Source organism: Pinus tabuliformis, chromosome 4_1 (genome assembly GCF_031772625.1).
Source record: "Pinus tabuliformis cultivar Carrire ecotype Pingquan chromosome 4_1, CPIR1, whole genome shotgun sequence".
NCBI classification, from domain to species: Eukaryota; Viridiplantae; Streptophyta; class Pinopsida; order Pinales; family Pinaceae; genus Pinus; species Pinus tabuliformis.
Window position 1 is genome coordinate 242,207,207 of NC_142303.1, and position 144,179 is coordinate 242,351,385.

Sequence of the window (144,179 nt, forward strand, 5' to 3'; positions counted from 1 at the left end):
CAGCACCATACAATTTGACTTTTCTAGATGCAATTTATATTTAATTGATACAGCCGTGTATCACAAATTGTCATCCATATATTGTTAGCATCGACATACTCTTCGAATTCCTGAAACAGAAATGTTGTCCGTTTAGCACATGATTTATTGAATATATTATTAGACACCCAGTTGCTTTAATTGGCAGGATTGCCAAATTTCAAGGTTCAGTTGGGTAGATTTCTTATGGCAAGACATGCCAATGCCGATGGAACGCGTGCCTTCACAAGATCTGAGATTCCAAATTTATTCACAATGTGTCTTCGTGTCTAAATTTGCAGGTTTCCTTTCATAGCACATCAGCGCAATCAATTCAATTAAATTCCATCTTGGAGTGAATCTGCCTTGCTCCTCCCTTGTCCTTGTGCAGGCGCAGGGGCTGCACTGACGCGTGGGTTTGGCTTCTTGAATGATTCTCATTCATTTCATTCTGCACGCCATAAATAAGAAGCAGCCACAAGCGCCCACTTGGGTTCACTCTTCTTTGCCATGATAGCCTGCCACAAATATATCACCATGCCTTGTTGTTGCAGGTCCTCTTGCACCTGCATGCTATTCAGATCGTTTTGGATTTTCATTTATACTCAGAATGGTGCTCTCCAATTTTTCATTTTGCTAAGGTGGTCTATCTAGAATCTTGTCTTGTATCCAAGAATCTAGAATTTATTGCCACAGCTTTGATCTAGGTTGCTTATTTTTCAAATTCGACTAAGGTAATAGAGGGTGGCAGTACATTATGGACCACTCATGACCCCAAGCACTAATTATATCAGATTTTGGGTAAATGTGTGCACTTGGGTTTTGATAACAGAAGAACAATTTATTAATACTTAAACGAGGTCTGAAGTTAATTTAATTATGTAGATGTTTTAACGTGGTTGTTGTTGGTTAAATTCTGAAATAAGATTACATCTTCTATACATTAAATCATCCCAAAATTAACTTTAATTTAATTTTTTTGCTTAATGTTGCAACTTCTCAAGTGGTACAGGTGATGATTCATGCTTTGAAGGATGCTTTTAAGAATTCATATTAGTCTACTACATCAATATTTCAAGGCAAGATAGTTTTCATATTAAAATGAGTTAAAAGATCTATTAAAAATATTCATAGTTGAGGGTATAAAATTGGAAATATCATGCTTAAGCCAGACTTCATTACATCTAAAATCAAATCAAGTCTTAGAATATTTGGGCATTTGCTATGAATTATTCATGATGGCGAAAGTTTACTGTATAAAGGCTTGAGTGCTTGCATAATATTCTTTGAATGCCTCTTGCATCCACTAAAACGGATTTGAAGATTTGCTCTAATTCCTAGTCATATTTCTTGCTTGAGTAATTAAGGTTAAACTGGTAACATACCTCTTATTTAGGTTTTATGGTTGAAGGTTTTAGCAGCTCTAATAGTTATCAGGATTTGATAAATTTAAAATTTATAGGATTTTATAAGTTCCACATTTACAAATTTGTAATCACATTGCACTAACTTTGTGGTTAAATATACTCACAATCCGTAATATAATAATTTGTACATTCTGTATAGACTTGATGAAATAACACTTCAAGTAATGACACAGCAGTATAATTTGTTCCACAAAATCCACAGAAGTCTTTGTTTACATGACATCTGAACTATTTTGTGTCATTTGTAATTTCATAATTCAAATTCAAAATTATTTTGGTACTTGTAAAACATATAAGAAAGATTCATCATCAATATTTGTCTCTCGTATGTATGTTTTAATTGATCCACAAAACCATTTTCAACATATTTTGGTTTACTGGATTAATTGAGTTGATTCACGCCATCATTTCTCTTGATTATAGAGATTCTACTTGTCTTGATTATAGAGATTCTACTTGGTTACTAAGTGACCTTTTGTCCTGGTTAGCTTTATTTTGTTACTACATCCATAATTGCTTTGAACTATGATGCTATGATGCATTTGATATTAGGTAAATCAATTTTTAAATCAATTTTCATAACAATTTACATGAACAATGAATAACTATAAAGTTTGACTCCGTTTACTTTCAAATTGTCTTATATTTTTATATAACACCTATAATTGTAATTTGTAACTACAATTTAGTTTCTTAATAATAACTGCTAAAAAATTATTGTCAAACTTAAACCTATCGCTAATTAAAGTTATATAGTTTCATTACAGTTTCACCTTTCAATAATCCAAACTCCAATTTCCCTCACCTATAATTGTAATTTGTAATACAATTTAGTTTCTTAATAATAACTGCTAAAAAATTATTCTCAAACTTAAACCTATGGCTAATTAAAGTTATATAGTTTCATTACAGTTTCACCTTTCAATAATCCAAACTCCAATTTCCCTATATTTAAACTAAACGGCCTATCAATAATTAAAATTATATAGTTTCATTACAGTTTCACCTTTCACCTTTCAGTAAACCAAACTCCAATTTCTCTATATTTAAGCCAAGACTCAAATACTAGCTACTACACCGCACTTGTTTATTTTTCTATTGTTATCATAATTTTAAATAAATTCTTAAAAATATAAATTTATTTAAATTATTCATTATATATTAATATTTTAAATATATTTTTTAATTAAACTTTTAATTTATTTAATTAAAAACTACTAAAACCTATACATTTAATTTATTTAAGTAAAAACTCCTGATAAAATCAAATTCAACATTTTTAAAATTAATATAAACCTTAAACCTTATCCAATTAATCAAAAATTTTATTATTATTATTATTATAATAAACCTTATCCAATTAATAATTATAATTATAATTATAATTATTATTATTATTAATTTCACTGAAATAAACTTTGTTTCTCCACAAGTAAACACATTATTAGTTTTATATAGGAAAAACACTCGAGAATAAGGTAGCATATACTAATATTTTACACATGAATAATATATTACCCCAATAGAGGATAAGATACCACGATGCTAGCATTCACACATGGATAAGGACCACTATCTTTTGTTTTGCCATCATTATGCTTTCTCTGAAAAGATTTATGCTTATCACAATGATCCTTCATGTAACCAAATTTTTGAACATAATTCGGAAATCTCATTGACTCGTGAATATAAATTCCATTGTTTAAAGAGTTCTTTTTCAAAGTACGGCCCCATGCTAAATGTTTTTTAATTTTTTAAAGCATATTTTATACCCTGTGCCTAGATGATTATTTTTTTTGTAATTTTTTAAAGCATATTTTATACCCTGTGCCTAAATGAGAAGCGAGGTTTAAAATGAGAAGTGTGGTTTAAAAGTGGATTTAAGAGAAACATAATCTAAAAATATTTATAATTTAGTTAAGAAAATAATAGAAATTTTAGTAAAATTATGATAAAATTTAACCATGTATTTTTAAAATCTAAATTATAATTGTTTTTTTTTTTTTTTTTCTCTCACCTAGGTGGAAAAACCTATCAACTCAGGTGTCAAAACCAACAGTGAGGACAGCCATCTCTGGCTGCTATCCGCGAATGTCGGTTTGACTCATCACAGTTAGATAGGAAAACCACTCCACCTGAAATAACCCGCTGGTGGTCCATAAGGGAGCAGGCTCATCACTCCTGCCAGATGCCTCTGGGTCTTGGGCCGTTAACCTGTTTTCTTACGTCCGAGGAAGACGAGCTCTTAGCCAAGCAGAAGCAGTTTTATATTTTTTAATAATATTAATATTAAATTTATTTTTATCATAAAAAACTATTTTTCCATCATAAAAAACTATTTAAATAATTTAACATTATAATATTTTATTTTTTTTACCAAATCCGAATTAAAAAAACCAAACACATTTGTAACATTTAAAGAACACCTTAAATAATGCCACATGCATAACAATTTCTTTCAAGGAATGATATTTGTAAAATGGCTTCTTAGCGATGTGACATTCGCCGTAGCATCTTCTAGGGTTAGTGGTGCACATCATCTCTCCCTAGATTCTATACTAGTGTCGAGATTTTTGGTCAAGGATCACATGTTTCTCTCTTTCGTAGTGGGTGAGGATAAAAAAGAAAAATTAAAAATATATTTTCCTTGTTCAAATCTATTTGAAAATTTTATGCCGAAAGCAAAAACAAGTTGAAGTAATTTGTTTAGTATAAGATATTTTTATCAATATCCATAATATTATTTGAAAATTTTATGCCGAAAGCGAAGACGAGTTGAAGTAAAGTAATTTGTTTAGTATAACATATTTTTATCAATATCCATAATATTCATTATGGAAAGATTTGGTTGTTAACTTCATAGTTACCTTTGGTACTTTGTGGTGATAGAAAAAAGTGAAAGCAAATAGGAAAAGCATTGGGAAAAGGTATTCACTTGCTATTAGATAATTTGTTTGTTATTTATGTTGCAAAATATGAACGTGGTAAGTATGAAAACATATTTTTGGCTTTTTTATTTTTTTATAAGTAAAAGTGAAAATAAGAAATATAATAATAATAATATATATATATATATATATATATATATATATATATATTATATTAAAAATATATTTTATAAATAATAATTGCTTTCATGTTATATAAAAAAGTAAAATTTAATTATATATATTTTAATATTTATAATATTTATTATTTTTTTTTGTCAGGGTAGGCAGTAATTCCACAAAGAAAAAATTGATTCGTGTATTTTATTCCATCAAGTAGGTCTATTATATACATGAGGGAGAGATTGTTCAGTGCATCTCCCGATGATTGTTCATATTTGTCATTTATTTATTTACATATATTTAGTCAATCACAAGGATTAGGTGTCAACATTCCCCCCAATCTGAAGGGATGTTGGTGAGTCCAAGCATCATTCTGAATCGTTCAAGCTTTTCTCTTCTAAGTGCTTTGGTAAAGATGTCTGCAATTTGCTCATTTGTGGAACAATGACGGAGATGGATTGTTTTGGCCTCAACATGATGTCGAACCAGATGATATTCAGTATTGATGTGCTTCGTTCGATCATGGAACTTTGGGTTCTTGGCCAACTTTATTGCAGAGGTATTGTCAATCATGAGTGGAGTTGATTGTACTTGTTTTACCTGCAAATATTCAAGAATTTCCCTGAGCCACACAATTTCTTTTGTTGCTTTAGCTGCTGCCACGTATTCTGCTTCTGTTGTGTAATCTGCTGGAACTGATTGTTTGTGTGATCTCCAAGAGACAGCTCTTGATCCAAGAATCATAGCATATCCTGAAGTAGATACCCTAGTTTCTTAGTCTCCATCAATGTTTGAATCAGAGTATCCAATCAAGCTAAAGTCGTCCACCTGTGTGTACTTGATTCCAAAGTCTTGAGTTCCCTTCAAGTTCCTTAGAACTTTTTTTGGAGTAGACCAATGTCCCTCACAAGGCTTTTGCATAAACCTGGAGAGGATTCCAACAACAAACGAAATGTCTGGTCTGGTAGTAGTTAGGTAGTTGAGACTTCCTACAAACTGCCTATACTTTGTTGCATCCTCAAATTCTTTTCCTTCAATAGATGTGAGCTTTAAGTTTTGTTCCATTGGAGTAGTAAGAGGATTGCACTCTGTCATGCCAAACCTGTTCAACAGATCTCCAATGTATTTCTTTTGAGAAAGAAATATGGACTTTGGATGTTGGGTTACTTCAATGCCAAGATAGTAATGAACATAGCCCAAATTAGTCATTTCAAAACTTTTCCCCAATTCCTTCTTTATGGATGCAATGTAGCTTTCATTGTTCCCTGTCATTAAAAGATCATCTACATGTACCACAAGATATACAATTGTTTTGCCAACTTTCTTGACAAATAAAGTTCCATCATCAAGATTAAAATGTTTGAAATTGAGTTTTAGAAGATGCTCAGTTAGTTTTTCATACCAAGCTCGCAGTGCTTGTTTGAGGCCATACAAGGACTTCACAAGTTTGCATACTTTATGTTCATGTCCTTTCACAGCAAATCCTTCAGGCTGGGACATAAAAACATTCTCTTTTAGATCTCCATTCAAGAAAGCAGTTTTTACATCCATTTAATGGACTTTCCAACCGTTCTGAGCTGCTAGTGCAAAGAGTGTCCGGGTGGTAGCCCATTTTTCTGTGGGGCAAAAGTCTCCTCATAATCGACCCCTTCCTTCTGTGCAAAACCTTTTGCCACAAGCCTAGCTTTGTGCTTGTCAAGTGAGCCATCAGCTTTATACTTGTTCTTGTATACCCACTTGCAGCCAATTGCTTTGGTTCCTAATGGAGGATCAACCAGCTTCCAAGTGTCGTTATTTATGAGGGCATCATACTCCTTTTGCATCGCTTCTTTCCATTCATCATGAGAAGCAACTTCTTTGAAGGAAGTTGGTTCAAAATTTGTAGACAATTTCAATTCATAATCATAAGAAACATCCATATCAACAGGTGAATTAGAGTCATCTACACCACCTCCATTTTGCCGGTTTGAATGTTTGGTTCCTGTCTTTCTGATGCGGGAGCATCCAGCCCAAAAAGGAAATTATTGTAAATAATAGACATAGGGGTCATGCATTAGTTTCCTAAATCCCAAGTTAATTAGATATTCTCAAAATAAATAAAACTAGGAGAGCTTTTAGGCATAAAGGAGTGGATGTGGACCTTTAAGTGATAAGGAAAGCTTTTCTATTCTAGAACAAGGGAAAAAGACAGAATAAAGTTGAAGGGATGCTTTTGCCATATGTATGCATTGCATGAGCTTTAGTTGAGTGACTTTTAGGATTTTTAGAGCATGCTAAGTTTAATAAATTAGGAAGCCTCAAAGGCATTAGGTAAGAGTGAGTGTGAGGAGTGAGTGTGTGAGAAGTGAGGAAGGTTTCTCCTTGGGAGCCTTCGGGCAGTTTGTAAAAGGGCCATCGATTGCCTATCTGGCCATGAATAGAACTTTTGTGAATGCTTGTTTTATGTATACATGAGTATGTTGAATTCAGTTCTGTATGAGCATATTGGCGTTTAATCAATTTTGAGATATGGTTCTGCATATGGTTGCAGAAACCGATGTCATATGACATTGAATTTGCATGAAATGATAATGGTTCTTATTTTTCCTATGCGCAATTGTGTGTGTGCTAGTCATTGAAGGCACCTTTCCTTTAATTCACGTGTTGATTGCTTTGACTCATTCTACAGTGGCGCACATATATGCTGGTTATAACAAGGATGTTTGCGATTTCGTTAAGTAACTGTAGTCTATTTGGGGATTGTATAAAATTGTGCATGTTATGGAGCTTCCAGTAGCTGCAACGACTTTGGCGCATCCAAAAGAGTTGACTGGATAAGTCGACCACCTCTTAATTCTTGATTCTCACTCCACCATGGAGCACATACCACAGAAGAACTGAAGGGGCAAACGCTGGCGCATTCAAAAGATTCTTGAAAATCTTGTGAATCGGGCAATTCTTGATTCTGACTCTTGTAAAAATCTGATGGGACTCTTCTCTTGTCTCTTGTGTCGAGGGGGCGGACACAACAACCAAGGAAATCTGGCCTATGTTCAACACTGGAAAATAATGCCGAGCTTATGTTGATTGCAGGAACGCCCGTTGTGTGCTCAAGCCGGCGGTTAGAAGGGAGCTATATTAAACAGAGCGAGTACCAGTTCTGGAGGAGCGTAAGATCATCACCGGAGTGATTGCAACCAACGGATCTGGCGTAAGTTTAAACGTTGAGTATAGGAGGATCGGGTCCAGCATAGAAGCTATTGTTGGTCGATCGTGAAACTCAAGTTGGGGTCCGATATATATATAAAACGTTGTATGTTTGTATACTGATTGAGAGTAATAAAAAGAACAGCAATATAGATATATATATGTGAGCCTTGTTGGTGGTAAGGCTGGTGTGGGATATAACCAAGCCTTCATTCGAATTGAACGAACCGTGCATATATAAATTGGTTCAAGTGAGCGTGCATGGATGTCTATATCTACAATGGATACATATAGGTTGTGGGCTTAAGAATTCCCTCAAGAGGCACGGTTTGACGGAATACTCATAATAAGGTATACTCATGGTGTTGCGTAGGTCTATCCATTGAATAATTCTTTTAAGAATTTCTTGAAGAGCACGGGTATCTTATTCCAATTGAAAAGCTTTGTTGCCTTGGAATTGGGCTGAATAACCATAATTTGAATTGTGAATCGGATTTAATAAGCTTTTATATGCATGGTGTAAGAAGGATCCTGGTAGAAGTGGCCTGGGAGTGGCCTGGGCTGCATCAGGTGGTATCAGAGCGGGAATACTTTGTTGAAGATTGTTTGTTTTTTTGAATGAGTATAGTCGAAAACTAAAGTGTGTTTCTTTGAATGTGTGATGAAGAATTTTTAAATTTGATATGCAAACTACACGGGTTAACAGGATTGCAGAAACAAAGGGAGGACGAGATCACGCAAGATCTTAAAGGTAAGATGATTTCCTGATTTGAAATTTGTGAATTGAAGTTTATGGTTGCAGAGAAGTGGCAGTGAACCTGAAGAATCCAATAAGGAATTGGATAAAGAAGACAACTGAAGTGTTCTCAGGAGAGAGAAGGAGATTGCAAAAGCCTAGAGGGAGCAAAGGTGTTGCTCAGGAGAAGGTTCCAGACAAAGGACCGTGCTTACCAAAAGACTAAGTAAGGAGAGCTTAGTGAGGTAAGATTGCAGCCAAGAGGACTAGCTGTTGCAGAGGCTTGTTGCAAAGGAGAATCAACAGAGGTTGAGTAAAGTTGCAGATAAGAGAAGCCTACAGGAGCAATAGAGGATGCTCGAAAGGTTCCAGCAGAGGACTAATGATTACCAAAAGACCAGATCCGGAGGGAAGGATTGGTGAGGTAAGTGGCAGCAAGAGAGGTTGCTGTGGTAGAGGCTTCATGCAACTCATAGGTGAGGAACTCATGGCGAAGGAGAAGATGACTACTGATAGTCATAGCAGGGGTTCAGGAAAAAGCCACGGTAGAGGAAATAAGAAAGAGGATGCCAAGGTAAATGGCAAGAAGATGAGTCGAGAGGAAGTGGAAATGGAAGAATACATTTGTGAACCAGAACAAGGAGAATTTCTGGGAGATAGTGAAGATGAAGGCTTGAAGACTGAAACTTCAAGTAAGACCAAAGGGTCATATATTTTTAAATCTGACAATTTGTGGATGTTTGCAGGTGAAAGACAATTGGCTGATACTGTCATGAAGAAGGAAAAAGACCAGCAGAATCAAAATTCTGTTCTGGAAAAGCAGAAGGTAGATGGGCCTTATATACAGCTGGAGAAGGTGATCATGGAGAATCAGAGAAGAAGTCTAGAGAAATGGCACAGAAATGAGATGACTGCAGGAGTTCGAGAAAGAGAGATTGCAGTAATGAAGGTACAATTGCAGGTACTGGAAGAATGGCTACAAGAGCAGAAAAATCAAAATGGAAAATGGATCTTTCCACTGAAGGGAAAGAGAGTGATTTGGCAACAATTGCAGAGGAGGTTGAAGCAAATTGTGATTACCTTATTGAAAAATGGACTCAGAGTTCTTGCGCCAGAGTTGGAGTTTGAAATTCCCACATGCAGATATATTAAAAGAAAAATGTTGAAGGAAGCAGTCAAGATTGAAAAGTCTCATGGTTTTAAAACTAATGAGTTGCGCATGTTTGCAGGTACAGAACAGGAAGATAAACAAGCTTTAGAGTTTGTGCAAGAAGAGTTGAACCTGAAGGCTGTTCAGATCGATAATGAGTTAGCAAGATCTCAGAAGCAGATGGAGAAGGACGAGTCTAATCAGGATGTTGATGCAGAAGAAGTGGATCAGTCTGTAGCACGGATAAGTGAAGCAACAGTTGAGTCTATTAAAACTAGAAGTTTATGTATGAATGCAGGTGATGATGATATGCTTCAGCAATGCTATAGAGAAATTGCATTGTTGGAATATTGGTTGGAGAATCCAAAGTATGACAAGGAGATTGCAGCAGATGAAAGAGTTTAGTACAGTGAACGAGAGCAGAAAGACATACTGGAGATAGATGGTAAGAAGGCGAGACTAGCTGACAGTCTCATGGTGAATGCGAATCAGCATACTGATGTGCTGACAGAGAAGCTGGGAAGAAACTCAGAGCAACATATTGAAGTGTTGCCAGCGAAAGCTAAGGAAAAAGTTGCAGATGAAATTGCAGGTGACAAGCAAATGAATGTTGCAGAGGGACAGGAAGTTTGGGAGGCAGCAACATTTATAGTGACAGCTAGAGCAACATGTGGGGCGACATTCATAGTGACAGCTGAGACAACACTGGCAGCAAAAGAGGCACTGATGCCTTATATTTTTTATTCTAACAATTGTTTTGTGAGTACAGGTCTTACTGAAGAAACTGGAGAAAATCTGCTAGACAAAGAAATTGAAATGATGAGGCAGATGATGATGAAGGAATTCCGGAAGAGACCAGCAACAGTGAAACAAAAGAGAAGCAGCAAGAGGAAGACAGCAGAAGATTGCAAGAGTACAGCTAGTGGAGCAAAGCAGCATAAAGTGTGGAGACCTGGAGAAGAACAACAGACAGAAGCAGCGGCAAATGGAAAGTTACAGTACAAGATATGGGATCCAGGCAAACATAGAGCTAAACACATGATCAGGAGATCATGAAAATTTTCTACCTTGGGAGTATGATGCGGGAGCATCCAGCCCAAAAAGGAAATTATTGTAAATAATAGACATAGGGGTCATGCATTAGTTTCCTAAATTCCAAGTTAATTAGATATTCTCAAAATAAATAAAACTAGGAGAGCTTTTAGGCATAAAGGAGTGGATGTGGACCTTTAGGTGATAAGGAAAGCTTTTCTATTCTAGAACAAGGGAAAAAGACAGAATAAAGCTGAAGGGATGCTTTTGCCATATGTATGCATTGCATGAGCTTTAGTTGAGTGATTTTTAGGATTTTTAGAGCATGCTAAGTTTAATATATTAGGAAGCCTCAAAGGCATTGGGTAAGAGTGAGTGTGTGAGAAGTGAGGAAGGTTTCTCCTTCGGAGCCTTTGGGCAGTTTGTAAAAGGGCCATCGATTACCTATCTGGCCATGAATAGAACTTTTGTGAATGCTTGTTTTATGTATACATGAGTATGTTGAATTCAGTTCTGTATAAGCATATTGGCGTTTAATCAATTTTGAGATATGGTTCTGCATATGGTTGCAGAAACCGATGTCATGTGACATTGAATTTGCATGAAATGATAATGGTTCTTATTTTTCCTATGCGCAATTATGTGTGCGCTAGTCATTGAAGGCACCTTTCCTTTAATTCACGTGTTGATTGCTTTGACTCATTCTACAGGGCGCACATATATGCTGGTTATAACAAGGATGTTTTCGATTTCGTTAAGTAACTGTAGTCTATTTGGGGATTGTATAAACTTGTGCGTGTTATGGGGCTTCCAGGAACTGCAACGACTTTGGCGAATCCAAAAGAGTTGACTAGATAAGTCGTCCACCTCTTAATTCTTGATTCTCACTACGCCATGGAGCACATACCACAGAAGAACTGAAGGGGCAAACGCTAGTGCATTCAAAAGATTCTTGAAAATCTTGTGAATCGGGCAATTCTTGATTCTGACTCTTGTAAAAATCTAATGGGACTCTTCTCTTGTCTCTTGTGTCGAGGGGGCGGACACAGCAACCAAGGAAATCTGGCCTATGTTCAACGCTGGAAAATAATGCTGAGCTTATGTTGATTGCAGGAACGCCCGTTGTGTGCTCAAGTCGGCGGTTAGAAGGGAGCTATAGTAAACAGAGCGAGTACCAGTTCTGGAGGAGTGTACGATCATCACCGGAGTGATTGCAACCAACGGATCTGGCGTAAGTTTAAATGTTGAGTACAGGAGGATCGGGTGCAGCATAGAAGCTATTGTTGGTCGATCGCGAAACTCAAGTTGGGGTCCGATATATATATAAAACGCTGTATGTTTGTATACTGACCGAGAGTAATAAAAAGAACAGCAATATAGATATATATATGTGAGCCTTGTTGGTGGTAAGGCCGGTGTGGGATATAACCAAGCCTTCATTCGAATTGAACGAACCGTGCATATATAAATTGGTTCAAGTGAGCGTGCGTGGATGTCTATATCTACAATGGATACATATAGGTTGTGGGCTTAAGAATTCCCTCAAGAGCCACGGTTTGACGGAATACTCATAATAAGGTATACTCATGGTGTTGCGTAGGTCTATCCATTGAATAATTCTTTTAAGAATTTCTTGAAGAGCACGGGTATCTTATTCCAATTGAAAAGCTTTGTTGCCTTGGAATTGGGCTGAATAACCAGAATTTGAATTGTGAATCGGATTTAATAAGCTTTTATATGCATGGTGTAAGAAGGATCCTGGTAGAAGTGGCCTGGGAGTGGCCTGGGCTGCATCACTTTCCAATTTCATCAGGATGAACACTTTCAAGTGTCTTTGTCACCCACTTTGGGGGACCTTTCTGAGATGGTCGAGGCTGTTCCGTTAATTGAGTTGGGACTGAATCAAGATTGAGACTCCCAATTCTATCAATCACATCACTTAAAGCATCATTCGTTGTTGGAGTTTCATGCGGGGGAGAGTGTTCTTCAGAAGAAGATTCCACATGTTGATCTAGTATAGGAATCCCCCCTTCAAGATGTGGAATCTGATTATCAAATTCTTGAAATGATTTGCTTTTGTGAATTTATCCAAGCGATCAAGTTGCCGCTCAACAACATTGTCAGTTTTGGATGATTCAAGAAAAATTACATCTCTAGATACAACAAACTTCTTATTTACTTCATCATAGAGGCAGTATGCTTTGGAGGTGTTTGAATACTCCAGGAAGATACACTTACGACTTCTAGCACCAAGTTTGTTTCTATGTACCTTTGGTATCAAGGCATAGCAGGTGGAACCAAAAACCCTAAGATGCTTTATCGAAAGAACATGTCCATACCACATTTCATAAGGAGTCTTGTTTCTTATAGCATTAGATGGACATCTATTCTTTATATATGCATCACATAGAACAGCATCAGCCCAAAACATTATCTTTACATTTTTGAAGAGAAGGATGGATCGTACCATATTTAAGATTGTCCTATTCATTCTTTTAGCTACACCATTCTGTTTGGGATTATAAGGCACAGTTGTTTGATGTTTGATCCCATGTTGGCGAAGATAGTTTTCAAATTCATTTGATGTGTATTATTTTCTATTATCAGTTCGAATAGACCCAATATGAGATTGTGAATCATTTTCAATCGATTGATGAAAATTCTTGAATGTTTGAAAAGCATCAGATTTGTTCTTCAATAAATAAACCCAACAGATTTTGGTGTAGTCATCAATAAATGTCATGATATATTTATTTCCATTTGTAGAAGGAACATGCATTGGACCACATAAATCTGAATGAATGAGTTCAAGCTTCCTATGTGCTCTTGAATGTGAATCATGAAAAGACTGTTTTCTATGCTTTCCTAGAATGCAAGCATCACATTGCTTAAGTTTCCTAGGAATTGTAGGCAAACCAGCAACACCATTTTTCTTCGATAAGCGGAGACTGTCATAGATCAAATGTCCAAATCTAGCATGCCATAATAAACTTGATGGAAGTGTACCTTCTTCATGATGACAATTGTATGAGAAATGTTGTGCATGAGCAGAGGTTCCTTGTAGCTTGAGAAGCCTTTCTTCTTCTATTCCCCTCATGACAAGTGAGTGGTCAGATGCTTTTCTTACCTCAAGCTTGCCATCAAACATATGAATGGAGTGACCTTGCTGGTGGGTGTGGACCAAGGACAGCAAGTTTCTTTTGAGCTGTGGGAGATATAGAACATGATCCAGAAGAAAGTCTGGAAGACCAGGCAGTTTAAGCCTGATTTTTCCAAGCCCGGATGGTTTGATTTTTGATTGATCTACGAAGTATACTGCTCCATCAACATTGTCAGTGAAATCTTCAAAAAAATCTTTTCTATGAGTCATGTGGTAGGTTGCTCCTGAATCAAGCAACCAATCATTTTTCCAAGAAGAAAGTGAAGCATTAAATAAATCTTCATTTACTCCAATGTTACATTGTGCCACAACATAGTGAGCGATTCAGGTGCTTTACCTTTGTCTATATCATCAGTGTTACCTTTTTGTTGGTTTCTTTTCTGCTCAATTTTATCCCATGGCAACTTGCATGTAGAGGCATCATGTGATCCATTTATTTTGTAGCGAATATAGTGTAGATCTGCCTTTTCTCCTTGAGAATGTCTGCCCCCCCTGACTCTGAAATATCTTCCTCTTCCTCTTCGTCCACCTCTTCCTCTTATGGAATCTTGAGCAGGATGCTTTTCTTTATGAGCAAGACAGACAGTCTCTTCAGAAAATTCAGGGGTTCTCTTCTTTCCAAAAGCTTTCTCTCTTTCAACAAACTTTTTCACAAGAGAGTCAAAGCTTATATCTTTGAGATTTCCATTTGCTTGTAATGACTCAAGATAATTGGAGTAAGTAGGAAAAAGTGCCTTGAGAAAAGCGATAAGAGGAATATCCAATTCAACCTTAGTAGATTTGATATCATGCATTATAGACTTTAATTCAGATGCAAGAGCAAGAGGATCATTATTTTGCATTTCAAGAATGAAGAGTTTAATCATGAGTTGAACAACTTCAAGTGCAGAATGTGAGTCATAGAGTTCTTTCAGCTTTTGTAAGGCATCACAATTTGGGAATCATTCCACGATCTCGATACCCTTTCAATTTCTTCAAAACTCAATTAACATATCAGCGCCATTCTGTTAAGACTTCTGGTATCGTTGCAGAGAAAGAGAAATCGAGCCGATCTTTAGATTCAAACAAGTGAAGAGACAAAACGCTTGCATTCCTTCGTAGGAGATGAAATTCGTTGTGACAACCTCTTATATATATATATATATATAGATATATATATATATAGATAGATAGATAGATAGATAGATATATATATATGTATATATATATATATATGTATATATATATCTATATATATATATATATATATATATATATATATATATATATATATATATATATATATATATATATATATACCATGTCAGCGTTCAAAACTCAATTATAACATATTATATGTGATCCAAGCAACTATTACAAAGCGTCGAACCAAGTCTAAGTCGACCGAGCCACGAGTTACAAATCAGGTCGGCTACGCCCGCGCAGGTTCGAACCCTGCTGTCGACGCAAATGAGGATCTAATGCCTAGAAATGAGACGCAAAAAACTGGGAATGAAAGGCAAAGAAAAACAGAATGCAAATGTGTGTATACTCCACGCCAACACTAGAGAGCAGCGCATTCAATACAGGGTTACCATCTTGACTCCGATAGACAGCAGAGCACTCAGTGATTCAGGACGTGCTCGCAGAGATGTTTAACATTATGTGATAAAATGTTGACATTCCAGATGGAATATGGTAGAAGCAGCAGCGTTTATGGACAGTCACCTTCTGGCAGACAGAGAGCACCTTTTTTTTTCATTTTCGTTGTGCTGTCTGATAGGGTTTGTTTAGGAGAATGGCAGCAGCATTCAAGGTGAGCAGCGTAACAGTAGCAGGCTTGACAGATGGTGTAGGTAGGCTTGACAAAAAAGGTCAGACAACTGACACCAACAATTATATGGGTAGCGAATTTATGAAACGTTTATGGACAGAGAGCGCAGGTATGGCAGACAGAACGCAGGCAGTGTCAGACAGGCATTCAGGCACTCAGTCACTAAATTATATGGAGAGCAGAGAAGCAGATAAGGGAGTTACAAGGCACAAGAGCTAGAAAAGGAGCTGGCTCTGATACCATGTCAGGCCAAGCAGTAACTCCACAAAGAAAAAATTGATTCGTGTATTTTATTCCATCAGGTAGGTCTATTATATACATGAGGGAGAGACTGTTCAGTTCATCTCCCGATGACTGTTCATATTTCTCATTTATTTATTTACATATATTTACCCAATCACAAGGATTAGGTGTCAACATTTTTAAAGTATATAATATTTAAAATATTAACATAGTAGTTTCAAATATAAATTATAAGATTATCTAAAATTTGTTTGGCAATGTTTAATGTTTATTATTAAATAAATATGGTTAATGATTAAGAAAAAATATTGTTAACAATATTCATTATAAAAGGCTTACATATTCTAATCTTTGTGATTGAGTCTCTTTCAAGGTGAACAATATAGAATAAAAAAAAATTATTGCACTTCAACTATTTCGTTCTTATTGTGGTAAACACAATATGTAATAGTCTATGGAAAGATATTGCACTTCAGAGAATTTCCTTCTTATTCGTGGTAAACACAATTTGTAATAGTCTACGGATTTCTTTGATTAATGTTAAATATATATCTTTTATTGAATTTGAAGACTTGGTAGGGAGCATTAAAATTATGTAATTTAAAACTTTTTTTTAAAGTGTTTGAATTTTTGTTTATATTGATTTAGCATTTTTTTTTTGTAATCTACGGTAGTACCTTTCATTTTCTATTCACATAAAACCATGTTACACCATATGCATCGTTTTGGTTGCCTCAACTCGCCCAGATGGGAAACCGAGTATGTTGGCCACCTCAAATTATTATAAGCCATCTAGTAGCAAAAATGAATAAGTCTATCAATCCACGCTAAATAAGCTTTGTAACAAAAAATGCTAAGCGTATGTCTGACAGTCATGAAAGCTAACAAGAAAATGAGATACTATCCTTAGAAAACAAACATGATAAACAGCTGCAAGAACTAAATTTTCAATCTTCTACAATCCCAGGTGTTGCTACCGCTTCCCTTTTTGTTGGAGTAGGTTGCTTTAGTTGTTGCTGGATTTCGTCCAGCTTACTATCCTGCATAATCATTTTGATTTGCAGGTTCTTCATTTCCTTCTTCATATTAGGCATACCCTGGGCCAGCTCTGTCATTTCTCCTGCTACTTGCTCCAGCACCTTGGCGAGTAAGAACTTCAGCACCCAGTAAACATGCAAGGCCTATTTGTATAACGTCATTTGTCCCTTGGTGTTTCCTGGGTCTGGAATGAGGTCCCCCCATTCTTCCATTTCTGGCTTCGAATCTTCTTCCATTACATTCTCTTCCAGTTCCTAAATGAGCTTTTGAATATCCTCATCAGTGCCTTCTCTGTACGCCCTTTCAGCCTCTTGAACAATTTTCCTCATAGTTTTCCGACTGTGTCTCTGAGGAGCAAATGTTGAGGTCGCTAGGTGATTACGACTGGGCTGGTTAGGCCAGCCTCTTCCACCATGCCCTCTTCCTCATCCAGGGAGCGCCATTTTTCTCCTTACAACTGCCTCTTTGTCATGGCCAACATCAAAGTTTAGATTCTCTGCAATTGCTTTTTTCCCTTCTACTACGTTCCCTTCTCCCAAGTTTTGTCCTCCCCGCTCCAACTTCTCCCGATGGTCTGGCTACTCTCTATGCTCTTCTCTATCTCCTAGATTTCTTGTTTATCCTCTTCAGGCTGCCCTTGAGCACAACACTTGCAGAGTCCCAGCAGGTCTTTACCCTGGTCTTCACAGTTCCTTCCCATGCTGGACCCTTCCTCTGAATTTTTCATCTTTCCACCCTCCGCCTCCTTACTGTGAGCTACAAGGGATATTTCCAACTCTTGCATACTTCTCCCTCTCTCTGCTACTCCTAGCTCGCCCCCCTCTTCCATCATACTGCCTAAGATTAAAAAAATACAAGGTTTGGCATTGCGAAAATATGCCCGAACCTTTGCTCTGTCTCAGAAGAAATCAGTTCATGCTGCGCTCCTACCTTCTCCTTCCTTCGCTTCATAATGCTCTCACTTACTCCCTTTGCCACCCTTATTAGCCACCTCCCACCTGTCCAGCATCCCATCATTCTTTCGTTGTCGATTCCTGCTATCTCTTCCCCCACTCCCCTGTCACCTCTATTCCTCGGGATTCTATCCTGCCTGCATGCTGCCCCTGCATCCTGTTGTATTATGGGAATGTTTGGTGGCCGGCCTTGCCAACCTTTCCCCTTCATGATCCTTTCCCACGTCTTTTCCCAGTCTCTCACCCCGATCAGGGGTTGATTTAGCATTCTTTTATTTAAGTAAATTACGTTAAATATAAAAACTTAAAGACCGAATAATTTGTTTTCGATTGTGAATACGTTATTTTTTAATAGGAATTTATTCTGAAAATGTAATCTTTAAATCTTTATATAATGTTAATTTTATACAAATTTTATATATATATATATATATATATATATATATATATATATATATATATATATATATATATATATATATATATATATATATATATATATATATATATATATATGTATGTATGTATATATATGTATATATATATAATAGAAATAAATAATAATACCAACTATATTAATATTAATAATCATAATAACAATGATCATAAACAAATAAGTAAAATTGTTTTTGTTTGGGTAAGTATTTGTCTTCTTTTGACATAAAGAAACAAGTTAATGGCCCAAGACCCATAAGTATTTGGCCAAACTGAAATCCTACCCCCTGAAGAACCACTAGCAAGTAATGACTTTCATTGAATAACAATGGTAAGTCAGGTTACATTCTCTGTTAAGCCTTATAACTTTCCCCTTTGCCACTATAACAACTGAGTTATGATAAGTTTTCCTACAGTAAAAAAAAAAATATTAGCCAAAACCAAATTTAAAATGAACTCAAATACACTAAAAATATCTTCTCACGCTAAAATTGTCGTGCTTTGTTACTCCCATATCAATATATAGTCCATAAAACCAATTATACACTTTAATTGTAAAAATAATATAAAACATAAAATTTAAAATTTATATAAAATTTTTAATTTAAATATAAACGATGATTACATTTACATAAATAAAATAATAAAAAAATTACATCTAAAATAGAGAAAATGTTTCTTTTTAAGTTGGTGAAACTAGGCATTGTCTACTTTTTTTTATTTCTTTTTGACATCTGTCGACATGCTATTTTGCCCTCAAATAACAACTAATCATAGATGGATAATTTGTTATTACTATAAATGAGGTTGCAAAAACAACGTACCACCACCCTTAGAAACCCCTCAAAGACTTCTGAACACTCCAGACTCACTATCCATGTGAATGTGGAGCGCAGTACGCCCCGATGGCCTCGTTGAGACACTTAACAGAACTCTTCACATAAATACAAGGAGGAACAATGGCAACGACACCTTTAGCTGCCACTGCATTTAGCAGGAACAAGACTGCCAACAGCCACAAAACTGTGAGCAACCTGCCCATCTTGACAAGTCTTCCGGCCATTTTCAACGCCAAGATTAAAAAACATTTATCTCAACTACTTTAGCAAGTATTTATGGTGTGAGGAGACTGTTTATTTACAAGAGAGTTTGGAGATTCATGCAAATGGCAATATTGCTTTAATATCCCTGCCAAGTTTTGGATATTACATTGACTATGCATTAGTTCCTTAGTTGACAAAAAAATTAAAGTTTTATTTTTGATGGAAACATTAGGCAAACAATTAAACTTATTTTTTTAAAATATTTTGTTTTATTTATCTGGGATTTCGTTGGCTTTGTGTTATTTTCTCCTATTGTGTAAACATAGTGGTGTACCTTTAGTCATCAGTTGGCTTGTGAGCTAGAGAAATAGTGTCCACATTTCTCAGCAGTCCTTCTAATAGATTTGAGATTTGTGCTCAGGTGCAGTTATTCATCTTCCATCCAGACACTAAACTAGCCTCCATGTCGATGCAATCGTAATTAATATTTTATTATGCCTTATTCCAAATTTTCAATGTGTTGTACGCTATATTGAAGTTGCATGTCAAACTTCTCATCACGACCTAAACCAATAATGAGAATTCGATCCATGTTATATCTATGGAATGGATAAAAATTCAAGCACACATATACAAGCAACCTGTGTATGGGGAGGGTTAGGAAAATGGACTCTTGTGAAGAATTCCTTTTTGGTTTCTGGTCTCTTCATTTTTTGGAATAAATGCTTTCACGAAATGGCCTCTAAATAGCGACGAGAACTATACTAATCAGAGGGCACTGGGCACAGTGGGCAGGCCCTGTTGAAGGAAAAGTCCAGCAATATTGATATAAGGTCATAATTCGACTAATAACTTATTAAATGGCTGAGAGAAATTTTAGGCAAGCCTGGCTCTATGGGTACGGACTTACTATCTCGGAGAATATGGTGTGACCTGGCCCTTAAGGTGATTGACTTAGCACCCCTGAACTACGCGGTTGCTTGAAATTTGTGTTCTACAACCCATTTCTCAATGGCTACAAAGTAGGAAGCCCACGCATTTACAATGAAACTTACATGGAGATCAGGCCTTCAGCGACTTTGTGTACCTTGAAAATGTTGGAAAAACACTTATCTGCATTCGTGTCATTGGTATTTCAAATTAAAATGAATAAGAGTGTTAGTGATACAGATTCAAATATGGCACATATCATCCCCTGGCGCCATGTGCTAGACATATCCATCTATAGCCATGGAGAACAAGTATCCCCACGGACTATGATTTCCTGTCTTATTCTGAATTTTCACGTATAGATAATACTTCATGAGAAAGAGCACTGTAAGACTAAGTGCTCAGATAGTTTGCTGAGGTATCCCGGTAGACTTCGACTCCATGTCTTATTTTGAATCTTCATGTATAAATAAAAATCGATTAGAAGATCAGGCACTGTAAGATTGTGAGTGCTCAGTTTGTTTGCCAATATCCAAACTTTCTAGCTTGTAAATGTGTTAGAAAACCTTCGTAGATGAATCTAGCTAGTAAAGGTTGAACACACAGCTTTCAAGAGCAAAAACACTTAAAAGAAAATCGAAAGAACAAAAGAATGATTCATTAGAAAATAGGTTACAATGCTCATGATATAGCATTATTGGGTGAAGATCCCAAGGTAATGCACCATAGTGGTGATCAATGAGAAGACTCAACACCTACAACAAGTTCCAAAGAGAACTAGCCAGTTGTGGAGTGAAAGAAGGAGAAAATCAGGGAGTAAATCATGCAGAAGAACTAACCAGTTGTAGAGTTAAAGAAAGAGCAAATCAAGGAGTAAATCATGCAGAATGAATCTTGCATGTAGTCTGATGCTCCAACTAAGAGTCTGCATGTAGGTGTGTAGTAGTTCCAACACCCTCCCTGAACACCACTATGGAGAAAAATAGAAAATGGGCCTTGGCAACTAAGGCCAAAGGTCACCCAAAATACAGTGCAACTTGTACTAAAATTGAGGAAAGAGGGAAAACCTTGTAGGAAAACCCCCCCCCCCTCAAAATACAATGTAATCAAAAGAAAAGAGGAAGAAAAGACAGTTGCTAAGCAACTGTGTCCTTCACTCCAATACGATTGCGCAGAGAGCGAAACTTCTGCTCAGTGAATGTCTTGGTGAAGATGTCTACAGTCTGTTCTGCTGAAGGACAGAACAACAAATAAATGACCCGATCATGTACTAAGTCTCTGTTGTAGTGCATATGGATCTCTATGTGCTTCATCCTGTGCCGCTGTACTGGATCCCTGCAAAATTTGAATGCTCTGGTTGTCACACCAGATGACAATGGGCTGGTGGAACTAGATGCCCAACTCAGTGAGGAAGTGATATATCCATAGAGCCTGAATGGTGATGTTGACTACTCCTCTGTACTCGGCCTCAGTTGAAGAGAGAGCAATAGCAGCCTCCTTCTTGCTTGACCAATAGATAGGGCCAGATCCTAAACTAAGTGAATATCCAGAGGTGGACTTGCGATCAATGTTGTTTCCCGCCCAATCAGAATTTTTGAAGCCAAGGAGATTCAATGCAGTGCCTGTTGCATAGTGAATCCCAAAGGTGATGGTGCCCTACACATATCAGAGGATGCGCTTGGCAGCATTCTAGTGTAGCTCATGAGGCTTTTGCATGTATCTGGAAACTTCCCCTACTGCATATGAGAGATCAGGTCTAGAGTGGGTGAGGTACAATAAGCTCCCCACTAGCTGTCGGTAGAGAGTGCTATCAACTGATGGAGTCGGTGCTGGCTTGCAGTCAGTCATGCGAAATCTCTCGAGGAGATTCCATGCATACTTAGCCTGAGAGAGTTTGATTCCTATGGCACCCTGGCTGATCTCAAGACCAAGAAAGAAGTGTAATGGACCCATGTCCGTCATCAAGAACCTATCATGCAAGGTCCTCTTGACTGTAGCAATCGCTGAAGCCGAGCTGCCGGCGATTAGGAGATCGTCCACATACAAAACTAAGATAAGAAGAGAATCATGTGTCCTGAGCATGTAAACATTCAGATCAGACTTACATCTTTCAAAGTTTTGTGATAAGAGAAAAGAATCCATCTTCGCATACCAAGCTCTCAGGGCCTACTTAAGGCGGTAGAGAGATTTCTTCAGTCTGCAGACCAGAGATGAACCCTGAATGAAACCATGTGGCTGCTCCATGTAGGTCTCCTCAGATAGGTCTCCATGAAGAAAGGCATTCTTCATATCCATCTAATGTACTTCCCACCCCAGGGCAGCCGTAATGGCAAGTGTAAGGCGTATGGAATCCATCTTTGCTAGTAGAGCAAAGGACTCATCATAATCAATGCCATGCACTTGTTGGAAGCCTTTGGCTACTAGCCTTGCTTTCCATTTGGTGATTTGCCCATCTGCAACACTCTTGGTCCTGTAGACCCATTTGCATTGGACAAGTTTCCTTCCCGAAGGAAGGGGGACCAGATCCTAGGTCTGGTTCTCGAGGAGGGAGTTATACTCCTCCTCCATGGCAGACTCCCAAGATGGAAGCCCAACAGCCTCAGCATAAGACTGTGGATTAGAAGACTGAACCAAATGACAATGCCAGGATGGCGATGGTTCAATGGCAGTGAGGACAAGAGGAGGCTTAATAAACTCTAAGCTAGTCCTCTGCAGATTAGAATTATCTCCCACAAGACCATTTCTAGCAGCTAGGTGGTCTTGTGCATATATCTCACATAAGCTCCTTGTTCTCTGATTTATGACAGGGGAATTTTATTCGCTACTAGAAGCCTGATCTGGGCTTGGATGTGGATAATCATATGCATGCACTGGATTTGTATTTGAAGACTCTGTCTCTACATCTGCATGCTCTACCATGGCATCTGCATGCTCTGTATCTGTATCTGAGTGCACTGATTCATCATCTCGGACATGAGGTAGATAAAAGGTGTCTGCATGCGGCAATTGAGGTGCATGTGAGAGACTTTCCTCAAATTTGACACTTCGCTCAATGATGAGCTTGTCCGTAGAGGAAATCAGGAGTCAATATCCCTTCACACCATTAAGGTATCTAACAAAGATGTACTCAATGCTCTGTGGATCAAGAGCTTTCCTCTTTTCAAAGGGGATCCTGGCCCATGCTTAAGAGCCGAAAACATGGAAGTGGGTGACCTCTAGTTTAGTTATGCTCCAAGCCTCAATGGGGGTCTGATCCTTGACAGACCTATGAGGAGATCTGTTCTCGATGTAGTTAGCACAATTAAGTGCTTCAGCCCATAGCTTATAAGGTAGTGACTTAGCATGCAACATGCAGGAAGCCATCTCTTTGAGAGATCGGTTCTTTCTCTCAGCAATTCCATTCTGTTGTGGAGTGTATGGAATTGTGTACTATAACTGTATGCCGGACTCAAGGCAAAGGTTCTGAAGTGTTGTGTTAACATATCCCCCCCATTGTCTGTACGGAGGGCTTTGATCTTTCTCTCTGACTGTGTCTCAACTAATGCTTTGAATCTTAAAAGTGCGCAAAAACTTCAGATTTGTTCCTGAGAAGATACACCCAAGTATACTATGAGAAATCATCAATAAATATAAGCACATACCTTGCTTTTTTGAGGGAAGGATGAGGAAAAGGCCCCGTGAGATCACTATGGATTAGATCTAGAGGAGAGGATGCTCTGTGAGTCTTGCCAATGTCAAACTTTTCTCTAGGATGTTTGCCAAGGACACACTCTTCACAAACTCCATTGGAGAAACTGATATTTGGCAAGCCTTCCACCATCTCATGCTTGCTTAGCTGCTGCATATACCTGTAATTTAAGTGACCAAAACTCTGATGCCAAAGCCTACTAATATCATCAGCATGTGTAAGCAATAAGTAGGATTTAGATTCAATAAATTCAGAAAATGTATATAGTCTGGCTCCATTTTTTACCTCACCGGTTGCAATTTTGGAGCTGCTATGTAGGTCATATATGTTCACTGCATCTAGAGTGAATTCCACTCTCTTTCCGGTGCCGGAATGAGTGATCTGATAAACTGAAAGCAGGTTTACCAAAAGTTTTGGAAAAGACCAAGACATGGGAGATCCAAGTCTTCAACATTAGCTGAGCATGTGGAAAAGACCAAGCATCAGGTGTGCATTGAGGAGGCCAAGGTTGTTGCCAAAGTTGCTCAGTTCCACCATCGTAAATTGAGGGAAGCTATTGAGATTGAGAAGAGGCCGAGCAATCTCAATAGAGATGATGGTTGGAAAATCAGTAGGTGCTGGATTCCAGCACTCTCTTCTTAGTCGGTTTTTCTGCCCCCTCCTTGTTTTTTGTGCTCTTTTTATATATATAGAATTATTATTATTATTATTATTATTATTATTATTATTATTATTATTATTTAATTTTTTTTTTAACATCCTAATATTATAATATATATAATATTAACAATATTTAATAAATAATTTAATTAAATAAATAAATTACCTTTTTAAACTAACCATAGATTAATTTATTTATTTTATCCTAACCTTAATATATATATATATATATATATAATTATTAATAAATAAATTATGAAATTACTTTTTTAAAACTAACCATTAACGATTATTATTCTCAACCTAATATTAGGATTAATTTATATATATATATATATATATATATATATATATATATATATATATATAAAATAATTATTAAATAATTTAAATAAATTATCTTTTTAATCTAACCAGTAAAATTATTTTACTTATTAATCCTAACTTTTATCTTAATAACCTAATATTATAACTTTAATTAATATATATCTATATATCTATATATAGATATATAGATATATAATTTAAATAAATAAATAAATTACTTCTTTAACCTACCTTTACAATTATTTTAATTTTTCCATAAATAATAATAATAAAAATAAACTAACCATTAAATTATTATTGAATAAAATACTCGTCACTTAACAACCTAATATTATGATTTTAATTAAAATATATCTATATATATATATATATATATATATATATATATATATATATATATATATATATATATATATATAATATCAATAATAATTATTAAATAATTTGAATAAATAAATAGATTACCTTTCAAACTAACCATTGAAATTATTAATCCTAACTTTTATCTTAATAACCTAATATTATATCTATATATATATATATATATATATATATATATATATTTAAATAAATAAATAAATTCCTTTTTAAAAACCAACCATTTTTACCTAATTTAACTTATTTCTATAAAAAAATAATAATAAAATTAATAATAATAGTAAATTAATAAATAATAAGTTGACCTGGGTCCTAAGGTCAAAACGAGCCGTTAGTCAATTTAACCCTTGGAGACTATGCTCAAACTATTTATCATGCTAACCTGGATTTGTTTCTTCAACTTGTCCTGACGATGAACCACACTAGTTGGATCGAAACGCGTCGACAAATGTCTATCTACATGTGATTTTCGCCGAAGTTATTCTTTCAAATATTATGGATCACAGAAGCCTCAATTCAACATGAAGCACATCTTCAAAGCTTTCGTGTAAAAGTTTCACTCTACCTTTTCTGGTGACCTCAATAGGTGAATCATCTCCCATGAGGATGGGAGGTCCTTTGCATGCATCCAAAGAGGAATAGACTTCCTTTGCAGCAGCCATATGATGTGATCCACCAGAATCTATAATTAATGCATTAGGGGAAGAATTAATTGCAACTAAAGCATGAAAATTGTTACCTATCCCGTGTGGCGGATCCTCAATTTTCTTCTTGGCGCTTTAAGGGATGTGGTCCCCAAGGTTGTGCTTCTGAAGGATTTCTGCCATTTGGTCAATTTGTTTCTTCATGCAAGAGGATTCTAGATGGAATCCTCTTTGATAACAGGTGCATCTATTTCCTTTCTTCCCTTTCTCATTTCTCAAGCCGGAGGAGTCATTGAAGGGCTTGGTGTACCCTTCCTTATTTGGATGGGAATGCACTTTTCCCTTGTCTTTTTGCTGCTGATTTTTATTATTTGAATAAGATCTGCGATTTTTATTGTGGCTGCCATCATGCATAGCGAGTGCATGTGTTTTTGGAGGTTTTATTTTCCCCATTCCAATGAGTTTATCTTGCTCAAAAGTAAGGGACTCCATGAACTCTTTGAGAGAAGGCATAGTGTAGGATTTACCTGTTGCGAGCCTTACTGAATGAAATGTAGACACAAAGACGGAGTATTTCGGTCTGAGCTTTGACATAATAGAGAGAACTTGGTGACTCTCCTCCTTGGATTTGTCAATTCCACAACCCTTGAGTTGCAGCAATAGATCATTATATTCGGTGAAGAAGTCTTTAATTCTGTTATAGTTCCATGGATCCAATGACAGTAGCTCCACTTCGAGAAGATGTCATTTCAACTCATCCTGTTTCTCGTAGAGTTCTTCAACCTTTTTCCAAATCTCATTGGGAGTATTACAGGCAGATAGATGAAACTGCAGTTTCGGAGAGATGCACATGCATATGGATCTGTGGGTCTCATCCATACAATTGAGGTACTTGGATTTCTCTATGGCTGAAGTGGGTTCCACTTATGCAGCCATGGTAATCCTGTACAACCCTTTTTGGTGAAGGTATCGAGCCATTTGGTCCTTCTATTCGTGATAGTTGTACGGTGTTAGGATTGATGCTTTGGGAAACTCCATTTTTCTGTCGATCTTCAATCTCCAAGCTATAATACCTGCGAAATAAAGCACTGGTGCACCTTTTAACTGGCCACCTATGGGCTCTGATACCATGTAAATGTGTTAGAAAACCTACATAGATGAATCTAGCTAGTAAAGGTTGAACACACAGCTTTGCAGAGCAAAAACACTAAAAGAAAATCGAAAGAACAAAAGAATGATTGATTAGAAAATAGGTTACAATGCTCATGATATAGCATTAGTGGGTGAAGATCCCAAGGTAATGCACCATAGTGGTGATCAATGAGAAGACTCAACACCTAGAACAAGTTTCGGAGAAAACTGGCCAGTTGCGGAGTGAAAGAAGGAGCAAATCAGGGAGTAAATCATGCAGAAGAACTAACGAGTTGCAGAGTTAAAGAAGGAGCAAATCAAGGAGTAAATCATATAGAAGGAATCTTGCATGTAGTCCCATGCTCTAACTAAGAGTCCACATGTAGGTCTGTAGTAGTTCCAACATAGCTAGACTTGAAAATGTTGAACTTAGGGGTTTCAATTTGCCACTTTTATGTCTGTTGCAGTTTCTTTTTCAACTATGAGACTTTGTTAAGTTCTTTCCATAAATTTGATTAGCTTTGTAAAGCTCTATACGTGTCCATTTCATCCATGGTGGAAGCCTGACATTTCTTTGTTTTTGTTTTCTTGCAGCTCCGCTTCCAAATGGAAAATTTGAGTTGGCTCTTAAGCCCAAGGACCTCAAAGGCACGGTCCTTGTAGAACAAAACTCCTTACTGAACTGGCGAACTAGAGGTTTTGTGGAGTACATAAAATCTGGACATCGTCGACGTGATATGTTTAGCCCAAGGACCTCAAAGGCACGGTCCTTGTAGAATGAAACTCCTTACCAGACTAGCGAACCAGAGGTTTTGTGGAGTACATAAAATCTGGAAATCGTCAACATGATATGTTACATCCAAGGACCTCAAAGGCACGGTCCTTATAGAGCGAAACTCCTTACCGAACTGGCGAACCAGAGGTTTGTGGAGTACATAAAATCAGGACATCATCGGCATGATAATATGTTACTTGCAGGGCCCATGCTGTGAAAATGGGAAACGACGCGTCCATCAAGGAGTACCAAGGTCACAACCCTTAACACATACAATATTCATTGAACATATAAAAAGTTTCGACATTAAAATAGTGGAACTAATCTTGAATCGGTGCTACAACATATTTACTAATATGCATTGTCTTATGGAGTAGTGTAGGAATGAATGAATGAGGTAAATGATAAAGTTGTTAAATATGCCATAGCAAATCTATTAATAAGCATAGGCTTACGAAACACTTAATGAATAAATGAGAAATAATGAAGTTGTTAAATATGCTAATGTTTTGAGGCCAGGAGTTAGACAATAGACAGTGACGTTTCCATCTGAGTAATAACCTTCCAAAATTTAGACTATAGACAATAATGTTTCATTGTTAGTAATAAGATTCCAAAATTTAGACAATAGACAATAATGTTTCAGTTTTGATAATAACCTTCAGGGATTTACGCCTTATTTACTCTAGCATTTTCCCTTGCATTTTCTCGGGTCTAATCCAATTGTTTTTAAAGATTCAATAAATATACTATTCCTTCAATGTCGAATCTTAAGTAAAGGGTGTTTGAACTTATAGATTTCCATTGCATTGAATTTATGCTAAGATATAATATCTGAAGCACAATTGAATAACTGCATGGGCATAGTTTTGTTCTCATGAATTAGCTTTCTCCTTCATCGATGCCCACTTCCATCACCTGGGTCCTTGTAGCACTTATTGAATAAAGTCACAATCTACAAGGACTTCTGTAAAATTAGTGAGGCAAAAGTAAAGTAATCTCATTGTAATTTATGAGTAAGATTGCATATGGAGATAATTTGTATATAAAAGTTGAAAATTTCATAGAATTCCTAAATGCCATTAGCATAAAAACCATTTTTTTCGTGCCAAAGATGCACTTAAATACACCAGGGATTTCCACTTTGTTTCCTTGTAAGGTGACAATGAAAACATCAACCATATCTAATGATAAATATGATATGTTAAATTTTTTAATATAATTGTGTTATTGGAAATTATATTTTAATCAAATTTTATTAGTGAAGAGTTGATTTATTATCTTTTTTTTTGTGTAAGTCAGCATTTGATATTAACAAAAGAAAATATAGTACAAAACCTCTGCAACTGCAGATTACGGGCCGCTTAACAGCAGGCCTATCTTCAGGAGACTAAAATGAGTAGGCAGAGAAACTGAAAACTAAGATCAGCACACCGCGCAGAGCAGCAGATAACCAGAACTATCAGAAGGACATAATCATCAAAGTACTTGACAGAGAAGACACTAGACACCAAAGGAAACATCTTCAGAATCCCGAAGAGACTAGGCAGCCGGAAAGGATAGACTATCCACCTCGGCCCTGAAGAGAAGTTAAGAAGAGAGCAGTGCTAGGCAAGAAGAAACCAGAAGAACAGAGAAACAAGAGCAGCACCACAGATTCTACTCAATGTGGGTAGAATCAAATGTTCGGCCTTTTTTTCCTTTCTTTTTACCAACCTTGACCCAACCAAGATTACCCTGCTGGGCTGGCATGATTTCTAAACTGAGCTGGGCTGAAGGAGAGATCTCCTTATCTGAATCCAAAGGAGATGATTCATGAGTTCTTTTCTAAGAATTAGGAGGGACAGTGGATTCCTCGGGACCAAACGAGGGCGCATCCTGTGCCAGTGTTGCGTCCATATCTTCCTCAACTTCCTCATCCTCATCCTCTTCATCTGAGCTGGACTCAAAAACATCCAATGGGGGAGGATCATGAGGTTTCCAGCTTTTGGATTTTGGCTTAGAATTGGCTTTGTTTTTTTGGGTAGGCATCGAAGGACACGAGCTCTGAAGGTGCCCTATGAGACGGCAAATTCGGCAGCGAAAGGTTGTGTTCTCGAAATCCAGGGTCTGAGTCCAGTGGAAGTCTCCAATTTTGAGAATAATCTGATCAGGTAGACCTTTGCTTATATCTATTTCTGCACAGATTCTGGCGTAGGTGTATATGCCCTTTTCCCCTCTAGAGGTATCTGTATCAAGAAAACATCCTAGAGAATTGCCTATTCCTAGAAACACAGCAAAGTGCCATAAATGTGCCGGAAGGTTAGGAAGTCTGACCCAGATGGGGAGTTTGGTCATAATTGCTGTGGAAGGATCGAAATCTGGGAACCAAGGGGTTAGGAATAAACCCGCTGAGTCCCAAAACCATGGGCCTTCAGTTAATGCTTTTTGGTAGTCCTTACTGCAAGCAAACACTACAATGAAGAAACCTTTTGAGCAGAGAAGAACCCTGCAATTTTTGGTCCAGTTAGAGTGAATCCATTGGTAAAGATCTGCTATGCGTGGCCATAGCCCATTGAACCTGCAAATAATGCCAAGTTCTTCAAACAGTTGGTATTGCCTGTCCATCGTAGGATGCATTATTTCAATGGAGGGGGTTTCCTCCAGTTTGTCCACCAAAAAAGGTTTTGGAGCCTGAGCTGGTGGAGCTGTTTTCTTGGGCATCTGAGCATGGACAACATCTTTGTAAGAAGAAGCTGCAGCTGAAGATGACTGTCCTACAGCTCCCCCTCTCAAACGAAGGGAAAGAATAATGGATGCATTTCTTTGAATGTTGTAAAAAGAAATGGGATAGAGATCCTCGAGTTGTTTACCTTCGTAGAGGAGTCGTTGAGATGCCGAGGGAATCCCCATCTTAAGTTCCAGGATCTGCTTGAGGTCCTGCACAAGATCTAAAGAGCTCACCCACTATAGCAGATTTTTGCCAGAGAGGAGCACAATCAAGATCTGGAAAGATGTAGAGAAATCTACTTTCTGCTTTCCTCTGTAAATCTGAGACGAGAGGACGCTGGTACATGAACAGCTTGCTGAGGACCCTGACTGTGCCTGTTTTTTATTTTCCTTCATCGGGTAGCAAGCAATTTTAATCGCTAAGTTAGGCTTGCCTGGAGTCATGGCTCCACTGAAACCCACGGCTCCATTTTCTGCAAGGTCGAGCAGAGGCCATACGACAGTGGAACACTGCATCTCACTCAGGTTTCTCAAGACCTCCTCCGAAAAACCATTCTCTGCAAAGAATGAGATCAGGACCCTCCCTGAGACCAAATCTCGGTAAGGCATTTCTTCAAACACTTGCCTCGCATCCTCTTTGGATTTGATATATGAAGACATCCGTTGCTGGTCCAGGAAATCCATGAACTGATTCTCCAGAACCTTTAAGTTCAGTTCCTCTGCTTCATCATGGATTTGCAACAACTTAATGACCCTCATCAGAAGCCGCTGCTGCACTAAATTCAACGTTCTGTCGTCGAAAATACTCGAATGAGAATCCAGCATCGACATTAACCCTTGGCAGAGCGACGAGTATCTTATCGATATTAATTTCTGGGTTTGGCCTACAACGCGGACAGAGGGCTTGCTATCTTACACAGCCGCAGAAAGCTTGGCTTCGAGGTGCAGTGCCAAGTCTTCAAGGCTTGCAGACCGAGTTGAACTTCGAGGCTTAGGACGAGCCTTGTTTGCCAACCACTCATGAAATTGCAGGCGCCTGAGGTCAGCTTCATTGAGCTTAGCTTCAATTTCTTCAAGACTGGATGGCGTCCTCGGCTTGTTTTCAGGCTCCTCCAAAAGGTGGCGTCTGACCCTCTTTGGCCAACTTTGAGGCGTCCCATAAGATTCCGTCACGTCTACTTCACAGGCCATCCCGGCAGCAGGGCTTTCGCCGCCAATACCCACAATATCCAGGCTTGAAGAACCGGCCATTTTTTTTTTCCTCTCTCGGCTCTCGCTCTCCCTTCACTCTGAAGAGTTGATTTATTATCATTACATTACTCTTGAAAAATAAAATTTTAAACATAACTTTCCTTGACACGAACATAAAAACTCATAATAAAAAAAATAGTTTAGCAAATAAAAAAGAATACAAATTCCAACCTCGGCTGAATGGAATAGCCCAGTATTCAATGGATCCAATATTGTATTTCACGTGTACATATTTGGCAAGAGCTAACGGGCATACCATTAGGCATTAAATGCCCGGCTACATGTGCCCCCGATAGTTGTTTAACACACGCGCGTGGTGATAGATAAATAAAAGATAAGCGCGTGTGTGTTAAACAACTATCGGGGGCGCATGTAGCTGGGCATTTAATGCCCAATGGTATGCCCGTTATCTCTTGCCTACATATTTTGTCTAGAAAAACACGCTTATCATAGGGATAATAGTTGCATAGGAAAAACTTCGTGCTTATCATAGGGATAATGGTTGCATAGGCAAAACAAAAATATGTACAATTTCTAGTTAGATGAGAAAAGTAGGTACAATTTCTAATTATATGAGATTAAAGATGTCGTTTAATCTGCTTTTGGTGGTCTCCATCTAATATAACTTAAAACTATTAGTTTAAAAAAATATAAATATAGATGTAGATGTCAGGAGCCCGATGCATTTATGGTCCATGCTTTATTAGGTTCAATGACATCCTTAAAATAAACATTAAATTGCTTACGTAAACGATATATTTTAAAATAATAAAAATAAAAATATTGTAAAATAATAATAAAATTGTTCTATTTTTTTTTTAATTTATTATTTTCATAATTACATTAATTTTAATTAACAAATCAGTTTTTTAATTATGTAATTAAATTATTAGATAAAACTTTATTGATTCACGATCTTTATATGTAGTGAAATGTTTTGAAGTAGACATAAAAGAAAGGGTTCTATAGGAATGGATTTTCCACTCTCACAATGCAGAGTTATAAATAACAAAATACCTCAAATTTCATAGAATCTACAATATATATTTAATTAGTTAATATAACTAGCTAGTTAATAAACATATTTAATTAACTAACTATATGAGAAGGCTAGTGCCAATTATTTCCATGAACTTATTTCTAATTTTAATAAAAAATATATCTAATAATTAAACTAAGCTGCATGAAACACTAACTATGTGATGTTGTTTTTACTAACTGGTTGATTCATCTCCAACCAATCAAAAAACTTTATACTATTTTTTTAAACCATTTTCGAAAAGAAAGGCAACGCAAAGATCCTTGAAGTTATGATTATGAATATTTTAAGATTGGTTTATTAGCACGTAAACTTATTGATTTGTTTTGGACCATTTTTGTTCAGTTTAAATTTACTCAAATAACATGCGGCAATCCTTTACCCAATGGGCAAGTTGTAAAATGCACCTAAATTGTTCAATTTAAGTTTACTCAAATACCATGCGGCAATCCTTTACCCAAAGCCCAAGTTGTAAACTGCACCTAATTGGATATTGTGGTATCAATGGAAAATGCTAAAACAGATATTAGGTATAGAGGGTCGGTATTAGTGTTCAAAATTGAACACGGATTTTTACACGTCAGAAAAACATTAAGTAATATTTTAAAATGCTTAGACATTTCTAAAAATTTAAATTAGAAAATGGCGCCAGAGAGTAGTAGGGGTCTGCCTTGTTCTCTGACAACCTCACAACCTGACTCGGATGCTAAAGTATAGAGTATGCTACTAAGAAGGTGGCATGAGGTTGTTGAAGGAATAAATAAAATGTAATGGTGTTCATCAGTCATAATGGAAAGCCATGACATTGATATTTTTTTCCTACCGAGAAGGTCTTGAGATCCTCTTTCCTTTGCTTGCCTTGAGTGATCACGATCTTGGTGATTAATCTAAGTGAGGTTGGTCTGTGTATCCAAGGTAGTAAGCATGGGTAGGAAGGAAGTTCCATGGTATTAGATTGAGTTTAATTCTTTGCCATAAGTCCATTTGATAGAGGGATCATAGATAGAGGGACCATAACATAGCTCGGAGATGATGTCTTTATCAAATTTGAGGATGAGTGAAAGAAGGCAGGTCTAGTAGGCGTACCAGTTTTTTCATCCCATTTAACTAGAGAGCTGCAAAAGAGAGTCGAAGAACTACAAAAGAGCCATTTTTTCATTTAGGACTTGGTATTCTTATGTAGCTCGAACTTGATCAGCATTCAGAATTGCAAATTCCAATGATCACAGATTCACAGGTATTTCTCTACATTGGACATCCTTTTTAATTTCTATTTTGTTTATTTGATTTAAAACCAGAAACACTGAAAGATAGTCTCTTTTACCATTACTTTTTGCTCTGGACAAAAATAAATCCATACTAAAATTCAATTATTTGCACGGGCATTGGTAGCTATTGGAAAATAGATTTACAATAAAGAACAAAATTACAAAACAAATTAAATAAAGATAGGCAAAATTTTAATGAGTAAGTACTTAGAGTTCAACATCATAAATAAACATTTCAAAATACAAAAGAGCATTAATTTTGAACTTATTATTTTATGTATTACCTAGAGGGACAACATTATACCATTTTCTCCATCTTTATGATCATCTCACGCTCTTCAATATGTTTTTAGCTCTAGGAAAAGTGTCACACAAAGCACTGGATTTTCTATTTATGGAGTTTTGGGGTTGGAACTTGGTACAACTACTTTTAAGTTAGACAATGATTTTTGCTATTTTTTTTTTTAATATTTAAATGGGTTTAACTAAATTGGCAGAAAAGTGTTGGCATTATGACACAGACTTGGCACTATGGCACAGGTATTGTCCTTGATGGCAACTCACTCGGCAAATCACTCATATGACAGTTCAGGATCATAGGTTCTCAAAATAAAGGAAAAGGAGGTATACACAGGTTCCCGTTGATCAAGCCGCGTATACACGCAGATTAACAGACCAAAAGATGCATATGCATATACACGTACTTTCATGCACAGAAAAGCACGTACAGTTTGGAAAACTTGGTTTTTGGTCCTTGGTATTCGGACCTATGGTTTTGGACCATGGTATCTTGTCCAAAGTGTTGAACCCAGGCATTTGGACCCAGCTATTAGTTATAAGTGGTTTTGGACCATGGTATTGAGTAAGGCCAAAGACTATAAAAGGGGAATGAGATCATTAGGCAAAGGAACTCAAAGATTGAATATCTTATGAAGAACAAGATCTAGAATACTAGTCATTGGGTTATGGTGCATAGCTGGATCTAAATCAAGGAGGAACCTAAGTGCAAGTAGAAGGATAAGCTCTATTGATGTGTCAAGATCTTAAGGCTTGAAGAGAAGTATCTTTGTGTAATTTTGATCTGTTATATTTGGCACATGACTTGATCTAAAATCTGATGATTTGGGTATAACTGATGTCTGAATAAATGAAATAGATAAAGTATATTTTATAGATCTGTACGGAGGTTCATCATATCAAAGGCGCATATACACGCTGGTTCGGTAATTGAAAATCACGTATATGCAGGTTTTCCATAATATACCTGCGTATGCACGCAGGTTTTCCATAATATACCTGCGTATGCACGCAGGTTCTACATATTGAAGTAGCATACGTCTCATAAAATATGTTTTAGCTACTTCTGTTTATTGCTGCAGTGTTCTGCGTTCAAGATTGGTTTCTAGTTACTGTTACTGTATTATGGTTACATCATTCAGAGAAGTGATTGTTTGATTTAGTTTTGGTTAGTGCAAGGGAGATTGATTGATGCAGATATATTTTGATGTTTGATTGATGCTATTGATGGATCCAGTCTGAAAATTTATGAAATTTGGTCCTTGGAACCCTTTGTAGCCCAGCACCTATGTATTAGTACATCAGCTAGTACAAGAGCTAAGGGGGTTGTAGCTCCCTTCCAGGAGAATCTGGAGAAAGAGAGAAGGTTGTAGCCTCGTGCAGGTAGAATCCTACGTACTGGTATAAGACTGCACCAGTACAAAAACATTATAAAAAGAAGTTTCTTATTAAAAGAAGATAGAGACGAATTGCAGCAAGTGGTTTTCACCCACATTGGGTTTCCACCTTATATCTTGTGTTCTTGTGTGTGACTGTCTGCTCTATTTTATTGTACCTGGTTATTGTTTATATGGTTCTGATGCACATATTAATGATCAACATCTGAAGAATAAATTAAATTATAAGTCTGCAAGTTATACGCTAGTTTCCTTAACTACAGTTGCGTATATACGCAGTTTTCACTAACTGAAGTAGCGTATACAAATCTGATTGTGAAATGAAAAATAATTGACTTGCTAATACTAATTCACCCCACCTCTCAGTATTATTTCCAACAATTGGTATCGGAGCAGGTCCTTCCAAAGAAGCTTGATCACTTGAAGGAAGATCTATCATCATGAGAAACTACAGAAAAGAGGCATCCATCTGGCCACCAATTTTTTATGGGAGCAATTTCGTCTATTGGAAGGTAAGAATCACAGCCTATCTTCAATCTCTTGGAATATAAGTTTTGGATATCGTGGGAGGATACACATTTCTAGCAGCAACCCCTACAGATATGGCAGGTAAAAAGTAGTATGAAACAAATGCAAAGGTTGTCAATACTCTATTGGGGAGTCTATCACAATCAGAATTCATCAAGGTTATGTAGCTCAAAACTGCCAAAGAAATATGGGACAAGATCGTTCTAAGCTATGAAGGAGATGATCAGGTAAAACGTGCAAAACTACAATCTCTCATAATTCAATATGAAACTCTCAAAATGCACAATGATGAAAGTGTAGCTAATTATTTCCTACATATAGATGAGATTGTTAATCGCATGAAAAATCTGGGTGAAGAGATAAAAGAAGTCACTTTAGTTGAAAAGGTTCTAAGATCCTTGTCTTCTAAGTTTGAATCAAAAGTTTCTGCCATAGAAGAAAAGCAGAATCCTTAAAGTATTACTATGTCACAGCTGCACGAAATCCTAACTGCTTTTGAAATGAGAAAAGGGGGTCCATCAGACATGAGAGAAGCCACATTCAAAGCTTCAGGAAAAGAAGAATACAATGAGTTAGAATATACGTCAGAAGGAGAGGAAGAATCAAGTTTTGTGAGGAACCTTCAACGGGGCTTTGGAAGATTCAAAGGTAAGTTATCTTTCAAATGCTTTGCTTGTGGAAGAGTTGGTCACTATGCAGCCAAATGTCCTCATAAAGATAAGCTTGATAAAGGTAAGGAACCGGTTAAATGGAATAGAAAATAGAGCATAAGTAAGAAGAGCTATTATACACATGAAGACAACGATGGACTTTCAAATAGTGATGAAGATGAACATGGTAATGATTATAGACTTTTGATGGCTTTTGAAGATGATGATTTCTTGGATGCTATAGATGAAGATGATCTCTATGAAGAAATTTCTAAACTTAAAATTTGTTTAGAAGAAAAGAGTATGATTATAGATACTCTGACATTCCAACTTGCTGAAAGGGAAAAACACAATGAAAAGTTAGAATGTGAAATTGTAGGACTTAGAAAAGACATTGAGAAAACAAAAGCTCTTAATGTTAGATTTGCTAAAGGATCTTAAACTTTAGATGAGATTATCAAAGTGCAATGTTCTCCTCTAATAAAAACAAGTATGAAATATACTGAAGAAGCATCTCAAGCACATAATCCATCCACCTCCAAAAGTTATCTTGATGCAGCAAGGAGAAGTGAATAGGTTGACAATCGTCAACAAAGGCATAAAGCATATCACTAGGTAAATCGGGTTCTATCTACTTCAAGGATAAACAGAAGCTATAACCAACCATAGGTAAATCATTCTCAATTTGCTTCAAGAATGAATGTCAATGGAAACTATAATCATCAGGTCAGTAGATTCAATAATCACAAGAATTTCTTTAATGGCCAATGTTTTTCATGTCATAGCTTTGGACAAAAAGCTGCTCAATGTGTTGCTTACAAGACCATCATGACTAGGGAAGCACGAAATCAAGGGAATGTGACTGGAAACATGAAAATAACCTACAATAACTTTTATGCTCTTGAAAATGAAATATAATTCTCTATTTGTAACAACATCGGTCATGAAGATTCTGAATGCAAGAGTAAGTTTCGGCAACCATCTCAGAAGGAGCAAGCTTCATTGGTCCCAAAACATGGAGAAAGAAAGAACTGCAAACAGAAAGATGTGGTATAGCCTTATATGTGGAAAGACAGGAAAATCAGTGGTACATGGATAGTGGATGCTCGAAACATATGACAGGTGATAAAGAGAAACTTCAGTCATATAGTGCCTAAGAAAAGGAAAGGAAGGTCTCATTTGGAAATGACACCCCTACAGCCATAAAAGGTAAAGGGTTTGTTCTCTTAAAAGAAAAGGTAAAAGCTAGGAATGTTATGTATGTTGATGGCTTAAGGCATAATTCATTGAGTGTTAGTGAAATGTGTGATCAAGGAAATGAGGTAGTATTTCGATCAAATGGATGTATTGTTCGCGATCTTGATATAGGAGAAGCAGTGATCAAAGGCGTAAGAACTCCAAATAATTTATACATAGTCAAGGGAGGACAACAACAATGTTATCTAAGAAAAAATGATGAACACTGGCTATGGCACAGAAGATTGGGGCATCTAAGCTTCCCTTAGATAAGGAAAGCATGCAAATATTAGGTTGTTCGCGATCTTCCTGACATTAGAATTCTAGACAATACAATATGCAAATCATGTCAATTTGGTAACCAAACCAGAACACATTTCCCTGAGAAGGAAGGATCAGCTAGTAAGCCACTTGAACTTGTCCATACTTATTTATGTGGTCCATCAAGGAAAAAGTCACCTGAAGGAGAAGAATACTTTATATTGTTCATTGACGACTTTTCCAGGATGTGTTGGATAGGACTTCTGAAGCATAAAGACAAAGCTTTCAAAAAGCTCAAAGCTTTCAAAGCCTTGGTTGAAAATGAATCAGATAGCAAAATCAAATGTCTCAAGTCTGATTGAGGAGGGGAATTTACCTCAGATGAATTTTTCGACTTTTGTGAAGAACATGAAATAAGAAGGGAATTCTCTACTGCAAGGACTCCTGAGCAAAATGGAGTGGTAGAAAGAATGAACAAAATAGTTCAACAAATGGCTCGTGTTATGCTTGATCAGTTTGGAACTCCTGCAACCTTCTGGGGTCAAGCTGCATTTGTTGTTGTTACTATTCTCAACAAAACAAACGTCCAGGTAAACAACACACAAACTCCTCATGAAATTTGGTATGGTAAGACCCCTACTGTAAAATACTTCAAATTTTTTGGAAGCAAATGTTACATCAAAAGGACTGATGAAAAGCTTGGCAAGTTTGAACCTAGAGCAGATGAAGGCATTCTCCTTGGTTACTCTTCCCGAAGTAAAGGATATAAGTGTTACAATAAAAGATTTGGTAAAATTGTTGAAAATTTTGATGTGGTGATTGATGAAGCAGAAAATAATCCAAAACAGATAAAACTAAAGACTTTGAAGATGATGAGGACTATCCTTCAACATCAAATTAGACTAATGTTGAAGAAGAAACTTATGAGGCACTAGAAGAACAGATAAGGGTAGAAGAAAAGACTCCATTCAGGTACGTCCAGAAGAATCATCCAAAGACCCAAATTTTGGGACAGAAATAGGCAGGTGTACAAACAAGAAGAACTATTACAAAAGCTTCAAGCTATCTAACATTGCTCTCCTCCGTCGAACCACGAAATGTAAGTGAAGCATGCAAAGATGAATGCTAGGTCAAGGCCATGTATGAAGAAATTGAGCAGATTGAAAAGAATAACGCTTGGGAATTGGTTCCTAGACCTAATGATAATAATGTTCATTGGGACCAAATGGATATTCAAAAACAAGCTGAATGAAAATGGAGATGTTACTAGAAACAAGGCCAGACTTGTTTGTAAAGGGTATGCTCAACAAGAAGGTATAGACTTTGAAGAAACTTTTGTAACGGTTGCCTGACTTGAAGCCATAAGAATTTTCCTTGCTCTTTCTAGCTTTAAGAAGTTCAAAGTATATCAAATGGATGTGAAATATGCTTTTCTAAATGGAGACTTAGAAGAAGAAGTGTATATTGAGCAACCAGATGGATTTATCCTTGGAAATGATCCAAAACTTGTATGCAGACTCAAAAAGGCTCTCCATGGTATAGCAATCTATATATAAAAATGGACAATGATAAATTACTAATACTTGTTGTGTATGTTGTTGATATCATCCTTGGCAGCAATGAAGAAGCCATGAGTCAAAAATTTTCTTTGGTGATGCATAACGAATTTGAAATGTCCTTGCTTGGTGAGCTCACATACTTTCTTGGTTTACAAGTCCAAAAAAACAAAGACGGTATCTTTCTATCACAAACCAAGTACCTCAAGCAGATCTTGAAGAAATATGGCATGGAAGAGTCGAAACCAGTATGTACTCCTATGGTAACAGGATGCAGCCTCAACGCAAATGATGAATCAACAACAATACATCAACTAACCTATAGATCCATGATTGCTAGTCTGCTCTATCTAACAAGTACCCGACCAGACATCATGCATGTAGTGAGAATAGTTGGAAGATTTAAGGCAAATCCAAAGGAATCTCATCTTCAGGCAGTTAAAATAATTTTCAAATATCTTCAAGGAACTCAAAACTATGGCTTATGGTATCCTAGAGATACAGATCTCACACTTCATGCATATATAGATGCAGATTGTGCAGGAAGTGTGGATGACAGAAAAAGCACTAGTGATGGTTCATTCTTTATGGGATCCAGATTAGTGTCTTGGTTCAGCAAGAAACAAAGTTCAATTGCTTTATCTACAGCTGAAGCAGAATATGTGGCTACTAGATCTTGCTGCACACAACTCCTTTGGATGATGCAAACATTGCAAGACATTTAAATCACTTGTACTCTACCCATCTCCATTCTATGTGATAATACAAGTACAATCATCATTTCAAAGAATCCTGTCATGCATTCCAATACCAAGCACATACCTATCAAATATCAATTTTCTTCGCGAACAAGTGCTTGAACAAAAAGTCAAATTGAAGTATGTTCCCTCCAAGGAATAGGTTGCTGATATATTCACCAAACCACTGCCCAGGGAGACATTTGAATACCTTAGACAGAAGCTGGGAGTAATTGATGCATCATCTTGCTGTTGACACTTATCTGTTTCAGAGAAAAGTGGCTGTACGTGAGTTTAATAAATCATATCTGCGTACATACACCGGTTTCTATAGATACAGTCGCATATATGTTGGTTTGAAGAATATCAGTGGGACAGACTCAGGATGAAAAGAGTCTGATATGGGTCTGATCACCTACCACAGGATCAGGGGGAGCATATACTTCTAATAGTGCATTGTTGGCATTACCTTAGAAGATCTTGGTACAATTTCACAGTTGTTTTTGATTCAGGTGGAACAGGTGCAGAGGGAGATCATGGTTGCTGGTTTGGAAGGTGATTGACAGATGCTGGTTGCTGATGACTATCATAGTCTTGTCTTAGATTTTTGGTCTCTATGTCATGTATTTCTTTTAGTATCAAGGTCATGTAACGACCTACTTTGTTTCCCCACTATGCCTGGGATGGATGATGTAATGTTCTTGTTTTATCATGTATAAACTTTTGGTATATCCCCACTTGGTTGGGAGATGGATGTATGTATGAGTCTTTGGTGATAGGAAGGTCATCTATGATGTATAGAGTCATTTTCTTTCTTGTAGAACATCTTTTTGCAGACCTTGCCTACAGTCAGGGGGAGCATGGACAGCACAACAGAGAAGAGATTTCAGCATGAACTCAGGGGGAGCATAACCCTTTGCCCTTGATGACAAAGGGGGAGAGTGACTTGGGGTTGCCATCAAGTCCAAAGGGGGAGATTGTTGGCATTATGACAAAGGCTTGGCACTATGGCACAGTATTGTCCATGATGGCAACTTACTCGGCAAATCACTCAGATGACAGTTTAGGATCACAAGCTCTCAGAATAAAGGAAAAGGAGGTATGTGCAGGTTCCCATTGATCAAGCCTCATATACACGCGGATTAACAGACCAAAAGACGTGTATTCATATACACACACTTTCATGCACAGAAAAGCGCGTACAGTTTGGAAAACTTGGTTTTTGGTCCTTGGTATTCAGACCTATGGTTTTGGACCATGGTATCTCATCCGAAGTGTTGAACCTAGGTATTTGGACCCAGGTACTGGTTCTAAGTGGTTTTGGACCATGGTATTGAGTAAGGCCTAAGACTATAAAAGGGGAAGGAGATCATTAGGCAAAGACACTCAAGGATTGAATATCTTATGAAGAACAAGATCTAGAATACTGGTCATTGGGTTATGGTGCATAGATGGATCTGAATCAAGGAGGAACCTGACCGTAAAGAGAAGAATAAGTTCTATTGATGTGTCAAGATCTTAAGGCTTGAAGAGAAGTATATTTGTGTGATTTTTATCTGTTATATTTGGTGCATGACTTGATCTATAAATCTGATGATCTAGGTATAACTGATGTCTGAATAGTTGAAAAGGATAAATTATCTTTTATAGATTTGTACGCAGGTTCATCATATCAAAGGCACATATACACGCTGGTTCAGTAATTGAAAATCGCGTATACGCAAGTTTGCCATAATATACTAGCATGTGCATGCAAGTTCTACATATTGAAGTAGCATACATCTCATAAAATATGTTTTAGCTACTTTTGTTTATTGCTGCAGTGTTTTGGGTTCAGGATTGGTTTCTGGTCACTGTGACTGTATTCTGGTTACAACATTCAGAGAAGTGATTGTTTGATTCGGTTTTGGTTAGTGCAAGGGAGATTGACTGATGCAGATATATTTTGATATTTGATTGATGCTATTGATGGATCCAGTCTGAAAATTTATGAAACATGGTCCCTGGAAGAAAAGAGAAGGTTGTAACCTTCTGTAGGCCAGCACCTACATACCAGTAGATCAGCTAGTACAAGAGCTAAGGGGGTTGTAGCTGCCTTCTAGGAGAATCTGGAGAACGAGGGAAGGTTTTAGCCTTCTGGAGGTAGAAGCATGCGTACTGGTATAAGACTGCACCAGTACAAAAACATTGTAAAAAGAAGTTTCTTATTAAAAGAAAATAGAGACGAATTGTAGCAGGTGGTTTTCACCCACATTGGGTTTCCACCTTATATCTTGTGTTCTTGTGTGTGACTGTCTACTCTGTTTTATTGTACCTAGTTACTGTTTATATGGTTCTGATGCATAGATTAATGATCACCATCTGAAGAATAAATTAAATTATAAGTCTGCAGGCTATAAGCTAGTTTCCTTAACTATAGTTGCGTATATACACAATTTTCTCTAACTGAAGTAGCGTATACAAATCTAATTGTGAAATAAAAAATAATTGACTTGCTAATACTGATTAACATTCCCCCCCCCCCCCCCCCCCCCTCCCTCCCCTCAATATTATTTCCAACAAAATGTTTTATACATTAAGATTGTGGGGGAGTTGATCAATCAAGTTTAAAATTCTAACAAAATTCTCCTCAATTTTGTAACAAAGCCCTCTTAAATTTTGTACAAATTTAATTAAAAAATAAACTAAAAGACTTTTAACACACATAACTATTAATCATTAAAATAAGTCATACATTGTTAAAATAAGGCATACATATATTCACCTTACCTGAGATCCTCAGTTGAGAAGGGATTTTTCCATAAATAGGGTGGTTGTTGCACAGAGGATGACTAGAAAGATATTTTAAAGAGTTAGCCTTTGGGAATGCAGTAATTTTGTGAGCTATAGTTAACCTAAATCCAGAGTTTGACTAGAATATTGAAACAAATATGAAGTTGTAATTTATTTAATTTATTTATAACCTACAATTGTAAAGGTTCACAAAATTTTAAATTGACTTGAATCTATGAAATACAATTCAAATAACAAAACCCTCTAAAATTGCATATCTCAAACCAATTAGTTAACATTCAAAATTCGCATAAACCTTTGGCTAAATTCTAACAAAGTCGCATTTCACTTTTTTTAATAATTTTTAAGCGGATTTTCTTATCTTATCTATGGTGGAATCCTTGATCCTTCTGTTCCATTCTCGGTCCAGCGAGAGTCAAGTTCATTAAATTACATTGTGCAATGGTATGTGTTTGCTTTTGGTTGAGGAACCTAAAAGAAAATTTTGTAGGAAAGTTGGTCGTATGTGTGTGTTTTTAATGTTAGTGACGTTTAGAACACAAACAAATATGCTAATATTGAGGACCTATAAAAGGATTTGATGAAAAGTTATACCTTTTTTTATGGTAGAGAAATTTCCTTAATTTCAATGCCGTAGGAAGAAACTTTGATGTAGAAATTCAAAATAAATTGCCTTGCTGACTTTTAATTACCCATTTATCAAATCCCAAATTATGCCTTGCATTTGACCAGATTTTAATCATACTGAAGATGAGCTAGTGCACATTAAAAGAGGGTCAAAATAGAAGAATTAAAAAAAGAATTTGTTTGATGTAAATTTCAATAATAGGTATACCAAATACTTTAATTTCAAAGACTCAAGACGGAGCATGATATCAAAAATTCATATGAACTTTGCAATAAAGTTAACCTAATTTAAATGTTCAAATTATTGTTCTTCAGGATTCTGAGTTTACCTATTGCTTTTCTATGTTTTCATAATTAATTTTCTTCTTTGTATGCCAGTGCACAATCTTTTGGATAGAGAAGGAATATGATAGTGAAAAGTTGCATGAAATAGGAAAAATGTTGAAAATGATTCTCCTCTAAGAAAGATTTCGTACATTTCATCCACTTAACTCACCATATCGTGTTGATCAAGCCATGGAATTGTTAAAATAAAAGAAATAGCTTGTAATATATTTCAAAGGTAAAGTTTTTATTAGAATCCTTAAAATAAAAGGAATATTTGGTAATATATTCCTTATTCCCTTTCATGCATTTCCGTAAGGTAATAAAATTTATGGAGCTAGATGTTTATTTATTTATTTTTCAAACACTATAGTTTACAACAATTTCAATTTCACATAAGAAATTTTCTGTTGGAACACAAGAAGGAACAAGATTTGAACAAGATTTATTCACTTAAGAGTGATTGAAGCGCAATGGTTACAAAGTATAGCCCTTCTTGTAGTGCGCTGCATTAGTAGCAAGAATTATTCTCTGCTAATTATCTCTAGTTCTTTAAAAGGTAATGGAGTAAGGTTAAAGAGATATGGTGCACGCACAGATTTATTGGATACCATAAGTTGGGTATGCTCAATACAAGTTATAAAAGATGAATGATAGGTGAATAAATGGTGGTAATTTAAAATTTTGAATATTTATAATGACATTTTTATTTTTATAAAAGGTTCATTTAATATACACTTGTCACTAGAAGTGCATTTTTTTTATAACATTTTATCTCTGAAGAGTTACATCAATATATGACCTTTCAAATTAAATTAAGACTAGTCCTTCAAATTTGATCGCTGGTCAATATGGATGATGTCAATGTGATACAAAGTCATTATGGATGATGTCAATGTGATATTATCACATTAGTTTTTAATAAAAAATAAAGAAGCTTACAGATATTTATTTAGTTGGTTTACATTGGAAAGGGGGTCTATTATTATTATTCAATAAAAAGAATATTTAGTTTTTAATTGTGTAATTAAATTTATTAATTTATTTATTTTATAAATAAAAATTTGTAATTTTTCAAGATGATATTTGTAAATATTTTATTCTTCAAGTACACTTTTACATTTTTATGGGTAATTACTAGTAAATACAATTTAAGTGGATCTAATCATTAAGAGCATGTGTTTTCTCCTAAGAGGTCATAGATTCAAAACCAAAGGGGTAGAGTATGTATCTCTTGCTAGACTTGTCTCATACACCAATTTGGTGTATGTCTTGGCCTTCACCAGTGGAGAGGAAAGTCATATCGTGATTCATCTTCAAAATGTATGGCCTAAAGGAGTCTCAAAAGTCATAAAGTCATATCGTGATTCATCTTCAAAATGTATGCCCTTATGCCCTAAAGGAGGAAAGTCATATCATGATTCATCTTCAAAATGTATGCCCTAAAGGAGTCTCGTATAGTGATTCATCTTCAAAATGTATGCCCTAAAGGAGTCTCGAAAGTCATAAAGTCATATCATGAATCATCTTCAAAATGTATGCCCTAAAGGAGTCCCTTATGGTGATTCGTCTTCAAAATGTATGCCCTAAAGGAGTTTCATATCGTGATTCATCTTCAAAATGTATGCCCTAAAGGAGACTTGAAATTCATATCATGGTTCATCTTCAAAATGGATGCCCTAAAAGAGTCTCAAGATAAAGTGATCCAAAGGTAGATTCAAATGGCAATCTCATGGGAAGTAAGAATGACAACCTTCACCAAGTAAGAAAGACAACCTTCAACAAGAAAAGAAATATAATGATTTAGGAAAGTAAGAAAGACAACCTTCAACAGGAAAAGACATGTATTGATTCGAGAAAGTAAGAAAGACAACCTTCAGGGGGAAAAGAAATATCCTGATTCATCCTAATTAAAGTAAGACAGAAAACATATATTGATTTAGGAAAGTAAGAAAGACAATCTTTAGCAGGAAAAGACGACATATATTGATTCAGGAAAGTAAGAAAGACAATGTTCAGTGGGAAAAGACATATCCTGATTCATCCTAATTAAATTAAGAAAGAAAACCTTCACCAGGAAAAGACATATCCTAATTCAGGAAAGTAAGAAAGACAACCTTTAGCAGGAAAAGACATATCCTGATTCATCCTGAAACTTGAGCCTCCAAAGATCTTGTGCAACCCACAATTGACACACCTTTGGCTTCAATGGAGAAACAACCTCAAGACTCTGATCCTTCACATAGTGAATGTCTCGTACTCGAAATACCTTTGGCTTCAATGGAAAAAAAGACATATCCTGATTCAAGAAAGTAAGAAAGACAACCTTTAGCAGGAAAAGACATATCCTAATTCATCCCGATACTTGAGCCTCCAAAGATCTTGTGCAACCCACAGTTGACACACCTTTGGCTTCAATGGAGAAATAACCTCAGGACTCTGATCCTTCAGATAGTGAATGTCTTGTACTCGAAATACCTTTGGCTTCAATGGAAAAACAACCTTAGGACTCTGATAGTTCAGATAATGAATGTCCTGTACCCTGAGGAGGCATCATTCAGATAGTGAATGTCATGTACTCTGAGGAGGCAGGAGCGATAGAGCGATGGAACTTCCTTCGAAAGATGAAAATATGACATGTTCCTCAAATGTAACTGATAAATCCGTAGAATGAATAGATGTCTATAAAAGAAAAGGAAATCAAGAAAAACCTTTAAACACTTATAGTGTTTGATATCTTAATATGTCACACGTGATACTACAAAATAATTCCAATATAACTTTTCTTCTTTAAATATTAATAAAAATCAATAATAAAATATTGCCCCACAAAAATAATCAATAACAATAAATGTAAATACAACTTAAAAAAAAAAATATATATATATATATATATAAAATAAAAATACAATAATTGCAAACAAAAAAAATTGATACATATGATCAATGCACCCTTATTTGACTATGCATTCTCCATAGCTTTTCGAATATACACTCGTCGCGCATAAAGAAAACTGCCACCAGTAACGAACGGAAGAAAAGTGCGACACCCATTATTATTATTATTAGCATTGGGTAAGAAAGTTGCCAGCTCATACAAACGAAAGTTGTGAGGATAATAATAATAAAAAAAGGAATCCTTATTGGATAGTCTTTCATATGACCAATGAAAAAACCATTCAGAATGATAGCTTAAACATACTTAAGATACCACTATCACTGCATTTCCATTATTAGATTACTCGGAAAAGTGGCTGCTTATGATTGCAAAAATGGAAAATTTTATCCACCCTATTCTAACGTAAAGCTTGTGTGCGTGGAGGTAATGGAATTTGACGTCAGTGATGTGGATACCCCATTGCATGATGGATATCCTAAAAAAAATATTAAAAAATTAAAATATGCACCTACCCCTCAAGTGACCCATACAACTTACAGTGGCCCTTAGACGATTCATTGAAATCCTGCACATAAACTACCCTAAAATCCTGGCCCTTAGCCATTTCAGCGAACTTCCTGTGGGTAACCCACCCTCAAATTCTGCCGACACCACCACTGAAATGATGACGAAAGCAATAGAGAACCATGTGACTGAAATTCCAAGTCTTGATGTGACCTTAGGCCAATCCACTTCGAATTTGAGGATAAGATTTACCATGTGGTGGAAAATATTCACCTAAAATTGTCGCTCAATATCGTTAAAAGGAATCAGCTCGGAAAACTCATTATAAAAGGCCAACACATGGAGTGGAGATAACAGCAAGATTACCATCCCTAATCTCTGCATTTTAGTCCTTTTCAAAGTGATGGAAGGAAAGATGGAGTGTAGGAAAAGGGCCATCACATTCCATGGGGCTTCCCTAGTGGTCGTGGTGATCACAATCTGTGGAGCCCTGTGGCTTCCTCTGATTCATGCTGAAGATGTATCCTCTATAGAATTACAAGACCCAATGGAGAGCGTTGAAGCCGTTTGTAGCAAAAATCTCTATCCAGAGCTCTGCTATAACTCTCTCTCGCCTCGTCTGGGATCGTCTAGTGCTGCACAACTCAACAAGTTTCTTCACGTTGCTCTAATGGTGGCCATGGAGGAGGCGAACAAAGCTTCCGCCCTCATTCTTAGATTCGTTCAGCAAACCAGTGCTCTCCAAGATTGCATGGAGCTCATGGATATTACGAGGGATCAACTTGATAGCTCTATATCACTTTTGAAACGCCATGATCTAAAGGCATTCACGCGTGAGCAGGCCGGCGATTTACAGACGTGGCTCAGCACCTCAATCACCAACCAGGACACTTGCTTGGACGGAATTTCAGATTACCCAAAGAGCGTGGCTAGAGTTCTGGTTGAGAGCAGCGTGCAAAACTTGAGGGAGCTCGTTAGCAATTCTCTGGCCATAGCAAAGGCGGCGTAGGAGTCAAGAAGGCCCGATCCATCCCCTGAGCTACGCCTCCCGTCCGATTCCATCAAGGATGATTTTCCCTCATGGCTATCTGCGGGAGATCGAAGGCTCCTACGATTCTCTCCAAACAACGTAGTGCCGAACGTGATCGTAGCTCAGGATGGCTCTGGAAATTTCAAAACGATTTCACAAGCCATAGCTGCGGCCCCAGAGAAAAGTGGTAAGAGATATGTGATCAAGGTGAAGAAGGGAACGTACAAGGAGAACGTGGAGGTGGGTAAAACGAAGACTAATATCATGTTGATTGGAGAAGGCATGGAGGCCACAATTGTTACGGGGAGCAGAAATGTGATAGACGGATCCACCACTTTCAATTCCGCCACATTCGGTAAATCACTAACCCACTTCTAATTCTTTCATAAATTCAGTTTTCCCGATCATAATGTCAGAAAATCCTTAAATCCTCACATTCCAGAGAATTCATCACGCCTTACAGATGAGAACTTTCCCTTTTTAGAAATTGATGCAACTATGTTTAACTACTTGACTCCTTCAAGAGCTAATCTTCTTAAAATGTTTGAATGCAGCTGCTGTAGGGAAGGGGTTTATGGCACAAGACATGGCGTTCGTCAACACAACAGGACCAGACAAACATCAGGCGGTGGCTCTTCGAGTAGGATCAAATCAATCAGTCTTATATCGCTGCAAGATTGCAGCGTACCAAGACACATTGTACGCGCATTCTCTTCGCCAATTCTACAGCGAGTGTAACATTTTGGGCACTGTAGATTTCATATTTGGGAATGCCACAGTGGTGTTTCAGAGCTGCACTCTGGTGCCCAGAAAACCCGGTACAAATCAGAAAAATGTCATCACAGCACAGGGCAGAACTGATCCGAACCAAAACACAGGAACTTCCATCCACAACTACAAGATCACTCCCCATGCCGACCTTGTTCCGGTGAAAAGCTCGTTCCCAACTTATCTGGGGAGGCCGTGGAAAGAATATTCTCGAACGGTTTACATGCAATCGTACATAGATGGGGTCATTCAGCCTGCGGGCTGGCTGGAATGGGATGGAGCTTTTGCTTTGAAAACTTTGTATTATGGAGAATATATGAATACAGGGCCAGGCTCCGCTACTGGAAACCGTGTGAAATGGCCTGGGTATCGGGTGATCAAAAGTTCTCAAGAGGCGAGCAAATTTACAGTGGGAGAATTCATACAAGGAAATTCCTGGTTGCAGTCCACTGGCATCGACGGATTGACAACTTAGCGACGTCGCCCAACTTTTGAAGAAGTTCGTCTGTGTCTGTAGTTCGCTTTCAACTTTTGAGGAAGATCGTCTGTGTCTGTATTTCGCTTTCTATCGTTTTTGTAGTGTATGCATGTTCTCTATGCAGTAATGTGTCTGTATTTCGCTTTCTATCGTTTTTGGAGTGTATCCATGTTCTCTATGCAGTAATGATAAAATAAAATCATATTAAAATTTAACCCGACTCTATAGTTAGGGTTTCTGTTTTCTTATTATAAAACAATTGTTTTCTTATTATAAAATAATTTAATGTCATGATTTAAGTTATATGAATATTTATTTAATTTTTTTTATTAATTTTTTAATATAATTAAACATTTTTTAGTAAATAAAGGTTATATATATATATATAATTGATATTGAAGAGAAAGATAACAAGTTAATAATTATTTATTTAATATTGAATAATGGCAATTTTTTTTATACGCTGCTCGGATTATAGTACACATGTCATATCATTATAGTATAGATTGATATAGTGAGAGTTGTACAAATTGTACACTTTATTTTTACATTTTTTTTCAAATTTATATTTTTTTAATTTTTTTTTTTTGTAAATTCAAAAATAAAACCCATAAAAATTGTCTATTCAATACTTTACACCAATGAGAAAATTGAATTTTTGAATTTGATTACAAACCATTTATGTTTATGGTACATAGTAATTAATATATAATGTTATTTTTCAATTTATTTATATTTATTGTACATAGTAATTAGTGATAGAGTACATAGTAGTTAATAATAGAGTGCACAAAAATCAATTCTTGCCATCATTATACAATAAGAGGGGAGACATTTTAACCAATCATATTTGAAATAAACTATATTTAGAAATAATAAATTTAATTTCATAATGTTAAAATTTGGATAGATTTTAAATTTTTTTAATCAAATAAAAACTAATAGCTTTGTATGGTGCAGGGAGAAGTATAATAAATAGTTTGGTAATGTATTGTGATTGTGATAGCAAAATTCATTCATTGTGATTGTGATAGCAATTTTGATTCAAGCAAAATTTTAAAATTTTAGATTCAGTTTCAGCATAAGTTGGACAAAGTTAATTTTTTTTTCTTTTTTATCTTGTCACAAAATTTATAGATTTTTGCATTTTATGAATTGACCAATGTCCAATTTTATTATGAAACTCATAAATATTTGTTTTTATTTTAACAATGTTTATTTTCTTCTTTATATTATTTTAACAATGTTAATTTTGTTCTTTATATTATTTCAGATAAAGATAAAAAAGTATTTTTGAATTTTTAAATTTAAATAAGATTTTTATTTTCCTTTTTCCCTTACCTTTTTAAGTGTCACAAAATTCATATATTTTTGTATTTTGTGAATTGACCAATGTCCAATCTCATTATGAAATTTATGAAATTTTTTTCTTATTTTAACAATGTTTTTTTCTTCTTTATATTATTTAAGATAAGATAAAAAAACATTTTTGTCTTTTTAAATTTAAAAAAAAATGATTTTCTTTTTTCCTTTTAATTTTAGAGACACTTTTTCCTTAAATTTTGATATAATTTAATATTATCCTTCTTCTATAATTGTTTCTTCTTTATTCCAGTAAAATCGATCTAAAACTAAACATATTTATATTATCCCATCAAATCTTTATACCATTATTATATATTATATTTCTATACATTCTTACATTATCCTTATTTAATCTTTACATTATTGGTATCTTATCTTTATCCGTTATATTTTTATATTATATTTTAATAATCATAAAAATAAATAACAAATTTTCTATAAAAAATTTAAATATTTAAATCTAATTTAAATAAATTTACAATAATAATTTTTATTTTATTTTTTATATTTATATGAAATTACATTTCGCATCAAAATACTATTACCACACTCTAGGAATTGTAACATGGTTTACTTTCACATTGTTTACTTTCACGGAAATAGTTTGTTTTATTATTTCTAATTTTATTATTTATATTAAAATTATATAACTTGAATTTACTTCCAAATTTTACCAATATTATATTTAATTGGCATATAGTTTATAATTAGAATTTGAGGAAAAAAATAATACAAAATAATTTAAGTTAATTCTATTGTACATAGTTTTTACATCGTTTTCGGTTGGATTTGTGTCATTGTATAAAAACACGCACCATAGTGATTAAACCCCTTTTACAAGAATAATTAAAAATTAAACACCTTTTACCAGAATAGTTAAAAAAACCAAACATTTGTTTTACATTTTTTTTTTTAATTATAAGGTATTTTTAATTAAACACCTTATAGTTAAAAAACCAAAACATTGCCTTTTTAAAAAATATATAAATACTTAATTGTTAATATTCAATTGGGATTATCATCATGAATGTAATTGGAAATGATGTTCAATTATAAGTAATTTTACATCCAATGTATATCTATTTATTATACTTTAATTAAAGAATTAAAAAATCATACAATTTAGAAAGATGCTATTTCAAGATTGTAGAGGATATTATTATTAAGCATTTAAATTAAAGCATTTTAGTTTTAGTGGTTTCTAATCATTATTTTTGTTGAGGTTATATGAATTTTATTTTATTTTTAAAAAATGTTATTTTTCAAAGTCGAGATTGTGCTATTTCACGAAATCAAATTTTCCAATACATCATTTATCTAATCATTATTAACATGCTTTATTGTATAGATCAATATGCCTAACGAGAAACTAGATATTTTTTACCACTTTCCTATAGAACAATTAGTCCAAAATTGCAAGATTTTTAATAACTTTTAACATAATTAGAGTATCTACTGCATAATTAAAATACAAAAAACTACCAAAAATCATTTAATGGTTAGGATTAAGAAGAAGTAACAAGTTATGGATATTTCACACTAGATCTTGGAGGAGCAGATGTAGTGGAAATGCATGTGATATGATGTTCAGTTTGAGCTAGAAGAGAATTCATTCTCTCCATATAGAAATCTTGATTTCTTTGTTCTCATTTCACATCCTTAAGGCTTGTGAAAACATTGTACCTATAGACTTGTCTCTCAGTAAGGACCCTACCCAACAAGGTTTTCATTTTCCAATAGAGAGATAATGCCTGGAAATATTAGTTTTTTCAAACCCTGTTGTGGTCATGGTCAAGAATCCACTACCCAAGTTCCTCTAGTTTTTTCAAACCCTGTTGTGCCCGTCTCTCATTGACGTAGTCTCTAGGTGCTAGATTACACTATGACTAGGGTGATAGTCGAATGGAAGGTCTCAAAAACCTCTTATTCTTATCGTTGGGATCAGTTGTGGCCCTCGAGGCCTCAACATCCAGAATTAGTCCAGAATTATGATGTTTGCACATGCCTTAGCCTCCCGACCCTCTTGCTTGACATGGATTCATTAAGCACTAGAGCATAAATATCATAAGCATGATTAATAAAGAGCTTCCCTCAAGTTTTTGGTCCACCAAACCTTCTCTCGTAATTCCCACCCTGCCAAAGCTCTAAATCAATCGTAAACAATCACCATGTAGAGGCCCGAAAATCGCCATAATAGCAGGCAAAATTGCTCTATCAAAGGAAACATGTGATGGCCATTCTAGCCCCACCATTTAATGTGCTTCATTCTTCAAGGTGGTGAGAACAATGCCCAAAGCCGCCATTCTCCTCGAACTACACCCCCATCTAGGAATTTGAAAGAATTTCATTATTAAATTTTCATTTTCTATGAATATTAATTTATTAATGATCTTGGTATCTTCACCTTGTAACTTCTCTTGTGTCAAAATAAAGAGTAAAGCATAGTAGTCCTTATTTTCGGCGAAGTATGGCATCAATATAGTGAATGCCCAAGGAAAATGATATGGACCTACAACCTATGTAAAATTTGAACCTATGACTAATTTTATTTTTTAGATTTAGTCCTCATAAGTTTTTTTAGCTTTTCTTCTATTCAAGGTGGCACATGTTTCTTCGTGCAACTGAAACCCTACTTATGCTTGATGTGGTTTGTATCTATTGGTTCTCTCACATTTTCTAAAAAATTATAATTATTTCTATGCTCTCTCTCTCTCCTTGCAACATTGGTATCACTCTTCCCCAAAAGAGAGAACCTCTCTCCTCGCAACATGTTGGTATCACTCGTCCCAAAAGAGAGAATCATAGCATATGTGAAACTCTATAACTCTTAGACACGATAGAGAAACTGATCCAATTAATCAAAAAAAGTTTTTATTTTTTAATAAGTTCTTCCATATAATATTACTTCTCAAAGTGAAAAAAAATGAAAAAAGAAAAAATAGTCTCCATTATCTTATAATAAATATATTAAAAAATAAAATGTCTCTATAACGATATCTAACACAAAAAAAAAGTACTATTTAATATTATATAATAATCATAGTTAATCGTTTCTTTATACTCACATTACTAATTTTATATAATAATCATTCTTGAGAATAAGATACCACTATACTAATATATTGCACATGGATAAAATACCACTACCGTACTAAAGGATAAGACACAACTATAGTAACATTTACACATGGATAATATATTGCACATGGATAAAATACCACTACCGTACTAAAGGATAAGACACGACTATAGTAACATTTACACATGGATAAGGATCACTATATAGTTTTTCGATCATATTTCTAACTCTAAAAAGGTTTATGCTTACAGAATGATCCCTCATGTAAGTAACCATCCAAACATAACTTATAAAGGACTAGTATTTGCAAATTTCATGGCTGAGAGAGTGTTTTTTAAAGTATTGTCGTAGACTAAATGAATAATTTTTTAAAATATATTTTATAGCCCATGCCTAGATTTGAAACATTATCTAATTAACCAAAAATTATTCTTATTTTAATCCGAAAATTATTCTAAGTTTAATCATTTCTGATTACCCACACTATTAATTTTATATAATCATTATACCTGAGAATAAAGTACCACAACACTAATATCTTACTCATGAATATGATACCACTACCCTACTAGAAAATATCATAACACTATAGTAACATTTACAAATAGATAAGGGACCACTATTTAATTTTTCCATCATAATGCTCCTTGTGAGAAGGTTTAGGCTTATAAAAATGACCCCTCAAGTACATAACCATTCAAACATAATTTGGAAATATTACGACCAATGGCATTTGCAGTCGTTGAGTGTTTTTTAAACATTCAAACATAATTTGGAAATATTATGACCAATGGCATTTGCAGTCGTTGAGTGTTTTTTAAAAGTGCTGTCCCATGTTAATGAATAATTTTTTAAAGTATGTTTTATAGCTCGTGCCTAAATATGAGAAGCAAGTGGAAATTGTATTGTTTAAAGTGTTTTAAAAATTAAATGATTTTGTTTAAAGTAATTATACATGCAAAATAAATCGCTCTGACGTTGGTGAAGCCATCTTTTTGGGTTGGTAGTGCATCATCACATGGTTCGTAATTGGCTAGGACATGGTGCTCTCTCTTTTTAGGACAAAAGCAAAATATATTTATCCCGTTCAAATTTTCTCTGAAAATTGTGTGAAAAGGATGACAGGTCGGAATACTGTTATTTGTTTAGTGTGAGATATTTTTATCAGTGTTCTTTTTGTTTTTCGTAATTGGCAAGGAAAAAACAAAATATATATTTTTCGTTTAAGTTATTTCTGAAAATTCTATGTGAAAAGGAGGACAGGTTGGAAGACTGTATTGGTTTAGTGTGAGATATTTTTACGAGTATTAATTGAGCGACGTTTTTGGTTGTTGACTGCATAGTTGTTTTCTAAGTAGAAAAGTGAAAGCAAGTGGATTAAGTATGGGAAAAATATAATGTATTATTACATTATTTGTTTTTTAAAATGAGATAAAAATTATTAATGTTATTATATAATTTGTTAAAAGACTTTTTATTTTAACAACTTTTATTTTCTTTTTCAGATTATTTTAACAATGTTTATTTTCCTCTTTATATTATTTCAGATAAAGATAAAAATATATTTTTGAACTTTTAAACTTAAATAAGATTTTTATTTTCCTTTTCCCCATTAACTTTTTAAGTGTCACAAAAGTCATATATTTTTGTTGTCCAATCTCATTTTGAAGTTCATGAAAATTTGTTTTTATTCTAACAATGTTTTTTTCTTCTTTATATTATTTTAGATAAAAATAAAAAAAATATTTTTGACTTTTTTCCCTTTAATTCCAGAGACACTTTCTCCTTAAATTTTGATATGATTTAATATTATCTTTTTTCCTGTGTAATTGTTTCTTCTTTATTCAAGTAAAATGGATCTAAAACTAAACATATTTATATTATCCGATGAAATCTTTATACCATTCTTATGTATTATATTTCTATACATCCTTACATTATCCTTATTTGATCTTTACATTATTGGTATCTTATTTTCATGCATTATATTTTTATATTATATTTTAATAATAATAGAAATAAATAACAAATTTTGTATAAAAAAATTAAATATTTAAATCTAATTTAAATAAATTTACAATAATATATATATATTTTTTAATATATTTATATGAAATTACATTTCTCATCAAAATACTACTTACCACACTATAGGAATTGTAACCTTGTTTACATTCACCGCAATAGCTTGCTTTATTATTTATAATTTTATGCATTTATATTAAAATTATATAATTTGAATTTACTTTCAAATTTTACCAATACTATATTTAATTTGCATATAATTTATAAGTAAAATTTAAAAAAAAAATAATACAAAATAATTTAAGTCAATTCTATTGTACATAGTTTTCACATTATTTTTAATTGGATTTGTGTCACTGTATCAAAAACACGCACCATAGTGATTAAACCCCTTTTACAAGAATAATTAAAAATTAAACACCTCTTACAAGAATAGCTAAAAAACTCAAACATTTGTTTTACATTTATCTTTAATTATAAGGTATTTTTAACTAAACACCTTATAGTTAAAAACCCAAAACATTTCCTTTTTAAAAAAGATATAAATACTTAAATTGTTAATATTCAATTGGGATTATCATCATGAATCTAATTGGAAATGATGTTCAATAATAAGTAACTTTACATCCAATGTATGTCTATTTATTATACTTTAAATAAAGAATAAAAGAATTATATAATTTAGAAAGATTCTATTTCAAGATTGTATTGGTTATTATTATTAAGCATTTAAATTAAAGAGTTTTAGTCTAAGTGGTTTCTAATCATTATTTTTGTTGAGGTTATATGAATTTTATTTTATTTTTAAAAAATGTTTTTTTTCAAAGTCTAGATTGTGCTATTTCACAAAATCAAATTTTCCAGTACATCATTTATCTAATCATTATTAACATGCTTTATTGTAGAGATCGAGAAATTAGATATTTTTTACCACCTTCCTATAGAACAATTAGTCCAAAATTGCAAGATTTTTAATAACTTTAACATAACTAGAGTGTCTACTGCATAATTAAAATACAAAAAAGTACCAAAAATCATTTAATGGTTAGGATTAAGAAGAAGAAACGAGTTATGGATATTTCACACTAGATCTTGGAGGAGCAAATGTAGTGGAAATGCATGTGTTATGATGTTCAATTTGAACTAGAAGAGAATCCATTCTCTCCATATAGAACTCTTGATTTCTTTGTTCTCATTTCACATCCTTGAGACTTGCAAAAACATTGTACCTATCGACTTGTCTATCAGTAAGGAGCCTACCCAACAAGGTTTTCATTTTCCAATAGAGAGATAATGCTTGGAAATATTAGTTTTTTCAAACCCTGTTGTGGTCACAGTCAAGAATCCACTACCCAATTTCCTCTAGTTTTTTCAAACCCTGTTGTGCCCGTCTCTCATTGACGTAGTCTCTAGGTGCTAGATTACACTATGATTTTCTAGGGTGATAGTCGAATGGAAGGTCTCAAAACCTCTTATGCTTATTGTTGGGCTCAGTTGTGGCCCTCGGGGCCTCAACATCCAGAATTAGTCCAGAATTATGATGTTTGCACATGCCTTAGCCTTCTGACCCTCTTGCTTGACATGGATTCATTAAGAACTAGAGCATAAATATCATTAGCATGATTATGAAAGAGCTTCCCTCAAGCTTTGGTTCCACCAAACCTTCTCTCGAAATTCCCACGCTGTCAAAGCTCTAAATCAATCGTAAACAATCACCATGTAGAGGCCCAAAAATCGCCATAATATTAGGAAAAATTGCTCTATCAAAGGAAACACATGATTACCTTGCAGGGATGCAACATAAGTGGACCTGTCGCTGCCCTCCTTTTCTATAATTGACATTTATCATGGATAACAAGTGATACTATTGTTACATGTGTTTGCATGCATTGTGGTGGCCATTCTAGCCCCACCATTTAATCTGCTTCATTCTTCAAGGTGGCGAGAAAAATGCCCCAAGCCGCCATTCTCCTCGAACTACACCCCCATCTGGGAATTTGAAAGAATTTCATTATTAAATTTTCATTTTTCTATGACTATTAATTTTAGTAATGATCTTGGTATCTTCACCTTGTAACTTCTCTTATGTCAAAATAAAGAGTAAAACAAAGTACTCCTTATTTTCGGCCAAGTATGGCATCAACATAGTGTATGCCCAGGGAAAATGATATGGACCTACAACCTATGTAAAATTTGAACCTATGACTAATTTTTTTTTTTAGATTTAGTCCTCATCAGTTTTTTTGAGTTTTTCTTCTATTCAAGGTGGCACATGTTTCTCTGTGCAACTGAAACCCTACTTATGCTTGATGTGGTTTGTATTTATTGGTTCTCTCACATTGTCTAAAAAATTATAATTCTTTCTACTCTCTCTCTCTCTCTCTCCTCGCAACATTGTTATCACTCTTCCCCAAAAGAGAGAACCTCTCTTCTCGCAACATGTTGGTATCACTCTTCCCCAAAAGAGAGAATCATAGCACATGTGAAACTTTGTAACTCTTAGACATGATAGAGAAACTAATCCAACTAATCAAAAAAAGTTTTTATTTTTTAATAATTTCTTCCATATAATATTACTTCTCAAAATGAAAAGAAAAAGGAAAAAAGAAAAAATAGTCTCCATTATTATGAGTATCTTATAATAAACATATTAAAAAATAAAATGTCTCTATAATGATATCTAACACAAAAAATACTACTATTTAATATTATATAATAATCATAGTTAATAATTTCCTTATACTCACATCATTAATTTTATATAATAATCATTCTTGAGAATAAGATACCACTATACTAATATCTTGCACATGGATAAAATACCACTACCCTACTAGAGGATAAGACACGACTATAGTAACATTTACACATGGATAAGGGATCACTATATAGTTTTTCGATCATATTTCTAACTCTAAAAAGGTTTATGCTTACAGAATGATCCCTCATGTAGGTAACCATCCAAACATAATTTGGAAATAGTATGACAAATGAATATAAAGGACTAGTATTTGCAAATTTCATAATTAAGAGAGTGTTTTTTAAAATATTGCCCCATGCTAAAGGACTAATTTTTTAAAATATATTTTATAGCTCGTGCCTAAATTTGAAACATTATATAATTAACCTTAAATTATTCTTATTTTAATCAAAACATTATTCTAATTTCAATCATTTCTTAATACTGACACTATTAATTTCATATAATCATTATACTTGAGAATAAAGTACCACAACACTAATATCTTACTCATATCTTACTCATGAATATGATACCACTACCCTACTAGAAAATATGATAACACTATAGTAACATATAGTAACATTTACACATAGATAAGAGACCACTATTTAATTTTTCCATCAAAATGCTCCTTCTGAAAAGGTTTATGCTTATATAAATGACCCCTCAAGTAAATAACCATTTAAACATAATTTGGTCAAGTAAATAACCATTCAAACATAATTTGGAAATATTATGACCAATGGACAACCATTTGCAATCGTTGAGTGTTTTTTAAAAGCGCTGTCCCATGCTAATGAATAATTTTTTACAGTATGTTTTATAGCTCTGGCCTAAATATGAGAAGCAAGTGGAAATTGTATTGTTTAAAGTGTTTTTAAAATGATGTCACATGCTAAATGATTTTTCTGATGTGACGTTGGTGAAGCCATCTTTCTGGGTTGTTAGTGCATCACCACATGGTTCTTTCTCTGGGTCGTAATTGGCTAGGACATGTTGACAAAAGCAAAAATATATTTATCCCGTTCAAATTTTCTCTGAAAATTCTGTGAGAAAAGGATGACAGGTTGGAATCGTGTTATTTGTTTAGTATGAGATATTTTTATCAGTGTTCTTTTCCTTTTTCGTAATTGGTAAGGAAAAAACAAAATATATATATATATTTTTCGTTTAAGTTTTTTCTGAAAATTCTATGTGAAAAGGAGGACAGGTTGCAAGACTTTATTTGTTTAGTGTGAGATATTTTTATGAGTATTAAGTGAGGGACGTTTTTGGTTGTTTACTGCATGGTTGTTTTCTATGTAGAAAAGTGAAAGCAAGTGGATTTAGTATTGGAAAAATATAATGTGTTATTCTATTATTTGTTTTTTAAAATGAGATAAAAAGTAGCAATGTTATTATATAATTTGTTTATCTCGTTATTATTTTATTTTATGTATTATTATATAATTTGTTTTTGTAAAATAAATTAAAAACTATTAATATTATTATTATTATATATATAATTTAATTTTTTTGCTATAACATGTTTTATTGGGTTTTTTTTAATTTAATATGTGATGATATAAGGATTTTGTTGATTTATGTTAAAAAAAATTAATGAATTTCAATATTTAGTGGAGAATATTGAAATTATTTATAGTATTTTTTTTAATATTTAATTTTGAATTTCCATTTATATTGATTTGGCAAATTGTTTTAATGAATTGTTTTGAAATGTAAAATTTGAAAATAGGAAAATTGTTTGAATGATGAATCCATTATATTTTATAGAAATTTATTATGAAAATTACATTTTAAATCTTTACAAAAGTAAATTGTATACACAAATTCTTTACAAATAGAAAAACAAATAATAGTATACATAATATTTAGAGATTTTAAATTGTAACTTTTAAGTGAACTCTAATTTTCATAATCTTTCAACTATATAATTCACAATACCACACACACATATATATCACTTAAAATCCTAATCCTAGTCTTCAACCACTATTACATTATAACATGTCAAAAAACAAGTAAAAAATAGAAAAACAGATATATATATATATATATATATATATATATATATATATATATATATAATTTAAAATCCTAATCCTATTCTTTAACTATTATTAGATTATAACATATTAAAAAAACAAGTAAAAGATAGAAAAACCTAAATGAATCCGTGAAAGCCTTCTTAGCTCCATATCAATATAGAATGGCCAATATCCATATTGTCATGCAACGTTTAATGATACAGCCCATCATATATAAAGGTTGTAATATTGTAAAACAATTAAATTTTCACGTCCTATATTCTATTAAAATACTACTGAGTTATATATATAGAGTATATTATTGGTCATAAATGTAGAATACATTGAACAAATCCTATAAAATAAATATAATATACATTCCAATTATACAACACATATTTCACAAAATATGAAACATAAATTAAAATAAATAAATAAATTATAGATTATCATTAAATTAACATAAATAAAATAAAATAAAATAAATCACACTTAAAAATTACTAACAAATATATATATTTTTTTTAACCATACAATAAATTATTAAAATATATTAACCAACATTATTATTATTTTTTTTTTCTGAATCAGGCTATTCTATTAGTAGTACAAAAAGTCAAAAATTACATAAGTGTTACAACAGGGCCATGGCCCTGTAACTTCTGCCGAAAGATTGACAGTTTGCCCAAATTATACATACCCAAAATTGAACAGGTACAAAAATTGGATGCTGAGCATGGACATGCTGTGACAAACTAACATAACGACACATGACATTACTTAATCTAAGACTGATACACATATGAACCCTTGTAGCCGACACATAGACGGAAACCGAACACATACAGAAAACAAGGTATGAAGACAGTGCGTAGCTTTCCTTTCCAGGCTGCTGAGGGCGAACTTAATGGCTGAATTAATCCTCGTCTGTGGTATATGGCTCGTCCTCCACCTTGCCCTTAAATTGCTGTGAGTCATCCAAGTCCGAGCGAGGGACCACCGGGCTGGTATGGATCCTCTGTGCCGGTTCGCTTGGGCCCGTAATGGCCTGGTAGGGCATAGCATATCAATTGCGGGCACCTGCATATCAATTATGGGCACCTGCACAGTCCCTTGAGCCGGTGGAGGGTTGCCTTGAGTTGCTTCAGCTTGACCTCTGAGATTGCCACAATGCTCGACAGAAACAGATATAATGAATGTGGAGTTTGCCAGTGTGCAAGGTATTCTATACCTGACTGTGGGATGCGCTGCATGTCCGCATTCTGGTATATCTCCTCTCCAAGGCACGCTGCCACGCCCCGTTGCTCTACCATGGAAGCCATGCTGGTCAGATGTTACCTCGACAGAGGAAGAAGGAGAAATTGCGGTCCTCCGAGCTGAAGCCCGACCCCGAGAGCCTCCTCGTCGGCTGCTCATTCTGAGGCGCTCCCTCTGCATTGCTGAGTTTGCCACCGAACAAGAATGTCCCTGCGCAATCCCCCACCTGACCAGAGAATGTTCCAACGCTGCAGCGGAGTGCCCAGCAGCTTCGAATGAATGCCAGAATGTGACAGAGGCTCCCGGGATATGAAGCGCCATCGCTGAGAGTTGCAGGAGGACAGTAAAGGCAGACAAGACTGGTATTAACTCCCGCTGATGATCAACTGCATGCGCCTTTATGAAGCAGGCTGCAGGGTGCTGCGTGGCACGTCCGGGCTGACACATGCCCATGTGACGCACCAGCTGTGGGCTGCTCGGCCTTTTAAACACCCGCATCCGGGAGCCAACATTATTATTTTAATAATACACTGAACTAATTAATTCCCATCTCGTTGTCATTGTACGTAAGAAGGAGCAGAAGAAATAAACTATTAACCAATATTATTATTTTAATAATACATTGAACTAATTAATTCCCATCTCGTTGTCATTGTACGTAAGCAGAGGATGAATATGTTATAATAAGAAAATGACATAATTCAAATTCTTGGAATCAAAACAATCATCAACTATGAACAATCAACTATGAATGTAATGAGCAACTCTAATAACTTGTTTTTTTATACTAACAAATATTATTATTTTAATAATAAAAGAACTAATTAATTCCCATTTTGTTGTCATTATACAGTAAGCAAATGACATAATTCAAATTCTTCGAATCAAAAGAAGAATATGTTATAACAAGAAAATGACACAATATGTTATAAGAATAAAATGACATCATTCAAATTCTTCGAATCAAAAGAAGAATATGTTATAAGAAGAAAATGACATAATTCAAATTCTTCGAATCAAAAGAAGAATATGTTATAACAAGAAAATGACATAATTCAAATTCTTCAAATCAAAACAATAATCAACTATGAATGTAACGAGCAACTCTAATAAGTTGTAAACACATAAATAGATGAAATCAAAATTATCAGAATTATTAGTTCGCATTTAATTTTGGATGATATAACTAAAGTGAAAATTTAATGTCAAAACAAAAAATTAGGATATAGATATGAAGATAAACAACGAAATGTTTATAAATTAAATAATTGATATATATGATAAATATAATTTTATTATTATTTTGTTAAAAGGTGTTACATTTTTCAACATTGGGCATCAATTATCTATTTTCATTGAAATAAAAATAATAAATCAATAAAAAAAAATTATATATACACATTAAGTTTACCTGGAAAACATCATTAAAATAATTTGTGACATACTAGTTTGATTTCATGGATCTTGAACATTCCTATGGGCATGTTCATTGAATTTTTCTCCACAATTATTAGACACAATTATTTTATTGAAGAAAAAAGATCCAATTCTTAAGTATTCACACCTCTTGCAGTATATATATCTTCATCTTCTCACTTTGTATCTAACAAGGGAAGAATTGATCGTCAAATACTAAATTCAAAATCATATCAAGTGAGTTTGAGCCACAACTAGAATTGTAGCCTGCAACCAAAGCATACATCCAAAGTCATCCAAATCTAGATTCATAGATGTATCCAGTTCCAACTTCATAGATCATAGATTCATGGATGTATCCAATTACATGATCATGATTTGGATGGTGGCCAACCTTAAACCACCTTTAGTAGAACTTTTACTATCCAACTCATTAGTTTGTGGTAATCCTTAAAATATCATTAGGGAGCACATCCACTTCGTAGAAGACTTCATCTTTTAGCCAGATTCAAAATTATTCCAAGAATTGCAACTACTTTGAGCCAAGTTCTAGTGTTGGTGTTCATCCTTAAACCACCATAGGTAGGAGACTTTGACTTCTACTACCTCATTTGGTTTGTGGTCTTCCTTAAACCAGCATCTCAAAGAGCACATCCAGCCATTGGTTTCTATATACCTTCATATTTGAGTTCTCTTATTGGACTTATATACACCCCTTTCGATAAGGAAATATAATCCTTTGGGGTTATGCGATTTTTTCCTATTCACATCAGATGAAGGTGAAAAAACTCAAGTGAAGGCCAACAATCATGAGAAGTCCAAGAGACCTCTTAAAAGATAAAAACCAGAGGCCAATGAAATGGTATTAATGTGTGTCATATGAATGACAAATGTATCTCACATTCATGTATTTTTTTGTCAACTTTCATGTGTGTTTCCTACCTAGAGATAATGCAATTTTATAATAAAAAAATTATATAATTTGTAAACATCATAAATTACATATACAATGAAGTTCCCACAACACCATTTAGGTATGTTTCTAGAGTATATTATTACAATATTTTAAATTATCTCATAATTATTTATCTATAGTTTGGCATTAATCGATGTGTCACGACATTATCATGTACTAGTGGTAACATATGATTAAGGTGCATTGTATGAGGTGATTCCTTTGGGTCAAACAATTATTTTTAAATGATTCCATGGGGTACTTATGATTTTGATAGCCTCAAGCATTTATTCTCTAAGAATTCTCTTCCAGGTACTTCTTATATCATCTTTCACCATACCTTTCTCTAAGATGGTCTATTGGCCTATTTATCTCCCTTATTCCATTGGAAGGCTTGATGTTCCATACAACTTCTTTAAATAACACTTGTAGGAATTTCCCCTAAGGAAACAATAGTTTCCTTGTCATCCTTATCTCTCCCCCATATTATGATCGATGCTTCATCAACTTGGAGTAGAATACTAGAGGAGGATATATTTAGTGGCTTAGGGAGGAGGAATCTAAAGGACAGTTTCATGCTATCCATGTTGCAAGTAGTAGATATATGTTTCTATATTGTTGTTTCAAACTAAATAATAAAGAAACTCATTCTTATTCCAATGTTATTATTATATCTATTTAATTTCCTTTCTATGCTTTAAGATTTTATTGAACTAACTTAATGAATACTTATATGCTTTGATTCTTCATTATTTTCTTTCTTTCCACCTATTTTGGTTGTAGGCCTAAAGTTGAGGGGCAATAAGGAGACAAGGGAAAAAAGGATCTACTGCAACCATCAAATCTACAAGTAGGTACACTATATAGTAGGTTAGTTATTACCTTTTTAGCATTAATTTTTGTGCTAGTGTCTTGAGTTTCTTCTATCTACTCTATAGGGTTTTCAACTCTAACCTTAGGGGATAATTTCCTACAATACTACTACATGGAATATATGTGTGAAAGAGGAATGTTACAATATTATTGGTGGACATGATAAATCCATCAATAACTAATTTACATGTTCTTATGAAATTCGAAAGCATAACTACAATTATTCTAGTATTATATTTCCATATGTCAATTCTGGTAATGATGGTGAAGAGCTAGGAGGAATTGACATAAAGACCATAAGGGGGTCATTCTATGTATTAACAATCTAGTGGAAATATAATCATGGTAGCTTAACATGCTAGCATATTTTCAAATAATAATTCCTTGTAAAATGTTTGCAAATATTACCAAATGCATTGAATCTAATCTTGGTTATGTTTAATGCTTGTGTCCACAGAAAATTTAATGGACTAAATTTTGCAAATGGGCTAATTTTCTATGATTTTTCCCAAAACATATTCGCTGAATTCCATTTTTTCAAAATGATTTGCCCAAATATTATAGGATAAATTTGTTTTATCTTTAAAATCACCAAAATTTTATAGATACTATATAAAATCATTATAAATTTGAAATTTTTACAAAAATATTGCCAAACATTTTACAATGTGCATATTAGGGACAATAAGAATTGCCAAGGTTTCTACACTTTAAGATAAAATTCAATCATTAAATTTGTCCCTGCTTGTGACCGTTATTATCATGGAAGGTCCCATTTCTCTAGTGACATCATTAACATCAAAAATTTTACCCATTCAACTATATATATATATATATATATATATATATATATATATATATATATATATATATATATATTGGAAGAAAAAACATTTCTATTCCCAAATAGAAATATACATATTTAACCCCCCATTATGAGATATGAAAATTCCTGAAGAAATTTTTGTGAATAAGCATTGAATCCCCTGAATAAACAAAATAGTCCATTAAAGGAGCTAGACTATTACTAAAAAACTAATCAAAGTCATCCTAAAATTGTCTTAGAGCTAAGATTACAATAGTAGAAAAATATATTTTTACAAAAAATATGGAGTGTAGAGAAAAAGACATATCCTGAACTAAATTGACTTTATAAAATTCATGGATAATACAGAATCTTGGAGCGATATATCTTCCTTTGTGATCTCATATACTTTGACACTTGTCTCTTTATATATGTGAGAGAAATAAGACCATTCAAGGCCCTATGTTAACTCCTTGATCTGGAAAAGCATATATTGCATTCTCACATTTTGCATTTGAAATTATTTTTTTGTATTCAATGACAAACTTGCAGTCTCTTAATTTTAATGCTTGGATAAACAAATATGCCTTACATAAATAATAAGAGACCATAAATCTACACATTCTACTTTAGAGGTTGAACTAAGAGTAGGGTCATATCAAAGAAGCTAAAAGTGAGAGAAATTTAAATGGAGGACCATACAAACCCCACATTAGGGAGGACCGACTTGATAGGCTCTGTAAAACAACCCCCAAGTAATTCTATATTCCAAAGGAGGAATGATTGGATTAAGATATTTAAACTTCTTACGATCAAACCTAAATCCCTTTGTTAACTTCACAATTAGCTTTGCAACAACATCTCTTGGAAGCTATTTATCCCCAAAAATTTTAATTTTCCTTCCCCACAAAATTAAATAAATGATAAAGAAAAATAAATAGCCAAACTGTGATATAGATGAATCACAATGACAAAGTTGAACATTGTCTTCCAAACTGAAAGAAAGACAAAAAAATTGATCACACACTGTTTGGAAAATGAGGACAATATTTGAACCAAAAATGCACATGAAAAAAATAGATGGTGAATAGTTTCAGCCTCCCTTTAGCATAAAGAATACCTATTGAGCCCGTTCTAGTCCACTTTTAGAATGCTTCCCAAGGTAAGTAATTTGTTACTCATAGAAAGCCATAGGAGAGGTTTTCTCCATTAATGGCTTGTTGTAATCTAGTGAAAATAATACATATTTAGTAGTAGATCCATACACCCAGTGGATACTAAGCAAAGGAATACATGCAACACATAAGATAGAGAAAATAGAGAAAAAAGAGTAGTTCTAAATCATCCAAAACACTTATTATATTAGCCCACAACTATCATTACATTAATTTCCAACATGTCTCATATTTATACTAGACTCTCAATAGTTAAAACTAACTACCTTAACTACTCAGTTAGTCAATCCATCAAGGAAACTGACTTGACTAGTCTATCAACCTAGCTTGCATATTTAACAAAGAGTCTAATTATGTATTCGGACTTGAGGGTCTAGTCAACAAAGTCAACTAGCCCTTCAAACAACTCCCCCACCCTCAATTTCTTATTTGTCTCAAACAATGGGAGATGTGGAGTCTTACAATGTCTATATATATATATATACAAAATATATGTAAAACAACTTATAACTATTTTTTGGGAGAGCTAGGTCACTCCATATTTTTGTGAGAAGTTTTGAATTAATTTCCCTTTAGATATTAGCCATTATATTTTATAAATATAAACACTAGAGAAAATTTTGCAGAAAGTTATAACATGTAATAAGTATGACCAAAGTTTAAGCATGCATGAGACTATTCATTTATGAATTTAATGTCCCCTTGCAAGGATAGCCAATTTAAATCTATTATTGTTCAATCAACAAAATAATTCTTGTGATAAGTTCCTTGGGATCCTTCTTGTCAAGCTTGATGCATGAAATCCAAGCTTATGTTTATCTATGTAAATCTCCCTTAAGTCCCTCCATTTGTCTATGATGTTTTGATAGGATCTCCAAAATATATTCCATCTTAGTTTTGAAGACATCCAATTCACCATTTTGGACAATTATTTTAGAACTACCATAATAATTTTCATAGTTTGTTTTATTTCCTTTAAAATCAAGTCCTTTATCATTCCTCTCTTTGGATGACATGAATTTGACGTGAGGGGGAGAAATACATGGTAATAGAATAAATGAAGGTTAGAAGATGCAATGAGATTTCCAGAAGGAGGGGGTAAGCTAAAGGGGATATTCAAGGACAAAAGGAAAAAAATACATCGAATGCCTAGGCAAAATGCTAATGGACCTCCATATAAAAAAATGTTTCATTCCATTTCAAACTACCCTCACCTAAAATGATTGATGCAAAAGTATGAAGGCGCCTGAAATGAGGGAATCCTATAATTTGATGAAATGAAGAAGATAAAAATTATTGAAGAATCTCCAAGCCCAAGTGAATGTCAATGGGAAGATGTTCTGAAGTGTGGAGAAATCAATAAATTGAATGCAAGAAGTTGTGAGCCATGTGATGTGGTGGGAGGTGTAATAATAATAGATAGCTAGCATGTCAACTTTGTTACACATAGTGTTGTCCTTGATGACAAGTTGTGTCATTGATGTATAAGGGGATTCATAAGGAAGAAACAATGTCACTCATGAATCAAAGGAAGTGGTATCATAGCCTAATATCTTACATGCCCCCATTAAGTGAAATCAAACAGGTTTGAATTTTACTAACTTATCTTCAAATTTATGATTTCCTAATGAGTCTATGAATGGTATGGTTGGATATTCCTCTTTGAGACCTTTCCAACAATATATCACACTTGAAAAAACCCCTCCTGGATGAGAAGTTATGATCAATTGAAGTTGGTAACTGTAATGAGAACCAAAAACACAAATTTTATTGAAAAGCACCAAGCTTTTAAACAAAAGGCATATTCTAGGTAGATCTATGGTCTTGTGGTAAAATCTATGATGGATGTCACATAACCATGCACATTGTTTAACTTATTAGAGTTCTAGAATATTTTAGAGAATCTAGCAATTGAAATTATCATGAACAATAGATGAACTATCAACCTGCTCGAGGTCTAATAAGGGCCACCCCTCCGTGCTAGCATAATCCCATAGTGAGATGTGGCAGGGATCTATTTGACCCCTCGATTGGGTTCCATGTGTATCCCCTTGCACATTTATTGATGACATGGCATATCTTAATGTTGAAGTGATGAATCACATGCATACAAGTGGAAATATGGACATATGGCCATCAATGGCAAGCCTAACAGGGTGACATGACAAGGAAGGATGATGACACATGGAATTCCCAGATGACATGTACAATTGACAAATAGGTGCAAGTCTTTATGACTCATGACCCGATTAGAATGAAACAAGTTGCAGGTGTGATGGCATGATGAAGTTAGTGATCAAGTGCATAATGACCCTTATATTATAGTAATTTGATGTGGTTCCATGGGTGTTTAAATGTTGGATCAGTTTCCCAAAATGAGGTCCTCATCCTATATATATTAAGCCATGGTTCATGATTGAAACACATTAAATGAGAACGTGGAGCATAATGATTAGGCATGGTCTTCATGGCTAGTCTGATGTGATTTGGTTTGGATGGTCGTAAGGTCAAATATTTGTAGTGTGCTGGGGACATCATTATTATTGATTAGATTTGTGATTATGATGCGGAACAGTTCTAGTTCAGCAAGATGACTTGGAGTGTGTTGAAGGAACAGTTTTGATTGGATTGATGCTTGTGAAGCAAAAATAGTTATGGTTTTGGTCGATGAATTTGAGTGTGTCGAGGGCATAATTTTTTTTGATTGGATTGGCATTGTGATGTGAAAATATTTTTGGATTCACTCGACAACTTAGAGTGTGCAGAGTGATTGATCCACATGGCACAATTCTATTGGTCATAATCAAATGTTAAAGGTCATGCAATTCTTGTCCACGTCCATCATTCATTTTAGCCATGTTGATCCTAAGTCGTCCAATTGGTAAGAAAGTGCATACTATTTAATGATGTTAATGATCGTGCAAGTTTCATTGATATCTGTTGTTGACGTAGATAATGAATTGTAGATGCACCCAAACGTTGCAGATTGTTTAATGCTAATACTTTGCATTTTGTCCTATAGTTTGACCCTTGAACTAATGTTGATTTTCAACTGGCCATAACTTCTCATACGCGAGTATTTTTTCAGAGTATGATATATCGTTGGAATGGTACCAACGAGCTCTATGCAATCATGTAGTTTATATATCATTTGGATATCATAGCTATGTCAAAAATTGAAATAAATTTAAGTACCTTCAACTTCACTTGATGAGAACCTATAAGAGATGTATTTTTCATATTTCTTTAGAGAGAGTCATGTTTCTTTCTCATACATCCCATTTGACATCATTGATATCATGTTGTCATAATGACAACACTATATGCAAAAGAGTGTATGCCTCTTCACTTTGGGCGTTCTTCAATAATCTTATAGGAGTTCCATGCACCAATGATCTATTACTGTATTATTTTAATTCAACTTGAGTGAAACAATGTACTTGTGTTACACATATCCTCTCTTTTCTAATAATTCTTATCCCTTTCAATTTTCCATATATCAATTGTTGGTTTATAATAATGTTTACATCATTGTGTCCTATTTTTAGACTCCTCATTGAGTGTTTACTCTCTAGTATTTTTGGATGAGGCTCTCTTTTCATGCTATCTCCTCAATTTTGGTTGATTGTATAGCATTATGAGTCTCTCATGGACAATTATCCTTCCCCCCCATCGCTAGCCCAAAATTACTCTTGCTTGTCAAAGAGGTAAGTCATGGGCATAATTATTTGCTAAGAAAGTAATCCCATGTCTCTTTGGTATATTTACTACAAGCTTCTAGAAATTACTCCTAGGTTTCTTCCCTTTCTTCATCATTCATATTGGCTGGTTCATGCATAGGGTCTCAGTACTAAACAATATGTCCAACTCCCTTTTCAGGAAGAAAATTTTCAAGTGAATACAGTCTTGTATGCAGAAAAAACTAATGGAAATCAATGTAGAAATTTTCTTTTAGTTTTTCAATGAAGGTTCAATCCTCAACTACTTGTTCTTCACAATAGTCTTTAATCATTTTCTTAACCCACTCATTCAAGTTTGTTCTTCCCTAGTTGATTATTTTGTACATCAAGCATGCTTTAGTGGTAGGATGATGCATGAAATGGTTGGTCTATCTATTTTTCACTTCAACGAGGATGGATTCAATAAATATTTCATGTCTTTTTTCGAAAAAAATAATTGGTTTCTCCTAGTATAGTTCCTTGGGCAATTATTGATTTTTCTTTTCCATGATTCTTGAATATCTTCTAAAATCAACATTTATGTGTATCTTAAGTCAACTTGGATTTAGGAACTTCTAAAAATGGAAATAATTTTGTATGCTAGTGAATTGTATACACAATTACCAGTAGATCCATGCGTCAAGAAAATTTGAAGTGAAGGAAGAAATGCAACACATAAAATAGAGAAAAATGGGAAACACGGGTAGTTGTAGACAAACCAGAACACTTCTTGTATTAATCCACTACCACAACTATCATTACATTCCTTGTTAACATATCTCATATTTATATTAGAGTATTGGTAGTTACAACTAACCAACTACCTTAACTATTGAGTTAGTCGACCTGACACAGAAATCGACTTGACTTGTGAGTGACTTGAATTACATATTTAAAAGAGACTCTAGTTAATTATTTTGTTTTAAGTCGACTATCCCTTATAACACGGATTATGTATTTTAATAGATGATCCCACCACCTCCTCCTTTCTTCATGAAAATCCTAATTAGCTTTTTCCTTATATCTTAGCTTAGTTGTGAAAACATGTGTAGCAGGATTTTAGACCAACAAAAAGATTCCTCATCATATGGATCCCATTCAACTATTGATATGAATAAAATAACGAGGAAATCGTTTGGAACAAACCAATAAACAATCTTAATATATTTCAAATGAGAAAACCAACAAAGACTTAATGCACATTGAATGAGGAAGGAAACCAACAATAACATTCAAATACTTATGTGACCATTATGAGCACACTAATTTTATTTCATACTTGTTGGTTTCATTATAAAATCGTTGCTTTTTTGGGTAGGTTGAATTGGGATAGGTAGGTTTACATACTAGGTTTATAAGAGTATCATACTCATTATTATTTTTGTAGTTTCATACTATTTATTTTTTTCATCTATAAGAAAATGTTATTTACTCAACTACTTGACAATGTAGATGCCATATAGGTATGTAATCTACTATTAACATGGATGTGCTTGAATCAATATTAATACATCAATATAGTTGTAATAGCATGGACAAATTAATGCTTGAGATATTAATAAATTAATTTTTTTTAAAGAAATTGGGTACGATGATTAGAATCATAACATCAACTGACCAAAGCTATCAAAATTATATGAAATTTATAATCATCATATATTAATGCATTTTTGGTTATTTTTTCTTATTCCTTTTTGTTTCACTTTATTTTATTTTTTCTCTTTTTGGAGTCACCACAAATTACAAAACAAAATATAACACAAACCAATTCTATCAAAATTAGTGTCATAACTAATGTATTTTTCTTATTCAAAATATGTGTGTAAGAGAGATATTTAGTATATTTTATAAAAAGCTTATAAATCCAATATATGAAACTCTCTAACTCTAAGGCATGATAGGGAAAATTATCCAATTAATTAAAAGATATTTTTATTTTTTCATAATCTCTTCCATATAATATTACTTCTCAAAATGAAAAAACAAAAGATGAAAAGAAGAAGAAAAAATAGTGCCCATTATTATTAGTATCTTATAATAAACATATTGAAAAAATAAAATACCATTATAATGATATCTAAAACATAAACAAAGTACTACTATACTACTATTTTACACCTAAAATATGTAGTATTACCATTAATTTTTGAATCATTATAATAACTTCAAAATGGTTGAAACAATATAGAATTCATTAAATTATATAAGCAACATCATAAACCTAATCTTTAATTAAAATTTTAATTTATTTAACGAAAGAGTTCTCAAAAACCTTAATTTGACGAACTCCATTTTTTTTAAATATGATATGAGGCCTTATCCACTTAATCATTTGTGAGTACTAACATTATTAGTTTTATATAATAATCCTAGTTAATCAATTCCTTGTACGCACATTATTATTTTTATAAAATAATCATACTTGAGAATAGGGTATCACTATACTAATATCTTGCACATGGATAAAATACCACTACCCTTATAGAGGATAAGACACGACTATAGTAACATTTAGAGATGGAATGCTAACTCTAAAGAGGTTTATGCTTATATAATGATCCCTCATGTAGATAACCATCCAAACATAATTTGGAAATATTATGACCAATGAATATAAAGAACGAGTATTTGCAAATTCCGTAGTTGAAAGATTGCTTTTTAAAGCATTGGCCCATGCTAAATGAATAATTTTTTAAAATATATTCTATAGCCTATGCCTAGATTTGAACCATTATGTAATTAACTAAAATTTGTTCTTATTTTAATCCAAAACATATTCTTATTTTAATCATTTCTTAGAGAAAATTGAGAAACACAAGTAGTCATGGACTAGCTGAAACGCTTCTTGTATTAATCCACAACTATCATTACATTCCTTGTTAACATATCTCATTTTTATATTAGACTATCGGTGGTTACAACTAACTAACTACCTTAACTACTCTCGGCTCATCAATGAAATTGACTCGACTTGTCAGTAACTCGAATTACATATTTAATATAGACTCTAGTTAATTATTCTAATTTGAGGATCTAGTAAACTAAGTTGACTATCCCTTCTAACAGGTATTATGTATTTTAATAGATGATCCCACCACCACCTCCTTTCTTCATGAAAATCCTAATTATCTTTTTCCCTATATATTAGCTTAGTCATGGAAACATGTGTAGTAGGATTTTAGACCAACAAAAAGAGTCCTCATCATTTGGATCCAATCAACTATTGATATGTATAAAATAATGAGGAAATTAACTGGAACAAGCCAATAAACAAGCTTAATATACTTCAAATGAGAAAAACAACAAATACTTAATGCACCTTGAATAAGGAAGGAAATAAACACTAACATTCAAATACTTATGTGACCATTATGAAAACACTAATTGTATTTCATACTTGTTGGTTTCATTATAAAATCGTAGCTTATTTCAGTAGGTTGCATTGGGATAAGTAGTTTATTTATTAGGTTTATAAGAGCATCAGTTTCATACTAATTCTTTTCATAGTTTCATACTAATTCTTTTTCTCATCTATAAGAAAATGTTATTTTCTCAACTACTTGACAAAGCAAACACCATATAGGTATGTCATCTACTTTTAACATGGATGTGGTTAAATCAATATTAATACATCAATATAGTTGTAATAACATGGACAAATTAATGCCTCTCATATGAATAAATTAATTTTTTTTTAAAGAATTTGGGTATGATGATTACAATTATAACATCAACTAACCTAGACCCATCAAAATTATATAGAATTTATAAACATCATATATTAATTCAATTTTGGTTATTTTTTCTAGTTCCTTTTTGTTTCACTTTATTTTATTTTTTTCTCTTTTTGGAGTCACCACCAATTACAAAACCAAAGATAACAAAAGTCAATTTTATCAAAATTAATGTCATAAGTAATGTATTTTTCTTATTCAAAATGTGTGTAAGAGAGATATTAAATTTATTTAATAAAAATCTTATAAATCCAATATGTTAAACTCTATAACTCTACATGATATAGAAACTTATCCAATTAATAAAAAATTATTGTTATTTTTTAATAATTTCTTCCATATAATATTACTTCTCAAAATGAAAAAAAAAAGTAAAAGAAGAAGAAAAAATAGTGCACATTATTATTATTATTAGTATCTTATAATAAACATATTAAAAAATAAAATATGATTATAATGATATCTCACACATAAACAAAGTACTACTATAATACTATTTTACACCTAACATACACGTATTACTACCATTAATTTTTTAATCATTAGAATAACTTTAAAATCGCTGAAAAAATATAGAATTCATTAAATTATATAACCAACATCTTAAACCTAATCTTTAATTAAAACTTTAATTTATTTAACAAAAGACTTCTTAAAAATCTTAATTTGACGAACACTAAATTTTTTTAAATATGGTATGAGGCCTTGTCCACTTAATCATTTCTGAGTAATCACATTATTAGTTTTATATAATAATCCTAGTTAATCATTTATTTGTACCCACATTATTAGTCTTATATAATAATCATACTTGAGAATAGGGTGCCACTATACTAATACTTGCACATGGATAAAATACCACTACCCTACTATAGCATAAGACACAACTATAGTAACATTTACACATGGAATGATAACTCTAAAAAGATTTATGCTTATAGAATGATCCTTCATGTAGGTAACCATTGACGCAAGTAAAACTTGCATAACCCAGAATCTTTCCCATTCTCATGCATATAAAAATGCACCTCAAATAATTGCCCAAATAAAACTTCAATCTCTGGCAAATTCACACACTATCATTCGCGGAAGCTCCTCAATCATATGGTTCAAAACCCAATATATATATGCGCCTTTCTCCATTCGGCATACCAAGCTGTCTCACGCACATTCAACTGCAGGTTATAATTTTCCCCCAGTTCACAAGATACGCATACCTTGTTATCATTCGGGTTCGCTTATCAAACAATACGACCTCTGATTGCTTGAAGTCAGATTTCAATCTGCTGCAAACAGGTTCATGTTAACGCTGCAACTCAGCATTTCCCCTGTGTTTGAATTTATCTCATTCTTATGGTTCCCTTCCTCAATCCTTTGACTGATGTCGCTCCATACATAGTTTCGAATGACCAAGTTAACAAATTTCCCAAGGCTACAACTTAACACTCCTGCTCTGCGTTTGATGCAACACCGCTCCCTCTGCGTCCTCAACACATTTACCTTTTACCAATTCCAATGCATTCAGTTCATTTCCACTGCTCTCTGGCATTCCACAAATCGACTTTTGAATCTTCACTCTGCACCTCCGGCATTTATCGATTACCGTTCCCTCGGTTCAAAATAGATAGAAAACAAATCTTGCACCCTTTCTACATTCCATCTTGTCCAATGCTCAGGACCTGTGTCTACAACCCTCAACAATACCATCAAATCCAAAACCCAAACTAACATATAAGTCGATTTCATTACTGACCTTGAAGGCTCACTATTAATTATCAACTAATTTTTGCAAAAACTCTGTTCCATATAGAACTTGCGCCTTTCAATGATTCCACTTACAATCACTTCCAATAATTGTGCCAACATTTATTTCGTTATTACTTCGAGTTTGGTGTTAGAATTCATTCTCAATACAACCCCAATTATAGAAATGAAATGTACACCTGTTCATATAAATCGATACACACAATTCTGAAAAACACTTTTCACATTAACAAATGGAATACTTACAAACTTTGTCTTTGCCAAATATTCAACATTCATGACCTTCCAATTGCCTTGAAGCTTATAACTTTGGCTATCCAAGCCTCACCTCTCCTCCCTCCTCCTTTTTTCAGAAAGAAGTTATACATAAGTCATAGCTAACTACTTCTTTCCGCACATGAAAGAATTAGTTATTCAGTTATAACTCAATATTTATCATCTTTTAACTAAACTAGACCACTTTTAACTACTTACCCTTATTGAAATTAACACAAATTTAATAACTTAGTCTTCCTCAAGTCTTGCATTTAGCCACAACATGTGACCACCCCGTCACATTGCTGGCCCGGTCTAGATGCTCCTGCATCAAACTCTCACGGTTGAAAACATTCATGATCTCCTGATCATGTGCTTTCAAAAAGGAATGAAGAAAAATAAAAATTCCTCCTCGATCCCAGACTTTGTCCTGGAGTTGTCTATATGATCTGCTCCTCCATTTAGGCGGCATGTTAGTTGATTCCTACTTCATCTTCCTTCTCTAGTCACAATAGTTTGGAGCTGAAAACACTGTAATAAGTTTGCCGTCGTGTTCAATTTCATAATCTTCCTCTTTAACTTCATGAGACCTGACCACCTGCATAAGATTGTTTTCTTGGAAAAATATTTTGGTCACATCTTCTCCAAAAGACAAACCAACATCTCGTTTGCAGGGTCCACTCCCTTTATGGGGCTGTGAATCACTCCAAAGTATTTCACACATCAGACCCTCTTCAGGGGGCTCATGGAATCGAACAATTTCTTTGATATCATCGAGTCTTATATCATCAACGCTAAAAAGACTATTACAGACAACAAGACTCTTGTCATTGAGGACATGAGCCAAAGGCAAGTAGCAAAACACTTCAGCGATATGCTCAACCATGCTTCCACTGTACTTGGACTTGACTTCGCCCTCAAAACTATAAATCTGGTTCATACTCTTGCTTTCATGATTTCCTCTTTCAAGGCAGAGTTCAGTTGGACACATACACTTGAATACAAATAGCACGAGTATGACTTCAACTGAAAATGATCCTCAATCAACAAAATTACCATTAAGAAGATAAGGATTGTCCTCCGAAGGAAGCCTACTAACCTCAAAGATGTTAAAAAGGTCATAATACTGACCATGGATGTCATCAAATATAGTGAATTGCTTTCCATTCGGAATATTGATGTCAACCAGTGATGGCATCGCCTCCAGCAAATCCTTTACTTGCAGTGATATTTGAAATGCACACCTTCTATGTATGTTTTCCAAATTCTTGAAGTCATCCATCACTTTCTTTATAAATTCCAATGTTATATTTTCTCCTTCTATTCCATGTTGTTGCTCTACCTTTATTGAATGAAAATCAATGGAATCAACAACAGAATGATTCACAAGATCATTCACTGAGATGGCCTCAATAAATCTAATTTTTTTGACTGTCGTTTCGGTCTCTTCAAGCTTTTTGGTGGCATCAGGATCATTTGGACAAATTCTCTTACCCTGCTGAAAATTTTTTTGTACTTCGCTGATCACTTTTTCTGATGCTGCCAACCTTTGCCTTCTGGTCTGCTTCAACATCAGTTTCTTTATGTTCTCAATCTTTGTTTCCAGTCGATCTTCTTGCTGGTCTTCTTCATTAACTCTCCCTTCCTGCTTTAGCTAGTTGCTGTTGTCCAGCTGCATCTTCCTCTGTTTCACACATTCAGACTGTGTGTCTCCTTTCAACAGTATTCCAATTGGCGATTCTGGACCTTCTTCTTTCATCAACACTTCAGTGTGTTGATTTAACTCCAAAGAGTTTTCAAGTTTTTCCCCTGCATCATCTATTCTAATAAGGCTTCCTTGCCCTGGTTCACAATCGTGAGCTTCCTCCCCTGCTTCTACTTCTTTTACTGCAAACCTCTTGCATTCTTCACCAGGTACTGGTGCTTTTAACCATTTCTCCAGTAGCTCTAGCTCCTTCTCCCATACATTAGCTTCTTGATGAGCGTTTCTTTCTTTTTCTCCTTGATCCTATTGTTGACTTTTTGTCACTATCATCTCTTCTTCCTTTTCTTCACCTTTTGCTAGGTGAATTTATACTTCATGTCGTCTTCCTTTAGGTACGTTTTCCAAGTTGATCAACTCAACATCTCCCATGGTTGACTCAACCATGCCTATCATCTTGACAGCGTGATGATCTTCTACTATGTTTTCAGAAATCATGGTCTCTTTTTCATGGACTTCCTTGACAATCTCCATTGGTTGTCCCTTTTCACCTTTATATGTTGCTTTCACTAATATTTTTGGGCTCCCATATTCTATGCAGTTTTCCCTTCCAAGACTGTCAGCTATATTCCATGTGGGTGACACTGAATTGCTTGAAAACGATGTTGAGGAGCCATTGGGCGGAGAGGAACAATAGCCAGGACCACATGCTTCCTGCCAAGAAACATCTCTACCAACTTTGGGCAACCCTTTATCACCGTGAAGACAAGATGTTGGCAACTTAACCTTTCCTTCAATTGATTTTATGTCCCCGCCTGCCAATTTTTCAAGGGAACCGGCTTGATACGCATCCCAAACCACAGGAACAAAACAAGGTTGATCGCTACATTTGATGGCTTTTCTGCCAGGTTTTCGTTGGCCAACCAATAGAAAATTAAACGATGATTTTTCTTCCACTTCCTGTTGCACTGATATCTTCACGTCATTTAAACCCTCCTTGACCTCTTATGTCTCTCTCAGACTGCTCTTGGAAATTTGCACATCCCTTGCAGAATATTTTTTAGCTGTTACATCTTGAATTAACGAATTCTTTTCTACTGATAAAATACTCTTCCTGATGCTCATCTGGCCTTCTTGCATACCTGAACTTCCTTCGGGCGGCAACATCGTAGCCAAGATTGCTGACAAGGGCGTATGCAACAAACAGTCATCAAGCTGTTGTGGAACATCAATTACTTTATTTGCGTCTTTCCCATCAGTTTTACCTTCTGTCACTAATTCAACCTGTTTCTCTGAATTTCTTTCTAGTCTTCCTGTCAACATTTTAGTATGCTGATGCAAGTTCTCTTCTGAACTTTTGAGATCCTCATACGATTTCACCTCTTCCTCATCATCATCCAGAGATATTCCTTCCTCTGGCTTGCAGATAACTTCATATGTTTCATCTGCTTCCCCTACTTCTTCAAGCATTTTCCTCTGAACAAATTTGCCTGCGGCATCTTCCATTCTTATCCTTGACTCAAAGAATTTAAGTTTCTTTGTCCATAAGGCAATCTCCTTTTTCTTCCACCTCATTTGTAATGAGTGCCAAATCACCTTCTTTCCTTTTAATGGAAAGTTCCATCCTCTTTTCTGGTCTTCTAGTTCTTGTAGCAACTCTGTCAACATCTCCAATCTTGCTTTCATGTCATCAAGTTGCTTGTCAAGCTCCTCTTGACTCATCCTCTTCATGCCCTTTGTCTTGGCATTCTTTCCTCCATAGTGTCTTTCTTCAGAACCTCTGCAATGATCCTCCATCATATTTTTCTTCATCCTCTTCTTGAGCTTCTCTCTCTACTGCAACAGCTTCAAGTACAAACGCACCGCTGCTTTCTTCTTCCGAGTATTTATCTCCTGAAAGATTCTTTTCCATACTTGTGACAGCTTCACAAGATTGCGCATCCTCCTCAGTAAAACCTGTAATCACATCACAATTGTCAGCTATGAAAACACAAGATTTTACATCATCTAGTTGATCTGGATCTGCCCAATAACCCAAGAAATCATCAATGATCTCCTCCTCAGTTTCACCAATGGAAACCTCCACTTTCAACTCAGCATCTCTGAATTATTCACGACTCAACTGTATACTCATCATCTGCTCGAGCTTCCTCAGCTCTTCTGTTAATTGCATGTTTATCTGTTGATCTCTTTTCTGTTGTAGCCTCTGCCACTTCGCTCTCTTCAGGGAAAATTTTAAGAACCCCCCCTAAATTTATAAATATAATAAATGGGCGAATCTCCATGGTATATAGGAAAAATGAAAGGCGATTTTATCAATAATATAATATGTATATATAATTTTTTGGCGAATCTCTCACCAGGCATGGCGAATATTTTACTCGATTATAAAATCTTGTAAGATCTTGGCGAGTCTTTCACTAAATAATAAAACTTTGTAAAGTCCTAGCGAATCTTAGCATAGGCTACATGCTGGTTTAATTCCCCCATTTAAATAGGCTACATTCCAGGTGAATACCATGGGTCAATACCATGTACCATTTTGGTGAATACCATGGGTCAATACCATGTGCCATTTTTATTTTTATTAATTCTAATATTAGGGTTAATAATGGTTTTTTGCATGGTATTAATAACAATCTAGTCCATGGTATTTGTCCCATAGTATTTTGGCCATAGGTTTCACCTAAATATAACCCATTTTTTGAGTGTTCGTAAATATAAGGTGACTTATGGAGTAAATATAAAAAAATGTTTTATTTGTTTACCTTAAGAAATTTACTGCATAACATAAATAAATACTGAGAGGAATAAATATAAAATTAACCAGCAATAACCATAAACACATAAATACACATGTTTATCCAGGAAAACCCCAAATCCGGGGTAAAACCCAACCTAATAAGATTTCATTAGCATTGGTCAAAACCCTGGCCAATCCGACCAAGTGAACCTACACCACTCACCTCCAGGTCTTGCATTACAATTAAGTCCTTCCAGCCTTTTATAAGCTCCATTACATATAATATCATGGGCGAAATACCATGGGTGCACAATACCATGTGCCCCAAAACCATCACTGTTTAACCTGGTCAACTTTGACTCTATTCTGAGTCAAGTTTACCTAACAATATTCCCCCCTTAAACTTCACTTGGGGTTCCTACTAACTCCATGGGTGCACAATACCATGTGCCCCAAAACCATCACTATTTAACCTGATCAACTTTGACTCTATCCTGAGTCAAGTTTACCTAGCAATATTCCCCTCTTAAACTTGACTTGGGGTTCCTTGACTAACTCCAGCCAAACCTGCTAAGTGAGACAATCCCGCTCACTCTAGCTCTTACACCCCTCAGAGTTTTTACCTAGGGTATTGTTAACCCGACATCCCCTCTATCACCTAGGTTTAACCCAGACTTTACCGGTGATCACCGAGGGGTACACATGCCTTATCAGGTCTTACAGTAGTATGCCCATTTACATGCAATAATTTTGACTTCATTATTTTTTTTTTGTTTATTGTTGCTGCGATCCATCCTCTTTCAATTTGATTTGATCAAAAACTTCTATCAAACCACTCCAACTGGGAGAACCTCATAGATTCCAACACTGGTGGCGCCTCACGTAGCATAAAAACGTAGCAGAAAACGAACAATTTTGGAAGTTGCGTGAACAATTTTCTTCTGATGACCTGCATGCAGCCCACGCCTACTCCATCTTTCAACATGGCATAGAACACATAGGGAATATCCCTTATCGATTCTCTACGAAAAGGCTTCCAACAAAATCAACCTTGAATTTTAATATTACCAAAGGTATTTCTCAACCTTCTTTAAATAGTCACATGAATCCCGAAGCATGTTCCAAACCAGTAAATATCGCAAACTCTCCTCGAGGTTCTTCCGCGTACGATTGTTCCACCATTATTTTCTAGACCTAGATCTGTAAAATGGTTGCATTGATCTCATCAGCCACTATAAACCCCTGGCATCAAAGAATACCTTTGAAGCCAATATTTGGGTCCAATACCAGTTGTTAAGAAATTTACTGCATGACATAAATAATTACTGAGAGGAATAAATATAAGAAAAAACCAGCAACAACCATAAACACATAAACACGCCATAAACACATAAACACGCATGTTTATTCGGGAAAACCCCAAATCCAGGGAAAAACCCAACCTAATAAGATCTCATTAGCAGTGGCCAAAACCCTAGCCAATCTGACCAAGTGAGTCTTCACCACTCACCTCCAGGCATTTCCTTACAATGAAGTCCTTCCAGCTTTTTATAAGCTCCATTACATATAATACCACCGGCAGAATACCATGGGTGCACAATACCATGTGCCCCAAAACCATCACTATTTAACCTGGTCAACTTTGACTCTATCTCAAGTCAAGTTTACCTAACAATTTATATTTTTATTAATTTACCATACCTTTTTTACAAATATGGTATTTGGCCCATAGGATTCACTTAAATAAAACCTCTTTCTTGAGCCTTCATAAATAGAATGAGGGTTATGGACTAAATATAAAAAGAGGTTTTATTTATTTACGATACGTCTAGTTTATTTATATTTTTATTTATTTACCATACCTTTTGAGTAAGTATAAAAATACGTTTTATTTATTTACCATACCTCCACTTTACTTATATTTTTATTTGTTTACACCCTTACATGTATATAAGGTGACTTATGGAGTAAATATAAAAAATGTTTTATTTATTTACCATACCTCTCATTTATTTATATTTTTATTAATTTACCATACCTCTTTTATAAATATGGTATTTGGCCCATAGGATTCACTTAAATAAAACCTATTCTTGAAAATGGGCGAATGGATTCACTTAAATAAAACCTATTCTTGAAAATGGGCGAATGGAAGGTTGTAAGTCCTAATTTCAAGGGCTAAATTTACCTTTTTTACCCTCTCCCTTAAAATAAGGTGGGCTATTTGAGGTGATTTGTAAAAATGTACTATGATACAAAATATTCGCCCACTAAAAATTTAAAACCCCTTAATTTCACCAAAGGGCGAACATTCGCCCCTAAAATTATCCTTGGCTCTCTTCCTCATATTCCAACCATGTATTTGGTCTGTCATATTTTCCCGTAACAATTCCATCAATAACTCAAGATGAACTTCGATCTCAACTTTCTCTTTCTCATACTCTTCATCAGTCAACTGTTGTCTTATGCCATTTACCTTGATATCTTCTTTCTCCATCTTTCTACTGTGGCCTCTTTCTGAACCTCTGCTCTCTCCTTCATGACTTTCAATAGTCATCTCCTTCGCCACGAGTTTCTCACCCATGAGTTGCACCAAGCCTCTATAACAACAAACTCTTCTGCTGCCACTTACCTCACCAATCCCTTCCTTCGGATCTGGTATTTTGGTTATCACTCGGTCCTCTACTGGAACCTTTCAAGCATTTCTCCATTGCTCCTTCAGGCTTCACTCATCTGCAACTTTATTCAACCTCTTTTGAATCTTCAGGTTCTGCCACATTAACTTAGAATCCTTTGTTGGACTCCTCTATCACTGCTCTATAGCTGTGATTTGCTTCTTCCTGTTGAGACTTTCTTCACTATGCCTGTAAACCAAATTATTCAAGCATAACCTTCAAACTAGAGTTAAATAATACTTTGTTAGCTCACCTTCAAGATCCTATTGATCTTGGTTCCTTCCTCAACTGCACTGCATCCTTGTGCTGCAATCTTCATTAGTTTCAAAATATGACATTCATTCATCAAATGAAATTAACTTAATTAAAAAAAAAAAAAACTTGATTCTTCACACAGAGCTATTCCAGCTCTGATACCAACAATGACGCAAGTAAAACTTGCATAGCCCAGAATCTTTCCCATTCCCATGCATATAAAAATGCACCTCAAATAATTTCCCAAATAAAACTTCAATATCTGTCAAACTCACACACTATCATTTGCAGAAGCTCCTCAATCATATGGTTAAAAACCCAATATATATATATGTGTCTTTCTCCATTCAGAATACCAAGCTGTCTCACGCACATTCAGCTACAGGTTATAATTTTCCCCCAATTCACAAGATACACATACCTTGTTATCATTCAGGTTCGCTTATCAAACAATACAACCTCTGATTGCTTAAATTCGGATTTCAATTTGTTGCAAATAGGTTCATGTTAACGCTGCAACTCTGCATTTCCCCTGTGTTTGAATTTATCTCTCTCTTATGGTCCCCTTCCTCAATCCTTTGGCTGATGCCGCTCCATACACAGTTTCGAATGACCAGGTTCACAAATTTCCCAAGGCTGCAACTTAACACTCCTGCTCTGTGTTTGATGCAACACCACTCCCTCTGCATCCTCAACGCATTTATCTTTTACCAATTCCAACACTTTCAGTTCATTTCCCTGCTCTCTGGCATTCCACAATTTGACTTTTGAATCTTCATTCTGCACCTCCGGCATTTATCGATTACTGTTCCCTTGGTTCAAAATAGATAGAAAACAAATCCTACACCCTTTCTGCATTCCATCTTGTTCAATGCTCAGGACCTGTGTCTACAACCCTCAACAATACCATCAGATCCAAAACCCAAACTAACATATAAGTTGATTTCATTACTAACCTTGAAGGCTCACTATTAATTATCAACTAATGTTTGCAAAAACTCTGTTCCATATAGAACTTGTGCCTTTCAATGACTCCACTTACAATCAGTTCCAGTAATTGTGCCAACATTTATTTCGGTATTACTTCTAGTTCGGTGTTAGAATGTATTCTCAATACAACCCCAGTTACGGAAATGAAATGTACACCTGTTCGTATAAATCGATACACACAATTCTGAAAAACACTTTTCACATTAACAAATGGAATACTTACAAACTTTGTCTTTGCCAGATATTCAACATTCATGGCCTTCCAATTGCCTGGAGGCTTATAACTTTGGCTGTCCAAGCCTCACCTCTCCTCCCTCCTTCTTTTTTTTTCAGAAAGAAGTTATACATAAGTCATAGCTAACTACTTCTTTCCACACATGAAAGAATTAGTTATTCAGTTATAACTCAATCTTTATCATCATTTAACTAAACTAGACCACTTTTAACTACCTACCCTTATTGAAATTAACACAAATTTAACAAATAAGTCTTCCTCAAGTCTTGCATTTAGCCACAACATGTGACAACCCCGTCACATTGCTGACCCGGTCTAGATGCTCTTGCATCAACCATCCAAACATAATTTGGAAATAATATGACCAATGAATATAAAGAACGAGTACTTGCAAATTCCATAGTTAAAATATTGTTTTTTAAAGCATTGTCCCATGCTAAAAGAATAACTTTTTAAAATATATTTTATATCCTATGCCTATATTTGAAGCATTATTGAGATAACCAAAATTTATTCTTATTTTAAATCAAAATTTATTGTTATTTTAATCCAAAATTTATTCTTATTTTAATCATTTCCTAGACAAAATTGGGAAACACAAGTAGTGGTAGACTAGTCAAAGCACTTCTTGTATTAATCCCCAGCTATCATTACATTCCTTGTTAACATATCTCATCTTTATATTAGACTATCAGTAGTTACAACTAACTAACTACCTTAACTACTCAGTTAGTTGACCTAATAGGGAAATCGACTCGACTTGTTAGTGACTTGAATTATATATTTAATAGAGACTCTAGTTAATTATTTTGATTTTAGGATCTACTAAACTTGAACAAACATCCTATCGACTCTTATGTTGTTCCTTTACACACATGATTACAAATCTTTTATTTGAACTTATTAATTGCTTCATTTGATTAGCAGCAATTAAATTCAAATCATTTTTGTTTTGATGTGCCCTGACAATAAATTCAACCCCATCTTTCTTAAGGTGATATTTATGTTGTCTTGTAAAATACTGCATCACAATCATAAAGATAAGGACTTCCTAAGACAACTCCACATATGTCTACTGGAACCACATCTAATTCCACTTCATCAATGTAATTAGATGTAATGGAAAATCTTAATTGACACTGTTTGGTGACTTTTATCTGAGTTTATTTATTTAGCCATCCTAGTGGGTAAGGTCTTGTATGATTCCGTGTTTCCAAACCCAAATTCTTAACTAAATATTCAAATATTAGATTGGCCTGTGATCCACTGTCAGACATTGTATCTATCTTTGTGTGCTTAGAAGTTATACTTATGTTAAAAAATTCAACTCTTTTATCGTCATTTGAAGGATTTATGTTTGATGAAGATGCAATAGTATTCGAACTTGAACTAGTGTTAGAATTTTTACCTGTCATAACCATTGCATCTATCCTCCTTTCATCACCTGAATCTGAACCTAGGTCTTGCTGGATTGCTTCAATTGCCTTCTTTTCATCCTTCTCCTCAAGGAACTTTTTGAGCTTAAGTTCTGGATGAAGTTTCCAACACTTAGATTCATCATGACTAATTCTCTAGCAATGAGAATAAGTAGGTCTTTCCTTCTGAGCTATCGCTGATTTCTTTCTCTTCGAATTGTTCTTCCCTTTACTGTCATTGGAATCTTTGATTTCCAAATCTTTGGATGATTGCGATGAAAACTTGAATGGTCTGCCACCTAATTCAATATGTATGGCCTAAACACACACTTCATCAAAATCATCAGGATTAAACATCAATAATATATGCTGCAAATATGAATGTAAACTGACGATGTATTTTAATAAATTTTCACGTGTATCCAATGAAATACCAAGCGCCAATGCTTTCTTTTTGAACTCCTGAGTAAACTCTTGAACACTCTGCCCTTTACCTTGCCTCAAATGTTGCCAATCAATAACATCTTGCTACATGTATCCTAAGGATAGAGTTGTTTCCTAAGAGCTTTTAAAAACTTAGACCATGAAAAGATGGCTTTTCCTCTACACTTTACATCTATATGAGTTTTACTTTCCCACCAGATTAAATTTGTTCCCCCCATTCTAAGTGTAGCTAACTGAATTTTCATTTTATTGTCAAAAATGTTCTCAATACGACAATAAACTTCTAACTTCTTAATCCAGTTATCTAACTTTTCAATATTCATTTCACCATCATAAATAGGTAAGTCAAATTTTACATCAAGTTTCAAAAGAGATGTTTTATTAGGTTTCTTTTCTGTTACAGATTCTGCACTGGAAGAAGAAGAAGAAGATGATGATGATGGAGATGATGGAGGTGAAGGTGGCTTATCATCCTTGCCTTTACCTTTGTCCTTGTTCGATGTCTTTGAAGAAGAAGTCACATCTCTCGCCTTCTTGTCTTCGTAGAGTTCTCCCAACATCTGCTGCATCATCAAGAATGCTTGCTAAAACTATTCATCATTCATTTTAGCTTCAGTGTTTTCACCTGCATCAGATCCTGTCATGGTCAACTTATGAACGACTCATCGCTTTCCAATCTCTAGATCAAAATACTCAAGGATTCCTTCTCCTCATTGTGACTTTGACCTGGTTAACATTCAATGGAAAAATTCTACAAACACAACCTGCTCTGGTACCAAATTATATGATCTAAAATTATCGTATGTTAAAACTGATGTAGAATTGATTAGCCTTTAATGAATTGAATGTTAGCTGAAAGTGCAGAAACTGAGAGAACTGCTTGAGAAGAAATACTTTACGACAGCTGATAAAACATAAGTAAGACGAAAAACAGTAATGAAAATAGCAAATACACAGTGATACCAGACAATAAGATTGATTATAGAGTTCGTCCCTGATGGACTACGTCTCTAAGTCCACTTTCAAGATGGGCAACTGCTTTATTTGGATTGAAACATAAGTCGTCGATTACACAGAGATTTTACCAAACTGAACATGCACATAGGCACGTTTGGTCATTGTCAAAGGATAGCTCTCTGAACTAGCTTTCCAACGCCTATCATGGTTCCCAATTCCAACTCTAGATGCTCCTGTTACACTGAAAACAAAAACAACCTCTAACCTCTAGAATCTGCATACAAAAGCCAAAACCACTCTAATGTCTTTCTCCATGACAAAAAGGTGAATTTATAGCTTGTTTGGGTTCATTCGATCTCTCTTAGGCTCAGATAGGCATGAATGTTGTTGTATTAATAGTTTAGTGGCTCGATCTTGTTACAAGAGGACATATTTCTACCTAGTCACATGGTGGTTATATCAATAATAGCACAAACCTTAACAAAACCCATAAATAGACATTGGGTTATCTTGGCAGTTAATAAACAATGCGTTGGCTTAACTACCCATGTGAACAGTTGTTTTCTCTCAGCGGTTGACTGTTGGATTGACACCTAATGGTTTATCCGCCCAGTGGTTCCGGTGACTCCCCCCAATTGTTCTCATGCGTGGCAATGATTGGCAATAGTTTGGCGATTCTGACGCAGTCTCCCCACCATGGTTTGCATATACATTCACATGGTTACTATCTCGCTGTGGTGACCTTGTGGTTTCGAAGCCCTGAGGGCTTACCTACCTCTGTTCACATGTCAACATCTCCCACCAGTTTCCAAGCCAATGGTTAACCTACGACATTACCTCCGCCTATTCACATGCCTCATGACTGTGGTCTTCTCCGATGCGATTAGAGGCCAGTGGTTAACTATGTTGTTTATTTTGTAATGTTTTTATGATTTTGAATGTTTTGTAATGGTCCGAATAGGTTTAGATTTAGGTTTTTAGGGTTTTAATAATATTTTAAGTCATAGGTTTAACACCATAGCTTAGTGTTAGGACTTTAGCATAGGTTTTAGTCACATAGGTTTATATAAAGACTTTAGGTCATGTATTTTAGTGTTAGCTTTATACTTTACATCACTTTGATCCTGAAAACCCATTTATGACCTAATGTCACAATACGACATTAGCAACATTTGTCACATGACGACAAACCTGTCAACATCAAAACCTATGAGTGGACGACAAAACCCACATCGACACCAAATCCTGCAAAGTGGATGACAACCTCATGTCGACAACCCAAATCCTGCGAGGCGAACGACAAACACATGTCGTCGACCAAATCCTGGCAGAACTGACAACAAACACATGTCGACAGCCAGGTACAAACCATATCAAGTGAACACCATGAAAAACCATAGACATCACCTAAACAACCTCAACCATCAACAACACTATCGAAACTGAACGACACCAGACTGAATTGTTGACGATGACATTGAACACTGACAATGAACCTGTGCTACTGATCTGACAAGATCCTCTTGGATCAATAGGGAAACTTATCCAATTAATAAAATAATCTTTTTATTTTTTAATAATTTATTCCATATAATATTACTTCTCAAAATGAGAACAAATATTGCCCATTATTATTAATATCTTATAATAAAACTATTAAAAAATAAAATACCATTATAATGATATCTAACACATAAATAAAACACTATTATAATACTATTTCACACCTAAAATATATAGTATCATTAATATTTGAATCATTATAATAACTTTAAAATGGTTGAAAAAATATATAACTCATTAAATTATATAACCAACATCTTAAACCTAATCTTTAATTAAAATTAAAATTTATTTAATAAAAGAGTTCTTAAAAACCTTAATTTGATGACTCTTAAAATTTTAAAATATGATAGGAGGCCTTATCCATTTAGTCATTTCTGAGTACTCACATTATTAGCTTTATATAATAATCCTAGTTAATCATTTCCTTGTACCCACATTATTAGTTTTATATAATAATCATACTTGAGAATAAAGTACCACTATACTAATATCTCGCACATGGATATAATAATACTACCTTACTAGAGAATAAGACATGACTATAGTAACATTTATAGGGGATAAGAGACCATTGTTTAGTTTTTCCATCATAATACTAACTCTGAAAAAAAATTATGTTTATAGAATGATCCCTAATATAGGTAACCATCCAAACATAATTTGGAAATTTTATGACCAATGAATATAAAGGACGAGTATTTGCAAATTCCATTGTTAAAATACGAGTATTTGCAAATTCCATGGTTGAAAGAGTGTTTTTTAAAGCATTATCCCATGCTAAACGAATAATTATGCCTAAATTATTTGCAAATTCCATAGTTCAAAGAGGATTTTTTAAAACATTGTCCCATGCTAAATAAATTAATTTTTAAAATATATTTTATAACATGTGTCTAGATTTGAAACATTATACAATTAACCAAAACTTATTCTTATTTTAATCCAAAAATTATTCTTATTTTAAACATTTCTTAGTACCCACACTATTAGTTTGATATAATAAGCATGCTTGAGAATAAGATACCACGACACTAATATCTTACACATAGATAAAATACCACTATCTCACTGGAAGATATGATACCACTAATATAATAGCATTTACAAAGGGACCACTATTTATTTTTGCCATCATAATGCTTCCTCTAAAAAGATTTATGCTTATAAGAATGATCCCTCATATAAATACCATTCAAACATAATTTAGAGATATTATGACCCATTAATATAAAGGACAACCATTTGCAAACTAAACGAATAAATTTTTAATGTATATTTTGTAGCTGGTGCCTAAATATGAGAAGCATGTGCTGATTGTATTGCTTAAAGTGTTCTTTCTCTCTGATGTGACGTTCGTGAAGTCACATGGTTCTTTCTCTGGGTCGTAATTGGATGACAGGTTGGAATAGTGTGATTTGTTTAGTGTGAGATATTTTTATCAGTGTTCTTTTTCTTTTTCGCAACTCGTCAGGACAAAGACAAAATATATAGTTTTCGTTTAAGTTTTTTCTCAAAATTCTACGTTAAAAGGAGGACAGGTTGGAAGAGTGTATTTGTTTAGTGTGAGATTTTTTTGTGAGGGACGTTTTTGGTTGTTGACTGTGTATTGTTTAAGTAGAAAAGTGAAAGCATTGGAAAAATATAATGTATTATTATATTATTAGTTTTTAAGATGAGATAAAGGTATCAATGTTACTATATAATTTGTTTATTTAATTATTGCATTATTTTACTGTTTCTTTTATGTATTATTATATAATTTGTTTTTTTAGATGAGGTAAAAACTATTAATGTTACTATATAATTTGATTTTTAGTTATGATATGTTTTAGTGTTCCTTTTTCATTTAATATGTAGTTATATGGATTTTGTTGATATATGTTTTTTTTTAATGAATTTTTACATTTAGTGGAGAAGATTGAAATTATTTATATTAATTTTTTTAATATGCATTTTTAGATTTTTATTTATATTGATTTGGGATAAAAATTAATGAATTGTCTTGAAATGTAAATTTGAAGGTTATTTGAATTATGAATGCATTATTTTTAATAGAACTTATTTTCTATTATTTGTTTTATTTAGCATTTCCAGTTTATACTTTTTTCCATTTTTGATTGACCATGTTCAAGGTTACCCAGATGTATCTCTATAGGCATTGGGTTGGCTAAATATTCACAAAAATAAATTGTATACACAAATTTTTCACAAATAAAAAAGTAAATAATTGTATACAAAATATTTAAAAGATTTTACATTGAAACCATTAAAGTGAACTACAATTTTCATGATCTTTCAACTCTATAGCTCACAATATATATATATATATATATATATATATATATATATATATATATATATATATATATATATATATATATATATATATATATATATATATATATATATATAACATTTAAAATCCTAATCCATTGTTCCAAATCAAATTAGATTCCTTAACCATAATTACATTATAAAATGTCAACCGAAAAAGACAAAAAAGAAGAAGCAAAAGATAGACCAAAACTAAATAAATCCTTTTTGGGGGGCCATATTCGCAAAAGCCTCCTCAACTCCATATCAATGTATGATGGCCAAGATCCATATTGAAAAGAAGAAACAAAAGATTGACCAAAACCAAATATCCATATCAATGTATGATGGCCAAGATCCACATTGTTATGCAACATTTAATGATGTGGCCCATGATATATATAAGACGTAATATTGTAAAGCAATTAAAATTTCATGGCCTATATTCCATGCAGAAACATTATGACATTAAAATACTACTTAGTTATATGTATAGTATATATTATTGGTCATAAATGTAGAATACATGAAACAAATCCTATAATAAAATATCACATATTCCAATTATATAAAAAATATAGTACATGTTTAACAAAATATAAAACATCAAAAATAAAATATTATAAATTCAATTACAAATTATCATTAAATTGATATAATTAAAATAAATAAATAAACTAAATTTAACAAATTTTATTGTCTTATTTAACAATACAATAAACTAGTAAAATATATTAACAAATATTATTATTTTAATAATACACTGAACTATTAATATAATAATTATTATGAACTAATTTCTATCTCGTGATACTCAGTGTAAGTAGAAGGAGAAATATGTTATAAGAACAAAATTACATATAATTCAAATTCTTCAAATCAAAACAATCATCAAAGTAATGAGCAACTCTAATAACTTGTAAACACATAAATTGATGAAATCAAAATTATTAGTTTACTTTTAATTTTGGATAATGTAACTAAAGAGAAAATTCAATGTCAAAAAAAATATATATATAGATATGAAGTTAAACAACAAAATGTTTATAAATTAGATAATTAATATATGATAAACATAGTTTTAATATTATTTTGTTAAAAAATATATAAAGAATATAGGGAACAATTAGTTGTTGATCAAACATGTTTTAATTTTGATCATATAATTTTTATACAATTTTTAATATTTTTTATAATACAATAAATTTTATATATAAATAATAATAATGACCATATTTTAATTTTTATAAGATAATATAAATTTAAAATTTTATTGTGGGTTTCACTCTTGATATATAATTTTCATATAAAGTATTATCTTATAAAATAGACTAACCTAAGTTTCTTAAAAAACATGCATAATTCTCATCTTTAATTTGTCATCTTAATGGTGTCCCTTACTCCTTTTCCAATCCACCTAGCTATCTCACCTCCTCATTTCTCCAATCCACTTGGATGTTTGACCATCTCTTTTCACCACTTCTATCCAATCGACAATTTAATCAACAACTTCACCACTTCTACCTACCATTTTCCACGCCAGTGTTCATGTTCATCTTCAGGACATGGACCATCCTTCCTTGGTCCCGAGTGTTTCCTTTGCGGCTTGAACAAAGTGCATAACCTAGCCTCCATTGATGGACCCTTGTGTGACAACGTATTGTCCATAGCTTCTCGAATATAAACTCGTCGCCTATAAATAAAGGCAGAACTACTGACGAACAAAAGGGGAGTGGGGCATTAGCTTTTTATAATAAACATTGTAGCTCATAGAAACTAATCATGGTGAGATCTTACAAGTGGAAAAGGTACCATTAACATTACTTTTATTATCGTTATAACAAATTAAAAGAATGAGTTCTTATTCGATAATCATTCATATGACCAATGAAAACACTATTCAGAATGATTACTGTCACTAAATTTTCCATTATTAAGATTACTCGGAAAATTGATTGCTTATGCCAGCAAATATGGAAGATTTTATCCATCTACAGAAATCTTGTGTGGAACTTCTAGGCGGAGATCATGGAATATGTAGTCAGTGATGTGATATACCATAGTATCATCGATATACAAAAAGAAAAAAAGAAGAATCTAGCTATCATTGCCGAATACAAGCCCGTTAGTCATGTCATTCAAATCGTGCACATAACCTACCATTAAATCCTGGCCCTCATCTGCACATAACCTGCCGACACCACCCTACTTTGAATGATAAGGAAAGCAAGAGAGCCATGTGATTGAAATGCAAGTGCTATTGATGTGACCTATTCTCCAATCCACTTGGATGTTTCACCATCTTTTTTCACCACTTCTATCCAATCCACAATTTAATCAACAACTTCACCACTTCTACCTACCATTTTCTACGCCAGTGTTCATGTTCATGTTCATCGTCAGGATATGGACCATCCTTCCTTGGCCCCGAGTGTTTCCTTTGCTGCCGAACAAAGTGCATAAGCTAGTCTCCATTGGTGGACTCTTGTTTGACAAGACATTGTCCATAGTTTTTCCTTTGGTGCATGAACAAAGTGCATAACCTAGTCTCGATTGATGGACTCTTGATGGACTCTTGTTTGACAGTGTATTGTCCATAGTTTCTCGTATGTAAACTCGAAAGAAAAGTAAAACTACTAACCAACGAAAAGGGAGTGCGGCATTAGCTTTGTATAATAAACATTATATCTCATAGAAACTAATCATAGTGAGATCTTACCAGTATAAAAGGTGCCATTAACATTACTTTTATTATCGTTATAATAATTTAAAGAAACGAGTGCTTATTCGATAATCATTGATATAACCAATGAAAACACTATTCAGAATGATGGTTATACATAGATGGTGAACAATTTCCATTATTAAGATTACTCGGAAAATTGACCTCTTATGCCGGCGAATATGGAAGATTTTATCCATCTGATTCCTACGGAAAGTTTGTGTGGAACTTCTAGGCGGAGATCATGGAATATGTAATCAGTGATGTAATATACCATAGTATCACCGATAAATAAAAATAAATTAAAAATTAAATCATGGAATATGTAGTCAGTGATGTAATATACCATAGTATTACCGATAAATAAAAATAAAAATAAATCTAGCTATCACTGCCCAATACAAGCCTGTTAGTCATGCCATTCAAATCCTGCACATAACCTACCATCAAATCCTGGCCCTTAGCTGCACATAACCTGCCGACACCACCCTAATTTGAAATGATAAAGAAAGCAAGAGAGCAATGTGATTGAAATGCCAAGTCTTGATGTGACCATTAAGACAATCCACTTCGAATTTGAATTTGAGGATAATATTTACGTGCGTGTGGTGGAAAATGTTCGCCTAAAACAAGATGATGGAGAAGGAATCAACTCCAAAAACTCATTATAAAAGGCCAACACGTGATGGAGTGGAGATAACAGCAAGATTACCCATCCCCAATCTCTCTGTTTGAGTCCTTTTCAAAGCGATGGAAGGAAAGACAGAGAGTAGGAAAAGAGCCATCCCAGTCCATGCGGCTTCCCTAGTTCTCGTGGCGATCACAATCTACATCCCCCTCTGGCTTCCCTTCATTCATGCTGAAGATGTATCGTCCATAGAATCACAAAACCCAATGGAGAACGTTGAGGTCGTTTGTAGCAAAACTCTCTATCCGAAAATCTGCTATAACACTCTCTCGCCTCGTCTGGGATCGTCTCCTGCACAATGTTGGGGATTTTTCTGGTAAAATCCCAAAAACAAATAAACAAACTGCACGCAGAGACAGTGCCCTATTTTTCTCCTACAGGATCTTTTGCACAAGGAAGCTTCAAAATAAATTTCTGAGAACAGAATATTACACCACCATAAAAAGATTTGTATTCAATAAAAATATAATGCCTGATACAACATTCATCCTCTTTCACTCAGAGGGATTCACCAAAAAAAATTACAACAACAAAAGTTACTCTGTATCCTCTTGAGATTTTACACTGCTGGTGTGTAAAAATCTCTTTTTCTTTTACTGCTATAAAACCCTTTTACATTTAATGGTGTAAAACTATTTTACTCATACTGCTAAAAAAGCAATTCTTACATGAATTTCTTTCCCCTGCGTTAGAGCAAAAAACCACAATACATTTCAACCTCTGTTCTTTTTGTTTCGCACTGCTGTGCGTTTTATAAAATACAAGATCATTCACAAAACAAAACTCCCGTGCATCTTCTCTTATGCACTGTTGTGCAATATCTACCTTGCTTCACGCTGGTCAAAAAAAAATCCCACGCACAAATGCACTCCCCCGTTGTTTTAATCTTACACTACTGTGCAACAATGAGGTTTTTGCTGTTGCCTCGTTTTTCAAATGGTCAACATGAACAACAATTAACAAAAAACATATTGCATCCCCCTGTACCCTATTCGCACCTCTGTGCATTCATTCTTTTTATTCACAGGCGCGTGAGTTCAGCAGCTTCATTTTACAAATGGTCAACCGCCCCACAAAAAAGGCTTCACATTTTTTTAATATGTATACCGTACAAAAAAAAAAAAAAAGGATACAACACGTAACATACATGTGCCCATACCTTCGGTGTAATTAAAATTTAATGTTCCACCAAGAATTTACGAACCACATTTAAGTTTCATTTAATTCCTTTGCTGACAGAACAGGCGGTCAAACTGAAACGTTTGATTTTACTCCAGGCAATGTTATTTAATGCAGGCTCGAATGCAGCTTTGATTGCATGGACGACAAAGATCGTTGAAGACAGTCGGACGGTGGAAAAGAATATCGGAAGCCCTTTGATTACCGAAGGTTACGTTCCGATATGGCAGGTTTTTCAAACGTACAGAGGACCACGCATCCAAAATTGATTGCATCGGAGGAGAGCGTACGGAAACTGCCTCACAGAAAAAGGCGGTCCGATGAGTGTCAGGTGGTTTTACTGAAGTGGTTTTTCCTGTTGCGTGCTGGCTGATTTGATGGCGGATTCCGGCTGATCACTGCCCTACCATCGCTGTCCCGGTCCGCATCCGCAAACTCTGCTGCAGTTGGAATTAATATTCCAACACTCCCCCTTAATTTCAACTGCTGGGCGTTTAGACATACCCAAACACTTCCTCAAAAATTCAAAGCTTTTTTGATCATCTCAGAATCCTTTTTGCTGCTTGTTGCAAAAAAAAAATGTCTTCCTCTTAATAGAGGGATTCACTTGAGACTGTGTTGAAGAGCACCTTCCTCTTGACAGAGGGATTCACCTGAGACTGTGCTGAAGAGCACCTTCCTCTTGACAGAGGGATTCACTTGAGACTGTGCTGAAGAGCACCTTCCTCTTGACAGAGGGATTCACCAAGAACTTCACTTCCTCTCTTCTCGCACTGCTGTGCGTTATATACTTTGCTTCAAATACAATACCAAAAAAAGCTTGGATTTTATCTACGCTACTGTGTTTCACCATTTTTTTATTACATAAATCAACACATATATTCTATGCAATGTGGTGCATCTCCTCCCGTTCTTCTACTGCGGCACATTGTATCATTCATCCCATGTGCAAATAATCATAAAAAGAAAATATTATGTCTCTTCTAGAACAATTACTCTGTCCCAGCTTACAAATTTACACTGTTGTGTGTAAATATTTCTTACATTCACTTTTGTTGCATATATTGCATTTCAGTTCAATGAACAACACACTCACTGCACTTACATTTACTGTTGTAAAGAAAAAATTTCTTTTACATGTGCTGTTGCCCTTTACATTTCAACGCTGCCCCTTTTTCTTCTCCGCACTTCTGTGCATATTGCATTGCATATGTGATAAAAAACAAAGCAAAAAGATTACATTTTTCAACACCGCTGCATATTACATTTCAGAGGGATTAACAAAAAGATTTCATTTGCGCTCTGTTGTGCTGCAATACATCCTCCACACAATCTCCATGCCTTGCAGACTTTTCTTCTCTGCTTTTATGGCAGATTTAATTCCATATCTCTCCCCTATAAGAAAATCTTCATAAAAATCACTGTTAATATATTTCAGCAATAATGATCAAGAATTACAGGCTCCCCCTAACTGTATGCATTGTCTTCTTTCAGCAAAGTTTTCTCAAAAGAAACTTAGATCGACTCGAGAGCTCAAGGGACTTTCAGACTGTATTTCCTTCCTTCTCTATACTTGTGTAACTTTCTTCTTTTGCATGGGTCTAGCTTGCATAGGAGCCCATGTTAAGTTACAATCACCTGCCATATGCCCAATGTTATGACACTTGAAACATTCTACATTGTTCATGAATAAGAATTCATGATTTCTTCTTGCAAAATTGTTTCTTGGAGATTGTCAGAGACTACAACATCTATCTCTATGAAATGCTCTATAGTCTTTTGCCATATGACCAAAGTTTGAGCAAGAATAACAATAACCAAAAAATGAACTTTGCTACCTCGGAGATGGAGGTTTCCTTGATGCACTTCTGAAGCCTTGCTGCCTTGAGATACTTTGATGATAACCATTGCCTCTTACCTCTTTGACATCAGCTACATTTCTTCTTGGAGCTGGTTTTCTACTTGGAGTAGGATTTCTTCTATTGTAGCCTTGATCTTTCTCCTTGCCTTTGCTGGAACTAGGAGCATCACAATTTCTTTCTGGCTTCTTCACATCTCCTTTGCTTAAAGCATTTTCATTCTTGTTTAAGGGTTCACCTACATACCTGAGTCCTGATTTATTAGATGGAGATCTGTGATAGCTGAGCATGTCATCCAAGGCTTGAGAGCTCTTCATGATTTTGTTCATCCCTTCAACCTTTTTCCTGAGGAGGACAATCTCTTCTTCCAATCTTTCACACTCATTATTCTTCTTTGCAAGTTGTTCCTCAGTTTCTTCCTTGCTACGAGTAGCTTCAGCTGCTGCTATTTTAAGAGAGATGATATCTGTCTTCATTTTGGAGATTTCTGCTTGACTGCTCTCCATTTTCTTTTCATCTCCTTGTGCCTGCTTCCTGACTTCTTGTAATTCAAACTTAAGGGAGGAGACCTCTACCTTGTACTGTCCAATCTCTTCTACAAGCTTGTTCACTCTCTTATGCCTTTGTTCAAGTTGACTTGACAAGGCGTCTTCTTGCTTTTTTGCTCTATTCAACTGATTTGTCATGGATATGACTTCTTCATGATGTTTCCTTTTGCTTTGATCAAGTTCCTTCTTAAGCTTGGCAAGCTCTTCATCCCTTTCTTTTACTTGAAGTTTGATGAGGTCAACCTTCTCACATTCAGCTTCTATGATGGGTTCAGAATTTTCTTCTTCACTGATGGTCATGGTCAGTGCTCCCTTTGCATGAAGGTCATGAAGTTTGTCCCATATATCCTTTGCTGATGAATATTTTCCTAAATTCTTCTTTACAGAATCAGGCAGTCCATCCAAGATAGTCTTTGCTGCCTTTGCATTGTACTCCTTGGATTCTCTATCCATCTTGCTATCATCAATCACTGATTCCCAGATTTCAATCCCTTGAGACTGTAAGACAGTCCTCATTTTTATTTCCCACATATCAAAATTTCCATTAAACCTTGAAGCCTCAAATAGAATGCTTTCAAATAGATTGTCTTCTATTTTAGTAGAGGAGGGAGACACAACCTTAATAGGATTGGAGGATTTTTTCTTTGACCTTGCCATTCTTAACTATGTTTAAAATACCTGACTGTGTTTTTAAAATGACTGATTGTTTCTTCAGCAGCAACACAGAAAATTAATCTGAGAAATACCTGAATCCTTTTGCCTGAGACTTCACACTGCTGGAGAAGCTTTTACTTCTGCAACAAGAATCTTTCCTTCAGCTTCTTTGACACTTTCAAAGAGCCTGAACCTGCTCTGATACCACTGTTGGGGATTTTTCTGGTAAAATCCCAAAAACAAACAAACAGATTGCACACAGAGACAGTGCTCTATTTTTCTCCCACAGGATCTTTTGCACAGGGAAGCTTCAAAATAAATTTCTGAGAACAGAATATTACACCACCATAAAAAGATTTGTATTCAATAAAAATATAATGCCTGATACAACATTCATCCTCTTTCACTCAGAGAGATTCACCAAAAAAAATTACAACAACAAAAGTTACTCTGTCTCCTCTTGAGATTTTACACTGCTGGTGTGTAAAAATCTCTTTTTCTTTTACTGCTGTAAAACCCTTTTACATTTATTGGTGTAAAACTATTTTACTCATACTACTAAAAAAAAATTCTTACATAAGCTGTAAGAATTTCTTTCCCCTACGTTAGAGCAACAAACCACAATACATTTCAACCTTTGTTCTTTTTGTTTCGCATTGTTGTGCATTTTATAAAATACAAGATCATTCACAAAACAAAAGTCCCGTGCATCTTCTCTTATGCACTGCTGTGCAATATCTACCTTGCTTCACGCTGGTCAAAAAAAAAATCCCACGCACAGATCCGCTCCCTCGTTTTTTTAATCTTACACTGCTGTGCAACAACGAGGTTTTTGCTGCTGCCTCGTTTTTCAAATGGTCAACACGAACAACAATTAACAAAAAACATATTGCATCCCCCTGTTCCCTATTCGCACTGTTGTGCATTCATTCTTTTTATTCACAGGCACGTGAGTTCAGCAGCTTCATTTTACAAATGGTCAACCACCCCACAAAAAAGGCTTCACATATTTTTAATATGTATACCATACAAAAAAAAAAGGATACAACACGTAACATACATGTGCCCATACCTTCAGTGTAATTAAAATTTAATGTTCCACCAAGAATTTACAAACCACATTTAAGTTTCATTTGGTGACAAAACAGGAGGTCAAACTGAAACGTTTGATTTTACTCCACGCAATGTTGTTTAATGCAGGCTCGAATGCAGCTTTGATTGAATGGACGGCGGAGATCGTTGAAGACAATCGGACGGTGGACAAGAATATCAGAATCCCTTTGATTGCCGAAGGTTACGTTTCGATATGGCAGGTTTTTCGAACGTACAGAGGACCACGCGTCCAAAATTGATTGCATCGGAGGAGAGCGTACGGAAACTGCCTCACAGCAAAAGGTGGTCCGATGAGTGTCAGGTGGTTTTACTGAAGCGGTTTTTCCTACTACGTGTTGGCTGATTTGATGGCAGATTCTGGCTGATCACTGCCCTGCCATCGCTGTCTCGGTCTGCATCCGCAAACTCTGCTGCAGTTGGAATTAATATTCCAACACACAACCCAAGAAGCTTATTCACGTTGCTCTATTGGTGGCACTCGAGGAGACGAACAAAGTTTTCACCCTCGTTCTCAAATTCGTTCAGCAAACCAGTGCTCTGCAAGATTGCATGGAGCTCATGGATATTACGAGGGACCAACTTGATAGCTCTATATCTCTTTTGAAACATCATGATCTAAAGGCATTCACGCGTGAGCAGGCCGGCGATTTACAAACGTGGCTCAGTGCCTCAATCACCAACCAGGACACTTGCTTGGACGGAATTTCAGATTACCCAAAAAGCGTTGTCAGAGTTCTTGTTGAGAGTAGCGTGCAAAACTTGAGGAAGCTTGTTAGTAATTCTCTGGCAATAGCAAAGGCAGCGCAGGAGTCAGGAAGGCCTGATCCATCTTCCAAGCTATGCCTCCCGTCTGATTCCATCAAGGACGATTTTCCTTCATGGCTATCTGCAGGAGATCGGAGACTCCTACATTCCTCTCCAAACAACGTAGTGCCGAACGTGATCGTGGCTCAGGATGGCTCCAGAAACTTCAAAACGATTTCACAAGCCATAGCTGTGGCCCCAGAGAAAAGTGCTAAAAGATACGTGATCAAGGAGAAGAAGGGAATGTATAAGGAGAACGTGGAGGTGGGTAAAACGAAGACTAATATCATGTTGATTGGAGAAGGCATGGAGGCCACGATCGTTACAGGGAGCAGAAATGTGATAGACGGATCCACCACTTTCAATTCCACCACATTCGGTAAATCACTCACCCACTTCTAAATCCTTCATTAATTCAGTTTTGCGGATCTTGATCTCACAAAATCCCTAAATCCTCACATTCCAGAGTATTCATCACTCCTTCCCTTTTTAGAAAATGATGCAACTATGTTTAACTACTTGAGTCCTTCAAGAGCTAATCTTCTTAAAATGTTCGAATGCAGCTGCTGTAGGGAATGGGTTTATGGCACAAGACATGGCGTTAGTCAACACAGCAGGCCCATACAAAAATCAGGCGGTGGCTCTTCGAGTAGGATCAGATCAATCAGTCTTCTATCGCTGCAAGATTGCAGCGTACCAAGACACATTGTACGCACACTCTCTTCATCAATTCTACAGTGAATGTAAGATTTCGGGCACTGTAGACTTCATATTTGGGAATGCTGCAGTGGTGTTTCAGAGCTGCACTCTGGTCCCCAGGAGACCCGGTGCAAATCAGAAAAATGCCATCACAGCACAGGGCAGAACTGATCCGAACCAAAACACAGGAACTTCTATCCACAACTGCAAGATCGCTCCAGATGCTGACCTCGTTCCAGTGAAAAGCTCATTCCCAACTTATCTGGGGAGGCCGTGGAAGCAGTATTCCCGAATGGTTTACATGCAGTCGTACATAGATGGCGTTATTCAGCCTACGGGCTGGCTGGAATGGGATGGAGCTTTTGTTTTAAAAACTTTGTATTATGGAGAATATATGAATACAGGGCCAGGATCCGCTACTGGAAACCTTGTGAAATGGCCTGGGTATCGAGTGATCAAAAGTTCTCAAGAGGCGAGCAAATTTACAGTGGCAGAATTCATACAAGGCAATTTGTGGTTACAGTCCACTGGCGTCGACTACATCGACGGATTGACAAATTAGTGACGTCGCTAGACTTTTGAAGAAATTCGTCTGTGTCTGTATTTCATTTTCAACTCTTGAAGAAATTCGTCCGTGTCTGTATTTCGCTTTCAACTTTTGAAGAAGATCGTCGGTATCTGTAGTGTCTGTATTTGGCTTTCTATGGTATTTGTATTGTATCCATGTTCCATGGAGTAATGATAAAATAAAATCATATTGAGCTTTCATAAATAGTTTCGTAATGTATTGTGATTGTGATAGCAACTCTCATCCAAGCAAAATCATTTAATTCAGTGCAACATCCTAACGTAACTTTTATTAGGTGCTATACGCCCTAAGACAAGAACGTCTCATTGTACTACTATCATGCAAATCAGCAAAATTTTATAGCAATACCGTAACTTTTTAATTATAGTGATCACCATTAATTTTAATTTTCTTTTTTACATTCGGAACCGAATCTTAGAAATAGGCAACGAGGGCTTCTCCATGCATAAGCATTGCATAATATAAAACTGTGAAGGACATTATATAAAACGGTGACTCCGGACGATGTCTGAAGCGGCCCCAGAACGTTGGATAAAATTGTTCAGTATCTCTTCGCTTTCCTACGCACTTACTATTCGCAAAAATAGGATTAACGAACAATACTACAACAACAACATTATTGTTCATGTTATCTCGAAAAAGCATACTTCAAAAGAAAATTATAATCACCTCGTGTTTCTGCATAAACCCGCTATTGTTATATATCATTTCAAGAAAACACTATTCTATTGTTATATATCATTTCAAGAAAACACTATTCTATTGTTATATATCATTTCAAGAAAACACTATTCAAAGTTGTTGAGCATGATTCTCATATATTAATTTGGATTCTCGTATATTAATTTGGTAGATCATTTCAAGAAAACATTATTCAAATTTGGTACCTCTGACCTTAAAATTATAATTTACTCTAGTTGCAAATAAAAATAAAAAGTGGTATAATATCCAATAATATGATTTAGGAAATATCATATCATATAAAAAGTGAACTAATGTAGAATAATATTACTTAAAAATTGATATAAAAAAATAATTTTAATAAAAAGTTAAATGCATACCTGAAGTCAACCAAATAAGTAACCCAATGTTATTGAACAAAGATTACGATAAACCCTCTGGATCTATTTGTCTTTTTAGGGTGCTTTGTAATTACTTACTTGGAATTATTGGTTCTGATCTTGGTATTTTTTCATTATTTTTCTGGGTGTTTTTGTCATTATTTTTCTTGGTGTTTTGTCGAATTAAAAAGTCAAGAAGGCTAGATTAAATTTGAGTATTAATTGGAGAATGTTAATAAAAGATGGTTTTTATCTTCAATTCTTTTAATGAAAGATGTTTTTTATCTTCAATTCTCTTAATGTCGCAAAGGTCATAGATTCTTGTATTTTGTGAATTGACCAATACCCAATTTCATTATGAAGCTTATGAAAATTTGTTCTTATTTTAACATTTTTCTTCTTTATATTATTTCATATAAAGAGATAGTTTTGACGTTTTAGATTTAAATAAGTTTTTTCTTTTCTTTTTCCCTTTAACTCCACCTAGAATTTCTCCTTAAATTTTGATATAATAATATTTTTAATATTATCTTCTTGTTTTTTAATGATAGTTTCCTTTTTATTCCAATAAAATCTATCTAAAACTAAACTAATTTATATTATCCCATCAAATCTTTATACCATTTTTTGTGTTATATTTCTATATATTTTTACATTATTCTTTTTATATCTACCAAATGATAAATTAAATTGCTTTTATTTTTAATCAAAAGATAAAAATAAATAAATAAATAAATTACTTTCAATTAATTCACGACATAAACTTGTAATTTCCATATTAAAAAATATATTACCAAGATCTAATATATAATTTCAACAACAATTATATTACGAGAACCCAGCAATATTTTAAAAAATAACTAAAAATTTGAATAGATCCAAAGTCATATTTGGTTTGCTATTTTTTAACGTCCCTTCAGAGAAAAGAATAAAAACCCTTAGCTTGGGTTCCTTACACTACATCGAGATTATAAGATCTGTATTTTAATACTTAATAAATAAATTTAAATTAAGGATGGATTTATATTTATATATCTAGTATTATTTATTTATTTTAATTTTAAGAGAAGTAACTCTAGTGTTATTTCTTTTAAATATTTATTATTTTAACATATTTTTGATATAAGGGTTTATTGTATTTATAAATAAATAATTTTAAATTAAATAGGCCTGAAAACACTATTCAATTTAGAAACTTTAACATTATAATATTGGTGATAAAAATGACATATTTTGTTAAAGATATGAGTTATTTAGAAACATTAAAAAATAATTGCATCCCAATGCTTATTTTAATTTAAAAATAAATTTAAATTGGCTTTCCAAATATATCATGTTGCATATAACTTGTAAATTCTTTTCTTCAATTCTCTAAATTGATAAGTGATGTACACCAAGACTCTGTTTAAGATGAGGTTGGCTCAAAAACACAACAAATAAACACTCAACAGCAAGCTAGACCATATATAGATAATTTCTAAAACACCGAGGCTACTTCTAAATCAAACTTCGTTGATTAATTAGTGAGCATAATTCTTATAGGGTTGATCATCACCAACTCTTATATCATTATTTGGTCGTAATTGATGGTTATTGATTCTATTGGCTAAGATATATCTAGTCTAGTATTCTTTCTCCACTTAATTCAATTTTAAAGATAATTTCACTAGGTACACATGATTTTCTTTAAGGAAGCACATATTTCATATATACTTTCCTTTCATGTGAGTATATACATTGTAAAATTTTCAAAATTTAAAATCTACATTAATTTCGCACTCCAATGTAGGAATTATGGGTTTCTTACCATTGTAAAGCCCTACTTTCCATTTCCAATGAACTTCACTAACTTCTAAGAATATAAATAATGTTCATATGTTGGATAAATAACCATTAACCATTCTTATACCCTTATACTAGAGCGTTGATTAAGTGCCCAGATTTGTAATCTTATAATTACTTTTTGCATAAGGGATAGGTACTAAGCAAAACCTTACACTTGTTTTATCTTTACATTGTTAGTATCTTATATTTATATCATCTTTATGCATTATATTTTTATATTATAATTTAACAATCATAAAAATAAATAACAAATTTTGTATAAAAAATTAAATATTTAAATCTAAATTTATAATAATTTTTTTATTTTTATTATTTTATATTTATATGATTTTTTTTTTTTACATTACGCATCAAAATATCATTATTACAATATAGGAATTGTAATAAATTAATATCATAATTTAAATATTATTGACTTTGATTTTTTTATTCTTGTTAGTTATATTTTTAGATTATTTCGATTAATAGAACTTTTTAATAATATTTGATTTTAATAAATTAATTTAAATATCATTTTTCAAAAATAGTTGTTACTTGAAATTATGGTCTTTACATTTCTCTAATTGGTTCTAAATGCCTCGGCCAAAAATTTATGTTATGTGATTTCTATTGAAAGACTTTTCTTAATTCAATATGCATCAATTCAGAAATTGTAACATTGTTAATTTGCATGGTTATAGCTTCCTTTATTATTTCTAATTTTATTTATCTATATTAAGATAAATAAAATTAGAAATAATTCTTCGATGAAAGAGTTAAAAACATACTTTATATATTCTTCGCATATATTCTTCAGTGAAAGAGTTCTGAGGCTCGGTGAAAGAGTTAAACACGTACTCTATATATACTTCGGTGAAAGAGTTCTGAGGCTCGATGAAAGAGTTAAACACGTACTTTATATATTCTTCGCATATATTCTTCGGTGAAAGAGTTTTGAGGCTCGGTGAAAGAGTTAAAAATGTACTCTATATATTCTTCGCATATATTCTTTGGTCTGCGGGCTGTGGTGGGCACGGGCGATCTGCAGTCAGGTTTGCTGATATCAAGTGCACACATTCCTTATCTTTTTCTTTTTCTAATACATATTTGCTCATATAATTTCAAGTATGAATACTTCACCACAGTTACCAAAGATTACCAAGGGCATACCTAGCACAGTTACTCTACAAGGCCTTTATGAGTATATAGAGTCTTTAGAGAAATGAAGAGAATAAAGAGAAGCCAATCTACAAAAAGAGTTAGAAGCCATGCTGGAAAATAGATTTGTAACTCTTGAAGACACGATCCAAAAACAAATAGAAAATAAAATAGAACTATTGGAGAATAAAATGGAGGCAATGGAGACTAGATTGTAGGTTATAGAAAAATAAAACCAAGGTACTAACCAACCATCCAAGAGATGTTGATAGTTTAGAGAGTCTTAAAATGAAAGACATGATTAAACAACTAGAAGAAAAAGTTAATAGCTGCCTCACCCTAAATAATGTGGTAGATAAGTTAGATATCAAACCAATTAAAGATGAAATGAAAAAATTAATAGAATTATACCACGAACGTAACAAAAGGGCCTTGAACCTTATAATCTTTGGTTTAAAAGAGGAAGTAGATGAGGATACTTTAGCCTTAGCCTAGACAGAATTACATAATAGATTACAAATTGAAACAATGTGTCTAACAGAAGCAACAAGGTTGGGGAAATTAACTGAGAGTAAAGGAAGACTAATCTGCATAAAGGTGAGCTCCACTGATCATAAGTACGACATACTTAGTAAAGCCTCAAGTCTAAAAGGAATGAGAATATTCATAAATGAAGATCTCATTCCAGAAGATCAAGTGGAATTAAGAAAGGAGGTTCAAAAGGTAAAAGAAGCTAGAAAGGAAGGAAAATGGGCAATAATCAGAAAGAGAAAAGCCTTTATTCGAGATAGAAACCAAAAATATAGTAATCAATAGCAATTAAACATACTCCAGATCCTTTCTTGGAACTGTCGAGGCTTCCCATGGAACAAAGGCCCCAAGCTAAGTTGGGTTTCAAATGATGTTGATATTATTTTGCTTGTTGAAACTTGGGAGCACGAAGAATCTAAGGTCCCTAATGTAGATGGCTTTACGATATGGTCTACCTGGAACAAGCAATCCTCCCGTAGAGGCATTGGGGGAATAGCTTGTTACATTAAGAAGAACATCTCCCCCCATGCTAGGATTGATAAGAGTGACCCTCACAACCAATATAGTTGGATAGAGATCAGTGACATTAATAATAAAAAGTCCTACATAGCAATATGTTATTTCCCCCCCATCAATTCTAACTTCCATAAGAAGAAGAATATAGATAAAACTAACCCTTACAATGGTTTAGAGAATCATATTTCTAGCCTAAGGAATGATGGTAATATCCTTTTAATAAGTGACTTTAATGTTCGAACTTCAAATAACCAAGCTATTATTCTAAGCAATCATTCCAACCCTAATCCTCTTTGGTTAGACGAAGACCCTACTCTGGCTAGTAGGTACAAAAGGAGCTCTGAAGACCTCAGGGAAAATTTGTTTGGTCGGAGCTAGTCAAGCTCTGTAGTGCTCAGGATCTCATAATTTGCAACGGTATAAAGAAGTGGCCCAATTCCAGCAAGATGACCTGCATCCATGGACTTGGTAGTAGCGTGGTAGACTACGTTATTTACGATCTCCCATTATACAACGAAATAATAAATTTTGACATCTTAAACGACCATAAACCTGACTCTGATCATGGGTATTTACTTATAACTCTTAATTTTGTCATGCATAGAGTTCCCACAGAAAGTAATACTTACAGCCAAAAGAATTTAATATTTGATGAAAATAAAAATGATCTCTTTCTAAATGAATTAAAAACTAATTTTCTTCCTTTATCTAGTATAGACAACATTGAAGACCTCTGTCATAATTTTACTGCAATCCTCTCATATTCTATTAACAAGTTCTCAATTGAAGTTTCAAATAATAAAAGAAATAGCAAAACCAATCCATGGTATGACAAAGATTGTAAAAGTGCGAGGAGAGCAATTAAGGAAGTTGTTGATGAATCTCTTAAAATGGACAAGATAAAAAATATACAAAGCCCTAACTAAAAGGAAAAAGAGGCAGTACATTTGTCAAAGATAGGAGAATCTCTTACACCTCTCTAAGGTAGCTCCTAAGAAATTTTGGAGGTAGATTCTGACTAGGAAGACTAAAGATACTAATAAAATTTCTCTTCACGACTAGAATTCCTATATTAAAAAGCTTTATGAATCTCCAAATGTCATGGATAATTTGGAAACCCTACTCACAATGAAAGAAATTTTCTCTTTAGAAGACATTAAGTTTTGGGTTAATTGCCTCGCTAATGGGAAAGCTAAGGACATTGAAGGTTACCAGGCAGAAATCTTAAAAATTAGAGGTCCTGTCCTCATCCACCACATCCACAAGCTTTTCAATCAAGCAGTCAAGCAAGGATTCCCTAAGCCTTTGACTGAGAGCCTCATTATCACTATTTTTAAAAGTGGGGATACAAATAACCCCTCTAATTATCGGAAAATTATGATCAACCCTCTCTTAGCCAAGTTATATGGTAGTATTTTGGAAAAGAAGTTAAGCATATGGCTTGAAAGTGAAGGTAAGCGGGCTAAAGGCCAAGCAAGTTTCAGAAGGCATCACTTGACAACAGACCACCTCGTTACGCTTAGGATCATTACGGAAGAATGTCGTAATGATAAATCTAATTTATTTTGTTGCTTGTGGACTTTAGAAAGGTTTTCGATACGGTTCCTAGATAAAACCTTTGGAATAGATTAGAAGATCTAAAGGTTCCTATCAAGTTGAGAGCTGTCTCTATAAGGTTATACGAGAATGTAATTGCCAAGCTAAAGAGCAATGAGGGCTGGTCGAAAGTGTTGGCATTTTGGCACAGATGTGGCGCTATGGTACAGGTGTTGTCCTTGATGGTAACTCACTTTGGTGACAGATCTCAGTTCAAGTGCTCAGAATGAAGGAAATCTTGTATACGCAGGTACACCTTGACGAAGTCGCGTATACACGCGGTTTATACGTTCCGAAGTCGCGTATGCGTATACATGCACTTTTATGCACATAAAAGCACGTACATGATGGGAAACTTATTTTTGGTCCATGGTTGTTAGTCCTTGGAATTTGAACCTTTGGTTGTGGACCATGGTATCTCGGCAGAAGAGTTGAACCTAGGTTTTTGGCCTTTGGTATTGGATTATTATGGTTTTGGCCCGTGGTATTGTGCAAGGCCTATAACTATAAAAGAGGAAGGAGATCATGTGAAAAGGTATCCTCTGAATTATTGAATATCTGATATCGTGATAGATCTGGAATACGGGTGATTGGGTTATGGTCCAGATCTAGATCTGAATGAAGGTGGAACCTGAGCGCAAGAAGGATAAGGACTATTGATGGATCTAAATCTCAAGGCCTAAACATTGGCATCTCTGTATGATATTGATCTGTTATATGTGGCGCACTCTTGATCTATAAATCTGGGCTAACTAATGTCTGAATGCTTGAAAGAATAAATTATCCTTTATAGATCTGTACGCAGGTTCAGTGAATTGAAGGTGCATATATACGTGTTTTCTGTGAATGAAATATGCGTATATGCAGGTTGGTTGTGATACAGAAGCGTATACTCGTAGGTTGATGAACAGAGAAGTAGCGTATATGTCTTGATTTATTTTCTAGCTGCTTTTGTTTTATTGCTACACTGTTCCGGGTTCAGAATTGGTGTTTGATTACAGTTACTGTGTTCTGGGTTCAGTGGTCAGAGAAGTGCTTAGTTGTTTCAGCCCTCAATTGGTGAAAAGGAGTTTGGGTTATGCAGAAATTCTTGATGTTTGATTAATGTTATTTGTGGATCCAGTCTGAAAATTAATGAAACGAGGTCCCTGAAAGCTCAGAGAAGGTTGTAGCCTTCTGCAAGTAGGAGCTTGCGTACTAGTATCTCAAGCTAGTACAAGAACTAAGGGGGTTGGAGCTCCCTTCCAGGGAAGCTGGAAAATGAGAGAGAGTTGTAGCTCTCTGCAGGTTGCAGCCTGCGTACTGGTAAAGTCTGCTCCATTACAAGACATTGTAAAGAGAAGTTTCTAATTAAAAAGAAGATAGAGACGAATTGCAGCAGGGGGTTCACCCACATTGGGTTTCCTCCTTATATCTTGTGTTCTTGTGTGTGACTGTCTTCTACTCTGTTTCACTGTTTCTGGTATTGTTTAAGTGCATCTGAATCACAGACTAATAACTGACATCTGAAAGATAATTCAAATTATAAGTCTGATTTATATACGCGATTTTCTTTATCTGTACTTGCGTATATATGCGGGTTGTATTAACTGAAGTAGTGTATATCATCTGGAATTTAAAAAGGAAATATTTGGCTTGATAATACTGATTCACCCCCCCTCTCAGTATTATTTTCAACAATTGGTATCAGAGCAGGTCCTTCAGAGAAGCTTGATCGCTTGAAGGAAGATCATTCATCATGAGCAACTACGAGAGGGAAGCATCAATCAAGCCTCCAATTTTTGATGGGACAAACTTCAATTATTGGAAGGTAAGAGTTACTGCCTATCTTCAATCTCTTGGTACAGAAGTATGGGATATCATAGATACAGGCTACACTTTTCCTTCAGCTACTCCTACATATGCGGCCGAGAAGAAGAAATATGAAACAAATGCTAAAGCAGTCAATACTCTTCTAGGATGCTTATCTTAAACAGAATTTGTGAAGGTTATGCAATATAAATCTGCAAAAGAAATATGGGACAAGATTGTCTTGAGCTACGAAGGAGATGAACAGGTAAAGCGTGCTAAACTTCAAACACTCAGAATTCAATATGAGAATCTCAGAATGTATAATGATGAAAGTGTGGCCAACTATTTCCTTCGGGTAGATGAGATTGTTAATTGCATGAAAAACTTGGGTGAAGAAATAAAAGAGGCTATTGTGGTCCATTCAGGAAAAGGACACCTCGAGGAGAAGAATACTTGATATTATTCATTGATGATTTCTCCAGGTTTGTCTGGTTAGGACTTATGAAGCACAAAGATGAAGCATTCGAAAAATTCAAATCCTTCAAAGCATTGGTTGAAAATGAATCAGGATACAAAATTAAGTGCCTCAGATCCGACAGAGGTGGGGAGTTTACCTCAAATTAATTTTTCGATTTCTGTGAAGAACATGGGATAAGAAGAGAATTCTCTACAGCTAGAACTCCTCAGCAGAATGGAGTTGTGGAAAGAATGAACAGAACTGTCCAACAAATGGCTCGTGCTATGCTTGATGAGTCGAGAACTCCCGCAACTTTCTGGGGTGAAGCTGCACATGCTGCGGTTGTTATTCTCAACAAAACAAATGTCCGAGTGAACAGCACTCAAACCCCTCATGAGCTCTGGTGTGGTGAGACTCCTTCGGTAAAGCACCTCAAAATCTTTGGGAACAAATGTTATATTAAGAATACTGATGAGCAACTTGGCAAACTTGAACCTAGAGCAGATGAAGGCATTCTTCTTGGTTATTCTCCACATAGCAAAGCATACAAGTGCTACAATAAAAGACTTGGCAGAATTGTTGACAGCATTGATGTAGTGGTTGATGAGAAGGGATACATTCCTAGGCAAGTACATCATGAAGACATCGAAGAAGATGAAGGCTACCCTCAAAGACAGAATGATGAAGAAGAAGAACCTCAAGAAGAACCAGAGGAGCAGACAAGAATAGAAGAGAAGACTCCATCCAGATATGTTCAGAAGAATCATCCAGAATCTCAGATTATGGGGCAGAAAGAAGCAGGTGTACAAACAAGAAGAACAGTTGCAGAAGCTTCAAGCTATTTGGCATTACTCTCCTCCACTGAACCACAAAATGTGAAAGAGGCATGCAAAGATGAATGTTGGGTGAAAGCAGTGGATGAAGAACTTGAGCAGATCGAAAAGAACAACACTTGGGAGCTGGTTCCTAGACCAAAGGATAAGAATGTTATCGGAACAAAATGGGTCTTCAAAAATAAATTGAATGAAAATGGAGAAGTAATTAGAAACAAGGCCAGACTTGTTTGTAAAGGGTATGCGCAGCAAGAAGGAATAGACTTTGAAGAAACCTTTGCTCCTGTTGCAAGACTTGAGGCCATCCGAATGTTCGTTGCTCTCTCAAGCTTTCAAAACTTCAAAGTATTTCAAATGGACGTGAAATCAGCCTTTCTGAATGGAGACTTAGAAGAAGAAGTGTACATTGAGCAACCAGATGGCTTTATCCTTGGAAATGATCCAAATCTTGTATGCAAACTTAAAAAGGCTCTCTATGGGCTTAAACAAGCTCCAAGGGCTTGGTACTATCGGTTGGACAAATACCTTCATCAACAAGGATTTTTAAAAGGATCAGCAGATAACAATCTATATATAAAAATTGAAAATAAAAAATTGCTAATACTTGTTGTGTATGTAGATGATATTATCTTTGGGAGCAATGAAGAAGCTATGAGTCAAAGTTTTTCCTTGGTGATGCAAAAAGAATTCGAAATTTCATTACTTGGAGAATTGACATATTTTCTTGGATTGCAAATCCAACAAAATGAGGGCGGTATTTTCCTATCTCAAACCAAGTACCTCAAGCAGATCTTGAAGAAGTATGGCATGGAAGATTCGAAACCAGTATGTACCCCCATGGTTACGGGATGCAGCCTTAGTGCAAATGATGAATCAGCAGCAGTGCATCAACCAACCTATAGATCCATGATTGGGAGCTTGCTTTATTTGATAGGTACAAGACCTGATATTATGCATGCAGTGGGAATAGTTGGAAGGTTTCAAGCCAACCCAAAGGAAACTCATCTTCAGGCAGTCAAAAGAATCTTCAAATACCTTCAAGGAACTCAAAACTATGGCCTATGGTATCCTAGAGATACAGATCTCACTCTTCATGCTTACACAGATGCAGATTGGGCCAGAAGCGTGGATGACAGGAAGAGCACAAGTGGCGGTGCATTCTTTATGGGTTCCAGATTAGTATCTTGGTTCAGCAAGAAACAGAGTTTGATTGCTTTATCTACAGCTGAAGCAGAATATGTGGCTACTGCATCCTGTTGCACACAACTCCTTTGGATGATGCAAACCTTGCAGGACTTTCAAATCACTTGTAATCCACCTGTCTCTATCTTATGTGATAATACAAGTGCAATAAGCATTTCAAAGAACCCAGTCATGCATTCAAAAACCAAGCACATACCGATCAAGTATCACTTTCTCCGGGAACAAGTGTTGGAACAAAAGGTCAAATTGGAGTATGTTCCTTCTAAGGAACAAGTTGCTGATATATTCACCAAACCACTGCCTAGGGAAACTTTTGAATATCTCAGACAGAAGCTGGGAATCGTTGATGCTTCATCCTGCTGTTGAAGCTTGTTTGTTCCAAGAAAAGTTGGTATACGCGAGTTGGATTAGGGGTATCTGCGTACATACGCCGATTTATTCAGGTGCAGTCACGTATGTGGAGTTCTGAAGAAAATCAGCAAAGGTAGACTCTGGTTGGAGAGAGTCTGGGATGGGTCTGTCAGAGACCATCAGGCACAGATTCAGGGGGAGCAGATAATCTTCTAATAATACATTGTTGGCATTACCTTAGAAGCCTTTGGGCCTAGTACTCAAGTTGTTTTTGGCTCAGGTGGATCAGCTGCAGAAAGAAGGTCAGAAGGTGAACATGATTGCTGATATGTACAGTGATTGTCAGATGCTGCTGATAGTAGTTATTGGTCATAAGTCTTGATATTTCGTCTCTATATATTTGCTTATCAAGGTCATGTAACGGCCTATTTTGGTTTCCCCACTATGCTTGGGATGATTGTTGTGATCTGTTGTCATATGTAAATTTCTGATGTATCCCCACTTGGTTGGGTGATGGTTGTATGTATCGAGTCCTTTTGGATAGGAAGGTCTTTTATGATGTATAAGCCACGGTTCTTCTTGAAGAACATCTTTTTGCAGATCTTGCTTGCAGTCAGGGGGAGCATTTTCAGCACAACAGAGCAGAGATATCAGCATGTACTCAGGGGGATCATAGCCCTTTGCCCTTGATGACAAAGGGGGAGAATGACTTTGAGGATCTTGGATCTTGGGGTTGCCATCAAGTCCAAAGGGGGAGATTGTTGGCATTTTGGCACAGATGTGGCGCTATGGTACAGGTGTTGTCCTTGATGGCAACTCACTTTGGTGACAGATCTCAGTTCAAGTGCTCAGAATGAAGGAAATCATGTATACGCAGGTACACCTTGACGAAGTCGCGTATACATGCAGTTTATACGTTCCGAAGTCGCGTATGCGCATACACGCACTTTTATGCACATAAAAGCGCGTACATGATGGGAAACTTATTTTTGGTCCATGGTTGTTAGTCCTTGGAATTTGAACCTTTGGTTGTGGACCATGGTATCTCGGCAGAAGAGTTGAACCCAGGTTTTTGGCCTTTGGTATTGGATTATTATGGTTTTGGCCTGTGGTATTGTGCAAGGCCTATAACTATAAAAGAGGAAGGAGATCATGTTGAAAGGTATCCTCTAAATTATTGAATATCTGATATCGTGATAGATCTGGAATACGAGTGATTGGGTTATGGTGTAGATCTAGATCTGAATGAAGGTGGAACCTGAGCGCAAGAAGGATAAGGACTATTGATGGATCTAAATCTCAAGGCCTGAACATTGGTATCTCTGTATGATTTTGATCTGTTATATGTGGCGCACTCTTGATCTATAAATCTGGGCTAACTAATGTCTGAATGCTTGAAAGAATAAATTATCCTTTATAGATCTGTACGCAGGTTCAGTGAATTGAAGGTGCATATATACGCGTTTTCTGTTAATGAAAGACGCGTATACGCAGGTTGGTTGTGATACAAAAGTGTATACTCGCAGGTTGATGAACAGAGAAGTAGCGTATATGTCTTGATTTATTTTCTAGCTGCTTCTGTTTTATTGCTGCAGTGTTCTGGGTTCAGAATTGGTGTTTGATTACAGTTACTGTGTTCTGGGTTCAGTGGTCAGAGAAGTGCTTATTTGTTTCAGCCCTCAATTGGTGAAAATGAGTTTGGGTTATGCAGAAATTCTTGATGTTTGATTAATGTTATTTGTGGATCCAGTCTGAAAATTAATGAAACGAGGTCCCTGAAAGCTCAGAGAAGGTTGTAGCCTTCTGTAGGTAGGAGCCTGCGTACTAGTATCTCAAGCTAGTACAAGAACTAAGGGGGTTGGAGCTCCCTTCCAGGGAAGCTGGAAAACGAGAGAGAGTTGTAGCTCTCTGCAGGTTGCAGCCTGCGTACTAGTAAAGTCTACTCCAGTACAAGACATTGTAAAGAGAAGTTTCTAATTAAAAAGAAGATAGAGACGAATTGCAGTAGGGGGTTTTCACCCACATTGTGTTTCCTCCTTATATCTTGTGTTCTTGTGTGTGACTGTCTTCTGCTCTGTTTCACTGTTTCTGGTACTGTTTAAGTGCATCTAAATCACAGACTAATAAATGACATCTGAAAGATAATTCAAATTATAAGTCTGATTTATATACACGGTTTTCTTTATCTGTAGTTGCGTATATACGCAGGTTGTATTAACTGAAGTAGCATATATCATCTGGAATTTAAAAAGGAAATATTTGGCTTGATAATACTGATTCACCCCCCCTCTCAGTATTATTTTCAATAGAAAGATATTAAGTGTAACATCAGAGTTAAACAAGGTTGCCCCCTCTCCCCTACCCTATTTTTCATTTACATCAATAATCTCGAAGGATATTTAGGGGAAGCAGGATGTGATGGCACGATCTTAACTGGGATAGTCGTCATCCTTATTCTCTATGCTGACGATATTGTTATTTTCCCAAGGTGCCCATCTGATCTTGATAAGCAACTCATGCTTCTTAAGGATTTCTACACTACCATGGGTATGACTGTTAACACTGAGAAAACAAATGTTTTTATTATCAAATCCAAGAAGGACACTTACGCTAATTTTATGTATGACAATAATAACTTGGAGGAAGTGTATTCTTACAAGTACCTAGGAATTGATATTCATCACAAGCTAAACTGCAACCATAGCATTAATAAAAGGATTAATGGGAGGAGGAGAGCTTATTTTGGTCTTGAAACTAATTGTAAAGCAACAAACCTCGTGATGTGGGATACAAAGAAGTTATTCTTTGAAACTTTAGTCACTCCTATTATCTTGTATGGCTGTGAGGTTTGGGTTGCAACATCTCTAGAGAATCATGGAGAAATATTGATCAAATCCAGAAGCATTTTATAACTTATAACCTGAAAATTAAAAGTAATACAACCTATCATATTCTCCTTATAGAAGCAGGTCTTTCCCCTATTGAGAGCCTAGCTATGATTAGGTTTCTGTTGTACAAGCAGAAACTCAATAACATAGACAATCATAGAATTCCTAAGCTAGCTTTAAATTCTAGCCAAAACCACCTAAGGCTCAGTCGAGGGTGGCATAAAGACACAAGGGCCTGGTTAAACTATTGGGAGGTCAATGCGAATGACGCACTGCAAAACATAAATAACATTAAAGATATTGTTACTTCTAAGTTCAAAGAAAAAATGTGGTGTGAGAATGATTTAGCGGCTAAAAGAAAATTAAGTTATTATAAGAAGGTCATCAACCCCACCCAAGAAGATCAAAATTATCTCTCTATTTTAACTATCTTAAAGAAGAAAATTAATATAGCAAAGATTAGAATGAATTCTCATGAGCTCCATAGTGAAACAGGTCGTTGGGCAGTTCCTACAACACCATGGATGGAAAGGATCTACCATATATGTGAGAATAAGAACATCGAGGATGAAAACCACTTCCTCTTAGAGTGCCCTATATACAACCACATTAGATCTCAGTTTCAAAATCTTTGTTATATACTGACCTTCCTATCCTTTTACAATTTCAAAATTATAGTGAGCTCAGGAGGCTTCTCTCCAAGCTTTTTGAGCATAGGAATAAAATCTTAAATCAAAATAAACAATGTGTTTCTTTAGGTCCGATAGGCCAATGTTTGGTCTTAGCGGACGCTAACCATCATCATCATAATTTGAATTTGATTTCAAATTTAATCACAATTGTGTTTAATTTTCATGCAATTTTTAATGAAAAAAATTATGATACAAATTAATTTTAAAAAGTTAATTCTATTGTACATAGTTTTTGCATTATTTTTCATAGTAATTAAACAGCTTTTGCAAGAATAGTTAAAAAGGCCAAAATATTGTGTTTTTAATTATATTAGAAAAATAGAAGAGAGCTAAGAGAGATTATACACACAACAAATCACACACTCTATTTATTGGTCACATAAGGCAATTACATCTATAAGGATTAGATCACCAACTTTTATATGATAAGATCCGAAGAAGGTGGATCTATGACTCATAGAAAAATCACACACATAGGGACATAACTACTTCTAGGATGATACCTAGGGACTCGCAATGACAACTCACAACAACACATGGAAGCATTACTTCCAACACCCTCCCTTAATGCTTACATGGAAAACATTGAAAACACATATTACAACAACAAAGATAATCTTTGTCTGACTGGTCTCGATTAGCACTCACATCCACTCTGCAATCTTGCAAACTCTTCTCTTTTACCACCACATCTTTGAGTTGTTACTTGACCTCCATTTAAAACTTAACTACCTCTGACCATCGTGATGAATTTTGCAATATCAACAATATTGACACATCACCTCGTCGGGGCTTCCACGATAAGATTCGTCAAGTAATGAACCATCATACGGACCAACCAACATCTGTTGGATATTTCGCTTTCGGTTATCTGTCAGTTACTAGGATGGAGGTTTATTGAATGTGTTCAAAAGTTGATCAAACAACTTGACCTTACTAATATACACGAATTGATATTTCTAACATGAGGGCTTCCAGTTTAAGAACCACCAACCCTTTTTATAACCAGAATTGAAACAAATAGAAAACTACTTGACAAAGACATTTCACAACTACAAACTTAATAATCATCAAATTATCAACTGTCATTGAAGCATAGATAATTTACCGTGTCCCTCCTTAGCACAAGTCAAATTTTTCTCATCTGGTTCAATATTTATCTCAGAGCTTTTTCGTCTTCATAAAGCAACATTTGTTAGAGTGGTCAATTCCAATAAACTTACACTCACATATTAATTTGACCAAACTTAATATGTTTAAAATGCAAACTCCAAAATTTGGGATCGGAACAAGATTGCAACATAAACATCTGACGCAAAGATCTCTTCCTCGTAGAAGCGAAAAAATGAGATTTGCCTCTAATTTTAACACTTTTGACATATATCATTAGCCGCTTGAAACTCCTCTGCCCCAAATCTCAAATCTAGATTTGTGCAACAACATGTACAGCTCCTCGGCATGATTTTTCAAATTTATAATATGATAGTGAACATAACTTTCACAAAACCATGTAGGCATGAATTTAACTCCTTTGCAGGTTACAAGAAGATAAGAACAAACAAAACTTTACAGATAGCAGGATAACGAAAAGATATGACAATGCTTGAAGAAGATGCACATAAACAAACAGATATATACACATAGGATCACAAAAGAAATTCACACACTAAAAATAAACTCTCACACATCTATACTAATATGTACATAAATAATAACACTCAGCATCCCTCACATACTCATGGCCCTCCCTTGAGGGATTCAAGCCAATAATAACTTTGATACCATATTATTAAAATAGAAGAGGGCTAAGAGAGATTATACACACAAAAAATCACACACTTTGATTATTGATCACATAAGGATATTACATATATAAGAATTATATCACCAACTTCTAGATGTTAACATCCAAAAAAGGTGGATCTATGACTCATAGACAACTCACACACATAGGGAGATAACTACTTCTAGAATGATACCTAGGGACTCACAATGACAATTCACAACAACATATGGATGCATTAATTCCAAAAAATTAAACACCTTTCATAGGAATAGTAAAAAAGACCAAAACATTGTGTTCTTAAACGTTATAAATACTTTAATCGTTAATATTCAATTGAGATTATCATCACGAGCCTAATTGGAATGATGCTCAATAATAATTAATTTTACATCCAATGTATATCCATTTATTATACTTCAAGAAAATAATAGAAAAGCACATACAATTTAGAAAGATTCCATTTCAAGATTCTATTGGTTGTTATTATTATTAAGCATTTAAATTAAAGAATTCTAGTTTTGAGTGAGTTTCTAATTATTATCTTTGTTGAGGTTATATGAATTCAATTTTATTTTAAAAGTATTTTTTTTTAAAGCCTAGATTGTACTACTTCACAAAATGAAAATTTTCAATATATCATTTATCCAATCATTGTTAGCATGTTTTATCATGGCAATCTGCTTAATGGGAAACTAGATATTTTTACCACATTCCTATAGAATAATTAGTCCAAAATTGCAAGATTTTTAATAACTTTAACATAACTAGAGTATCTACTGCATAATTAAAATACAAAAAACTACCAAAAATCATTTATGGTTAAGATTAAGAAGAAGTAACAAGTGATGGATCTTTCACACTAGATTATGGAGGAGAAGATTTAGTGGCAATGCATGGGATATGATGTTCCATTTGAGCCATACAAGTATCCATTCTCTCCATATAGAACTATTGATTTATTTGTTCTCATTTCACATCCTCAAGACTTGCAAAAACAATGTACCTATCGACTTGCCTCTCAGTACAGACCCTACCCAACAAGATTTTCATTTTCCAATACAAAGATAATGCCTCGAAATATTGATTTTTCAAACCTTGTTGTGGCCATGGTCAAGAATCCATTACCCAATTTCCTCTTTCAGCTCCAAATCATATAAGGTGTGTTTGTACCTCACTGACATAGTCTCTAGGTGCTATATTACACTATGATTTTCTAGGTTTATTTTTTAATGGAAGGTCTCAACAACCTCTTAGTCTTATTGTTGGGCTCAGTTTTGGCCCTGGGGACCTCGACATACTGATAATGATTTCAAGGTTCAACACAAGTCTAGCTAAGAGAGCGAAATCAAAATGAATAAGACAAACAAACAAAGAACGACGGGATATGGAGGGAAATTCCAAAAGGATTATCAACAATGCTCAAGCAGGGTAAACACCAACAACCCAGAATAGTCATAAATAGATATAGAAAAAATTACACAACAGAGACTAAGACACAACCCTAACTCTAGTAAAGGGACCTAGTGGAATAAAAATCTAAATTCAAAATTGGTTGTAGCCAAATAGAAATCCAAATCACAATGCTTAGACTAGGAGAAATTTTAAACTAATAATACTTACACTAAGCAAGAATGTTGCATCAAAACTAGAGGGCTTTAGAATTAATTGAAGAGAAGCAATCATCGAGTGTTGTGGGTAGGAGGCCAAGGCAACTCTCTAGGAACCATAACCAGTGAAAGCGACCAATCCCCATAATTCTCATGTATGCACACACCATAACCTCCTAACCCTCTTTCTTGACATGGATCCATTGAGAACTAGAGCATAAATATCTTTAGCATGATTATTAAAGAGATTCCCTTCAGCTTTTTGGTCCAACAAACATACTCTCGAAATTCCCCACTCCCAAATTTCACAATTAATTGTAAGAAATCACCATGCACAGGCCTAAAAATCGCCATAAGAGTAGGCCAAATTGCTCTATCAAAGGTAACATGTGATTAACTTGTAAGGATGTAGGACAACTGGACCTGTCACTTCCCTTTATGTTTACAATTGACATTCATCATGGATAGCAAGTGATAGTAAAGTTGCATGTGTTTGCATGAATGTTGGTGTCCATGCCACCCCCACCATTTAATGTGCTTCATTCTTCAAGGTGGTGAGCACAACGCCCCAACCCGAAATTCTCCTCAAACCACACCCTGATCGGGGAATTTCAAAAAAATTGATTATTAAATTTGCATTTTTCTTTGACTACTAATTTTAGTAATGATCTTGTAATATTCGTCTTGTAACTTCTCTTGCGTCAAAATAAAGTGTAAAACACATTAGTCTATATTTTCGGCCAGTTATTATATCAACATAGTGTAAGCATAGGGAAAATGATATGGACCTACAACCTATGTAAAATTTGAACTTGTGACCATTTTTTTTCTTAGAGATAGTGTTCTCATAGATTTTTTTTGTTTTTTTACTATTCAAGGTGGCACATGTTTCTATCTACAACTAAATTTGTACTTATGCTTCATGTGGTTTGTATTGGTCCTCTCACATTCTAAGAAAATTCTAATTCTTTCTACGCTCTATCTCCTTGCAACATGTTGGTTTCATGCTTCCCCAAAAGACAGAATCACAGCATAACATACCCATAGATTCCCACCATGTTTATATTTGTGTTGAAATATTTCATGATACATGGACCTCAACAAAATACCAATCTTTATTCAAGCAATCCCAAGGGTAAAAGGTAACCACTTTTGAGGTTGTAAAATCGTTCTTGTGGTAGAACAATTTTGGAGATGTGATAAGTAGATTATTCATAATCATTGGGAGAGAAATGGAAATTTCAGTCTTAAGCCATCAATTTTTTAGACATTTCCTCCTTCAAGCACAAAATTTCAAGGATTCTATGCCAATCAGGACTATTGTGTGTTATTCCTTGAACTATATGATTTCATTCTCTCATTTGAAAAATGTGTTTTGTTGATGCTCATGAAATTTCATGGTTGCCCACAAAGATTTGATGTGATGAGGCATTTGTGGAATATAAACAACTCTCTCAAGGTCAAAGACTACTAATTAACACAAGTGATAAGACACACTACAAATGAGTATCATATAAAAAGGACCCCTCAAGTGTACATAAGGTGTCAAAACATAAGATGCACTCAATGACATGCTGAGTCACAATCAATATAAGATTTACACTAGCGAGTTTCCAGGGTCACTATGGTAACGAAGAGGTGAACTCTACTAGCCACAACAAAACTAGGTAACTAATCTGGTGGAAATGAAGCATCAAAATTCTTCTGAGGATTAGGTTGTTCTGATATTAAAGCATGGTTCACCCCTCGGACTGGATGGGTTGTGTGTTGGTCATGCATTCATGTCGGTTGCTTATGTGTTTCTTGTGTTGTAAGACCATGTGCTTGTTGCATTTGTATGGTATGGTTCATGGTCGTAGTGAGGTTTCCATGGGAAGTTAATGGTATTCTTGTGGAGTATGTCACCATGAGTGTGTGTTTGATTATGCATTGCTTATGCACATTAGTGTTCACATGTGGTGAAGTGTACGGTGACGTGGTGGTTGTTGTCATGGATGAGGTCACAATATGTGTAGTTCATATGGTAATGAATTGATGATTAGACTCGCTCATGGGGCTTTGGATTGACGGTGAATGGGTGTACTGTTAAGGCACTCCTTGCGATAAGTCACTGGTTCAAATCCCCGTGGGTGCTTACCTACCAAAAAAAAAAAAAGGAATTGATGATTAGACTCTAGCTATAATGATGGGTTATATAGTTATATGCTTATGTATTATAAGTATATATGTTTTCATGATTATGTTATACATGTATTACGTTGATTTATTGAGCTTGTAGATGAGGCATCCTCCCCGAATTATGATAAGTTACGTTGTTTTATTGTGATTTTCTTTAGCTCACATGATATACCTTGCAGGAAGAATATCAAAGATGAGTAGAAATATCCTAGATTATAGTTCACGAGACTCTCCCTATGGATTAAATGAGCAGTGTGGTGTTGGGAACCCTTCTGATTTGGCAGACAAACTGAGAATCTTGAAGGAAAAACTAAGGAGTTGTAAGGAAGACAATGACATAATCATACATGCACAGGAGAAACAAGCAGAGGTAAATGCAATGATACTTTAGAGTTTGTCAGAATTTTAGCGAAAGTGACCCCTACGGATCAACCATGAGTAGGAGGACAGAACTAATGTGGCATATGGTAGTAGGTCGCATGGTGGTCACAGGCCGGATAGAGATGACGTAGCGAGAGATGGCAGGTTGTTGGGTACTCTGGATAAGAGAGGTGATGGAAACAATTACTATTCTAGTTTTGGTTCAAATAGGCACTATGATTGTCAATGTTATCACCCTTACAAGAGGAGTGATAGGGGATATTTTCTGCATGAGTTTAAGAAAGAGAAGCCACCTAGATTTGATGGAGAGATGAAGAAATCACAAGATGCATATGCATGGTTTCTTGGCATGAGAAAGTTCTTTAAGTTGCATGATTACTCAGAGAACATTAAAGCTAAAATACCTACATTTAGTGTCAAAGGTAAAGCAGATATTTGGTGGGAATATGTGAAGAATTTCAAAGGTATTCATGAGGAGGAATTGACTTAGAATGAGTCAAGTAACTATTCAAGAAGAAGTAATTATCGAATAGATACTTTGATGAGAGGGAAAAAGAATTCTATGAGGTAAAGATGGGACCGACGACAGATGAGGAGTAAACTAGCAGGTTCTTGGAGCTATTGAGGTATGTGCCTTACCTCAAGGAGGACAAGGCCAAGGTTCAAAGATTCAATAGTAGGTTACTAATTGCATTCAAAGACAATATTGAGTTTTATGAGCCTAGATTATTGGAGGAGGCCATTGGAAAGATAAATCACTGCTATGAGAAATCGAAGCGTAGATCTGAGACTAAGCTAGATTGGAAAGGTAATGAAAATAACAAAGAAAAATGGGACGAGAAGAGGGCAAGACCTCAAGATTGAGGTAATAAAGAGAATGTAGTGCCATATAAGAAGTTTAGTGCATCTGACAGAGGACAAGGACATCGATATAAGGAGTAGAACAAGGATGTAGGCTAGAAGCCTATAGAGTGTTGGACTTGTGGAAAAGATCATCACAAGAGAGTTTTTCTATAGAATCATGGTGGTAGGCCTCAGATATATAGTGCACAGGAGGTGCAAACTGTTGGGGATGTTGGTCAAAGTGTTCCTTGTATCAATGTAGCACTGGATAACAAACAGGCAAACCATCAGGCATCTATCATTGAGATGGATGGTAAGGTTTGTGATCAAGTTGTTTCTGTTTTGATTGAACCTGGACCTAATTATAGATATGTTAGTCGTGACTTGGTGGATAATTGTGGTTTGAAAAAATAAGTGCATGCATAATCTTGGCTAGTGCAGTTGGCTATAGGTACAAACTTACAAAGAAACAAGTTCATCACTGGGTAAGAGCTTGTGCATTTGATTTGAATGGTATGCCTACCACAACACATTTGAATGTATTACCATTGGGATCATAAAGTATGTTGTTGGGCATGGATTGGTTGTACCTTCATAGAACCAAGGTGGATTGTTATGATAAAGGAATTGAATGCTTGGACAACAATGGAAAACCAAGATTTTTGTGAGGTAACAAAAAAACAACATTCATTAGGATGGTGACAACTTTGAACACAAAGTGTAGTCACAGAAAAGGGTGTCTCTTATTTGCAGTGCACATTTCTAGCAAAAAAGGTAAGGGAGTTGAGGATGCAGATGTTTTGACCAGGTACCCAGTTCTACAACAGTTTCAGGATGTATTTCCTACATATATTTCAGAGTTTCCACTTTACATGGAAGTAGACTTTTCTATTCATTTGATGTCAGGGGAAGCTCTAGCGTCAAAGGAACCTTATAGGATAAGTACACCTAAGTTGGTAGATTTGAAGTTGTAGTTGAAGTAAATGTTGGACAAGGGGTACATTAGGCCAAGCATATCACCATGGGGTGCACTATTACTATTTGTGAAGAAGAAAGATGGTACTCTCAGATTATGCATTAACTACAGGAAATTGATTAAAGTGACCATCAAGAAAAGGTATCCATTTTCGACGATTGATTACTTGTTTGATCAGTTGAAGGAAGTAGCAGTGTTCTCAAATATTAATCTGAGTTCCAGATATCATCAGGCATGCATTAAAGAAAAATACATCTACAAGACAACTTTCCAGACTAGGTATGGGCATTATGAGTTTGTTGTAGTTCCATTTGGTTTAACTAATGCTCTAGCTATCTTTATGTGCTTGATAAATAGTGTGCTACATTTGTACTTGGCTAAGTTTGTTATTGTGTTCATTGATGATATATTGATATATTCTAAAAATGAATAAGAGCATGACGAGCATTTAGCAGTAGTGTTGAGATTATTGAGAGAGAATCAGTTGTATGCTAATTTCAGTAAGTGTAGCTTCTTTCAGGTTGAGGTACATTACTTGGGACATGTTATCTTCAAGGAGGGCATAACAGTGGATCCAGAAAAGGTAAGAGCTATCATGGAGTGGGAAACTCCTAGGAATGTAAATGAGGTGAGATCCTTCATAGGATTGGCAGGTTATTGCACGAGGTTCATTAGGAACCTCTCACAGATTACCTATCCTATCACATCATTTCAAGGGAAAGGTACGAAGTTTGAATGGACTGAGAAGTGTGAGGACAGTTTTGAGCAGCTCAAGCAGTTGTCAACACATTCTCTAGTGTTAAATATTGGAGATCCAGATAAAGAATTTGTAGTATGTACAAATGCTTGCAACATAGGATTTGGTGGAGTCCATATGCAGGATGGACAAGTGGTATGTTATGAGTCACGAAAACCGAATGAGCACGAGCATAACTAACTGAAACATGATCTTGAGTTGGTAACAATCGTACATGCATTAAAGATGTAGAGACACTATCTTCTGGGCAGGATATTTGTATTGATGAGTGATCACGGTGGTTTGTGGTATCTATTTGAGAAACTGAATCTGAATGGTAGACAGGCCTAGTAGTTGGCCATGATCAGTGAATTCAACTTTGAGATCATGTATATCAAAGGAAATGGAACACAATGGCAGATTCTCTGAGTAGGAGAATACAAGTAAACCACTTAGCAGCTATGAGCTCCTATAGGAAAAATATACAGGATAAGATCTTGCAGGAAAGTCAGGAGGATGAGAGGTATATGGAGATTGTGCATAGGTTGTAGCAGTGTACAGGTACAGGTATAGGTGGCTATATAGGTACAGATACAGGTATTGGTATAGGTGCAGGTGCATATGATGTAGACTATCATCTCATGGAAGATGGATTGGTTAGATTTAGGGACACAATATATGTGCCATACAACAATGAGCTCATGAAGGTGACCCTGAGGGATTTTCATGCGAAAGCATATTCAGGTCACCCAGGCTACCAGAAGACATTTACTGTAATGACGAAGTTTTATTTTTGGCTGAATCCGAAGAACAATGTAGTATAGTTTGTGGCTAGGTGCTTGGATTTTCAGTAGGTGAAGGCATAGTGTAAGTATCCAATTGTAATGCTACAACTGATTGCGATTCCAGAGTTCAAATGGGAGGTCATTTCGAAGTACTTCATCATAGGTTTTCCAAGGACATTAGAGACAACATTATTCCATCATGGTAGTGGCGGATAGGTTGACAAAGGTAACACAGTTCATTCCATTGAAGTCTACATTATCAATTAGTAATGTAGCACAAGTCTTCATAAGGGACATGGTGAGATTCCATGGAGTTCCAAAGAAGATTGTGTGGGACAGGGATGTGAAGTTCACTTCCAAGTTTTGGAAGGAGTTATTTTCAGGTTTGGGAACAGGGTTGGCATTTAGTATAGCTTATCATCCGCCGAAATATGTACAAACAAAGAGGATAAACAAAATATTGGAAGACGTGTTGAGAATGTATGTGATGCATTAGCAGCAGAAGTGGGAAGAGTACCTTCCACTGGCAGATTTTTCTTGCAACAATGGGTACCATGAATCCTTGGGGATGAGTCTATTTGAGGCATTGTATGGGTGAAGTTGTAATACTCCCATCAGTTGGAGTGATCCACTTAACAGGGTGTTGATTGGATAGGACATGCTGGCAGACATGGAGCAAGAGATGCAAGTAATCAAGAAGAATTTGAAAGCAACACAAGATAGGAAGAAGAGCTATACAGATTAGAATAGGTTGTTCAAGGAGTTCTAGGATGGGGAACAGATGCACTTGCACATCAAACTGAAGAAGAGATCTTTTCAAATTGGATAATATGCCAAGTTGGCACGCTGATTTTGTGGACCCTTTAGTATTATTGAGAGGATTGGGCCAGTAGCCTATCGACTTGCACTGCCTCCGACAATGAAAGTCCATGATGTTTTCGATGTGTCATTTCTTAAGAAGTATGTTAAAGATGTTGATCATGTGATTGATTGGTTTGTACTGTAGGTGGAGCCAAATGGATAATTCCAGTTGGATCCTCAATTTATATTGTAGAGAAATATGCTCATGCTCCGGATCCGAGAAATCAAGAAGGTTAAATTGCAATTGAAGCACTTTAGGCCCGATGAAGCTACATGGGAGATGGAAAATCTTATGTGGACTATATATCCTTCCTTATTCACTGGTTGGGAAGATGTTTTGGTACATGATTTGGTGATGTTCGGTATATATACATATGTATATGGATGTAAATACAGCCATGAGCTAAGTTATAAAGCTCCAATCAGTGGTATGGTTGTCATGTCATTATGATGTTATATTTTCTATGTTTTATTGTTGGTTTTCTTCTCAACAGGAAGTTCATTGTAAATACGACAACGAGCTAAGTTATAAAGCTCCATGGGTAGTATGTTTTTATTAAAGTAGCCTTGTTGGTAGTAGGTGTTGTTGAACACTGAAGACAATGTTCCCCCAAGGGGGAGGGTTCAGTAACAACCCTGGTGAAAATTCCATGTAATAAAAGTTAATAAAGGCAGAATAATAACCATGGTTGATGGGAAACTTATTCGAAGATGAATTTTGGGAAAAATCGTAGTGATGGGGATCAATAGTTATTGATTAATTTCTACGGAAATTAGCAAAGGCGGCGACAAAGGATTTGGAATGGAAAAATGACATTTTGACATATTTATTTATGAAAATAATGGAAATTAGGAGAAAATGGAGGTGAAACGTCATAGTTTCCATGTTAAGAGGAAAATGAAGGAAAGTAATGGAAAATGAAGAAAATAAAGGCCTCATTAATAGAAAGGCTTTTGAGGATCAGTTCACAAACATTTTTCAATTCAATTTTGGAGTTCTCTCACAATTCTCTCTCTCTCTCTCTCATACTCTTGGACACTTAGATTTTTCTTGAGGCACTCTTGGAGAGTGTGGCATACTTGTATTTTTTGAGCAAAGGAAGAGTAGGAAAGTGCAAGAGGACATCGGGATCAACAACTACAATGGGTTTTCATGTAGGTACCAAGTTGCATATATGTTTTTCTCACTTGTTTTGGCATGCATGGAATATGCATGTGGTTTGTTGGTCATGATGTGTCATTGGCATGGAGGATTTCCTCGACCGACAGTGGATTTTCCTAGTCGTCTAATTTCTTAGATATCCATGGTGTTGTGGGTTCATTTCTTCTTTTTTTTTTTGGGTTGGTTCTCATGTTTCCTTTAGCTTAGGCTAAGTTACTAGTTCCTGGAAGCCTTGGTTGGACAAATGCTCTAGAAGCCTTCTAACATATTGGGTTGAGTTACTAGTCTTCGAAGCCTTGTTTGGGCAAACTCTCTAAAGGCCCTTGGTGGGTTGAGTTACTAGTCCTGGAAGCCATAGTTGGAAAGATGCTCTGGACCCTTGGAAAGCTTGGGCGGAGACCAATCTGGTGATGATTGTGATGTCCGACCACGAGGTGGAATCACTCTTTGATGGGTTGAGGTGGTTTGGCCTCCATAATACTAGATGGTTTTGATGGATGTGTTTAATGAGATCCCACATTCATGCTTGGAATATGGCACGAGGGTGAATGGGTGAAGAGAGTATTGGCTCAACCATTCTACGATCAGGTGAACATGGTAGTCCCATCACAGGTTGGATTTTGTATTCATTACTAACAACTTATTTATTTCATGTCCTATGTGTAAATGTACTAGTTTATATGTGGATTATATGGTTAATGTATCCTTCATATTCATGTTGTTATTATGTTGGCTATAAGCATGTTTTATGACAGGGATGATCTATAACTCTCCTCATGTTTTGGTTTTAAATGAATGAATAATATATCTATAACCGAATAGATGATAATGCAGCTAATGATATAAGGGAACAATACTTCTTAGTGAGTCTTAGATAAGTATGAGATCCCTATGCTCAGATCTGTTGTTTACACCTGTAGATTATATATTTGTAACATGTTTGATGAAATGCCTATCATGGCTAGTAGGGGTCCAACCAAGTCCTTGTTCAAGTAATTGTATGTGTATCATTATTCTATTGCTATCTTGCAATTATGAAAGTGTCATTGAGTTTTGGGCAGTGACCTCGGCTCTGCGCCTGAAAAAGTGGCTAAAATCTCGGAGACACAATCATAACAATGGCAGAAACGTCCCTAGACACATGCATACCCATGTTGTGGGAGCGTCTGGAGCCCCCTGGCCGCATGTTTTTCCATATCAAGGGAGCATCCAGGGGTTAAATGGTCAGAAAACTTAGTGGGACCCAGGGGCTGGTTACCTTAGAATTTTGGATGGTTCCTGGGAGTCTTGTTGCTGATGTGGAAGGTTTCTATGGTGTGTTTCCATCAGTTCCACTTCCTAAGGTGACTTAGGAGGTCAAATCATATCATAATAACTTCTCTTCACATGTTTACCCCTATTGGTCAGTTACTTGGGTAGATATGGGAGGAGGTTGTTACATAGTGGTATCAAAGCAAGGTTCACCACTTAGACTAGATGGGTTCTGTGTTGGTCATGCATTCCTATCAGTTGCATATATGTTTCTTGTGTTGTAAGTCCATGTGCTTGTTGCATTTGTATGTTATGGGTCATCGTTGTAGTGAGGTTCCCATGGGAATTTAATATTGTTCTTGAGGAGTACATTGCGATCAGTGTGTGGTTAATTATGCATTTATTATGCACATTAGTGTTCACATGTGGTCAAGTGTATAGTGATGTGGTGGTTATTGTCCTACATGAGGTCATAATATGTGTAGTTCATATGGTCATGCATTGATGACTGGAATCTAGCAAGAATGATGGGTTACATAGTTATATGCTTATGTATTATATGTATATATGCTATCATGATTATGTTATACATGTATTATGTTGATTGCTTGATATTGTAGACGCGGTATCCTCCCTAAATTATGGTAAGGTACGTTTATTTATTGTGATTTGGTCTAGCTAACATGATATACCTTGCATGAAGAATATCAAAGATGATTAGAAAGATGGTAGACTATAGTTTCAGAGCCTCTCCCTATGGATCAAATGAGTAGCGTGGTGTTGGGAAACCATCTGATTTAGAAGAGACACTTAGAAGATTGAAGGAATGAATAAGGAGTTGTAATGTAGACAATGACATAATCATATAGGCATAGGAGAAACAAGAAGAGGTAAATGCAGTGATAATTCAAAGTTTGTCAGAATTGCAGTGACAGGGACCCCTTCGGATCAACCATGAGCAGGATGAAAAAAATAAAGGGGCATATGGCAGTAGGTTTCATGGTGGTCACAGGTCAGATAGAGATGACATAGTGAGAGATGGTAGGTTATTGGATACTTTGAATAGGAGAGGCGATGGACACAAGTACTATTCTAGTTCTAGTTAAGATTGGCACTACGATCATCATTGTTAACACCTTTACAGGAGGAGTGATAAGAGATATTTTCCAGAAGATTTTAACAAAGAAAATCCACCTATATTTGATGGAGAGGTGAAGAAATCACAGGATGCACAGGCATGGTTTCTTGGCATGAGGAAGTTCTTCAGGTTGCATGATTACTCAAAGAATATGAAAGCCAGAATAGCTACATTCATTCTCAAAGGTAAATCAGATATTTGGTGGGAAGATGTGAAGAATTTCAGAGGTATTCATGAGGAGGAATTGACTTGGAATGAGTTCAAGCGACTATTCAAGAATAAGTACCTATTACAGAGATACTTTGATGACAAGGAAAAATAATTCTATGAGCTAAAGATGAGATTGATGATAGATGAGGAGTACACTAGCAGGTTCTTGGAGCTATTGAGGTATGTGGCTTACCTAAAGGAGGAGAACGCCAAGATTCAAAGATTCGCTAGTGGGTTACTGATTGCTTTCAAAGATGATATTGAATTGGATGAGCCTAGATCATTGGAGGAGGCCATCCGAAAGCTAAATCACTACTATGAGAGATCGAAGCGCAGATCAAAGACAATGCCAGATTGGAAAGGTAATGCAAAGAATAAAGGAAAATGGGACAAGAAGCAAGCAAGACCTCAATATTAAGGTAATAAAGAGAATGTAGTGCCATATGAGAATTTCAATGCATCTGAGAAAGGACAGGGATATCAATATGAGGAGAAAAACAAGGATGCAGCCTAGAATCCTAGAGAGTGTTGGACTTGTGGAAAATATCATCGCATGAGATATTATCTACAAATCAGGGTTGTAGGCCTCAGATATATAGTGCACAGGAGGAGCAGACTGTTGGGGATTTTGGTCAAAGTGTTCCTCGTATCTATGCATCATTGGATAACAAACAAGCAGACGATCAATCATCATTCATTGAGATGGATGGTAAGCTTTGTGATCAAGTTGTTTATGTTTTGATTGACCCTGTATATAATTATAGCTATGTTAATCTTTACTTGGTGGATAAGTGTGGTTTGAATAAATAAGTGCATGCAGAATCTGGGTTAGTACAAATGGATACAGGTACAAAGAAGTGAGTTCATCATTGTGTAAGAGCTTGCACATTTGATTTGAAGGGTATTCCTACTCCAACACATTTGAATGTATTACCGTTGGGATCATACAGTATGTTGTTGGGAATGGCTTGGTTGTACCTTCATAGAACCAAGGTGGATTGTTATGACAAATCCATTGAGTGCTTGTTTGACAATGGAGAACCAAGATTTTTGTCAGGTAAGAAGAAAGAAACATCAGTTAGGATGGTGACAGCTATGTAGGCAAATCACAGTCACAGAAAAGGGTGTGTGTTATTTGCAATGCACATTTCTAGTGAAAAGTGTAAGGAAGTTGAGGATGCAAATGTTTTGGGAAGGTACCTAGTTCTACAACAGTTTCAAGATGTATTTCCTTCAGATATTTTAGTGTTGCCACCTCACAAGGAAGTAAACTTTTCTATTGCGTTGGTGCTAGGGGTAGCTCCAACATCAAACAAACCTTATAGGATGAGTACACCTGAGTTGGTAGAATTGAAGCTGCAGTTTAACGAAATGTTTGACAAGGGATACATTAGGCTAAGTGTATCACCATGGAGCACATCGGTACTATTTATGAAGAAGAAAGATGGTATTCTCATATTATGAATTGACTCCAAGCAATTGAACAAAGTGACCATCAAGAATAGGTATTCATTGCCAAGGATTGGTGATTTGTTCAATCAATTGAAGGGAGCAACAGTGTTCTCAAAGATTGATCTGAGTTCCGGATATCACCAGGTACACATTAAAGAAGAAGACATCTACAAGACAACTTTCTGGACCAAATATGGACATTATGAGTTTCTTGTAGTTCCATTTGGTTTAACTAATGCTACAGCTACCTTTATGTGTTTGATGAAAAGTGTGTTTCATCCATACTTGGATAAGTTTGTTATTACGTTAATTGATGATATATTGGTATATTCTAAAAATGAAGAAGAGCATGCCAAGAATTTAGCAGCAGTTTTGATATTGTTGAGAGAGCATCAGTTGTATGATAAGTTCAACAAGTGCAGTTTCTTTTAGACTGAGGTACATTACTTGGGACATGTTGTCTCCAAGGAAGGCATAAAGGTAATCCAGAAAAGTTAAGAGTTATCATGGAGTTGGAAGCTCCCATGAATGTAGATGACGTGAGATCCTTCATAGTATTAGTAGGTTATTACATGAGGTTCATCAGGAACTTACCACAGATTGCCTATCATATCACATCATTGCAGAGGAAAGGTGATAAGTTTGAATGGACAAAGGAGTGTGCGGCTAGTTTTGAGTAGCTCAAGCAGTTGTTGACACATGCACCAGTGTTAAAGATTGTAGATCCACACAAAGAGTTTGTATAATGTACATATTCCTGCAAGAGAGGACTTGGTGGAGTCATTATGCAGGATGGATAGGTGGTATGCTATGAGTCGAAGAAGTTGAATGGGCACGAGAAGATCTACTTGACACATGCTCTTGAGTTGGTAGCGATCATACATGCATTGAAGATGCAGAGAAACTATCTTCTTGGCAGGAAGGCTCAGTGATTGGCCATGATTAGTGAGTTTGAATTTGAGATTAGGTATATCAAAGATAAAGAGAACATGGTGGAAAATTCTCTTAGAAAGAAGATACAGCAAATAACTTAGCAGTTATGAGCTCCCATGGGACAAACTTACAGGATAGGATCTTATAGGCAAGTCAACATGATGTTAGGTATATGGAGATTGTGCACTGGTTGTAGGAGAGTTTAGGTAGTGGTACAGGTGCTGGTACATGTACATGTATAGGTGGTGGTACAGGTACATGTATAGATGGTGGTAGAGGTAGTGGTATAGGTACAGGTACATTTAGTGGTACGTGTATAGGTACAAATGTAGGTGCACGGGATGTGGACTATCGTCTCATGGAAAACAGGTTGGTTAGATTTAGAGACAAGATATATGTGTTAGATAGTAGTGAGCTCAAGAAGGTGACCTTTAGTGATTTTCATGCGAAACCATATTCAGGTCACCTAGGATACTAGAAAACAATGACCACAATGAAGAAGTTTGATTATTGGCCGAATCTGATGGAGAATGTAGTAGAGCTTGTCGCTAGGTGCTTGGATCGTTAGCAAGTGGAGGCAAAGTGTAAGCATCTATATGGACTACTATAGCCGATTTAGTTTCCAGAGTGGAAATGGGAGGTCATTTCCTTGGATTTTATCACAGGTTTTCTGAGGACAGTGAGACAACATCATTCCATCATGGTAGTGGTGGACAAGTTGACAAAGTTAGTGCACTTCATTTCAGTGAAATCTACATTCTCAGTGAGTGATTTAGTAGAGGTCTTCATTAGGGACATGGTCAAATTTCTTGGAGTTCCAAAGAATATTTTGTTAGAAAGGGATTTGAAGTTCACTTCCAGGTTTTGGAAGGCGTTATCTGCAGGTTTGGGCACAAAGTTGGCATTTAGTACAACTTATTATCCATGGATAGATGAAAAGACAGAGAGGATCAAAAAAATATTGGAGGACAAGTGGAGGATATATGTGATGCATCAGAAGTGGAAGTGGCAAGAGTACCTTCCACTAGTAGAGTTCGCTTACAACATGAGTTATCCTTAAGGATGAGTCTGTTTGAGGCATTGTATTGACAGAATTGTAATACTTCCATCAGTTAGAGTGATCCACTTAACAGGATGTTGATTGGACCGGACACATTGGTAGACATGGAGTAAGAGATGCAAGTAATCAATAGGAATTGGAAGGAAACACAAGATAGGCAGAAAAGTTATGTAGATTAGAATAGGTTGTTGAAGGAGTTCTAGGATGGGGAACAGGTGTAATTGTGCATCAAACTGAAGAAGATCTCCTTGTGGATTAAATAATGTACCAAGTTGGCACCTCGTTTTGTGGAACCTTCAGTAGTATTGAGAGGATTGGGACAATAGTCCATCGACTTGCATTGCCTCCAACAGTGAGAGTCCATGGTGTTTTCCATGTGTAATTATTTAAGAAGCATGTTAAGGAGGTTGATCATGTGATTGACTGGATTGTATTGCAGGTGGAGCCAGATGGAGAATTCCAGTCGAAGCCTTAGTGTATATTCCAGGGAAAGATGCTCATGATCCAGAACTGAGCAATTGAGCAAGTTAAAGTGAAATGGAAGCACTTTGGGCCCAATGAAGCTACATGAGAGATGATGGTCATATGCGGCCTATGTATCCTTCCTTGTTCACTGGTTGAGAAAAAATTTTGGTATATGTTTTCGTACATGTTTTGGTGATTTTTGGTATATGTACATATGTATATTGATATAAATATTGCCATGAGCTAAGTTATAAAGCTCCAGTAAGCGGTATGTGTGTCATGTCATTATGATTTTATATTTGTTATGTTGTTTTGTCGGTTTTCTTCTCAGAAGGATGATCATTGTAAATACTGCAACGAGCTAAGTTATAAATCGCCATCGGAAGTATGTTTTTCTTACAACAACCTTGTTGGTTGTAGGTGTTTTTGAACACTGAGGATAGTGTCCCCCCAAGGGGAGGGTTTTGTAGCAACCCTGGTCAAAATTTCATGTAATAAAAGTTAATAAAGGAAGAATAATAACCACGATTGATGGGACACTTATTCCAAGCTAAATGTTGGGAAAATCCATAATGATGGAGGATCACTAGTGATTGATTAATTTCTAAGGAAAATGGAAAAGGCAATGACAAAGACTTTGGAAAGGAAAAACGGAATTTAGGCACATTTATTAATGAAAATAATGGAAATTAGGAGAAAATAGAGGTGAAAGGTCATAGGTTGCATGTGAGGAGGAAATTGAAGGAAAATAATGGAAAATGAAGAAAATAGAGGCCTCATTAATAAAAAAGTTTCCGAGGATCAGTACACAGAATTTTGTTAGTTCAGTTTTGGAGCTTTCTCTCTATTCTCTCTCACACATACTCTTGGACACTTATAGTTTTCTTGAAGAACTCTTGGAGAGTGTGGCCTACTTGGAGTTTTGGAGAAAGAAGTCAAAGGAAGAGCAGGAAAGCAAAAGAGGACATCAGGATCAGAAGCTACAGTGGGTTTTACTTATAGGTAACGAGTTGAATGTATGTTTTCCTCACTAGTTTTGGCATGAATGGCATATGCATATGGTTTTTTGGTCACGATATTTCATTGTCATGCAGGATTGCCTGGATTGACAGTGAATTTTCCTAGCCTTTCCATTTGCTAGATAGCCATGGTGTTGTGGGTTCATTTCTTTGTTTTTCTGGTTGGTTCTCATGTTTCCTTTAGCTTGGGTTGAGTTACAAGCTGGAAGCCTTGGTTAGAAAGAATCTCTTAGAGCTCTTGGTAGGTTGAGTTACTAGGCCTATAAACCTTGGTTGGAAAAACACTCTGGAAGCCTAGAGTAAGTTATGGGTTGAGTTACTAGTCCTAGGATCCTTGGTTGGAACAAGCGCTCTAGAGCCTTGGAAGGCTTGGGTGGAGACCAATCTGGTGAAGGTTGTGATGTCTAGCTATGAGGTGGAATCGTTGTTTGATGGGTTGAGGTGGTTTGGACTCTAGCAGCCTTGAATGGTTTTAATGGATGTGTTTTATGAGATGCCACATTCATGATTGGAATATGGCACAAGGGTGGATGGATGAAGAGAGTACTAGCTCAACCATTCTATGGTTGGGCGAAATGTGGTAGTCCCATCGCAGGTTGTATTTTTCATTCATTAATAAGAGGTTTCTTCCTTGACATCTCATGTGTAAATGTATTGGTTTATATGTGGATTTTATGGTTGATGTATCCTCGATATTTTGTGGTTATTATGCTAGTTTTAAGCATGTTTTATGACAATGATGATGGATGGCTCTACTAATGTTTTGATTTTTAAATGAATGAATAATGTATCTATGACCTAATATATGATAATATGCTCAGATATGTTGTTTACACTTGTAGATTACATATTTGTGACATGTTTGATGAAATTTCTATCATTGCTAGTAGGGTTCCAACCAATTCCTTCTTCAAGTAATTGTATGTGTATCATTATTCTATTGTTATCTTGTAATTATGAAAATGTCATTTAGTTTTAGGCAGTGACCTAGGTTATAGGCCCGAAAAAGTGGCTCAAATCCCAGAGACAAAGGCACAACACTGGGAAAAACATTCCCTGGACACATGCATACCCATGTTGTGGGAGCGTCTGGAGCCTCCTCGACACATCCTTGTCCATATTGATAGAGTGTGAGGGGGTTAAATGGTCAAAATACCTAGTGGGACATGGGGGTTGGTTACCTAAGAGGTTGGGATGGTTCTCGAGAGTCATGTTGCTGATGTGGAAGGTTTGTATGGTGTGTTTCTATCAGTTCTGCTTCCTTAAGGTGACTTAGGAGGTCGAAACATATCATAGTAACTTCTCGTCACATGTTTATGCCGGTTGGCCTGTTACTTGGGTAGATGTGGGAGGAAGGTGTTACATTTTTCAACATCAGGCATCAATTATCTCTTTTCATTGAAATGAAAATAATAAATCAATAAAAAAAACTATATATACACATTAAGTTTACCTGGAAAACATCATCAAAATAATTTGTGACATAGTTTGATTTCATGGATCTTGAAAATTCCTATTGGTATGTTCATTGAATGTTTCTCCACAATTCTTTTATTGAAGAAAAAAGATCCAATTCAAATTTAAAAAATGAATTTTGCATGCCCAAATTTGACAAGTAGCTTCTCTCATAGTCCATATTTCAATGTCAAGTATAGTAAAATTATAAGGAATTTCTATAACGCTTCCTCATTTATTCATGGTTGTGACCATTTTGTCAGTGTTCCTCATGGAGTTATTCCTAGGGAGATTGGGATTTCTCAAAAGAGATTGGAATATTTCACATTATCTCTAATTTTTTAAGGGATGGTGCATATTTAGTTGAACAAAACCCCCTCATTTGATCAGTTTAACTATTAAAAAAAGAAAAGAATTGATAGATTATTAGAACTATTGAACACTCTAATACTCTCTATTGTTGAATAAATCCAAAATCAACAAGGCCACTCTCACTGCTATTTGAACATGTTTCCAAAATTCATAAGACAATATGAGTTTATGTATCTTGAATCTTAGCTCCACCAAGATTAAATACATCAAACGAATCAACAATGTGAACTATCTCTTGTCCAAAATAATTATCTATTTGAGATTGATTCCCAACAACAGTGAACACATGACTATATTAGTGACATGACTTCAGGAGTATATTTGCATGAAGATCTAGAAGTTCAACCCGCATTTCCCAAGCCCATCATTAGACCTTAGGAAGAATTTATTAAAAATAGGCACAAAATTGGTATTGAATACGAAAAGGGTGTGGCCTTTCACATTCCAGAATACTCTAAACAAATTTAGTTTCAAAGTGTTTGGATTATCTAAGATAATTCCTCTTCACCTGATCGACATCCACTTTAGATTCATAAATGCTAACATTGTGATTGGGTTGGCCACGTGAAATATCATTGTTTTGATATTAACCCTTGTGAGTTTTGTGGAAAACATACTCATCATTTGGACAAATTTTCCAGATATAGGACTCCTGCAAGAGAAAAGAATCACATTGGATGGATCACTTCTTGGAAGTGGTCAACAATTAAGAAGATATATTAGTCATTTTGTAAAGCTCATTCTTAAGTATTGACACCTCTTGCAGTATATATATCTTCATCTTCTCACTTTGTATCTAACAAGGGAAGAATTGATCATCAAATACTAAATTCAAAATCATATCAAGTGAGTTTGAGCCACAACTACAATTGTAGCCTGCAACTAGAGCATACCACCAAATTCATCGAATTCTAGATGCATAGATGTAGCTAGTTCCAGCTTCATATATCATAGATGTAGCGAGTTCCAACTTCATAGTTCACATATTCATGGATGTATCCAATTACATGATCATGATTTGGATGGTGCCCAACCTTAAACCACCTTTAGTAGAACTTTTACTATCCAACTCATTAGTTTTTGGTCATCTTTAAAATATCATTAGGGAGCACATCCAATTCATAGAACACTTCATCTTTTAGCTAGATTCAAAATTGTTCCAGGAACTGCAACTACTTTGAGCCAAGTTCTAGTGTTGGTGTTCATCCTTAAACCACCATAGGTAGGAGAATTTGACTTCTACTAACTCATTTGGTTTGTGTTCTTCCTTAAACCAACATCTCAAAGAGCACATCCAACCATTGGTTTCTATATAACTTTGTATTTTATTTCTCTTATTGGACTTACATACACCCCTTTCGATTAGGAAATATAATCCTTTTATGTGATTTTTTCCTATTCACATCAGATGAAGGTGGAAAAACTCAAGTGAAGGCCAACAATCTTGAGAAGTCCAAGAGACCTCTTAAAAGATAAAAATCAAGGACTCGTGAAATGGTATTAATGTGTGTCATATGAATGAGAAATGTATCTCACATTCGTGTATTTTTTTTCTATTTTCATGAGTGTTTCCTACGTAGAGATAATGCACTTTTATAATAATTTTTTTTATATAATTTGTAAACATCATAAATTACATATACAATGAAGTTCCCCACAACACCATTTAGGTGGGTTTCTAGAGTATATTATTATAAGTTTTTAAATTATCTCATATTTGTTTATCGATAGTTTGACAATAATCGATGTGTCACGACATAGTCATGTGCTACTCGTAACATATGATCAAGGTGTATTTTATGAGGTGATTCCTTTGGGTGAAACAATTATTTTGAAATTACTCCATGGGGTACTTATGGTTTGCATAGCCTCAAGCATTTCCTGTCTAAGAATTCTCTTCCAAGTACTTCTTATATCATCTTTCACCACACCTTGCTCTAAGATGATCTATTAGCCTATTTATCTCCCTTATTCCATTGGAAGGCTTGATGTTCCCTAAAACTTCTTTAAATAACACTTGTACAAATTTGCCCTAAGGAAACAATATTTTCCTTGTCATCCTTATCTCTCCCCCATATTATGATTGATGCTTCATCAACTTGGAGTAGAATACTAGAGGAGGATACATTTAGTGGCTCAGGGAGGAGGAATCTAAAGGACAGTTTCATGCTATCCATGTAGCAAGGAGTAGATACATGTTTCTATATTGTTGTTTCAAACTAAATAATAAAGAAACTCATTCTTATTCCAATCTTATTATTATATCTGTTTAATTTCATTTCTATTCTTTAATATTTTATTGAAGTAACTTAATGAATACTTATATGCTTTGATTCCTCATTCTTTTCTTACTTTCCACCTATTTTGGTTGTAGGCCTAAAGTTCAGGGGAAACAAGGAGAGAAGGGAAAAAAGGATCTACTGCAACCTTCAAACCTACAAGTAGGTACACTATCTAGTAGGTTAGTTATTACCTTTTTTGCATGAATTTTTGTGCTAGTTTCTTGTGCTTCTTCTATCTACTCTATAGGGTTTTCAACTATAACCTTAGGGGATAATTTCCTACAATACTACTACATGAAAAATATGTTTGAAAGAGGAATGTTACAACATTATTGGTAGACATGATAAATCCATCAATAATGAATTTGCATGTTCTTATGAAATTTGAAAGCATATCTACAATTATTTTAGTATTCTATTCCCATATGTCAACGTTGGTAATGATGGTGAAGAGCTAGGAGAAATTGACATAAATATCATAAGGGGGTCATTCTATGTATTAAGAATCTAGTGGAAATATAATCATGGTATCTTAACATGCTAGCATATTTTCAAATTAAGTCCTTGTAAAATGTTTGCAAATGTTACCAAATGCATTGAATCTAATCCTGGTTATGTTTAATGCTTGTGTCCACGAAAAATTTAAGGGACTAAATTTGGCAAATGGGCTAATTTTCCATGCTTTTCCCCAAAACATATTTGTTGAATTCCATTTTTTTTAGAATGATTTGCCCAAATCTTATAGGATAAATTTATTTTATCTTTAAAATCACCAAAATTTTATAGATACTATATAAAATCATTATAAATTTGAATATTTTTACAAAAATATCGCCAAAATTTTTACAATGTGCATATTAGGGACAAGGAAGACTTGCCAAGGTTTCTACACTTTAAGATATTATTCTATCATTAAATGTTTCCCTGCTTGTGACCATTATTATCATGGCAGATCCAATTTCTATAGTGACATCATTAACATTAAAAATTTTACCTATTCAACTAGATATATATATATATATATATATATATATATATAGATAGATAGATAGATAGATAGATAGATAGATAGATAGATATTGGAAGAAAAACTATTTCTGTTTCCAAATAGAAATATACATATGTAACCCCCCATTAGGGGATATGAAAATTCCTAAAGAAATTTTTGTGAATAAGCATTGAATCCCCTGAATAAACAAAATTCACAAACAAAATAGTCCATTAAAGGACCTAGACTATTAACAAAAAAATAATCAAAGTCATCCTAAAATTGTCTTAGAGCTAAGATTACAACGGTAGAAAAATATATTTTTACAAAAAATATGGAGTGTAGAGAAAAAGACATATCCTGAACTAAATGGACTTTATATAATTCATGGATAATATAGAATCTTGGAGCGATATATCTTCCTCTGTGAGCTTATCTACTTTGACATTCATCTCTCTATATATGTGAGAGAAATAAGTCCATTCAAGGCCCTATGTTAAATTCTTGACCTGGAAAAGCATAGAATGCATTCTCACATTTTGCAATTTGAATTTATCTTTTCATATTCAATGACAAACTTGGAGTCTCTTAATTTTAAAGCTATGATAAACAAATATGCATTACATAAATAATAAGATACCATAAACCTACACATTCTACTTTAGAGTTTGAACTAAGAGTAGGGTCATATTAAAGAAGCTAAAAATGAAAGAAATTTAAATGGAGGACCATACGAACCCCACATTAGGGAGGACTGACTTGATAGGCTCCATAAGACAACCACCAAGTAATTCTATATTCCAAAGGAGGAATCATTGGATTAAGATATTTAAACTTCTTAAGATCAAACCTAAATCCCTTTGTTAACTTCACAATTAACTCTGCAACTACATCTCTTGGAAGCTATTTATCCCCAAAAATTTAAAGTTTCCTTCCCCACAAAATTAAATAAATGATGAAGAAAAATAAATAGCCAAACCATGATATATTTGAATCACAAATACAAAGTCGAACATTGTCTTCCAAACTGAGAGAGAGCTAAAAAAATTGGTCACAATCTGTTTGGAAAAGGAGATCAATATTTGAACCAAAAATGCACAGGAAAAAAATAGATGTTGAATAGTTTCAGCCTCCCCTTGGCATAAAGAACACCTACTAAGCCCATTCTAGCCCACTTTTAGAATGCTTCCCAAGGTAAGTAATTTGTTACTCATAGCAAGCTATGGGAGAGGTTTTCTCCTTTAATGGATTGTTGTAATCTAGTGAAAATAATACATATTTAATAGTAGATCCATACACCAAGTAGATACTAACCAAAGGAAGACATGCAACACATAAGATAGAGAAAATAGACAAAAAGGAGTAGTTCTAAATCATCCAAAACACTTACTATATTAACCCACAACTATCATTACATTAATTTCCAACATATCTCATATTTATACTAGACTCTCAATAGTTAAATCTAAGTACCTTAACTACTCAGTTAGTAAATCCATCAAGGAAATGGACTCGACTAGTCTATCAACCCGACTTGCATATTTAACAAAGAGTCTAATTAAGTATTTAGACTTGAGGTTCTAGTCAACAAAGTCAACTAGCCCTTCCAACAACTCCCCCACCCTCAATTTCTTATTGTCTCAAACAACGGGAGATGTGGAGTCTTACTCTATATATATATATATATATATATATATATTAGCAAAATATATGTAAAACAACTTATAAATATCTTTTCGGAGAGCTAGATCACTCCATATTTTTGTGAGAAGTTTTGAACTAATTTTCCTTTAGATATTAGCATTTATATTTTATAAATATAAACAC

General features: G+C 34.9%; 1 protein-coding gene and 2 pseudogenes across 2 annotated transcripts; 2 read left to right on the plus strand and 1 right to left on the minus strand.

The window, feature by feature from the left end:
- The first annotated feature begins 48,278 nt into the window (after positions 1–48,278).
- On the plus strand, positions 48,279–50,274 carry LOC149175169 (pectinesterase-like; annotated as a pseudogene). The gene is made up of 2 exons (XR_016258532.1): positions 48,279–49,278; positions 49,478–50,274. The product of XR_016258532.1 is annotated as a pectinesterase-like (transcript).
- Positions 50,275–77,863: 27,589 nt separating this feature from the next.
- On the minus strand, positions 77,864–78,934 carry LOC149175170 (serine/threonine-protein phosphatase 5 pseudogene; annotated as a pseudogene).
- Positions 78,935–96,128: 17,194 nt separating this feature from the next.
- On the plus strand, positions 96,129–103,484 carry LOC149175171 (pectinesterase-like). Its single transcript, XM_089422776.1, has 3 exons — positions 96,129–96,360; positions 101,856–102,602; positions 102,787–103,484. Exons 1-3 carry the CDS (start codon positions 96,129–96,131, stop codon positions 103,482–103,484), a joined length of 1,677 nt encoding a protein of 558 aa, XP_089278902.1.
- The last annotated feature ends 40,695 nt before the right edge of the window (positions 103,485–144,179 follow it).

Excerpts from the sequence above, each read along its gene's own strand:
- LOC149175171 (XM_089422776.1), top strand. The coding sequence starts at position 96,129 with ATGGAAGGAAAGACAGAGAGTAGGAAAAGAGCCATCCCAGTCCATGCG. Across the intron at positions 96,361-101,855 it reads TCGTCTGGGATCGTCTCCTG|CACAACCCAAGAAGCTTATT; the intron begins CACAATGTTGGG and ends AATATTCCAACA. Across the intron at positions 102,603-102,786 it reads TTTCAATTCCACCACATTCG|CTGCTGTAGGGAATGGGTTT; the intron begins GTAAATCACTCA and ends GTTCGAATGCAG.